Here is a 144,179-nt window from a genome sequence, read left to right as displayed (position 1 = left end):
AGCAAAATACTGGATTTGCCTTGTTTCAGTGGAGTTGAGAGTTCTCAGAGCAAGAAGATATGGCCATTAACTGTTATTTTCTTAATAATAGCACCCCATTGTTAAGCAAAATGCTTACTCCAGTTGCATTCAAAGCATTAGAAATCCAAAGTTAAGGCAGCATAAAATGGGTTCCTATTGCATTCAGATGGTAATGTACGGCAATTCTTTTTGCAATCCTAGCATGTACTTAGTATGTTAAATGAGGTGAAATAGAAAAGAAGGGGGGGGGGGAGATATCTGAGGAAATAACAGTACCTTCCATGGTACCCTTTGGGTAGTATCAAACAAAGGAAGGGTGAGAAGCTGTGATATGATGTATGAGCTTTTTTTCTGTGGCATTAAGGCAAAGAAGAGTACTTTATGAACAAATATACCTATAATATTAATAATACTACTGATAATTTTAGAGATTTTTTCAGTATAGAACATTCTGTGAACAGTAACCAATGAGGCCATAAAGGACTGCTGTGCAGTGGGGAAGACTTCCTCTGAGACCTTCAGGCAGTCTACAGGGCTTTTTTTATCTCTCTCCTCCCGCAATAGAAATTAATGGGAAAGCAGCAACGATCTGTTTACCTGACCTGTATTTGATAGCCCCAAAATATGTTCAATCTCCAAAACACAGGCCACTTTCAGGTTATGTGTTTTCTTAGTTTCAGGTGAGGAAAGCTGGCGGAACAAGGAAATGTTCGTATTTCCAAGCACAATAAAGCAATCCTTTCTCTTGGTAAACAGCTGAGACATCTTTCTTACCTAATGTAGTTGCACAGAATGATGGGAGAAAAGTAAATTTAGGGAGGCGGGGGGAAACCAGTGTTAGCATTCACCCAAAGGAGAGCATTACGGCAACTTCGGTAACAATAAAACAGCCCTACAAGGTGCCAGCTCCAGAGGAGCTGCATTATAGAGTTCTATGAAAAGGAAAAGAAAAATGAGGAAGTTGTCCTGGATCTATGAAAACTCATTTATCAGGGAGAGGATTAAGCCAAACAGGTCACAAACATTATGCAAGTCCTTAGAACATGCTGCAACCACCAACAGTAAGTCATTTCAAAGACTTCATCTAGTCCTAGGGTTACTTGATGCCACACAAGCCGGATGCCTCCCTGCTGTTTAATCACTGAAGTTTTACATCAGAAATGACAACTCAAAGCAGGGAGGAGATAAGAAATGAGATTCATTTAAAAGAAGAGGATTGCAGTGTTTTAACTTTCCTTCTTGCTCTGATGATGTGGATCACTGTGGTGGAAACACAGCCACAAAGGAATTGCGTGCGAGTTTCTTCCTTTCTTCTTCTAATACCTAATCCCAAAGAGTCCCTCCCATGCTCCCAAAAATTTGTCATGCCTTTGTAATGTGGGTTTCCTTGATATAGGCCACCATTTGCAGGCTCTATAGGGGCACTTTGTTTTTTTCTTAGTCAGTGCTTAGTCTACTCTTCCCTTTTCCAGATTTAAACCTTGAGGAAATAGTCCCACATACACAGGCTTTTCCTAATCTAGTGAGACTTAGAGGGCTCTGTGCTGACATCTTACGTGTTTTACCCGCCTCTTCCTATCTCCTAAAAGCATTTTATCCTGACATAAGGTTTCACTAGGATAGTCCCCTTTAAGTTCCCATGTTTTTAATATTTTAAGAATGAAAGGAAAGAAAATTTCTATTTTTAATAGATTAAGTTAAAACATGGCTAAAATGTGATCAATATTGAGAACAGTTTTTAAAACATTGAAGATAAATGGAAAGAGAATAAGATCAAGAGATCCAGAAAGGAGAGAAGGCACAACTGCAATGTAATTTAATTGGTCTTCTGCTCTTCATCCAGAAATGCACAAATCCACACCCTACTTCCAAAGAAACAAGTTTCATTCATACACAATCATTTTCCACTTTTTTCATTCCATGCTCTGCTTTTTCCCCTTTTTTTCTCTTCATATCTGCATGAGGCAATGCAGCATATGATCAGAATTGTACGTGATGCTTCACAGGCAAATTGCAAAGCTCCCACATGCCAGAGGAGCAGATATATCTTACAGAGAGCAATGGGGTTTGAGGGAGAGCACAGGCTGGGGATGAGAGATCATGAGACAACTCCAGAAAAAACATAATAGCATAGACATGTACTCTTCCCATCCGGGCAAAAGAAGCCTCTTTCTCTCCTTTTTGTCCTTCCAAAGTGTGCCATGTGTGTCTCAGTAAAACCTTTTTCCTTTCATTAAACCTAAGTTTCCCCAAAATCTAGACATGTTCCTAGCTGGTGCTAAGTGTCTAAAGCATGTCCCTCCTTACAGTGGTGAAGTCTCTTGGCAAATCTTGCTGGGTTGTACAGTTAGCAGTGCTCTACATCAGAGTGTCACTGCAATTTCTTCATTTGCAGCTTCCTGTCTCGGCTTTATACCTCTCACAAAGCTCAGGAAATTGATTTAATTTACTTTTGGGCAGATAAGCATTCCATTAGTGCTTACTCTGACCTGTGCACACAGCCAAGGTATTTGCTTTTCCTAATTCTAGCATCATTAGCAATGCCTAAATTTTGAAATCTTCTTACGCCAAAAAGCAGTAATGGTAATCTGCTGTACTTGCTTAATGAGTCACAAAATAAAATGGCAGATGATTTACTCTGCATACAATTAATCCAATAGTTAAGTAATAGCCAAGACTGCTGAAAAGGGACAATAAAATCTTGTAACCTAGACAACATCTCAAAGTATTTGCTTTACTAATCACAATCAATTAAGACTTTTACTTTTCCTCCTAAGTTTAAATAAGAAAAAAAAGGAAAAGAGCCTTTTTTTTTTTTATTTGTGAGGTTTCAATAATAATCAGACTTGTCTCCGTCATTCTGAGGAATGCTGAACACATTGATCTTTGTTTGGTTTTATATTAAAAGGTTTAAGTTAAAGACTCAAAGAACATACAGCGGAGCACTGAATGCAGCAGGGTGCTTTTATCCCACTAATGAAAAAATTTGTTGAACAAGATTAGGTGCAAGTGGGCACTGAATTCTATTTCCGTGATTTGTGTGTAATAAGGGTTCATGCAGGCAGTAAAGATAAATAAAAGTGAGAAAAACAAAATTCATCAGCTTGGCAAACTATTACTAGTAATAAGTAGTAGTATTCCTTATATTATTGATCCCATGCTTTCTATGGGCTTCACTCCTGGGACAGAATTTGATCATTTGAGTCATTGTATAAACACAGTTACTGGACCTAACAGGTTCTACCCTGTTAGGCAGGAAAAAAGTTTAACATCCTGAGCACGTACACAAACTTTACAGTTACTATTTCTGTAGTGAATGTGTCTCTGACCTGGATGTCGATGCAACTGGCTTTCATTGAGCCGGTTTGTGGTGATATAGTGCTCCTTGTAGTGGGTTTCAAGATGCTAACCTGGGTGTACAAGTCCAAAAAGGGCACTGTAGCAGCCAACTATTACTATAACTAAGGCTATAATAGAAATAAATGAATTTACCATAGCTGGAAACTTAAGTACACCATGCTCCTGGCTGAGAAGACAGCTTGTGTCCACTCTGCCCCAATCCCATATGTTGCCTGTCCAAAATCATTGTTAAAATGTGCACATCTGCAAAGCTGGTAGAAATTTATTAAGCAGATGAATACATAAATAAGCAGCTGGATGCAGACAAGAATGGGTTCCTCTTGTCTGGTGATACTTTATTGTTGCTTTTATTTTAACTGATTGAATTTAAGCAATCTGTTGTTGTATACCACATATAAATGACAATTTGATTCAGACTTTAATTGTGTAAGTTTCACTAGCTGTGTAAATATTTTAAGGTTTTAAATTACTTTTTTCATAACTGTGTGTCAGAAGAATTAGATTCAAGTATTGCTCAATATAACAATGCAAGATATACACAGGAAGGCTAACATACTACATTTGTTCTCTGGAGAAGAGCAGTTTCTGTGAACACAGATGGTTATTTCTAAAAAAAAAGATTTTTAATAAATAAACTGTAGGAAATATTGCTCTCTGTTTCAACATTACTCCTCCCTCATGTCGTGATTTTACTATCACAAAACTGTGATGTGTTCCTCTAAGTCTCTAATCCTGCATGCTGACATTTTGAAAGGCCTCTATCATATTGGTCTCTTCATTCAGCCTGTGCAGCTTTTAAAACTTGCTCTAAAGGTATACACAAAGCTCTAAAAATAAATTCTTTCACCCTATTTCTGCCCATTTTTCTCTTTGTTTTCCAGCCCACAGGTGACTTCTGTTCATTTACTGCCTTTGCAGCTGGGTGTACAGGGCACTGCTTTGATTTGTTTGAAGTAAATCAAACCAAATCTCAGCCCTGCCACGGGTCTTTGTAATGAAAAGTAAAATCAAGGAAAACAGTATTTTGTGGGGAGTTGTCACTTCATCCCATCTGTGGGGCATGTAGACACTGGCTGATTTCTTCTCATCTTGGGATTTCCTAAGGTGCTGGACTAGCTCTCTGGCAAACAATTTTATGTGTGACCTTGGGAACACTGCTTAAATTTTTTCAATCATTAATTTTCGTATCGGCACAATGTGCTTTGTTATCTGTTTCCACCATGATACCATGAAAAGAATATTTTAGATCATTACTGACTTCATTGAATATTGTAAGGTCATGCTTGGTTATTATGGCAATTTCAGCAGCAGTGCAGGTTTAGGAACTGTTTTACAATGTACCCCAAACATAATACTGTGAATGTACTCAAGGACTGGGTGGGAAGGCATCAGCAAATGCTTAAGGTTGGGAATGCTGAGGCAGAACTATCAATCCATTGTTTGACAGTTGGTACAATTTACTAGAAGGATCTTTGATTCCTATAAATGAGAATCAGACTAAAATTTCAGTACTTCTTTCCCCAGGAGTAACTAACAAAGAATAATTGCATTTATAGTTTTCATCAACTCTGTTAATCAAATTTTTTTCTCCCTCTTTTGAATTCCTCTGATTTTTTGTAAATCAAAATTATTTTTACTGCAGCAAATGCTGTATTTATGACATGGGAGTATGCTCAACCATGATAATGAGCCAACCTTTTAAAACCACTCAAATGTGTGACTGAGAACAAAGAATCTCAGAACTTCTTGCTGAAAGCTGCAAATACATGTCTTCATCTGAGGAATGGCTTGATATTGGCCTGTTTTTACACAGAAGTATTTAAGCTGCATTTGAAACAGAATGTGAGCTCACGTGGAATGGAAATATCCCTCTCATTTCATTTATTCTTTTTTGTGCTTGTGTAGCAGTTTAAAGATCCCCTAATGTTTTCACAGTGTTGTATCAGGTGTCCAGGAGCTAGAATTGTTCTTATGCACTCTTCTCTGCTGTCAGCTGCAAAGGCTTTAAAAGTTAATGTCCACTGAAATTGTTCTGGTTTTACTGCCACCTAAATCTGATTTGTTCTGATTTATACCCCTGTAAACCAGGTCAAGACTGATGAAAACAAAGACTGATATATTAAGTTCATGTAGAAGTTAGTGGACATAAACATCCAAGAACGCATGTTCCAGTGCACCTTATCATCAGGCAGATGTTGTTTATTTAAAATGAAAAATGGGCACAAATGTTCACACTAAACATAAATATAACCAGATGTGTTCTGAGGGCAGAGCCAACAAGAGATGCTCAGTTTTGAACACAGAGTAACCTGCAAATTTCTATTTTAATAGAAGACTTATGCATAGCTGTTGATTTTGGAATCTCATTTGTGTCTGGGTTATATCAGGGCTCATTCTGTAGACAGCAGCCCCTGAAACTGTTGAACAGTTGAATGGATGTCCCTGAGTCTTTCATCTTTCACACTCCACACATGCTTTCAAGTTCCCAGCAATTTATATTTTCTTTTGCATATCGCATTTTAAAAATACATAGTCTCCAGGAGTCCCATAAATGTATTTCAGTTAGGATCTGGATAACTAACTCTCACAAGTTTGCTAAAATCTTCTTCTATCTATGGCCTTTTGAGCTTGCCTCTTCCTGTCCTACTTCTTATCCACTGTCTCTAGTTTAGATAAGAAAGTTCATCAGCAGTTTACATGGTGGATTTTAATATTCCTATATTACTTGGATTTTTTCCATTTGATCAGCTTTTGTTTGGGTGAAATTTTGTATTGAGATATTATCAGGGCACATGACCAGAATGATGGAGCTGATGGCTCCTCTTAGGAGGATATGGATTACTGCACTGTGAATAATATTTGGAATAGGACTTATTTTCAGTTCTTCAGACTGTTAAATGCTCAATTCATATTGCATGAGCCATAAGGCTCATACAGAATCTGGTGCAAACCTGGGATATGGTATCTGCTTATTTCATCTGGGATGAGAGGCTGGAAGTACAGAGGACCTGGTGGGAATAAGATGAAGTAGAGGCCTGGAGCTGTTTCTTTTGCTTAGTGGCTGTGTTCAGTGTGAGGTTGGTGTTTCCATCAGCTGCAGCTGAAATGCTGGGTGTGTTTTTGAATAGAATAATGACTGCAGAGCTAGGATGAGGGCTGACAACAGCATGGGAAAATAGCACAGACTTTGTTTTTTTTTTTGAAGACATGGATTGTTGTACTATAATTAATGTTTTCCCACTCTAATGTATGCAAAGGAGTTGCCAAAGAGGAATATCCATGAGCTACTGGCTCCTGTTCAGGTGTGGCTTTTCAATTTCTGTTGCTTTTTATGGTAAGCCTCTGTTTTCCAGTACTACATGTTATTGCATGTTCTGCCTCCTTTGCTTCTCAACTAAAACATTTTCAGTAGCTGCTCCACCTATGCTCCCATGTGTATTAGCTCTGTCCTTGCTACCCTGCACTAACAGTATCCCCGTCCAGGAGAGCAGGAGCCCCCCCATGCAATTGCGTGCTTTGTACATGCGGGTGGCAAAAAGAAGAGACAAGATGCAGACCTGTCTGCTATCCTTCAATAGAAATAGTCTATGAGATGCAATAAGATACACCAAAAATTTTGTGCCTCTGCTGATTTTTGCTTTTTCAGGTACAACTCCACATCCCCCACTGAGAAATTCGTAACATAACTATATAAATGAATGCTTAAATCTTGTACTTTTGTCTTTAATTACATGTTTGCCTTGAATCACAAAGGCAGTCTCACAGATTAGGCTACCCCTAGCCTACTGACCTGGTCTGTTGGCTTTAAGTGCTTCTGAACTTGCCTCGCTGGATTTATTCAGGCAATTCCTAGAGAAACTATTTTGCAATCTGAATTTGTATAATGGATGTGAAACATTAGACGTCTGTCTCCTGTAAAAGAGACATCAGGAAGTTTGTCACAAGCCCAGCTATAACACATTTCAAAAAGTTATAAAGCTGCTAAGTATGTGCTCAATACTAGAAGAAACACCGTCTTTGCTGCAGCATGAGCAAAATTCGTCCCTAGAGGAATTTTATAGGGTTCCCAAAGTTATGCAGTGACTTTCCAGCAAAGATTATTGTTAAGCATTTTTGTTGGGATCAAGTTGTGTTTTTTCAGCTGGCAGTCTGTCTTGTAGTGTTGAACTGCAGCCAGCAGTCAATACTGACACTCAATACAGCCACTTCAAGTCTATCATGAGCCATGAGCAATCTGTATTTTCTTTTATTTTGTTTCTTTTTAAAGGTCATTTTCTTTACCTTTGCTCAAGCAGACTTCCTCCAACCCAGTGAAAAATATGGGACAGGGTGGCCTAAATTACTTGGGTGGGTCCTGGTTAGAGTCTTCTCTCCAAGACCAGGGGTCTCCTTTGTGTCCTTGTTGTGAGCAGGGACTCACCCCAACTGGATCCCCAAGCAATGATCATTGTGATGCTTTAAGAACTCTCTCATGAGACAGCTAAAGATGAAAGTGCTTTATATGACTCTGAGATTCCTGGTTAGGGTGCCTGCAGATGAATCTAACCTGTAGATACGAAAGGGTAACTTCAGCCTAGTAAAGGGTAGTGGAGCTCTCATTTGAGCATTGGTCTGAGAGAAGCTGAGCACCAGGTGGCCACTCCATCGAGGTGGAATGAATAACAGAGGGGCCTTCCTTTTTGGTGATTCTCAGTGAGAAAGCTGAGAAAGACAGCATGTTGGCAACCACTGTTGAAAAGCAACCAAAAATATGTGCAAAAAGATTATTTTCTTCATTGCTCAGATGGCAGTAGAGCCTCAGGATTAGTCAGAGACATTCAAAGGAAAGCAGAGCTCCTCACACCCTAACTAGTGAGATTCTAGGATCTGCGACACAGGCGAATCTCAATTGCAAGGTGATCCTGTAGTGAGATAATCATACAAAGGTATAATTTAATCTTTTTTTTTTTTTTCTGGTCATCTTTGCTGCTGGGGGTCTGTGTTGGAGCATGGTAAGAAATTGCTGGGCTGCAGAAAACAGTCACTATAAAGGTTTTAAGTAAATATCTGCTTTTAAATAAAGGTTTGTTACCTGAGGTTAACGTCAGTGCCTGTGTTGTATTGTTTCTGTGTCCACTTCAGCTATATTCTTTGAACTGTGCAGTTTTCAAGTTCTTCCCTGCATAATAATAGGGATACGGTGGGACAGAGTTTGTGCTGCACATTGATGGCAGTAAACAACTGGAATTGTAGCTTTCATTGTTTGTGCTCCTGACAGTGTTTGTAAGGTCCTTTTTGAGGAGAACAGAAGCACTGACATTATTGCAGACAAAGACTTCTCTCTATAAGAGGTACTGGCAGTATGCTGAAAATTTAACTTTGCATTCTTCGAAGCGCCTTCTGTTGAAATAGTTATGCATTGTCATTTTCTTTGCTGTCTGTTCCTTCGAAGCATATTCAGTTAAGCAACTTGAATATTCAAGGATTTGGATGAAAGAAAAAGAAACTTGCTTCTTTTCACAGGGAAATGAAAGGGGTAGTTAAAACACACTTTCCATGCTGCTAGTATACATGTCAGTAACACATCAATGGTCTATATGCCTGATTACTTTCCCATGGGATAATTTTCATTAAATTGTTGATACTAGAATTTAATATATGGTTTTGACTAAGCATCACTTGGGATAGCACAGTCTCTCGTTATTCCCTTTTCAGCATAGACATAGCTCATAGTATGGATATTCAGATTTTTAATGCAGCAATGGAATTGTAAAATTGAGCTATTTTTCAGCTATCACAGAATTCAGCAGGCCCAATGAATTACATCTCATAACCATTTTTTCTCACCATTTTTTTTAAGGCCTGTCCCGTGCGAACTCATATTTCTTATGTCGAACACAAGACCTAGGGAAGCATTCCCATGCAAAATTGTGTCCACCAGCCTAAGGCTTTGCTTTGCCAACTTCGTCTTTAAAGCCACCTCAGCTAAGGTGCATAAACACTGTGCATCATATGCACTACCTAGCAATACAAGGGCATGAAGCATCATATGCACTACCTGGCAATACAGAGGGGCCTGTAGCCCCTCCAGCAATTGGTCTAGATCCACCTGCACAATCCAGAACAGTCCCTGGGCTGCTGCAGCAGATGATGTGCAGCACTGTCTGACTGGTCTCTTGCATTCTACCTTGTCTATTTCCTTCTATGAGCTTCCTAACTGTAATTTGTGAAGGATCTAAAATGAGATCTGCTCAACTTGCTGAGGAGAGGGCTGAAGGAGAGCAAAGCGCTGTTTGCTGTCCTCCCCAGTATGAACCTGGTGTGTATGGTACATCCCAGTCAAAAACTTGTGGTTTAGGCCATTTCCAAATGCTAAGGGATGCTGGCTATAAGCTGGAGGCAGAGAACACCATGGGCTATGTCCATCCAGGCTGCTGCTAGTGTTTGTGCTCCCTCTCATCTAGTGTTGGCACTTCACTTGGGATGCCAGAAACTCCCAGGGACTTTTACAAGGAATTAATTTTGTTGCTAAAAATAAGAGGTTTTCTTTCTTCAGTGAAGATACAGAAAAGGGAAGAAACAAACAGATGCCCACACTGTTCTGCAGCTCACCATTGTTGATGCTGCAGGTGAATGTGCAGGCTGTCCTGGGGAGCATCACTGCACACAGAGAACACTGAACAACTGGACACAACTGGAAGCTGTAAATTTTCCCAATGAATCATTATTTAATACCTTTACCAAATAGCTTTGTGCAAACATTCACCACTTTATCAGCTACCAGAAGTCTCAGTTTCCTACATGGGAAATGGTTTCCAGTCATTTACTGCAGTCCATATACAGATGATTTTAAATTGTTGTGTTCTGTGGGAAATTGTGCAGCCTTTAAAATCACCTTTGTTCACGGGGTATTGCAGTTCTGTCTGTCTCACAAGATTCCATTTAGATTTGTCAGTACAAAATCTGAGCAAGATTAATCCACTTTCTGTGTCTTTTCTTTGTGGCTGATGGATATAGGGACCACGCAGACTGACTCCCAGCTCCCTAGCACCTTGGAAAGCTGGTATAGCAGCTGGGAGCTGGGGTTTCGGTTATTGTTGCACACTTTTCTATCTGAGGCACAGCTATGCTCCACTTCTGCTGCATCACTCTGGAGGGTTTTAGAATAGAGGTGAAGCAGCTCTGCACTGCTGGAAGGGTGCAGCCAAGTGAAAGCAATGTGGGGAAGCACCCAGCCCTTGCTTTATGTCCTAAGACATAGATGGTTTTAGAGGAAGACAGGAAGCAGAGCTGAATTTCCAGTTTCAAGGATCTGGTCTGTCAGACTAAATAACTGGCAATTACAAAAATGCATTTTTAATACTTTCCTGGTTGAATGTTACATGATATCACTATGTATTTGAAGTACCTGCTTCCAAATGCTTAAGTTTTGATAACAAATAATTCAAAAAAAAACAACTGAAGAATTCCCCAACCGTTTGCCCTGAGTCAAATATATAGATTTTGTAAATGTTTGAGAAAATAAAACCTTTCCTAATACAATAAAAAGTAAGATTACTGCAGCAGATCTCATGAATGATTACTTTGGCTTTTAGAGACAAGGGTTAACTAATTTAGTAAGCTGGGTCTGACAGAGGAGCTTTGCAGAATAAGTCTCTCAATGCTTTAGGACTAAAAGCTTCCCTTGGATTCTGGGAACCCATAAGATTGATTTTGTTTGCCTTTTGATTAAGAGAACAGGATTTGGACATGAAAATCCAATTAGATGATTGCTGGGGGTGGGAGGGAGGCAGGGAGAGAAAGAGATGAACGACATACAAATCTCCTACGAACAGACCTTACTCTGAAATCTGGACTACATCTCCACTGGCTTTCAATTAATTGTAAAACAGCTGTTCCTTCCTCCCTGTGCACTGGAACAAAAATCAGAGAGTTTGAGGATTGTCAGGTGATAATATTGAACACTTAAAAAGAGAAAACTTGAAACTACTGAAAATAAGTAACAGGAGTCTTGGAAAATGGAGAAGGCAATATTCTGTTATCTCCAGTATTTCTTGCGGTTAAGCATCTTGAACAGTCTTACGTGCTTTACTATCAATAAGCCTTGCAGCAAAGCCCATCTGTCTGTCATTCATAAAATAAGATGTTACCATTTTGCAGAACCATAAACCACATTGGGAGTTTATCCAGAAAACAGATGATAAAAGTCAAAATATAATGATCCAAACTCTTTCTAAGTGAAAGACCATTTGAAGCAGCTGTTTTCCTTTATTATTAGAGATAATTATACTGTCACAACGGCAGAATATTAACTTTTCACATGTCTGGTTCACCTGTTTATAGAGTGCTATCCAACTGCAGACATGCCAGATGCACTGTGCCAACAGTGATGGTGAACAATAAGGCTCTCTACAAATCTGGAGATTGCTATGTTCATGAAGAGCAATCAACCATCTAATCCATCCCAGAGCTAGCAAAAGCTTGAGAGGAATGTTTTGGAAGAGGAAAAAGCTTGCAATGGACCCTTTTGACTCTGTTGTTGTTTCATCATTTCTTTCTAAGTCCCAACCATGTGGTGCTGTCTTGGTGTGAAGTGTGGCCTTTTTTTCTCCAGCAAAAATCTTTTGGTGTGTGTTTATATCTGCAAATTCTTGTTCAGTGAACAAAGCACTAACCTGTTTGAATACTGCTAAGCTTTTCAGTCTAGCTGGCGCTTGTGGCAGTAAGTTCTATCAACTCGTTGATACCTTTATGGGTAGCTTGTAACAGCAATACAATAATCGCTATTTCTATGTCAATAATCCAGATTTATGAGAAAATGGACAAGGTGTTTCCAATTCTGTTGAGATCTTTGTGACTGCATGCAAAAAATTACTTACTGGTGGAATTTCAGGAATTATTTTACAATGATATATACAAAGACAGCTGAAATACAGTTTTAGTAGATGAAAGACAAATGCAATGTGAAGGAACCATTTCAGTTTTTCATCTAGCTACTTGGGATATAAATCAGGTAGAATTTTTCATGAGTGAGACCAAAGCATTACTGTGCATTACTCCATTAAAATCTACTGAGTTTTACACCAGTTTCCTTTAGAGCCATATTTTAGGAAAATAGCTGTGTTTCTCTTTAAGTGTGTCTTCAAAACTTTCTGTGGTTATTGAGCTTGGAACATTATCTCTTATCTTGGGAATGCTAACCATGGTAAACATGGAAATAATCAGGCCAAATGTGAGTTTTGGCAGTTGCTTTGGATTTTTAGCATTTGGTATATTAGGGATGTGCACAGATCAAAATACTGGAGGTTCTGTAAACACTGTAGTCCAGAAGCTAATATGTATTCTGAGGCTTTTATTTTCCTTTGTGTACATAACCTGGTTGCCAGTGATTAGTGGTTGTTATGATTTTGTCTAAAATCCACTAACTGCAGTTAAAAAAAAAGATATTAAAATCATATATAGTAAAGTATGTTAACAAAACTAATTCCTTAAAGGTAGCACAGCTCTTCCGCAACTCTGAAACTGTCCTCTATATATCCACATAAGGGTGCGTATGTACATGCATAGGAATATGTGTTGGACCCTCAGCTGATCGGGTCATCTAGGGCATGTTACCATGTCTGAGGCTGGCAGAGAGATGCTGCCAGGCCACTTTGTGAGACAACAGAGCAGCTCACCAGTTGCTGCCTGGAAAATTAATTCGTTGGGATCAGTGGTTTTGTTTTATTCCTGTTTTGAAAGGGGCTGAAGGTATCCGGACCCTACTGGAAAGGAACAGGCCAGACAAGAACTGCCTTTAACATGAGAGAGAAATTGTACAGCTCTTGTCTCAAATATTTGTCTAGTGTGATTTGAAGAAGTCTCTGAAACTCTTCTCTGCCCCCCTTTATAAAATGAGGATTAAAGCTCGAACTGTGTTAGCAAATGGCTTCTTCTGTGACCTATACAATTCTTAATAGTGATACTTAAAATGCTGTTTCAGGTATACTGGGGCCAGTTATGACTGAGTGAGACAACAATGCTTGCTTTCTTAAACTATGTAGTTTCTTGAATGAAGAAAGCGTAAAACAAAATATAAAAAGCAAATTAGCTTCTAAAGGATAATGTCTACTGAAAACTAAAAAAATAACAAACCCCAAAATAGCCCCTAGGCCAAAAACCAAACCCAAGTTGTTTTCAAAATAGTGATTTTATAGTTGTTGGTGAGGTACTACTACACTGAGAGCACTCAGATTATGCACTGTTTTTTCCCTCATTTCTGTGCAGGGGTAAGAGTCAGGTTACCTTACACTTTTAATGAGGAACATGAGAATAACAGACCATTCGGGTTTTATGCCCTCAGCGGCACCAGGTGAAGGGTTGTATGTGTGCTACTTGTGACTTCAACATCATCTAGGCACCATCTGGATCCTAATAAAAGCTAACTGCATTTTCTCTTTTTCTCTTGTCATCTCTCATGCAGTTTAATAACATATCCTCTGTTTTTTAAGACTGCAAATCACTACACTTCTGTTATTTACTAGTCATCTGAAACTCCCACCCACTACGTATTATATTCTGTGTTTAACTCACAGCTACCCAGCATATATGTCAAAATAGTTTTTCACATTTTCTTTAAACAGCAGCAATTAATTGCTGCACTTCTACACATTCCAAAAAAGCCTAGAAGGTGTAAACTGAAACTGACTCATGTTTGCTACGTGTATGTGGCAGATTGTACTGACTTAGCGACAAAATTAATCGAAGCCATTTCTTAAGTGGTTTTCATTATAGAAGGAGTATCTGGATTAGAGGAATGCCTTCTGGTTAGTAAGATGTACTTAATGTTTTCTGTGTTTAGTATTGCTATTATTGAAAAAAATATTCAAAATGACAGGATACTGATATAAGTGAAATGGGCACCTTTACAGTGCTGTTATATCAGTATAATTAAAGCTTATTGGCAAAAAATTACGAACCTGTTGCAAAATAATAATTCATATCAATATGCCACTCTGTGGCTTTTCCCAGTCAAGATTTCTAGGATATACAAGTGCATTAATTTAATACATAAACCTATAGTGCAGGTTGGGGAAATACTTCTGTACTTTCGTTGTCATTCAAACTTCCAGTACCTGGATTGTATAACAGCTTAGCATGATGACTGGTAGCACATACACCTCAATCCTGGAAACTGTGATTTCCAGTGATTCTCTGGGAAGATTTTCTAGCCATTGGCTTTGGTTTCAGCCAGCTGCCAGAGACACTGGCTCTCTGAGAGCTTGAACTTTGGTTGCTGAAACTACTGCACAACTTCAGCTTTTTTTCTACCTGTAATTGCTTGAAGACTGTACACAGGAAAGACAGATGATGAAAGGATCCTGCCTTTTGGATTGGCAGTGTATTTAAATAGAAAGTGGAAAATTAGTTTCCTCTGGTCTGTTTGTTGTGTGTTTTCTAAGAGATAGTTACATTAAAGGAGTGTATGTCTTAAGGCCTCAGATGAGGCCAGGGTTCCATAGTGCTTGTCTCTGCAAGTACCCACACAAGAGAAACAGGCATATTTTGTATTATTTTATACACACACACACACTCCCAAGGTAAATAACACCAGGATGGCAGGAGGAAAAACCAATACATAGACAAGGGAAAACCTTCCTGTGAGGACAGCAGCAGGATCAGGGTTGGAGGTCATGGGATGGATACTCTTGGCCACCAGCACACCAAAGCTGTCATAACCATAAGAGCAGGGAAGCTTCTGAACATGGCCAAGCTGAGCTCAGTTAGCAGCTCCTGCCAGATCCTCTGCTCTGCACCGGGGAAGATAATCTGGAGCTCTCCTTTGAGCCAGTACTGTTAGCAGGTATAGACTTTCCCACATCCTTAACTCCGCTTAAGATTCACACAGTTGCTGTTTCCCTTTTGCAAATACAAGAGCTGAGCCCTCTCTTTGTGCCCAGAAAGATCCTGTTAGCTCCAATAGCTGCAGTTTCAGTGAGGGTGTGTTGAGGTTTGACAAGATCTTACAAGGAATGCTGCCAGGTCAAGAAGTAAATTGGGCCATTCCTCTTCGTCTAAGTTTGTGACTGGGTGGCACTGAGGTGGTATCACAGGTCTGCAACCATCAGTCTTGGAAGTCCTTTGGACCCAGAAGCCATGGAGGCAGTGCTTAGGATGGTTATATGGGGGGACATTTCACATAAAAATTGCTCACTACCAATATGTATCTAGCGAAAGACATTTTTGTCATTTTCTAGCAAAAAAATGTTCATCCAAAAGTTCCCAATAAACTCTGTGGGATTTAGTCTTCTTAATCAGTGTCTTGTTTTTCCATGTGATTCTGCAAAATGCTAAACTATTGCATATTTTGCTTTTATAATTCCACTGTAAACCTTTCCAAAAATCCTAAGCAACAAAAAGGCAACAAAGCAAAACAGCCTTGTGCAGTTTTCATTTAAATGTTTCTTAACCAAGTAGATTTCCAGTAAGCAGAATCCAGAATTATTTTGTTTCAGGAAAGCAAAACAAATCCATGAGCTAAATAATTTCTCATCTTCTACTCCATTTTTTTGTTTTGCTATTTTTTCAGTCACAGAGAAAAGTCTTAAGCCTTCTGCTCTCCCTACAATGGGAGTCCAACCATTTGGAGGAAATGTGTTAAGCTGATGGCAATGGATTGTACTGACATTTGCATAAAATAATGGATGTACATACACTTCAGGGTAAAAGTGGAGCCAAAACATAAAATAATCCAAACTGCTTATTAAATGTTTCTGAGACACAGCTATCTTTGAATATCCAAGCCACTTGTCAGTGAGTTGAGCTTGTGTATTTTATTTCTATTGAGCTGGAAATGTATAAGCCAGAGTAAAAGAATTTGTTTTCAGCAAGGAATTTGTTTCCAAATGGAAGAGTTCAAATCCTGCCACCCTACTGACCATCAGACACAATCCAATTCATGTTATGTTTATTCAGTGTTCAGAATGAGTGAACAAAACAAACAAAAAGAAGGCAAAAGGAGTTTTCTGTCCTTTTTCAACATGTGAACTCTATTTTCCACTCTCTGATATTCAAATAAAGTAACAACGGATGTTTAAACAGAGATTTCAATCCCAAACACTCCTTGCCTGTTTGTTTAATTACATTTCTGGAAGGTTGCAGCACTCCAGCAAATCTGGACTCTGTTTTTATAGGCTTCTTGAGTTTTCTGCTTTCTTTGACCCTGCAGTCTTCAGTTCAGTTCAATTATTGGATATAGAACGAATCCCGCTGAAGCCAGTGCCACTTTGCTCATGAATTCACCAGGGACTGAGTGGTACATCAAGACCTTTCTCTTTATTTTCTCATTCTAAACTTTGCGTTACAGCTCACAGCAGTTCTCAGACACACATCCTGATGTCTGGAAGGTGGTGCTCATCACTGAATGGCATGCAATATACAGTAAGTGCCTCCATTTGTGACCTTATCTGATCTCAGCTCTGCTCAGTGCCCTGCCTGCTCCCCTGTACAGTGGTGGCAGGTATCCACATACAGATCCTCCCCATTTCAGTCAGAGCTGTACCCCCATTTCTTTTCTTACTATTTGCCTCTCCTGTCATGGGCAAAATGCCCACCACCACCTGATCAGTCCTTCAGTACTGAGTAATTTGGAGGGCTGAGCTGCAGAAATATCCAGAAGCAAATGAAAAAAACACACACAAATCAAACTCTGACATCTTTAGGTTAAAATCTCTGATGGGATGAAACATATTGTGACAATATTTATAGTGTTTTTCAGCAGTAGTTCACTGGGCTGATATCCTTTTAGAACATTAAACATAAAAGGTTGCTATCACATTATATGCACATACTTCATGCTCACAATTATATCTGTATTTCAACATAAGGAAGTTCACTAGCCCTCCACATATTTTTCTTGTTTCTTCATTTGCATGGGGCTTATCCCATTATTCTGGATATTTTCTAAAGGTTCTTACAATTCCATGGAAAGGAAAACCCTTTTATGTTAAAAAACATACCTAGATCTTTCATATATAAATGGCACATATGTTTCCTGCTGAGGCTTGAGTAAGCTTTCTCAAATACAGTCTATTAGCATTTTAATAGCATGCTCACTCTAGGAAGTCTTTTTGTTTCACTGGCCAAATATGAAAATATCCTGTATTTGCAAAACACTGATTCAGTGCCATTTACCCATCAGATATGGCTCGTATCACATGGAACATCAGGCCATCATAAGCATTAACAACAAAGAAATAGCTATCAAATTATACACAAACCTCTGCTTACAGATCCATACACTGACACCTTTAAATAGTTTCACCATTTTCCACTTTATGCTTATATTTGAATTGCAAACATTGGTAAACGTTGATGTCTCAGTACTTGTAATATAACACCCCACTGTAGAAGCATACATGCATTTTGAAGGCTAGTAGATTTTTTTGTTTTTAATCTCCTGGGCCTATGTTCTCCCCCCAGATTGTCTCATTATCAAATATTTTATACTCAAGAGATCATTTTGATTCCCCTTTGCCCACACAAAGAAGCACTGTGTTCAGTGAAAGATCACCCAGGGAATTGCCTCTGTCTGATTCCTTCTGGAAATGGGTATGAAAAATTAAATTCTTCAGTTCTTCAGATACGCTTCCCTCATGTAGCTGTATCAGGGCAGACATTTCTTTTTCCCAGACTGCTACAGCCCTACACTTCAATGCAGATAGCCAGTGGTAAGAATGGCATTTTTGCATCTGAAGATGAAACAGGACACATCATTAGTTTGCTGATGTAGTCTGTGGTAGAAATCATAAAAGTTGCATTTTCCATGGAGATTCTTTGTTTCAGACCTATCCAATGAATGAACTATTTTGTCTGTAGTCTAAGCAAGACAAGCAAATTTGGAAGAGCTTGAAATCCCGTTTGGTTTTCTGTGATCTGATGGCACAAATCCCTCTGTGTTATATATGATTTAGAAGATAAATCAAAACTTGTTTTTCTGTGTCTCTAATTTGTATGAAAACTTATAATTCCTATAGAAAAATAAAAGTCTTCCTCTTGCACTCTGATTCCCCAAGCTCCGCTCTGCTGTAGGCTACACTCAACCTTGAATCGATAGCTGAAATAGAAAGGTCCTAAAAACCATTAAAGTAACAAGTTATACTTTGCAAAAATGACAAATAACTTTGTCCTAGCACAACATGGAAACAACTTTACAAGCAAAGCAATAAAAAAAATGCATTGTTATTGCTTGAGTATATTATAACCCTCATTCGAAAAGAATCTCAGTCTGGTTTGAAATAGCTCTGTGCATATGTTACAGAAAGTCTAGAGACATCTTGTTCTTTATTAATGAAGCATGAAGGAAATGGTACTGAGAGTGTTTTGTTAGAAGTTTCAGCTTTCTTATGCATGCTATACATTAAGTCTTCCTAATTAGACTTTTGTAAATTAAAAGGCTTAAGGGGGCGACGACATCTCTTGACTATTATAGGCTGTTTCTATAACCGCATTGCTTTTTCCCTGAAAAAAATATTCTCTGCTGTTTGGCACACTTTATCTTGAGATCATCATTCTGGCAGCTGAATGGAGACAGGAGAAGGCTTGTGAAACAAATGGATCTATTTGCTTGCAAATATGGAAAGCATATTGGAAAGCATGCCATGTTCTGGGACTGAAAAAAGTGGTTTCTTCCTTAGCCTTATTTGCAAATATGTGATGTGAGTGACAAGGAGTCTAGGACCTCTTAGTGCACATTTGGCCAGTGTTGTGTGTCAATGAAGATGCTTGAAAAGCTCTCCTCCACCCTCATGCAAGCCAGCGCAGTTTCCTCTTGACGGCAGGCAGAACTTGCCATGCTGGGGAGTCTCTGTTGCTGTTCCCTTTTTCCCCAAACTATCAGTTCTTCAAGATCATCTCTGTGCTCTTTGATAAGGGTTCATATTGTACAGCTGAGTCCCTTGAGATCTCTCCTTTGCTGAAATGACCCACAACTCAATACTGAGGATTTGGCCTTAAGACAAAAACCTAACTCATTAGAAAGCTAGTGGCTTTGCCCCTGAAGAAGCCAGAGTATTTCTACTGTTACTCCTAATGTTTTCTCATGGTGTAATGCTAAAATAATGAGAGCTTTGACATGATGCAGGTCAGGCTCAGCATTATAGCCAGCAGCTATAATTTGGCAAAAAGAAAACCCTATAGTATAGTAGTTCAGGGCCCAGTTTCAAGCCCTTAAAAATATTTGGGGGTGAAAAGGTCTAATTTAGTCTCCTCAAGAAGGAGAAACTTTTCCGCTGCACAAGCACCAGGACTGTGAGCTCAGTGCAATGACAGAAACCAGAGCGTTGCATGGGCAGGTTTCCAGCTTTCAGGGTTTGAGGCACTGGATAAACATCAGATAGCTCATAAGGGCAGAACTCCTCAAAGGAATGGCAGCAGCAGTGTTATCTGAAAGGAGACAAAGTCACTTGTTTTCCAGTTGGGGAAATGGTAACTGAAGGATTTGCAGAGGCCAGTGAGCTGAGGAGCAGGAGAGGAAGTGACCGGCTGTTTTGGGGCTGCTGGCTGATATTTGCTCCAGCGGCACTGTCCCCACTCTCTGTGCATTAACAAGTTGGGAATTGCCACATATCATTTGTGTGCCTTTCTGTTTAGCATGTAATCCCCAGAAGCTTATGCCTGTGTTTATTATTCAAACTATAATGAAAAAGGATATTAAATTCTTTTTAATTTATCAAAAGAATAAAAATTACATTGAGAAAGAGCAGAGGGGAAGTTTTTTTCCCTCTTTCGGGATTTGAGAAAATTAGTCCTGCATTATTTTTTCCTGAAGAAAAGGAATATTAAATATCGTAACTTCATTCTTTTGTTCTTTCCTCTTTAATGTTCTAAATTCTTTGTATTTAGGAAAAAATAGGTGCTATCCGACTATTAAACTGATACTGTATTTCTTATTCTATAGCTTTTATAGTATTTTAATGCACATTTTATTTGCTCTGCAGAATATTATTCTCAATAAGAAAAGCAAGACTATTAAAAATAAAATAGTTGTTCTATAAAAAGCAACAGAAGTAACACACAACTGACCTGTGTGAAAAAGCTTCACGTGAGGCGGGGGGGGGGGGGAATGCATGTGTGTATGGTTTTTATCCATGAGCTACATTTTAACATTCTAGTTAAGCCAGTGTTTCATATTTGTAGCTGCAAATGTTTTTCAAACACTGTTGGCTGATAAAAATGGCAAAGGAATCCCTGAAAAGTGTGAAAGTTGAGATTTCTGAGTGTTCGGTGGTTAAACACACAAGAGAATTTTAGAACCGTGGGTTTTAAAATCTGTTATTCCTCTCCCTTGTAACTCATTGATTCAGACAACTTTTATTGTTTATTATACAGACAACATGGGAGTACAACATTTGGCTTTGCAAGAGTGAGATGCTAGTGCTCCTGAGGCATCAGGGCTGCTGCTGCCCCTGGCTCCGGCACCTCTGTGTGCAATGATCCTAAGAAGCCAAAACTGCATGTACAAGGGGGTGGGAGAAGCAATTGCTATCCCTACTCAGCTATCAGCAGACTGAGACACTGACAAATTGAATGACTTGCCTAAAAGAAATCTGTAGGAAAACTGAAGCTAGAAGTCAGTTTTCCTGAGGCCAGAACTGATGTGTCTGCCACAGGGACTATCAGTGACTGTCAGGGACTAGTGTGATGTGTAAATAATTCTTGGTATTTACTTCCTCAGTGAACTGGACCTGGGGAAGGAGAGACCTTCCTCCCCAAATACTCAAATGTGCTTTGTATTTTTTATGCTGGGATTTTTGGAAGATGAGGAGTGAGGAAGGGCAGTTCAGCAGTTGCATCAGCCATTGGTAGAGATGTTAAGGGGGCTGGGAGAATTAATGACCTTAATAAAACAATAGAAAGAACACAAAGATGGTGAAATGTCTGTCTTAGTGGTCCCGTAGCCAGGCTCTAACAACTTTTTGTGGGTGACCTCTACATTATGACTGCTGAAGGTGATGATAGTGGCTGCTAGTACCCCCAGCAACAGAGGGGACATTACTGGAGGAGAACTGGGCATTAAATTAAAAGGACATGACCTGCTGGAGAAAAACTTGGCTCTTTGATATGGCAGCAGGGTGGTTTGAGGCAGAATGGGGTCAGGACATTGGGCTTGATGCTGCTGTGGGTCCTATCACAGGAAGGTATGTGCCAAATTAGCACGTCTTGGAGATAATGCGCAAGACATTTTTACGAGGCAGTTTTCAGGAAGCAGAGTCCAGTGGTTGGAAAGAGATGAAAAGTATCATAGAAATTTAGTGCATATAATCAAACCTTTTATTTCCTCATTTTGGAGCTCTCAATTTATGATCAGAAGTGCCAGGAGGATGACAGAAGCTCTGCACATGAAGTAACCTTTTCAAACCTGGCTTTGAAAGTTTGCCTTCAGAAGGTATAGAAGAAATTCCCTTTTTTTTACTCCTCGGAACTCTCTGATTGATGCTACTTTGTCAAGAGGCTCCTTTCCTTAGTGTGATATTAGCATTCAGCAATTTGATTCTCTGGCCTGTCTTACCACAGGGCAGCAGAAGTGGCTGGGCAGGAGAGGGACCAAACAGTGGGGCTGGCACCCCTTGGTCAACAAGAGCAGGACTGTTGCAGGTCCTCTGATACCTGCCCACAATACTTGCAGAGGTTTGGTTTCCTGCACATTTGAGTTGCTTCTTTCTGTTGAGGTAAAGCCACACGTGATGCAAACATAAACTTCAAAGCTCAGTTATTTCCCCCAAAACACAAGTTCTGAGTGGGCAGAAATTATACTCAGATTTGTGCTGAAATTAAGTAGAAAGCAACAGCTGGAAGAAAATGTGCATGAAAGCATGATGGCTCATTTCAAACTGAAGCACTTTGAACTTTCCTTTTGAGGAAATATTGAGAGTAAAGTAAAATGCGATCAAATAAAAAATCCCATTAAAAATAGAGGTTTCGTTTTGGGTTCAATGTGAAAGTATTTTTAAGATCTTGTGAAAAGGTATGATTTGCTTCAGGTCAGCCCAAAATCTGCAGTGATCCTCTCCCATTGCCTTGATCCAGAACCCTGCATTAAGAAACCAGGTAACGACATCAACATTAAGTAGAAATCCCTCTACTAGTTACTATCAAGTCCACTTGTTCACATGCAAAAAAATACCTAAAGATAACTATTTCAAACAGACATTCAGGCTTGCTTCAAAGGATCATAAACTAGGCATTTTGCAAGAGCCTTCATGACACTTGCATATAAATGATGGGTCTTTTCTTCATGCTCCATGGGCTATTTGTAACCTTTAGCCGCTTGCCTTCTGCTCACTTCCATTAGCAAAAAAACATGGAAGTCAAAAAGCACAGAATTACCTGAAGCTATCCAAACCTCAAAGCTAAAATTCCAGGTCAAGGCCAACTGCTCCAACATACTTGGATTTGAGAAGTCAGAAGGGTCTAGACCTTTTATAGATATCTCTGAAAACCAAGCTCAGGATTTAAAACCTGGGAAGATCTCTGATCCATTTGAACCAGATGGGATTTATCCCTGATTTCCTCAGATTAAGGCTCTTGTTCTTTGCATTTATGTTGTGGTGTTTTCCACAGGCCAATAATTCATCAGGCTTTGAGTCATTTCAAGCACAAGCTTAAAATTGAGCGTATTCATTCTCCAGCTGAAATAATTCTGTTCTGGTGGCAGGAACCCTTTTGAGTTCCTTTGAGTTCCTTTTAAGTCTTCTTTACTCTTTTGAATAAAGAAGAATGAACAAAGATGAAAGAATAATGCTTTTTATGACCTGAAACATTTAGTGCTTATACCATTTTTTAGACCACCTTCTAAGATGTACACATGTCTCTGTATCTATGTTTCAGTCCTTCAGTAATACATTTAAACCCAATAGCAGGTTTCAGCTGTGTTTGGCAATAGAACTATGAGAAGTTCCTACACCTTTTGTGGAAATAGGCAGCTGGCCTTAGGGAAGAAATTCGATTAATACCCAAGAGAGGAAATGGTTAATAAATTCACTTTCCAGGTATCAGAGGACCCACACATTGAAACTAGATGACTTTAGCTTCATCGCTCTCAGAACTGTTTTATATAGTGAATGAGACTGGATGCCTGGACTCATTATTCCTGATTTTGATCTTCCAGAGCTTGTGTAAATCAGCCCATGTCCTTTGCTTCTAGTAAAACTACAATGGTGTCCACCAGCTGAGGATCCAGCCCTGCTATTGTGGTGGTCAGCAAATATAGTTTCCCTTCTGCTTCCACCCAGCCAGCATTGAGTTAAAACACTGGGACTTTCTCCCCATTTGGGGATATAGTGATAGGCTATATAGTGATGCAGATTTCACAGCAGCTTTTGCATCAGTGCTTTCTCCTTTTGAATGGTAGTGTTAACTCTTTCAGTTTTGGCTTTGCAGAGAGCTTATATATTTGGGGCACTGTGCAAACCTGCAACAGCAGTACCTGCAGACAGAGAGTTTGGATAATGCAAGCTCCTAAAAGCATTGTAAGCAAGAGCAGGCAACTGTGCAAGATGATGGGAATCTTCTGCTCTTGATAGCCTCAGTCTCAGTGCTAGTATTCTGCTTTCAAATGCTTGCTGCTTCCGTATAGAGCGCAAAAGAAAAACCAGGGCCAAGAAAAAAAGCACAAACTGTGGAAACATTTGCACTTGTCCTTGAAAACCTCTGTCTCAACATGTCCAGGGAGAAACCACAGTGAGCATGCCAGTGTGTGGCTGAGCCATAGTGTGTTATCTGAATCCTGAGAACAGGGCACAGCACAGCAGGTATTACCTGTGTCCTTGTAGGAGATGCACATGTAGATGTAGTAGATGAGAGTGAGTGCACTGAGTCAAAATGCACCTGCAGGGATAAAAACATCTGAGTAAAGCTGTTAACTTACAAATAAATGGAACAGTGAACTACCCTAAAAACAACATAATAAAGAAACAGTCAGGGACCACATTGGCATTCAAGTAACTATTTTTAGCTTGTATTTACTAATTGCATAGGAGTACAAAAAGCAATTGTAATTATGAAGACAAATGTTCTTGGTAAGTGGAATAAGCTTTTTCTGCACCGTGTCTCCTTCAGAGGAATCCATATATTTATATCTAGTAGTTTCCAAAGAACAGAAGGGTAAGCTTACTGAATAGGCAGTAATTGGCATGAAATGGGCAGCCAGTTAAAGCTGAAAGCACTTGCACCCACTTCCCCCTTCATTATACTTTTTGTGTAATATAGATCACAGAAGTGCAATAGCCTGACAATTTACTTGATTAAAAGTGACATTGTAAATATAGTCAAAGGCAATTTGTATTAGAAACTATTTTTGGTAAGAAGGTTGTCATCTGTAATGTTATTAGGCTTTATGAGATGAAAGACAATGAAACCCTAATTTGCATATAATTCAGCTTAGTATTTTTTAATAAGGTCTTGGGTATTATCCAGCCATGGGGTTTGATTTGCACAGATGGAACCAAGAGCTAGAACTTTTTCAAAGAATGTAAATGTAAGGTTTGTACTTTGGGCCAGTTTCACTTTTCATTTCAAGCACACTCATGCAGGCAGAGAAGAAATAAAGAAGAGGTCAAGAAAAAAATATCCATGGGCTATATAATGCCCTCATACCATGCTCAGGTCTCCAACTGATTTCACTGTCTCTCTCCTGGCACAGGAGTTATTGAGCCAAGATGCACAATCTATATTGCTGTCCCTAAGGCTGTGTTCACATCACATCAATCTTTTTTATTTGTTTTTTTCTTAAAAAAAAAAAGAAGAAAAAAGGCAAACCAAACCCCACTCCCCCCCAAAAAGCCATCAAAACTGAGCAACCTGAAAAAACCCCTCATGTGCTCACTTCAGAGACTCAGCTATTCCAGACCACAGTCCCGGTTAGTAGCATCATCACGAAGAACTAAATATTAATCATATTCCATGTACTATTATAGAGACTGAAACAATATCATCTTCTCTGAGAGTGCCACTTGCGAGGCTGTGCAGCAAGTGCCTTTCTGTTGCTCCCTTATCAAATTTGCTGTGGTTATTAGTCCAAGGACACTTTTTCCCAACTGCTAGCACTTCTAATCAAATTGGGAAATACGAAAATCAAGCTAATGGACCTGACATTGGTTCTCGTGGCTTGAGAAAGGCACTGCAAAATCCCTCTCTTTCTTCTGGGTTGTCTTGGTAGAGGTAAAAGGCATAAAATCTTCCTCCTGCCAGGAATATCAGATAATTCTGTTCCAGTTTTACACTCTGGAAGTGCACAGCATATGTATATATACTCAAGACTTCAGACTTCCACATTGGTAAAGAATGAACAAATCCAGCTTTCCATGGCATAGCGGATTACTTACTCTGGAACAGTTTATTGAGTTGACTCATGTTGTTTCTCTGCTCCCTGCAAAACCAGTCTGGGAAATTAATTTTATATAAATAAATAAGAAAAATACAAGAAAACAACAAACAAAATAACTCAGTTCTTAATGTTTGAATGGACAAGCCAACATCTAAGAAATACTCAAGGAACAGGTTTACAGACTAAGTGAGGGCCACTGTTACACTTTTCCTGGCTTTAATCATGCTTTATTAAGGCTGTTGCTATTCCCTTTGTTGTGTTCTTTAAAGGATGCCTTTCTCTTGCAACTGGGATTGTGACATGGATATCCCGCTTAAACACAACCACAGGACAGGTTTGAATGTTCTCGCTATTGGCTGTATCAGCTCTTCTGGCCTGTGCAGGCATTCAAATCCAAACCCAGCTCCTCACATGATTCCTACAATGCATGGGATTTGCATGGGGAGCTCTTCCAGTGCTAAGGAAAAATGGTTTGGTTTCTCAGCAGGGCTGCAGCCTGGACAAGCTGCTTTGGAGATGGACATGGAGGGGAAGACTCCAACCTTTCCACAGAGAGAGAAACTGATTATTCCTGGAATGTGTATGTACTCAAATGTGTCTATAGAAATTGGTTTGGAAAGATTTCCCATTACACAGATTTGTCATCAGGTGCCATTCTCATTTCTTTTCTTCTTCTGCCCTTTGACTCTTTGTGAACCTGGCTAGCAACTTCAGCAATGCAGCTGACCTGTGACCCGTCATTATTTGCCTGCTTAGAAAGAAAAAATAAATGAGCCAGAAACTTTCCCATAATTTTCCTTGTCCCTATACTCTCTATATGCTCCTTTCATGGCAGCAAGTGACAGGAGGAGTGACAAGTTAGAGGAGGAATCAGGCACAAGCATGTGCAAATTTAGGTATGAGTTTGGTAGGACACAGGGGAATGGCCAATTCAGCAATGCAGTATTAAGCAAATTAAAAAAATGAGCAAATGTAGAAGACACTGAAAGGAGAACAATGCCTTGTGCTAAATATGCACTTAAAATGAATGGGGAAAATATATATAGTACTAAACATCTGCTGCTGGACTACAAATACAACGTCCTGTGAGAACAGCAATAAGCACCTCTTCAGTACACGATTCCAAAATCACCACCTGTTGTGGTCAGAGAGGTTGAATTAAAACCTGAACAAGAGGGAAAATGAATCCTTAGTATGCCTGGATTTCAAGGCACTGAGGAAGGATAATATCCAAGTCATGTCTGTTTGGCAGAGACTAGGAAAGAGAGTCTGTTGGCAAAAGAGCATTAGTTCCTCAATTACCATCCCAAGGGAGATGCCTCCAGCCTTTTGGTTGAGCAGAGCAGCCTCAAAATGTCATTGCCCATGATTGCTAAAAGCTGCATGCTTCACGAGCCATCCCCTGAATTTCTGCTCTATTTTTTTTAATCCTGGGCTGGTTGCTTCGTATCCCTGATATGAATACTGAAACTGAGTGATAACAGTGTGAGCTGGAATATATGTTAGGAATCTTGAAAGGGGTGAAAGTGGGTTAGGAACTTGGTTGGGGGGGGGAAACTGTGAGAAGCAGCATGATGAGAAGTAACTGGGAGTGCAGATGGTGGTGCAAAGAAAACCAAAGAGGAAATTCAGGCTGTTCATACTCAGAGAAGCTGACTGACAGCAAAGAGGATGGCATGGGGAGAATTCATAACAGAAGACCACAGAAAGACTGGATTCATGGCTGGACAAGGTGGTTCATTTTGGAGTTGTCACAAACACAAGATGGTTAGATCATGGAAATATTTGTCAGTCAATGCATTATTTTGGAAAATTGTGAGGGAAGATGATAGACTGTGGGAAGATAATTGTTTAGAGGGGGCTGCAGAAGAGGAGGAATTGGGGTGGAAGATGCTGAATGTCAGAATCCACCGAGCAGTCAAAGTAAGAGTTGGAAGGAGGTGGAATCAGAGATATGGAAGCAGCACAGACAGACAAACAATGGGAGTATTAGTGAGAAAAAAAACAAATGGATAGAATATGGATGAAAGAAGAAACTTTTACGTTAAGAAAATACCATGCTCTTGTAAGGTATTTGGAGAAATCTCAAAGGGACTTACATTGTATAGGACAGTCCTTATGGAGGAGAAAAAAACTCAAAATCTTAAAATATGGAATGCAAAAATGAGATGCTGGCTGAGATTTCTTACAGTACCTCCACACTGCAGTGTAATATCTACCTTAAGAACAGCTGAAAAGGTTTATTCAAGGGTTATGAAAGTTATGTTCCATTTAAAGTTATTTATATTTAAACACTCAAAAATCATTAGTCACTTTAAAAAGTCTTAGCTACTTTTTGTATACTACGTTTTTCTCTGAGTACTTGTGTATTATGCAAAATACACAGTGTTTCTGAGCCAAGGGCTTTTGGTATAAATTGAGTGGGTTCTAAGCTAAAACAGAAGTATAAATAAATGTAATTTATTGCACATCTTATGCTTTCTCTCTTCCCTTCCAACCCTTAGTCAAAAAATTCTGGAACACTGAGGATTGTGTGCTCCAGGGTTTGACAGAGGAGGAATCTTGACTCCTGTGTGAAAAGGTTTCTTGCATTTCCACAGTTCCCAATTTGTATTTGCAGGCAATGGTACTGGGCATCTGTATCTCTGATCTCTGTGGAGCCAGAACCTTTGAAGGCAGTGAATGACTTCCTATCTTCTGGAAAATCATGCCCATTCTCACTTCATGAATCTGCAACAGACAGTGAGTTCCTTCATGGCATTTCTGTTTATTCCATGTATAATAAGGCTCTGTTGACTTTTGAAGCTCCCGTTTATGAAGCCAGAGCATAACAAGATCTTTCTTGTAGCTTAGATCCTCCCTCTCAAGAGGGCATGTTATTTGCGCAGGAAACTCTGCAAAAAGAAAATAAGGTCTCCCAAATTAGTACCTGTTGAGGAAGAAATGCTAATCCTCTCCATTAGCTCTACAGCCTCCAGCCAAACTTACAAAGTGCATGTGATATGGACATGAAGGTAGTTTGGGTTGATGGGCATATTTTTGTGGTTTGGGTTTTTTTTTTTGTCAGCTGAACTATCCTCCCATTTCACAGGCTATGAAGAGGCACAGAGTAAATATTATCCAGTAGTATTAGACAAGAAATAAAACAAGAATAAAAATCAAGGAACACACCCATTTACAACATGTACCAGGGTAAACACATGCTTGTAGCACAACTGCATGGTGGATATGTACCTTTAGACCTTCTTAGCCATTAAAAACAGCCTCTTTTTTCTTATAATGAAGGTTCAGTTTTGAGAGTTAATGTACAGCTCATGCATACACCCAGATGGAAACACAATACGTTTTGATAACCATATGGTGCAACATGAAAGATAGTCAAGGATAAAGATTATAACAACCCTGAAATTAATTTAGTGTTGAGCCTGATCTAGTTCCACTAAAACCCAGTGTAAGCTTTTTCAGTGACATTTGGGTCAGGTCTTTCTGTTCTCTTTGTGTGTAACTCAAGATTATTTTTCAAAGGTCAGCATAGCTGAGCATAAATAATAGATGGCCTTGAAGCATTCTCTCCCTTTAGGTCTGCCTCCAAATTACCTTTTGGGATTTCAAGGGGTTTTCTACTGGTTGACTCTCCCTAAAATAATAATTAGATAATGCTCCACTTGTAATTTGTGCTGGCAGATAATGAATGGAGAAGTGCTCTTCTGTGAATGACCAGGTGAGACTGATAATAGTATCTGCTGAAGTGAAAATACAGCATTTAAATATAAAATAAAATACAGCAGATTATAGGCTGGGTATGATTCTAGGGTAGTCTGTATTCTTTGCAACAAGGAAAATAGCTCTGTTTATCTAGGAAGTGGGTAATTTTTCCATAGGTTTTGTAATACCAGTCACTTTCAGATGACTTTGGATCCTTCCTAGGAGCAAAGTGTGGTGATAAAAACACAGGCCTTTAAACACAAAAGACAGACACATTGCACAAGTGAAAGCAATTGCCAATAAAGAGGTATTAGCTGAGTACATATCACCACCCAGCTCCACTTAATTAAATGCTTTGCTAAACACATGCGAGTACTTTTATAGACACTAAATATTCAGGGAAATGCCAACTGACTGGATTTTTATTTAGTATTTCCTGTTTTCTGAGCTGAAGTGTGTGAACAGAGCTGCTTTGTTGCACTTTCTTGAGCTCTGTTGAATGCTAACGTTCACGGACCACAGTGTTGCTACCGAGCAGGCACATGAAAGGCATAGCAAGGGTTGAGCAAAATGTGGTTTTGCCCTCCACGAGGCCCTCAGCAGCACCTTCTATGGACTTTTACAGATGGAATCACGCTTTCTATGCTTCTGCATTAGTCTGAGGTCAAGGCTATGGATGTCTGCCAATTCTTCTGTTTCTAATGCAACAGCTTCTGCTAATAGTCTGTATCCCTCTACTTACCAGTTCACTCCCTCTGAGTGTTTCAGAGCAGCAGCATTTTTCTTGGAGAGGAACATGCAGATGGTTGTGGTTTGGTTCTGCCATGCCACGGCTGGGGACCAGTGTGCCTGTGTTGCTTGCAATGACCTTGACACTGCCTTTCACCTGGAGTATCTCTCAGACACGAGTTCCTTCTTTGTTTTTGCCTCCTGTCTGCTTTTAGCTTGTCTCACTCTGTCTGTCCAGCTTCCTCTGACCAGTGCAGCAGGTCAGGCATTCATAAGCCATTGCCTTGGATAGGAGCCAACTTTTTGACTAAGAAAGATCAATTTAAATGGATGTTCATCAGAGTTTAATGATGCTTGTTAGCTGTGTGCCAGGGGCAAGACCATCCCCTGACACCTCAGCGGGTATTATCACTCTGTGGAGGTAAAACACAGCAGGAAAGATCCACATCCAAAATGCAGTTTGCAGCCTGACACATAGTAGCTGTTATTAATCACAGTTCACCCGTCTGTATGCAGATAGATTGCCACTCTTCACGTATTTCTAACATGAGGTGTTCAGAAGGTCATTGCTTATTCTTTTCCCTAAAGGGGATTAAAGTTTTATTATGGGCATTTATTGTTTCTGAGGATTTCTAGTTTTTATTAGGGATGCTTGTAATCAACCTGCGTGCTATCTGCTAGCTCAGTAACTAGCAGAGTTTGCTCAGGCTGCCTATTTTGGGAGAACAGGCAGTATCTAGCACCCAAAACACACAAACAAACTTGTTCCCAGCAGGATCACAACCTGCAGCTTGCGGAGTCATTTTTTCTGCAGTAACTTCAGTGTTCCGTGAAGCCTCATTAATGCACATTTTGAAACTCTGCACAGATGCCTGAAGAGGCATTAGGAACCTGAGAAAATCCAACCTTTAGTTTTGTACTCTGTGTGACTTGACTTTTTGCAGTATATGATAAGGTGGTGAGACTAATTGCTGTCAGAGTTGAATTCATGGGAGTTCTGCAAAAACAGAGATTTGTGTGTACTGTGGCAGTGGAAAATGTTATGCTCTGTGTGCAAACGCCTGCAGATTCAAGTCTCATCAGATGTGTCACAGAATCGGTGGTTCTCTTGAACCCGTAAACTTTTCAAAGCTATTAATTTTTTTCTGTTTTACATATCTATACACCAAGGTCATGTTCCCTACTGCTTGCTTTCTGCATCGGGGGTATGTTCAAAAGGCCGTAAGTATAGAAATGGTCCATGGGATCTGAGCACCAAAATTAGTTCCTTTGAAATCTTTACCTCCCACCTTCTCTGTTTTTTTGTGGGTTATTTTTTTGTAGATCTTGGTAAAAGAAAGAAGCTGTAACAGTCCTTTTTGCTCCTATCCTTTTTTTTTTTTTTTCCAAATCAACAGTTGAATGTGATTTACTCTGATTAGGCTCACAAGAGTGCTCTGTGTTACAAGATTGCTGGATTTAAAACAGCAGATGAATTTTCTGTGCCACTTAATTCCATCAGAGTTCACATTTTGCTTTCTAATCCTGAAAGACCCTTTCTCCCTCCTGATTCTCTGCTGTTGCTCCTGCTGCTGTGATGGCGATCTAAGCATTGGGTGGGAACTACTGGGACTTTGCAGGACTGCAGGTGGTATTTTTGGAAAGTTAAGCCTTCATTCTTCTGAGATGAATACAACAAATTTCCCCATAATTAATGGTGGATGGGATTTTCAGCTCTAATCTTGAAAGCTGAGAGGATCGGGGGGGGCCCTCCTGTTGCAGGACTGCCCATCAGCTGCACGCTGCCTTTCTTACAGGAAGCACGCCTGTGTGAAGGGCAGAGGAGAGAGCAGAAGTCCCAGAGTAAACTGCCTGCAACAGGGCAACTGAGAAGCAAGAGGAAGTTTCCTCTGGGGTCTGCAGGTTTGTGATGGCGATTCTCTTAGTATTGGGACAGTCTTGAGATAGTTGTTTTTTACCCTGCCCTCCACCAGTCTCAGAGGAAGCCTGTGGGTTCTTGTGTGGTCTTTAATTCAAAGGGAAAGCAATGCCTCAGCCTTGCAGCCTGTAAAGTCCTTTATGATGTGACAACTGACATCATGCGACTGCGTGCATTGCTATCTTGAAGGTTGACAGTGCTGTCCTTTGCACCCAGACTGCTCCAGGGTGGTTTAATTTCTTCTGATAAATGAAAGGCATTAAGAAATGTCTCCTGCCCTTTGAAGATACAACCAGGAAATTTCACTTAGCTTAAGCACAATATAATGGGGTTGTTATTCCCAAAGATTACCCTCAAAATATGCCTTTTAAATGGATTGAAAGTGCACTGCAGAAAAGTCACCAAAATGGCTTGGTAATAAACAGACATTTCTCATCATCCACCAGAAGAGAGAGGCTTAATTTCTTGGTGGTTAAATAGTAACATTAGAGATGAGCTACTCTGTGATTTTTGTTTGCAGGGTGAATGAATTTCCAAATATATTTTCACTGAGGAAGAGCTATCTCACCATTACTGATAAATAAATGCAAATGTTAGAGTCATAATCTTCTTTAACCAAATAATGCACAACAATTAAGTTTTAAATTATTGATGTTATAAAAGGCAAAACGGCCTCTAGGCACAGGAGTTTCCATGACTTCAGTACCGAGTAATGAAAGCTCCTTTTTCCCTCATTTTTGTCGAGTGCATTATTAAAATGCAATTCTTCATATTTTTTGTCTTTTGAACTTTGAATTCTATTTAAGCAAGGACACTGGGGAAGAGTTAATTAAAGTGGGAAAGTTAGCTGGCATATTTACCATTTCAGGGGACATTTTTGCAGTGAGAGGTGAATTGAGTTTGCATTCAGAAGAGTAACCTATACAAAGTCAGCCCTGAACAGCAGCAAACCATAGGGGCAAAATTTGGTTATTAAAAAATAGGTGGATGGCTGGAAAGGTTCATGTTTTAATTTCATCTTTAAGACTGCTCAGTCTTTTTGTATATTGATAAATAGCGATGAGAAGCCCACTTGGGATTGTTTCTGTGGGACAGCACTTCCTGTGCAAAGAGAAAGTTTGCGATATAGTAGAAGGGTTTTTTAGCATAGAAAAACTGTAACAAGGCTCAAGAACTGGAAGCTGAAAGCACACAAATTCAGACCAAAATAGATGCTTCAATTATGCAACCGAGTGCTGAGGAAAGGTCCAAATTCTCCATCTCCGTGTCTTCATGTCTGTAACACCAGACTGGTTGATCAAATCCCCCCTAGACTGTGACCTGGACATGTGTGGGATGGGAGGAATGTGGGGCATCCAGGGAGGAATAGTATTTTAAGATTTATGGTGCAAAGCTATACTTTGTAGCAGCTTGAGAAGGTGGGATCTGAGACAAAGCGTGATGGCATAAGCATAACCCTCCCTTTACAGGATCAGGCCGTCAGTATTAACATGGCTTTTGGATGGTGAAAAGACTCAATGCCTAGAGGTATTGGGCACAGCTATAAATCTCTCACTAGAAATAAGTAACTTGTTGGGAATCTTTGGCAAGTTTAACTTGGTAACTGTGCCACAACCTCGATGGGGGTTTTGTACGTTAGAAACTTGGTTTGGTTTTTTTAATTTTTTTTCCATAAGTCTGCTAAATTATTTAGGGGCTGAATTTTAAAATTAGAAGATGCAGCATTAAAAAAAAAAAAAAAAAGCTATGAATATTTCATGAAGGGTTCTGGGATTTCATGGTATCAAAATACATGTTGCAGCCTTGGCGACTCCAGTATGGAGCCACATGAGCCACTCACTCCCTTCTGTCTGACCTGCAGTGCCCATTGCAGCCACAGAGGAGAGCAGAGGGGTCCCTGTGTCTCCCAGTGCAGGAGGGAGCCCTTTATTGCCCAAGAAGCCCAAGTGATGATCCACCTCCCATCACGTTCCAGTAGTTTCCCTTTTTGGTGGTAAATAGAAAAATGGTATTTTGTATCAGTGGAGTTTCTACACATTTTGAGAGTGATTTGAGAGTGATAAATAAAACAAGTGGGGCTTGTTTTATATATACAAAGGGAGAGGTGAGGGAACTTGCAAAAGTCATGTGATACTGTTCCCAGCAGCACTATTGGGTCAGCAAAGCTGCTCCAGAGTACAGGGGATGCTGGAGGAGCAGGAGCCTTTGCAGAGACCACAGAAATGGGATGCACAGTCTGGTAGGGACGGAGTCTTGGGAGGTTTCTCTGCAAAGAGAAGAGCAGCAGGAGTAAAATACATGAGCCGCTCTTGAGGATGACCTGCAGGTATCCCAGAGGGGTATGTTTGTGCAGGCAGCTGTGCACCAAGATCCGTCTGTGCCTCAGTGGATCCCTTAGCAACCTTTCAAGTCAGACAAGATCTGTGGCAAGTACTAACAGCTACAGTCAGGCTTTCTCCAGCGTAATTTACCCATGTCTAAACGTATGTAAAATAAGTCCCGATGATGCTTTTTCTTATGAATTAGCAGGTCTTGCTGACACAAATCAGGAACTCAATACAATATTCAGCAAGCACATTAAATCTCCTTCTAACATGTGGCATGCTGAGACACTCTTCGTTATTACCTTAAAGTATTAGAAGCTGGAGAAATGCCAGTTCTCCCCTCTGATGGCAACAACAATGACATAGGCAGAAATAATTAGCTTTCTGCTACACAACTGGCACGGATGATGCTGTTCTTCAAAGTGCATTTCTCTCCTTTTAGCTGCTGTGCAGAAATCCTGATAATTAATCAGCTGTTGGTGACACTGCAACATTAATAAATCCTCAAGAGTTGTATTAAATGTGTTGTGCAGATACACAGACCTCAGTATTGTCAAGATGGTTGTGCTGCAGATTGAGTCTGAGCTGGGGTAACAGCATACCCCCACTGAGGTCAAAGGAGTTCCAAGGATTTAACAACACTGACATTCTGCCTTTGCGTGCAATGTCAGAGCAAGTCCTTATCCTTAAATCTGAGAAAACAAGAGCCTTTTGGGTTTCATACAGTCTTTGACTACAACAGTTAGGAAGAAAATATTTTCTGGCAAAGGAAACCTGATTCAGTGGATTTTTGGAGGAGCTAAGTTATCACCCCGAAATAAAAGCTGAAACATTTTCTCTTCAAGTTTATAAAAATCCAATATTTTGTTCATTTCCTGTTCATTATTACGCACATCTACTTTTCCTGCTTTATTTTCCGAAGCAGGATACCCTCTGCTCTGTACAGGGCTAATATTGGTGAGGTGCTCTGGCAAGAAGTTCTGGCAGTTGTCTGGGACATTCACCTGCAAGACTGTGTTACCCTTTGCTATCAAAGAGGCACTGAGGGGAGACTGCACACCTTTTCTTCTTTTCTTTTTGTTCTTTTCAGGAATGGATCCTTAAGAAAACTAATGAAAGTTCTGCTCTGAGGGTTTGATTCTAGGAAAAAGAGAACCATTTCTTGCTGAGAGGTGACTTCACTGAGTGCATGTCCTAGGACAGGTAAGCAAGTGCACTTGTAAGCTTGGGGTGAGAGAGCACCTCGCACTTTCCCAAGCATGTCTTCATGATAGCTAAGGCTCTTCATGTGAATCCTTCATTACTTAATGCCACAAATCGAAGCATTATTTCATAGCACCACAGAACAATTCTCTTCACCATATCAGAAGGAGTTATTTTTTTCTCACCAAACTACATTACAATTGTGATCTGCACCAGAGAATAATTTATTCCTCCATTCCAATGCTGACAATGCTTTCTCACTTTTACAGAACCAATTTCTCCTGCTATTGGCAAATACTGTAACAAAGAGCAGGAAATGGTATCAAATGTGTCCATTCTGCTGACATGGATTGTAATGAGAGTAGAAAGCGGGCAAGCATTAGCTCTCATAGTGTCAGTAGCATAAGCCTAAGTGCCAAGCCATTTTAATTAATTATGTGCTAATAGTCTCTGGGCTGATGCATCGTTCAGCATACTCTATGTGTACAAGTTATGCTCAGTTCTATTTTTCCTTTTTTAATAAAAATTAGCAGTAATCCTTCAATTCTGTGGAAGCCTTCTGTTGCAATCCAAAAGTCAATGCAGCATTCAGGCTTCATATGTACTTTACCATTCCCTTAGGCCATTGTTTGGATGGCAGTTTCAGGAAAGTTAAACACCATTAGCATCCTGTTTTGCTTTGGCATGGCAAAGTCACTCCAGAGCTGCTATGGGTAAGGTTTACAACTACTTTGGGACACCAGGCAGCTGAAACAGCAGAAGGCAATGGCAAATAGGATCCTAACAGCCACAAATTCCTAGAGAATTTTTTTATTTGGCAGATACTTTTTTGGGTTTGGGTTTTTTTTTTTTTTAATGTCATCTCTTTCCCTATGTAGTGGCTGTTCTGTTCTCTCAGTTATAGGCTGATGGACAGTCACTTGTTGTGAATAAAAGGATGTCCTCTGTGGACCTTTTTCACTGTGAAACTAAATATTTTAGAAGTGCCTGGACTGATCGGGAGAACTCTTATTGTGGTTAAATGACAAACTGGAGGGAAAGCAAAACCTTCACATGGTGCTGTGGCGAAGTCCTGGAACTGATGGTGATTTCTCTGGTAGAAAACAGCCCTGGAGGAAGGCGGTTCACAATTCAAGGACGATTTGGAAGGATTTGGGAATTTGCTGTTTGGCTTCTGATTTAATTGTTGTTTAGCTGTAAACACTCCCTCAGCCCAGAGTGGATGGTAATTATCAAATTCAGAATAATTAAATGATTGTAGGTACTAATGAAGTTCCTAAATAACCAAAGATATTCTAATGAAATAGGCCTTAGAACCACGTCAGGTCTTTACATCTATGAGATTTCAGCTTAAAAATAAGACAGGCTTTTCTCCTAGCTTACCAAAGCACAGCTATTTTCAGACTAAAATATCTCTTCTGTCCAGGCAAGAGAGCACTGTAATATTCAGGGTATTTAGTAACATAACAAATGTACAATAGTTATGTTGATTTTGACTATTCTCTCTCCCAATTAGTATTTATTGTGAAAAGCCAGATCATAGCTTTCTGTGCAATTGACAAAAGGTAATGTCTGCTATAGTCCCATTACTAGATTATATTCATAGTTTTCTCATGCAAGAACACATACATACAACTCAATAATAAATTCAAGCTCTTTTGGTGAGACTGCTTTTGACAGTAGTCACCACGACACTGTGGTGAGGCATTGTGAAGAACAAAAAAAGGGCTCTGATTAAAAATCTGCCTTTCTGATTCCCATGTTATTCCATATAAAATAAAGTCTCTCTGATTTTAACTCACACCCTTGCCTCAAAGATCACACTTTGTCCTCTGGGTGAGCAAGGCCACAGTGTTCTCATGATCATATGGACCTTTCCATAGAGGCAAGCATGGTATGTGCCAATGAGACCATGAGAAAATCACTGCCCAGCTCATTGATGGAGAGCTGTAATTTCAGTTGAGGCTGCTCTCTTTGCTTCTTGAAATGAAGATGAGTAGAGCATGATGCTGACTTTGGAAGTTTCTAGTGGTAAATATCCGGAGTCTACTATCCCTGTCAAAAGGGATAGATGTTTCAACAGCTAGTCAGCCAATTTCACGCTAAAATTAAAGTTGTCAGTCATCAGGTGTCCTGCCTGGTAGATAAGTGATATTACAGTTTCACATACCCAATCCTTTTCCATTGGTCAGAATTTGATGCAGAATCCTTGCTGGCATGCCATTGACACATAAAATGTAGCAATTATTGCTAGCATTTTATTCTCAAGGTTTTTTGGCACATTGAGCTCAGATTCCCATTTGCTTGGTTTAATACATGTAAACAATCCAATTTTTCATCAGTTCTGCTCAAGAGCTCATCAGTGACTGCATATGGGTGTAATCAAGTAAGCATCGTTTACTAAATTCAAAGCTTAGTTCTTTCATTTCCATCAGTTCCCACTTCTTTTAAAATTTTCTAGAACAGCTCCACATTTTTAAACAGTGTTAGGCAGGATTCTTTTCCCTTTGTTTGTTTTACTCTTACCGATATAATTTCAGTTCTTTTTTTGCTGCTTGAAGTGTAATTCTACTTTCCCTGCATAATTCCTTTGCAAAGCCAGATGGACAGAAATGGTCCCATGCCATGCTGAAATCCTCTGTCTTATGTACACAAGATAAATCTTGTTCCTAAACAATTCTGAAGAATGTGTTCATTATATAATATCTACTGAATTTGTCATTCTACTCATTGTTATTTCATCTTTCATCATTTTGCTGTTCTCTATACACATATACTGGAAACGGGAAAAAGATAAAAGCTGTAGAGAAGATGGTGACAGCAATCTTGTGAGATGGATGAATTTGTCTGTCACTGTTTTGCCTCCATGACAACAAGCAGATTTTTGCTCACCCTTTTCTCCTCTTTTCCCTGAAGTATACAGAGCTCCCTTCGTGCCGCTGCTGGGGAGCAGAGTATAGTTGCTCAGTGTCATAACTCCCAACTTACTTGCTGATTTTCTGTGCTTGGTATGTCATGTGTCTGAATACTCCTGATGTGCATTTCTGGAAATGCATCCATGGAAAAAAATACATTTATTTAATCGGGAGTGTACGCTGGACTCTTTGGGAACATGTATTTGTAGCAAGTTATCTGTGGTACATACCTTGTATCTTTATTCAGTTACAGCTCTTCAAAGCGGTCTTTCATAGGGCAGAAATACCCAGTATGGTGCTCAAAGACTGAGGCTTCATGGAAGAGGGAGTAAAACCCTCCCACTGCAGTTAGACATCTCAGGGACATCAGCATTTCTTCCTTCTTCCTGCAGTGCCTATTGCTGCACTGTTATGCTAATCACACTTGTGAAGACAGACTGTACATTTCATTTCGTACAATGGCAAAAGCCATCAAGGTGAAGACAGTGGCTGAGTTTTTACCCCTTTGCCTCCTTTGTCTGTCAGAGCTTTTTAGCTCAGTTTGTTGTATTCTCTGTGCCACCACCGATCTCAAAGACCAAGAGAAAAACCATTTGGGCTGTGCAGCACTTGCAAAGCTGCACAGTCTTTCTGCTCACACTTCCATCCCAGCCCACGTGCTCAGGAGTGAGGTTATAGACCAGAGCCTGTGCCCAGGAAGGAGGAGATGTGCTGGGGAATTTCCAGGAATTTTACTCTCTGGCACAGATATTTTCACGCATGCCTGGATTACCACTGTCCTTAATTGAAATCATCCTGTCCTCAGTATGCTAATCCTATCCTTTATGGGAGTTTCTTCCCCTCCCTGCTCTTTCTGCTTGCATGTTTGCAGCTGAGTGTCACTGTTACGGGAAGTGTCATGCTGTGTTCCAGCTTTTTTCTACCTCTTTGAACTGAAATAGTAAACCTTTTCCCCATAGGCCTTCCTATTTCTCCTGTTTCTTGCTTCATAAAGTGCTAGGATCTCCCCCATCTGGACCCGAGCACTTTGTGATGACTTTTAAATAACAAGTTCTCTCTTCTGTTGCATAAAGACTTCTACAGTTTTTCTTTTTTTCTTGCCTGGGACAGAGTGTCTCACCATTTTTACTAATCTTCCTGAGTTTAAGGTGCTTGAAATTCTGCTTCCAATAGCAGAAGTTAAAACTTGAGCTAGAAAAAGAACACCAGCTCCTCCTGTCCAGTAAGATCAGACTCTTCAGCTTACTTTGATCGTAGTTTGTTGATTTGTTTCACTACAACTCCTCATTTGATCTTACTATTCACATGTTTTACTTGCTGGGCTGTTGTGCAGGACTGCTGTTTCAAGGTTCACTTGCAGTAGCAAGCAGGAAATTATGTTCTCTCCTCAATGGTCAGAGTTTCCAGCTCCAAAAGGTCATCTGTAGGAAAAGTCTGTGTGAGGAAGTACAATAAAGGTGTGGAAATTCTTATCTAAACCAGTGCCACTGGTTCACAGAGGGCACACAAGAACAGCCTTCCCTGTGGGTTTTAAGACAGAGGAGGAAAGAGAGCCCCTAGCGCATGAGTTTCCCTATTAAACAAGAACAGTGTTGTTTCAATTAGCAGAAGGACAAACTGAGCTTGTACTTTTCAAATTACTCGTTTTCACCAGTCAGTCCTGAGGCCCTGATTCAGCAAAGCAATGAAGCTGAAATCATTCTCTCCCAGCAAACCTCACCATCACAGTTACAACACAGGCACCTTAAAAGCACAGCTCTAACTCATGCCTTCATTTGCTACCATAAAGAAAATAACCTGATCCCTTTGGCTGCTTCTTAAATTAACTTCAAAGGGCTTTTTACGTGGAGAATTTCTTGTGGGGGCACACTATAATGAAACAGCAATGAGTTTTAAGGTTCCTTATCTCAGAAATGTGGCCATGTTGCAGCATTATAGCAAAGGTAAAGGCTTTACTGTAATGGTCTAGAGGTCAGGTTGAAAACCCTGGTTTGCTTCTTAAATCCTACATTTATAACCAAATAAATAAGCATTTTTGAGCAATTTGAATTAACTATCTGGTTTGTCACTTAAGTAACAAATCAGCTTGAATGCTATATTAAGGAAAAAATCATGTCATCTACAGAGCAATATGTTTGAAAATGCTTTTGCAGTAAGACAGTAACAGAGCGTTTATAATACTGGATGAGCTAGTCATGTAAAAATGGTGGCATATTTGTAGAAAGCTACCAGGTTTGTGCTATTTCCTTCCCAATCATTATTTATACACCTTTTGTCTTAGACTCCAGTTATTTCTTTAGTAACTGTACATGTTAGTAACTGAAGTTACAAAGGTACCTTTGCCTTTAAGGGTTGCTAGGTTTGGATTCAGTACAGAGTTAAACTAGAGCTTTTTCTGTTTATATGTTCTTATACCAATAGGTTAAGGCAGACTTTTTTTTGCCCTTCCTCATGTTTAGCTATGGAAAAAGGTTAATTAGTCACAGGAGGTGATGAACAACACAGTGGAAAGTTTTTGTGAGCAAACTCTTTGGAAAAAAATGTGACCTTAACAAAAAAGAAGCTGAAAGCATTAGGCATCCTGTAGATAGTTTGGTTTTACAGCTGCTAAAAGGGTGGAAGAATAGATTGCAGTCCCTGAGCATTGCCCAGGAATGTAACAAGTGAAAGACATCTTAAACACCCTAAACAGCATGTCAGGAGTCATTGGAATAGGCAGGATAGTGCTATGGTTGCTTCCACACATGGCTATAAGTGTTTGTAAGCTGTAAGGCCAGTGTGTGGTGAGAATTGTTACAAGCAAATTCTATTAAAGTGCTCGGGACCAAAAGATGTTCTTGCAACATGGACAGTAGTTAATCGATGTTAGAGTGTTAACACATTAATACAGTATAGGTTACTTCCCTGAGTTTCAAATATGACAGTGTAAGGTAGACCCTGTCTATGGTAAATAACACAAAGCAGTGGTGGCTGAGGTCTCTAAATGGGTAGGTCAAAATCCAGGAACTAGGTGTTAAGAACTGTGGCACTTCTGATCTTGCCAGGTGCCCATAAAAACCTGACCTCTTGCTGTGCAAAGGTTTGCATTGTTCATAGTCAAGCATGTGAGGAGAGAGGCTATTTATTCAATGGAGTTGAAAAATATGTTTGTTGTTACAGCTTTGTTTAACAAAAAGTACAGAGAATTGTTTCCTAAGACTGTGCAAGAGCTGTGGTTTGATCCCGCTGATAATTGGTGCTTTAAAAGCCATTGGTATTAGCAATTACTTGTAGTTGCTAGGACCACTTGAAAAATTTCTCTCACGCAGTTTGTTGGGAAAGAAGGCTGTTTTCTGCTGGATCTTTTGACCCGAAAAGCTCTCCTCTCTTTTGAAATTTTCGAAATAATTATAAGTTGCAGATGCAAGAGAAAAAAAATAAGCAAAAAGGGGCAGAGATTTGTTGTTGTCGGGTTTCTTTTGTTGTTTTAAATTTCAAAATCAAGGAAATTTTGTGCATTTTATGTATAAAATGACATTTGTTGATAGCTATGGGCCAAGATGATTTTTACTGGGTTTTTTTTTTTCAGATTTCTTTTGTTATTTGCAAAAGTGAGTTGATATTATGGAATTGCATTTTGACTTTGACAGAAATCTGTCCAGCTATTATCTCATACGATGATAAGGTTTTCACATTGTTCCGTTCTTTGGGAAACAAGGGTTAGCTCACTTTGATTCACCACTGACTCAAAATACCAGTTCACCTGAAAGAGATCTGCCAGAGCCACAGACACGGGCGCTGCAAGATAAGCACAATGACCCCACCGTGCTCAGTCAAGCTGTGATTTTACAACAGCAACAACATGCCCATGGTAGTGAAGAACAGATAATTCCTGAGCAGCTTGTCTGTGTCTCTAAGATCTCTTTGCTATGTAATTTAAGAAATAAATTGCATTTAATGACCAAAGAATATTAAACAGGAATTGTTGTGTGATTTTAAAGACTTTGTTAAAAGAAAAAAACAAGCCAAAACCCACTCAAACCAACTTTTTTCCTGATTCCAATTAAAAGCCCACTCAAACCAACTTTTTTCCTGATTCCAATTAAAAGGTTACATAACACTCTTGAACAGGATTTTCCCAGGTCAGCGTTTCTGTCTCTAGTGAATTCCCCCATTCATATCTCCTCATGCTCACTGCCCCTTGGCAAAGGATGGCTCTGATGTAGTAAAGCACTGCTTCACCTGGAAGCCATCTCACACTTTCATGCCAAATTGCTCCCATGCTGCCTGACACCCAACCTTCCACCAGCTCAAACAACAGCACACCTGCCTGCTGGTGTGATCAGCCTCTAATGTGTGGCAATACAAAGGGAGCATAACTCCACTGTGACCTGTGACTAACATCAGCACTGCCTGATTACACTTCCAAGATATGAGATCAAATACAAGGTCAGTTGTTTTACAGTGAATTGCAGTGAGGCAGCTCTCTTAAATCCAAACTTGAAGCCTCTAATAAGGGTGCTCAGGAGCAGTTAGCAGCAATAGAATCATAGAATCGTAGAATAGCTAGAGTTGGAAAGGACCTTAATATTGTATAGTTCCAACCCCCGTGACATGGGCAGGGACACCTCACACTAAACCATCCCTCCCAGGGTTCTGTCCAACCTGGCCCTGAACACCACCAGGGATGAAGCATTCACAGCTTCCCTGGGCAACCCATTCCAGTGCCTCACCACCCTTACAGTAAAGAACTTCTTCCTTATATCCAATCTAAACTTAACCCTGTTTAAGTTTGAACCCATTACCCCTTGTCCTATCACTACAGTCCCTGATGAAGAGTCCCTCTCCAGCATCCCTATAGGCCCCCTTCAGGTCTCTATGCAGCCTTCTCTTCTCCAGGCTGAACAGCCCCAGCTTTCTCAGCCTGTCTTCATACAGGAGGTGCTTCAGTCCCCAATCATCCTCATGGCCCTCCTCTGGACTTGTTCCAGCAGTTCCATGTCCTTTTTATGTTGAGGACACCAGAACTGCACACAATACTCCAGGTGAGGTCTCACGAGAGCAGAGTAGAGGGGCAGGATCACTTCCTTCGACCTGCTGGTCACGCTCCTTTTGATGCAGCCCAGGATACGGTTGGCTTTCTGGGCTGCGAGCGCACACTGAAGCCGGCTCATGTTCATTTTCTCATTGACCAGCCCCCCCAAGTCCTTCTCCGCAGGGCTGCTCTGAATCTCTTCTTTGCCCAATCTGTAGCTGTGCCTGGGATTACTTCAACCCAGGTGTAGGACCTTGCACTTGTCATGGTTGAACTTCATAAAGTTGGCATCTGCCCACCTCACAAGCGTGTCGAGGTCCCTCTGGATGGCATCCCTTCCCTCCAGCGTATCAACCGGACCACACAGCTTGGTGTCATCGGCAAACTTGCTGAGGGCGCACTCAATCCCACTGTCCATGTCAGCGATGAAGATGTTAAACAAGACCGGTCCCAACACTGATCCCCGAGGAACACCACTCGTTACCGGTCTCCAGGCGGACATTGAGCCATTGACCACAACTCCTTGTGTGCGGCCGTCCAGCCAGTTCTTTATCCACCAAGTGGCCCATCCATCAAATTGATATCTCTCCAATTCAGAGACAAGGATGTTGTGTGGGACAGTGTCGAACGCTTTGCGCAAATCCAGGTAGATGACATCAACTGCTTTACCCTTATCCATCAATTCTGTAGCCCCATCATAGAAGGCCACCAGATTGGTCAGGCAGGATTTCCCCTTAGTGAAGCCATGCTGGCTATCACCAAGCACCTTGTTGTTTTTCATGTGCCTTAGCATGCCTTCCAGGAGAATCTGCTCCAAGGTTTTGCCAGGCACGGAGGTGAGACTGACTGGTCTGTAATTCCCTGGGTCATCTGTCTACCCCTTCTTGAAAATGGGGGTTATATTTCCCTTTTTCCAGTTGTTGGGAACTTCACCTGACTGCAATGATTTTTCAAATATGATGGCCAGTGGCTTAGCAACTTCATTCGCCAGCTCCTTCAGGACCTGCACATGGATTTCATCAGGTCCCATGGACTTGTGCTCATTCAGATTCTTAAGATGGTCTTGAACCAGATCCTCTCCTACAGTGGGCCCAAGGTCTTCATTCTCACAGTCCCTGCATCTGCCTTCCAAGACTTGGGTGGTGCCGTCAGAGCCTTTGCCAGTGAAGACCGAGGCAAAGAAGTCATTCAGAACCTCAGCCTTCTCCGAATCCTGGGTAGCCAGTTCTCCTGATAGCTTCCGGAGGGGGCCTACGTAGTCCCTAGTCTGTCTTTTCTTTGCATTGTTCCTATAGAATCCCTTCCTGTTATTTTTAACATCCCTAGCCAAGTTTAATTCTAACTGGGCCTTAGCTTTCCTAACCTGGTCCCTAGCTTCCCAGACAACATCCCTGTATTCTTCTCAGGCCGCCTGTCCTTGCTTCCACCTTTTATGAGCCTCTTTTTTCCTTCGAAGTTTCCTCAGCAGCTCCTTATCCACCCAAGGAGGTCTCCTGGCCCTCCTGCTGCAGTTCCTTCTAGTTGGGATGCAGCACTCCTGAGCTTGTAGTAGGTGATCCTTGAATATCAACCAAGAGTCTTCGGCCCCCCTGCCCTCTAGGGCTAAGGTTCCTCATGGAACCTTACTGAGCAGGCTCCTGAAGAGGCCAAAGTCTGCTCTTTTGAAGTCCAGGGCAGTGAGCTTGCTGCACGCTCTTCTCACTGTCCTGGGGATCTCAAATTCGACCATCTCGTGATCGCGGCATCCGAGGCTGCCCTGGAGCATCACATTCTCAATGAGCCCTTCCCTGTTGGTGAGCACCAGGTCAAGCATGTCCTTGTCGGCTCCTCTATTACTTGCAGAAGGAAGTTGTCTTCCACACAATCGAGGAACCTCCTGGATTGCTTGTGCCGTGCAGTGCCATCGTTCCAACAGATGTCAGGATGGTTGAAGTCCCCCATGAGAACAAGGGCCAGTGAGCATGAGGCTGTTCCTATCTGTCTATAGACCACTTCATCCACAGGTTCTCCTTGATCAGGTGGTCTGTAACAGATCCCCACAGTAATGTCTCCCACGGCTGTTCTCCCTTTAACCCTGACCCACAAACTCTCTATTGACTGCTCAGAATAAAACAAGTGATGGCAGAATTGTGTCTATCAGGGCTGAGGTGGTACTCTTCAGAAGGGAATGGTGTATGAAGAACGTCTTTGTGACTCACCAAGCGCATAACCAGCTGTGCAATCCAGGGCACAGGGACCAGGGAAATCAGCTGGAACAGCTTACATACACTGAGTTGGACCTTGTACAAATTACTTGAGGGGGAAGATTCCTCACACAAAAAAGATCAGCTTAGGCTGGAACACAACATAAGCCTAAGTTTTCAATGTTTTCAGTGGGTTTTGACAACAGAGACCCTGTGCTGGCCTGTTAAACTATGTCAGATAAAATCTGTATGGATTTTAAAGGAAAGATTCCTAGAGGCATTTACTGGATAATAACAAAATTCTCAAGAGGGTTTGAATATGCAGAAAAGAAATCAACTAAACCCACCAAATTCATGGTTGCTTACTTACTGATCACAGCCCACAGCTGTTTCAGCCCTGCAGTAGCCTGGGAAGGTGGGAATGAAGGTGGGAATTTAATTTCTCTGACAACTCTGTTTCTTCCACAGGTTTTTCATAGCTGATGCAAATCTGAACTATAGGCCCTGTGATGGCGAGGGTGACTGAGCACTGGTATGGGTTGCCCCGGGAAGGAGATCTTCAAAAGCCATCTGGACATGGTCCTGGGCAGCTGACTCTAGGTGTCTGCTTGAGGAGGGTGGATAATCTCCAGAGGTCCCTTCCAACCTCAACCAGTCTGTGATTCTGTGGACTTGGAGCTGCATCCAGTGCAGAACAGGCTCAGAAATCCCTGTTCACTCCTGTACTAATGATCTGCTCTGTTCACACATTTCCTGAAGTAAATCTGCTTTTAGATGGAAAGTCTTGGACATAAGTGACTATCATGCTAGGAGGCAGATGGTTTTGGCACATACAAATGAATGTTGCTCGAAAGGAACAGAGAAGTCTTACTCTACTTTTACCTCTCTTCTTTCTCCCCATGTGGGATGAGTGAGGAGTATCCAGCCAACTGGGTCACCTCCAGGGATGTCAGAGAGTGAATAATTAGTAATTATTATTATTTGATTCATTTTACATCTTTTCTCCCCCCTTGGCCACCTTACTGAGCAGACAGTAACTTCCTTGGAAATGAGTCATCATTGCAAACCCTTCTGCAGTCAGTTTTGGGGCTGTAGCTTATGGTACGCAGATCATTTACAGCACTTATTGATCAAAATTATTATTGTTTCTATCAGACATTTCAGTCTTGGGCAATACTATAACACCCTCACCAGAGGGACAGTATATGCAGAAATCAGATGTTTACCATGATGAATCAACCATTATGACTTTTAGAACCTTTGTTTTCTGGAAACTCTCTTTGCCTGAAACATATTGTTCATGCCGACACATTTGCTAAGAAGTCTAAAAAAAAAAACCAACAAAAAAGCCCAAAGACAAAACAGATAGAAAGGAGGAAACACATATGTTTTTAAATGGAAGACTCATTCTTCTGAGGACATTTGTATGTTTGTCTAAGTCTCCAAACATGAGCCATTTTTTCATTCTGCCAAGACAGACTTGCAGCTCAACTAGATTCGACATGAAATAGTATGAAAGCACCTCCAAAATCTGCTGCTACAGGAGAAACAACATGTTGCTGTATCCAAAACATCCAGAGAAGTATTATGCAAAGAGATTACTCATCACCAGAGCAAAGTCTTAATTTCAAGTTCCCAGCACTGATTTATGTCTGGGCCACAGCACCAGCATCTCTCCCTGTGTGTGTTCCCTTGTGCAATAGGAAAAGGCTTTTGCCTCTCCTGCAAGTGATGTTGGCTGAGACTTGACTCTGATCCAACCCATGATGAGTCTGTGTGCATCTGTGAATTGCAACAGCACAGAGCTGATCTGAGGGTGGTCCCATAACACCAGCCCAGGCTGGCGACCAGCAAGATATCAAGCCTTGATTCCAGAACTAAACTATACAATCACCTATCAGCTGTGATTTTAGTTCGCCACACTCATAATAACACCTATTTTGCTGGATGGGAGTAAACTAAACACAGCCTGAATTCCTGCATAAGTGGAGATGATTCAGGATAGTGCTGTCACAAACCTACTATGAACTTTCAAATATGGACTGACAGCACCCATTTCTGGAGCACACAATAAAAACTGCAATTACACAAAAGCTATACCTTTATGGTCTGGAGATGTGACGTGGGGGTAAATGGAGAGCTGTGAAACTGAGAAATAACAACAAAAAATCAAAGGAACCAGAGGCTGTCTGGTTCTTCTTAAAAAATTCATGGCTTCAAGAGAAATTTGGGGATGGTCAAATTCTTGAAACAGAGGTCACTGACTCTGCTCATTTGCCTTTCTGACAGTTGGTATTGACAACAAGCTCATAAAATTGTACATAATTTTAGAAACACGAGAAAAACGTCATTTAGTACATTCCATGGCTTCTATTGATTATTTCTGAGCTTGAAAACAACCTATAAAGAGTTAATGTAGTTGCTGCAGAGGTGAGTCCATTGTCTGTGCTTCATGCTGCTGGAACCACTCCACTGTTCCTTGTTCCTCAATGTGACCGAGCTGACTCATGCTGTATCTAAAAGAAGAGTTGCCCACAATTATTGCCTCCCACCGTGGTTTAACTGTTGATGCACAGCAGTGTAATCTGCTCGGGGAATTCCCGTCCACCTCATGGTCCTGGCAAATGGTGTGTCTCAGACTTTGTGCTTTCTTTTCCCCCTGCTGTGCCCAAACCAGGGAGCAGCTTGGGATCCACAGGCATGGCATGGGGACACCTGCAGGAACAAAGTCATACACAAAGGCAAAGCAAAACACCAAGAGGGAATGGCAAGGGGATGCTCAACAGCCTGAACCCCCCAAGAGTTGGAAGAGAATTCATTAAGGAGGGGGAAATGGGAAACAAAAAATTCAACTTGGCTCTCCTACTCCCCCAGCAGGCTGGAAGGTGTTCCCAAGGGGTCTGCTGCTCCCTTGGGAAAAGGCTATACTTTAAGGAGCAAAGAACTTGTCCCTGCATGCTGGGGAAGCGGGAGGGATACCCTAGGGCAAGAATAGCAGCAGGGAGAAAAGAGAAAAAAGGTGAAATATAGAAAAACAAAACTGGGAAAGGAAGCTTGAGAGGTAGAAACAATGGCGGCAGTGTGAGGAGCTGGTGACCCAAGACATCCATCTTCCCTGTGCAAGTGAGAGGGGATCAGATAACACACAAGGTGGTTAAAAGCAATGTCTTTGCACTCTCCTGTGTGTTCTAATAGGTATACTAGAGATCTTCAGCTCTACAGTTCAGATTTGGGGTTGTCAGCCCAAAGAGCTTTCACTTCCCATTCCTTACTGCCTAAGTGAGATGCTGGGAAGCCACAGAGCACAAAGCAATGCTACTTATGCTGCCATCACTCCTATTTTCAGCTCCATGAGCTCCAGAGGAGTGAAACAATGTGGGGGGAGGATGGGAGAATCAGGCTGCCTGGACACCTCATCACAGCTGTGATTTACTCTGCTCTGAGGCAGCTGATGGAAGAGGTTATGGCTGGGTTGCTCTGCACAAGTACCATTTGGATGTGGGGAATCCACTGGCTTGGGTTTGTGTGTTTTATTGAGTAGCAAAAAAACCCCAAACCCCTTTGATTTTCTGCTGTGCTGTACAACCATTTCTGAAAAGAGCTGTGGGGCTGGCAACAGACTGCAGAGTGAGAGACTTTCTGCACATACTCTGTGTGGGATTGGGGTGACACGTGCCTTTCTCTCGTGCGTTGTTGCAATGGGCAATTTTACCTGCTTTTTGAGAAACAGCAGGGGGGTTCTCTTCCCTGATTATGTGAATAATTAGATCTGTTTCAGTACTTAAGAGAGATTGCTATACAGTTCAATTTCAGGAAAGCCAGCTTCTGTGGAATGGGGCACAGCCATGCAGGTAGAAGAAAGACACCATACCCTGTACCAGTAACTTTCTCAGCCTCCTTGAGGGGACTTAATCAGGCTCCTAACCATGCTCAGCTGGGCTCCTACAAATTCAGGCCCAGCTGCCTGAAGTCCTCCATTTGCAAAGGTATTTTGTTCTGAAACTACCATTTAGCTGGTCACTGTGTTCTGCCAGCCTGGAGAAGAGCAGTTGGTGGCAGTTGTGCAGGGTCAGGATCTTATAGAAATTGTTTTCTACACCTAAATTAGGTGTCTGGGCACCTTCGTGCTTCAGAGGTATGCTGCAAACTTAGTGGTGGTGGAGGCTGTGAAGTGTGATGGTGCATAAGGTTAGAGAGCTAATGCAGGTATATTTGGATGTATTTTGTTGCAGACTCTGCTCTGCGTGTTGCTAGGGATGAGCTAAGGAACAAAAAAAGCAATGATTTTTTAAATTAGTTCCGTGGAAATCACTGTGCATTTCTTGGTTTGGTCCTGTGCTTCTGAGGTTTTGTGTTGTGGTGCTGGTCCCCTTGTGCCTTGTGAGACAGAGCCATGGCTGTGCTTACAGGCTTGTTGATGCAGTATGACCCATAGGGCTTAATTTTGAAGAGCCTTTATTGATTTGTTAGTTAGGAGAGAAGTGATAAGCTGTCTTTCTTACTAGCTGAGATCTTTCTGGCTCCCTCAGCACAGCATCTGCCACGATTGTGTCTTCTGAAAAAAGGCAGAAGTTGAATGTCTTCTCGGAGAAATCTCAGGGTTCCCAGGCCAAAGCTCCTCTGCTCCTTTCAACAGGCAGTGAAAACAAAATATGAGCTCCTCAGGACTGGGATTTCCTTTGTTACTTGTCCAGGGCTGGGCACAGACCTCGATCTGCACTGGAGGACCCAATGCATCACTCAAATAACCAAGAGATCAGGGGCTGCGAGACTGATCCAGAGGTCAGCAATCATGCCTAAAGGCCTGCTCAGCTGGATCTACACTGCTCCTGACTGCTGTTTCTGTTATCTGTCCTCAGAAACATCCTCCAACAGAGTCATTGCTAGCCCCCTTGGCCAGGGACATGACCCCCCAATCCCAGGTGCAGGGAGCACTGAGCCAAACTCAGCAGCTTTTCAGTATCAGTGTCTGCTTCACTGGAAGTCAAGTGTCTGGTGGAAATACAGCCCTTATGATGTGTTTATGGTGTGATGCCAAAGGGAAAAAAAGTTTGAGTTAAAGCAAAAGATTTTGTGATTGTTGGTTTGTTGCTTTTTTGTTTGGGTTTCTTTTTTTTTTTCTTTTGGACAAAAACTGTTTGAGGCAAATTTGTGAAACAGTTTCACACAAGAGAGCTGGTCAAAACTTGGAAGAGAAAACAAAGTATTTGAGTCCTTTTATTTCCAGTCCAAAGCACACCATTTTTTTTAGTTGTGTCCATGATATTTATTTTTTGTTCCAGAGGATCAAAAACCAAAAAGTGTTTCAGCTTGGGGCTGAACAAGGAATCTTTGATTATCCCCAAATGATGTGTTGTGTTGCTCAGGATTTCATTTTCTTGAGGCCAGCAAGACAGTCATTTGGCATCAATCAAAACAAAAGAAAAAAGCTTTCAATTCTTTGGTCATTTGTGGTCCTATAGATCCCCTCTGCTCTCCCACCAGTTTGGTCTGTCCCACTGTGGGACCCCCACATTTTCAGGGCTTGTGCCTCCAATGCTACAACTGCTCTAGGAATAGGGAAGCCAGCATTTCTGGATGCCTGAGGCAGTGGCTGAGTGCTGTTTGACCCTGATACCCAATTTGTTCTGACCATAGTTCCTCCATCACCCAGGATGAAGGAATCTCACCCACTAATACAATAGATATATTTCTCTTTTCATCGCTGTAGGATGTAGTAACTTTATATATTAATAAAAAAAAGAGTATTTCTGAGAAGGAATTTGATCCATTGTTATTTGGAATAGTAGTAGCAATATTAATAATGATGAAAACAAATGTTAATAATCAGACAGGGCCTGTGCTAGGGGCAGGAAAAATTACTGCAACTGCTGAGAACAGCAAAATAGCTGTGACCCAGCTGTCTTCTGCCCTGGTTAGCAGATGCCTGCTTTGCCTTTGGAAGAGCTCTGGGAAGCCAGCACTGCTGGGGTTGCTACTTCAGAGGGAAAGATAAAAGGCTGAGGAGCACCAGTGGCTGCTAGGAGTGTGAAACCTCCTAGCCTTCTTGCCTAAGGGAGGTAAGAAACTGTTTTGTCTCCTTGGCCGTGAAGCCTTGAGCTTCTTCTACTTATGCAGTGTTTTGCACTGGGGATGTTTATAGACTCACAGAATCACAGAATCACAGAATCCCAAGGGTTGGAAGGGACCTAAAAAGATCATCTAGTCCAACCCCCCTGCAAGAGCAGGGTAACCTACAGTACATCACACAGGAACTTGTCCAGGCGGGCCTTGAATATCTCCAGTGTAGGAGACTCCACAACCCCCCTGGGCAACCTGTTCCAGTGCTCTGTCACTCTTACAGTAAAGAAGTTCTTCCTGATGTTAACGTGGAACTTCCTATGCTCCAGTTTACACCCATTGCCCCTTGTCCTATCACTGGATATCACTGAAAAAAGCCTAGCTCCATCATCCTGACACCTACCCTTTACATATTTGTAAACATTGATGAGGTCACCCCTCAGTCTCCTCTTCTCCAAGCTAAAGAGACCCAGCTCCCTCAGCCTCTCCTCATAAGGGAGATGTTCCACTCCCTTAATCATCTTTGTGGCTCTGCGCTGGACTCCTTCAAGCAATTCCCTGTCCTTCTTGAATTGAGGGGCCCAGAACTGGACACAATATTCCAGATGCGGCCTCACCAATAGAAAGGGCTTCTTCAAATACATAGCAAATAAAACTAACACAAGAGGCAATATAGGCCCACTGCTGAACGAAGTGGGTACCCTGGAGACAGAGGATATAAAGAAGGCAGAGGTGCTGAATGCCTTCTTTGCCTCTGTCTTTACTCCTGCAGACTCTCCCCGAGGGCCCCGGATTTCTATAGCCCCAGAAGGAGTCAGGACAAAGGAGGAGTTTGCTTTGGTAGATGAGGATTGGGTTAGGGATCAGCTATGCAATCTGGACATCTGTAAATCGATGGGTCCGGATGGAATGCACCCACGGGTGCTGAGGGAGCTGGCGGAGGTCATTGCTAGGCCACTTTCCATCATCTTTGGTAAGTCGTGGGAAACGGGATAATCACCAGACATGAGAATAGTAAAACAGAGCGTCCCTCACATGCATTTTGCAAATATATCTTTTTTTAAATCTTTCATTTTAACATAGGTAGTCATGTAAAGGAAGGGTTAATTGGCTGACCCAAATGAATCCACCAGGCCAGTGGCAAAGCTGACTGTGACATTAGTCTTCATTTATAGAGCCATGAGAACATCTATGAGTCAGTAACATTGTACATATTCCCATCCTACAGATAACATACAGGAGATCCAAAGTTTTTCTTTATTTGTATAGCAAATTAGAGGTATAACTTCTTTTTGGGTGGCATTTTCAGGGTGGGGGAAGAGTTCATTTGTCATCATCCAAATATTAGTGTGCTCAATGAAGAAGTAGCTGGTCAATACTCAAAGACCTCTGTGTGTAACCTAGAGCATGAGTGAAGAACGTTGTCATGCTACATGGTGGGGTGGAAGGGGAAGGGAGTTGTGCAATTAAGAACAGTCTGTGATGTATAAGGGATTTTTTGGTGGTTGTTTTCTTGTTTGTGTTTTTTCCCCTGGACATAGCAAAATCTCAATAGATGTCAGGCATGGGCAAGGCAAACAGCTGATCTCTATTTGAGTTTTGGGTGTAGCTCTATATTTGCCGGGGAACACAAGTGCAGAAAGCTCCTGGGACCTCAGCTGGACTATTTCACTCAGCTGGATAGACTTAACAAGATCAAATCCATGTGAACAGGATGAGAAATCACAGCCTTAAACTGCCTCTCAGGAAATCTTGGTTAAACATTAGGAAAAACTTTAACAGTGAGAACCGTTAAATAGTAATAGAAATTGTCATGGGAGGCTGTGCACCTAATGTCACTGAAGGTTATTAAGAGCAGGTTAGAAAAACATCTGTTGGGAATGATGTAGGCAGAATTGGTCCTGAATTGGGGAAGAAATATGAATCAAACAGCCTTGCAAATTCCCTTTCAGCCCAACTTCCTCTGTTGCTGCAATGTTGCACAGTAGTGGTTGGCAGCTAAATTATAATATATAACATAAATACAGGGTTCAGACAGGAAATACTCATGAGCAAATAAATCTCAGAATTATTAAACAGGCAAGCAAGAGGAGCATCTTTATTTTTTCTTCTTTTTTTTTTCTTTTTTTTTTTAATAAAGGTAATACATTTTCAAGAGGGGGAAATAAGGAGACAAAAATAGGCCCCAAAGAAGATGCATCAACTTGGAGATGTTCCTTGTTAAACTAAGGAATCTAGAACGAATGAAAAGTTCCTATCTTTAGGGAGAAAAGAGAGGGAAAAGAGAAGGGAAAGCACAGTTATCATTAGAACAAAACCCTAAAAGAGGAAAAGGTCCTAAACAAATTAAATTATACATCTAATGAACACAAACAGACATCTACTTTCAAAAGAGATTTAACCCAATTCTTCAAAGAAAACCCAGCAGTAATTAATAAGTGCTTTTATCTCTTCTGGATTAGAGTATCCAATAAAGCTGGATTCCTAGAGGTGATGTTCCTTCTCCCCAAAATATAAATCTTAGAGAAAGGCTTACACAACATCTTCTGCTTTGGCCCAATAGGATGCCCCTGATGTCTGACTGCTTGTGCTATGCTTATTTTCCTTATCAGCAAATCAGCTGTGACTAGACCCCAAATGTAGAGATGAGAAAAAGAACATGAGGAAACTGGGACTTCATCTTAGATGTTCCTATGAGTTACAAATCAGCCCCCCAAATCCTGCTGGTCTCCAGTGCTTTGAGACAATACTCAAGTGTTGTAATTCCTTCAGGAGAGTAAACTGGGATTGTAATGTGCGCAGGAAGTATGATAAGCAATAAAACTAATATTCTGTCTCTGTTGGGGTGCATGTGCCCTGGCCACACAGAGTGAAACCAGTCCCTCAATTGTAAAGTGCATGTTGTGCAGCAGCCATGATGGGAAAAACCACGTGGCTGCAGAGTACAGATCTTTATTTCAGGTAACTTTAAATCCCAAGTACAGATCCTTTGGGCAGAGCAGGATGCAGATCCCTGTTGCAACCCCAAGGCCTGGGGAAAGCCCTTATTTGCTTTTTGTGGGAAGTTTCACACCAGGGTTAATGTGCCAATGACTTCAGCCTGCCACTCAGGAGCTGTTTTTATGATATGAATTAATATGCCATAAACCCGTAATGGAAAACTGAGCACATCTTGTGCTCGCATGCACTCACGCAACAAGTATTTCAATGTGTATTTGATTCTTCTTTATGCCTTTGAGTTTTCTACAGCATCCCCTGACTCTGTAAGTGAAATGAGAGGCTGGTGGTCTAGGAAATATTTGCCCGTGGATTGATTGTGGTACGGGGTGTGATCATGGTACACTGTGCTGCCTTTTTGCCGTGTGGCAATAGGCAGCGAGGGTTGGAAAGCCCAGCTGGGGCAAAGCGTTTGCAGTCTGCTGTTCTTTGAGGGGGAAAAATAGAAAACAAGAATTACTCATCACCGGAAATACTGGTCAAGGTGGAAAAATGCAACTCGGAAAAACTGAAGACCAGTTCACGTGCTGCTGCCTGTGAGTTTTCAGCCAATAGACATTGTACTGGTAGCTCGAAGTCTGCTCACTGAGCTGAGTGGATGTTGAGCACCCATTGCCAGAAATTTTCTCAAGCCAATTCCTTCAATCCAGACATGCTCATCACTCTTCTATGGGTTTAGACATACCCAGTGGGTAGCTTCTTTTTCTTCAGTTCCTGTGTTTTGAAAGACTAAGTCTGTCTGTTTCAAGAGAGTTGCCCAGGCTCCAAGCTGTCAGCAAGGTTCATATTGGTAGCATTAATCATCTGGTAGTTGCTGTTCTTTCATTTCCTTTTGCTAACTTGTGTTCTCAGCTGCCTTTCTCTGCTTTGAAGGCAGAGAGCTCTCTGACTGACCTGTATGAGCAGGAAGAGTAAGAGGCAGCCTTAGGCAGAGCGTGGGAAGGGGGAAATGCCCCTGCTGCTAGTGGCCCTGCTGGTCCCATTGGGGTTTTAGTTACACTTGAGATGTGGAGCAGCTCCAGCCATCACTAATTCCTCACCAGTAACTCAGTTTCCGCAAGCTCTGTAGCACACAATCTAGCCGGTGGTGGGATGCTGCGTCTGAACTGAAAACTTGTCACTTGCCCAAACTTACAGCCATGTAATCCCACTGCTGTTCAGAGGGTTGCAGCCTCCCCCTCCACCAGCCTGGTAGCTCACAGTTACTGACTGCAAAGCCAAATACCTTCCCCTTCCCAGTTTTTTAACTTGCATGAATACATCATGTATAAATTAGGGTTTGGTTTATGTTTTCATTTTTCCGCATGCATACCTGAGCAAGAAGGTATGTTCGTTTGTTCGCCACAGTTATCACAGAAGACATACAGTTCTGTGATCCTTGTTGCACATCTTTCTTTTTTCTATTTCTGCTTCTAATATCTTTCCCCTCATTATTGAGATAAACTCTTCAGATTATATGGGCTGAAGTCATCTTGGGAAAACATATTATTGTTATTGAGATAAGTTCCTGTCATTAGTAACTGGGGTGGTTATTAGTAATAGAGTCACTGAAGGTTTATACAGTGTTGGGTGTGCACAGTACCTTCCAAACAGTTCCAAACAGCAACAAATTATTGCTGTTATTTTATTGAGGAAAAAAATCACAAAGTCAGCAGCTGTGATCACTGCCCCCTCTTTCAGGATGAAATAACATTTGTTTAAATCAATACCCTCTTCCAAAGTAAACCAAAGCATCATGCGACTTTCCAAGCCACAGGTACATGTAAGGCAATATAGGCTGTCCTGGAAGCACACTTAATCCCGTAGTTTCTGAGAAGTATAAAGGAGGAAGAATGAATGAGTGAGAAAATATCACGGGAGGAGCAGGTTGGAGCTCAGTGCTGAGCCTGGACATGCAATGGGAACGTGCCTGCACATTTTTTCCTTTCCAAGTCAAAACGTGTAGCAGAACTGGCAGTAAATAATTAATTTCTTTCTGTGCTTTCAACTCTACAGCCAAAGCAGTGAGAGGCACCGCATGGCCGTGTATGAAGGCTGTCTTAATGAAGCAGAGGGTTGTTTGCATTGGAAATGCAGAAACATGTCACAGCCCAGATGCACCCAGGCACAACAAGCAGAGCCGGAAGCCCTGGGTCACCAATCCACCACTGGTCTGCTAGCACTGCTCCTTTCTCTCCTTCTCTCTCTTTTCAGGATGTATGTCCCTGTGATGCTGCGTCAGAGGTGACAGCCACCTGAGGAAAGGTGGGTGGTGATGTCCCAGTGACAAGCTGAGCAGGAAAATCAGAAGCAAGATCTAAAATGCCCATTCCTTCTCTACAGCACGTGTGCAACTAATGCTCTCTGCATATTGTAGGTATGTGTCTAAAGCAGGGCAGCATCCAGCTAGAGGAGCCCATATCCCTAAAAGTTATGTTCCCCCTGTGACAAACTGTTGAGCTTGATATAGCCATTGGCAGGGCTCATTCCCTGCCATGGGTTATGTGTGGAGGCAGCCAGGACAGCCAGTGTTTGGTTTTGCAATTACAGTGTCTGACGTGGAGTGGTTGTCTCAAGTGCTTGGGATTCTTTTCCATTTATTTATTTATATTTCTATTTTTATGTAAGCAGTGTGGTAGCTCTCCCATGTATTTATCAGTGTAGTGCCAAAGTGGCACTATTTTTGCAACAAGAAAACTAGGTCTCATTTAACTTTGTCTGCAAGGTAAAACTGGTAAATAAAACTGTAACAGACTGAAAGCCATGAAGGTGAAGGCAGATTGTTGAGGTTTAGGGGTCAGATGTGTCTGCTGTAGCTACTTTAACTGCATGTCAAAAAGTAGAAAGCCTAAAAATACATTCCTAAAAGTCTTATTCCTAGACCAGCTTCAGAGAAGCAGGACTTTAAACCAGCAAGAGAAGTGCCACATTACTGACCTGTACCAGGAGCTCCCTTGTCCTGAGGCCAAAGCTGGTCTTACAAACACAGACCAAGCAGGGTTAAGCCTTCCCAAGACCAACGTTTCTCTCAAACGAACTGAACTCCTCACAAGTGGTCATCAGTCCTCAGTAATGAGATGCTGAGCAGTCAGACCAGGCGCTGCCTCTCTCTGCCACATCCTTCTGCCTCCTCTGCAGAAGGCAGCATTTCTGGCTCTGCTGCAGCATTAGATAATGCTCAGTGGCTGCTGTTGCTGCTTTCCCATAATTACCAGAAACATTGCTTTAAGAAGTTACAACTTCCTGGAATGATGTGAAAAATGAACCGTTTAGAACACCAGTGAGTGAGTAATAGGTAATTGCAGGCTGAGGCATCTTTAATCACTTTCAACCTTAAGTACATTTTTGAAGAGTGTATCTTATTATTACCTTGCAGATCTTGATGGAGTTGTACATTTCTGGTAGCCTAGATTAGAAGTGAATAAAGGATTTTGCATGCAGGGGTACTGGTTGGCAGTTAGAGCACAGCCTGACCCGCAGGGGTTTAACACCCTTCTCTGCTGTGGGCTTTTGTATGGCCATAGAAAAGTCACAGAGAGGTTTGTGTGTGGAGGGACTGTAGTACTGCAGCACCTACTGTTTCAGGTCCCCTAAAACCCTGCTCCTGTGAAATCTGATCCCTAAGGAATATAAATGTGGAATGAGGAGAAAGTGTGATCCCAAGGCAGGCCAGCAGGAAAGGTTACATGTCAGCTCCATTGCTGCCCAGAGAAAGGTGTTGCACTACTTCTGGGGCCTCCAGCCAAAAGCCCACTAAGCCCTGTTGTGACTGAGCTCTGCATTTCCTGCAGTACAACTTCTGATCTATAAAATTAAGATAAGAAGATCATCTTATGTACACAGATAAATGCATTTATACAAGTTGTTCAGCCCTATCTTTCAAGTGGTGCATATGTAGACATTAAACAGATAAAGAGTGAAATTAATGTGTTCTTTTTAATTAATATGCCTATTTTCCATGCTTGGGCACTCTCTGTCCCTACACAATATGGAATCTAGGAGTAACCAGGATTAGAGTGACCGAGTTTCCTTTGCAGATGCTTCCCAGGCCCCCAGAGTAATGCCATTCCCATGCTTATCCCAGTCTTGTCCCATTTGCTGGCTGCCCTTTCTCCCCCAGCATGACCATTGACCAGCATGTTCTCAGCTATAGCAATGCTTCTGCCTGTAACTTTGCAAGCAAAGAAACCACACCACCTGGCTGTGGCGAAGAGATGAAGCCATGCTCCAGCCACAGGCAAATACTGTCATCCTTCATTGCATCTTCCTGAGAGGTATGTGTCAAGCAGCAGAACATGCACAATCTGTATGCTGCACCCCAACTCACTGGCCTAACACCTCTGACGCTGTTTTATAATTCCCATTCCTACCATCCATCTGCAAATGCCCTGAATTCATTACCAGCATTTTGATGAAAACTTGTTTTCTCCCACTTAAAGTATTTCCAAATACATTTTCCCACTGCATTGCTCCAGACATCTCCTGCCAGCAAATGGAGTTCTCTTTCCCTTCCTCTCGTGGTAGTGAAAGCCTGAACAGCAAGAACCTCTGCTCATAGCACGCTTCCCTGTGTATCACTACCTCACTGAGCATCTGAACCCCATATGCTGTTTCACAGTCACCTTTTGGGGGAGCAAAGGGATGGACAGCAGCCCAAGGGTTTGAGGATGTATATGTTTTTAATTTGGATTTATATTGCTGGAGCAGGGAAGGGCAGTGTTTAAAAGACTCCCTGCACCATCAGGAACCTGGCCATGTCTATGACTGGCGTTTGCACTGCTAATGAGACCATTTCTATTGTAATGAACTCATTACTATTTTTATTGCTATTGTATTTTGCATGTTTCACAAATCACGCAGGGAGCTGCTTTTTATTTCCACTTTCTCTGTCTACCTTGGAAACTCTCAGGACAATCCCAGTGTCTGCATAAAACAGATGAATGAATTAACCCCTGTGGAGACACTGAGGAGGGGTGGCTGCTCTTAACTGGTCATAGGGGGCGAAGGAGAGAAAGGGGAGGATTGAATTGTGCCTGGAAACTGATTCAGTAAGGAGTTCTTATGCTGCTCTGAAACCCAGTGACAAGACATTTTTATGAATGTATCTCTTATTCAGGAATGTTTGCACCAAATTAGTCTGTTCCTAAGAGGATGCTTGGCATACATATTATGCTCTTTCTTTGTCAACTGTGTCTTCCAAATATTGATTTGGATCAGACTTTGTTTCTCTGCCATTTTGCAGTATTTTGCTTTAATAAGCTTTGGATATGATAAGCAAAAGTTCTGGCTGTGCAGCAATGTTCAAGTTCCCAGAGTTGCTCAAGCAGACTGATTCATGTCCCTTGAGCTACTCCTTTCCCTTTTTGTGCTCCAAATGTGTGTGCAGTAGGGCAGTCCCCAGAGACAGCTCTTGCTGGCTTCCAGTGATCCTGTTGGCTTGGATTGCTTTGGCTTCAGCTCCTTACCATTACCTATTCCAGTTGGCTTCTCAGCAGCCACTGCGTCAGCTTTAACTCTTACTGAATAGTCAATACCCTGGAAATAATTGTCTGCTAACTTCAACCACTTAGCTTCAATAGTGCACCATGAGATGCATCTCAGAGAGGGAATCAAAATGGGTAACTCCACAACAACCCTGCAGAAGCTTCCAGAAACCTCTGAAGTGCAAATCACTGTGAATCAGCTGCTGGAAAATCATATTGCTAGACCATATTACTGCCATTGATAGGTGTCACTGTACTAGTTTCTTATGGAGTGAAGACATTAGGATGAATAGTTATGGTTGGTGGTGGTTGAGCCTTGCTGTGAACTTGTGCTAAAGGCTGCAATTCCATTGATTTGGTTAAGAGAGGGTGTACCTGAGGGTGTAACCTGGGTTGTTAATGTGGATGTTGCTGTCCTATAAAAGCATGCTTTATCCTCAGCAGAGGGGAGAGGTATCCAGTGTGCACATGGCTAGCTGCCACACTGGATTCTTCATCAAAATAACAAACCTTTGTCCAGACCCATTTCTTTTCCTTGCCTACACAATTCAGATGTTTTCAGCTAAGTCTTTTGCAAAGTCCAAGAATTGCTTAAGCAAATTAATTGCCATGAAAAAAGTAGGTGTGTACATCTGCTTGGTGTTGGAGCTACTAAGCTATGTTTTGAATCTCAGGTTTGTTGTTTTGTTAGTTTGAAGTTGTAACTCTTTGACAAGCTCCTTCTGTCTCACTTATTTCCTCTGTGTCCTCTGGCTGCTGAGACATCATCACTCTTTCAAGCCCAGGGTTAAGGCTGGCCTGTTTAATACTCTGTAGACTTTGATGGCATCTGGCAGCAGTACTGCCAGCTGTTGCAGAGAAGATAAAGAAGCATGCAAGAAATCAGGTTAAAATAAATAAATAAATAAAACCAGGTGACTGGGTTGTTCAAAGACTCAGTCCTCACAAATTCGTATTGAAGGGAAATTTAGATGCAAAACTTCCATGCCTTTCAGATGAACCTTCTGCTACCTTGCTTAGATAGCTCACCAAGGGCACAGGAGATAGAAATAATAGATAGGTGTAGAGACACAGAAGTACATACTGCTTCTTCTTCAGGAATTGAGTAATTATTTAAGTGAACCCAAAGCCCTTTCCCCAGCCCCCCACCGCACCACCCCCCCACCCCCCCCAGCATCTTAGAATTGTCTCTGCGTTGTTGTTCTTTTATGAGCTTTGTGCTGTGCTGACATTTTATGTTTACTAATGTGTGGAGTGAAATAGGAGAATTAGCAAGAGTTTTGCTTCTGGCAAGATTATATCTACACTATCCACCTCTGGCTGGGTGTAACAAGTGTCTTTTCTGCAGATGTCTGTGGGTGCTTTGGGGTTTGTGACAAACTGCTGCGGGATTTGACTCCTGCTGCACAAACCAGCAGGAGTCAGCTGAAGTTGGTGCCTTCCTTAGGAAGCTGTGAGAAGGGGAAAGAAACAGAGTGGAGCAAACTGTCACCCTTTAAACTGGTTGTGTACAACCAAAATCTCAAGGGAATTCCGCCAGAACAATGGAAATAGCCACTCATCAGTGTCTCTTCTGTGGAGCTGCTACAAGCTTCAAAAAGGAGCTTTTTCCTTCCACCTGCTCTCTAATTCCACCTTTTCTCCACGAGTCTGATGCCTCTGGATGGGTTCCCCTCAACTCATTAGTACTTTTGCAAGCAAGTAAGTGTTGGATACCAAGATCACAGTAAAATATAAATATAACGTATCTCTTGCTGCAGGTTAATAAAGGCTGCAATAGAGAAAATGCAAAGAAACTTATCCAGGCTGTTTCTGGGGGGTGTTTTTGGTTTGGTTTGGTTTTTCCAGGGAGCTGGCAAGTTTTCATATGTAACTGCTGTACTGAGAACCTCAGTGTCTGATCCCAGCTGGAATCTAGAAGGATGAGGTAAAATGTTGGGCACATCTTTTGCAAAATGTAAGAAAGAGGGTTTTGGTAAAGGGAATATCAAAGCAGGTTACAAGGATGGAAAAGCCCTCATATTAGCAGATGCTGGTTAAATCTTCCTTTTCACAATTTCTTTGTATATTTATTGTAGCTATGACCAAAATTCCCTCAGTTATCCACTCCCTGGGGTTCAATACATCTCACACTGCAACTTACCTGAAACGCTTGTATCCCACAGGGCACACGAGTGATGCAGGGGATGACAGTGACAGAGTGGCCAGCATATAAAATAGTCAAGAATTCCAATAATTTGATGAGAGTTTAACTTTATTTTTAGGATGGGATGGACAGGTGATAATTGAGCAGTGCTGTGTCCAGTTAAACAATGGTGAAGACACTGACAAACTGATGTCATTACTGACTGAAGACAATGTTCTGGTCCTGTATGGCATTTCTGACATGCAACAATCCAAGTGTCATCTTATGCTTATTTGTTTTTATGGCTCATTTCTCTCTTTTCTGGTTCTTTTGCCCCTCAGCTCATGACAGAAGGAGGATAAAATGTCACCCCAGGATACTTCTGTAATAGTCCCTATTGTGCTTTTCTTTTTCCTTTAAAAGAATTATAGTGTTTAACAGAACTAAGGTATTACTCAGTAACTGCAGTAAGAGATAGCTCCAAAACCAGGCTAAGCACTAATATCCATGAGTGCCAGTGGGCCCTGATTCTAAACACTCCTACTGAAGATGAGGGCAAAGATCAAGTCAAAAGAGGCTGACTGGAACAACCATATTTTTGCTAAGTCAGTGCCCCCTGTATTTTTGCACAGTTTGTTTTCTTTCTTGTCCTTGCAAGTGGGGGAATGTTGTGCTTTCTCTATTCCTCTGAATTACAGTTGAGAGTCAGCTGTGCTATCAGTTTGAATTTGGGGCAGTAGAAAATTACTGTGCATTAATGCTTATTGGACTTGACCTGGTGACCCATTATATTTCAGAAGATGGCTTACAGCTTTCATTTGTGACCTGGACTGGCCTAATTATTGCAATTCCAAGAGAAGCAGTAGTGTAGTTAGGGTCCTAGTTTACATTTGTTCCTTTTTTATAGGTCCTCAGCAATGAAGAGGTACCGCAGTGCAGCACTTCCCTGAATTGCTCTGCCACCTTTGTCGAACCAGAACACCAAAGGTACAAATCTTCTGCAAACTTTTGGCCTCATTTCAGCCAGTTTATGTGATATCTGAAGTACATTCAGCAGCAAATTGCACTGGAAGCTGTTCTTTTGGATTTTCTATTTATGCAATGCAAGTTGATGTGAATTTGAATTCAGATCAGTGATCTTGTCAGAGTTGCCATAGGTAATTATATGCAGACAGAATGTGTTCCTCTAGAACATATCTATGGATGCACTGGAACAGGTTGCCCAGGGGGGTTGTGGAGTCTCCTACACTGGAGATATTCAAGGCCCGCCTGGATAAGTTCCTGTGTGATGTACTGTAGGTTACCCTGCTCTTGCAGGGGGGTTGGACTAGATGATCTTTTTAGGTCCCTTCCAACCCTTGGGATTCTGTGATTCTGTGATGGTCTGCACACAAAACTGAAGTTTAAATCCCACAGGTAAGTTTGGTTTTTTTAACATGGTCCTATGATTATGGGTTCTCCATTTTGTATGCTTAATTCAGCAATCAAAATCAAACATGCCTTGAGCTCCCCCACATAAAACCACCTCTCCAAATTGACTCATACTGTGATATTAAGTCACACTGGTAAATTTCCTAGCTAGCCAACTGTGCCGTTTAATTAGGGTGCCTTTCCAAATCACCTTCAATGGCATTGTTGTAACATATGGGCTGAGATTTAGCCATACGGTCCAAACACAGAAACAAAGCACAGCACTAATTGTCTGAACACACAGAGAGCTACAGCACACAGGCTGTGTGTTCAGATAGGCAAAGATGGGAAAACATGTCCTGCTTTGTAGGAACAGTGTATTTATTTATATTTTTTTATATAATTTACACGTTCATAATGAAATAGAAAGAATAAAATGAATAGAAAGAGATGTTCAGAGCTTAAAATCCACCTGCATTGCTCACTAATCTACTTGACTTGGACTATCCTAGGAGCTGCAGTGCTGCATTTGAACTAAGCTCCAAAGTGCTGAAGGAAGGACAGACACACAGCAAAGGCTTCGCTTTCGGTGGGCCATTTCTAAAATGCAGTTTCCTTCTACTTTACTTAAAAGTTTCAACTGAGTCGGTGCTGCGAGGTTGCAAAGAATTATTGCGTTTTCCTGTATTCATGGCAGACCAAATCCTACAACCTTCTGAAAACACAGGCTGCACTGTAAATACACCTTAAAAGTGGACAGTTTATTCAACAAGGAATAAATAACCCTCAAGCAGAACATTTCCTTTCCTTCTTTATGCAAAGGCAACCATTTATTTTCTTCCACTATATAAGGCCAAGGGACTGCACTCCAGTCAGTCAATTTGATAGCATAACATAGCGAACAGGTAGTACTGGCAAAAGAGAAGCAGCTGTTACTTCAGATAAATTAATGATAGTTTTATAAAGAAGGTGGAGCTGTATGAAGCACTAAGGTACAGAGATCAAAAAATATATTAATCCGAGTATGTACCAGTCTAGTTTCAGGGGTGATTTGTGTGCCATACACAATCAGCTTTGAGATCAAGAAAAACGTGTCAGTTATATGGGTTGTGGTTATCCAAGAAGTTGCAGGGTGTTTCTCTGAGACTGTCAGTAAATTCCTGTGAAAACCTATTCTTAATTTATTAATTCAAAATAGTGTCCATGGCAAGGACCATTTATTCTTCAGTATTTCCAGAGCTCCCTGGCAATGATGTTAATAACAAATACTTCTTTAACGTTACTTATTTTTTACTAAAAGACAACATAAACTGTTTGTCCCCATCCAGGAAGAGTTAATCAGGGTTTTAACATCAAAAAGTTAATCTTATCGTCTCAGAGTTGCTTATCAGACTCCTTCACTTTAAACTTGTATTGGAAAGGGATACCGGATGCTTGCTATACTTCTCAGAATCAGACCCTGAGTAAAAATCTTGAACTGTGCATGCAACATTTGCTTTGGAAATCCCTGTGTATTCCCTGGTTTAATATTGATGTCCTTAAATGGATTAAGCTGAAGACAGTAAAAACATCCCAATTCAAATTCTTCAAGTAGCTCCCTCTCTTTGTTTTCCCTTTGCTATTAAACACAGATACAAATAGAATACGGACAAAGAAAGAAATTCAAGTTGGAAACTTTGGCCTTTCAAGGAAGATTAAATTTTGGTTGCCTGCTAACTGTCCCACATTCAAAGGACTGTGGGAACCACCAAGTTTTGGGGGCTGGAAATCTCAAATCCCCTTTTAGTAGGAGAATAGATAGCATCATGTTCAGACCCCTTTTGCATGGGAAGTTTGCTCTAGCCTTCAGTCTCCTGGGACAGGTAAGCAAATGATTTTACATGTGGCACTGAGGAACAGAAAGCCCAGCAGGAAAAGAGACATCAGGGATCCCCTCCTGTCCAGGTAAAAATGAATCTTTTGTTCAGTTTTGGGGGGTGGGAACTCTCTTTTCCTCATTGCCCTGGAATGGAGAAAACAGAATTCTCCCACTCTTTTCTTAGGTAGTTTTTCGGATAGTCTGTCTTTCTCCCTTTCGCAATCCCATTGGTGTGTTTCATTTGGCTAAGCAGGAGTTCAAGGTGTACCATGGGGCTCAGAGGGAGGAAAGGGGGAGAAAACGTTCTAGGAAAAAGAAAGCAAGCAATAGGATTTCATCCAAGGAGTTCCCTGAATCCAGAAAGCATATGGTGATTTCAGTTCACTAGCCGCTCAACTGAAGGACATCAATATTAATTTTTTCCAGGAAAATCTTTATGCCAATATTAGTGAACGTGAAGGTAGGATATAATGGATATTTTGATCAGCTACTTACTTGTGATTCAGTCCCACTTCTCTCAAGAGTAATTAATGTGGAGTACACAAGAAACCTTATTTGTTTCCTGCCATGTCACACGTGGGGCAAGATTTTCCTGCTTCAGTTCCTTGGCCATAGGAATCCTGCAGTTGTCAACAGATGGGGGTCTTAACTTCCCATTTCAGTCACTTCATTACCCTGCACCTGCCTTTTCAATCCATGCGAGCCAGGAAAGCCTTCCTGAATGTGACTAACGTTTAAAACGTAGCAGGATGTTTCACAAGATGTGTAGCTGTGAGCAGGATTTTGATTCAATTTATGATAGATCCCCTCCCACTGAGTTGTTTCCAGTACCTAATTCAAATTTTAACCTTGTAATTCTGATGCTGTGAATTTTCTGACTCATTTTAGGGTGTTTTTTTTTGTTTGGTTTTTTTTTTTTTTTGTTTGGTTGGTTGGTTTTTGTTTGTTTTTTTGTTTGTTTTTTTTTTTTTTGTGGTAATATATTCAAAAAGAATAGATCTAATCTATAGATCCAGACTGGGATTACTGAAAAGGTCATACACCCTCCCCTCAACTCTGCTCATCCTCACAGTATCTCATTTCTTTTCAACAGCAGCAAAGCCTGAATTTTCATATTATTTGTTATATTTAGGGCAGATGACCTACCCAGCCAGAATCAGGGATTAGGAATTCATTTTCTATGGCATTATGCAAAAATAAAACTAAAATATGACCCTGCCTCAAACTATGTCCACTTGTATGTAACTGGAAAATCAAGACTAGAATGTGGAGAGAAGAAAATACAATTGATGCTAGCACACATTTTGGGATTGTCATGATTTTTTAATGACTCTTCTTTTCTGCATGAGAGCTTCTGTACACAGAAGCCTTGAATTAGTGATGGCTCCTTTGCAAATTCTGATATTTTGTACCAAACAAGACTACTCAGGAGTAATAAGAATGACCCCCAGCTGTCGTCTGCTGCTAGAAACCTTTTTAATGGATAAGGACATAGAGCCACTTGGTAATTACAAGGAAGGAAGACCACATGGTTTAAAGTGACCTGTTAGTAATCAATTACTGCTGTGAAAATTTTCATCCTGGCTCTAGAGTATGTGTGGGAAAATCAAAAGCATGTGTAAATCAAAAACCTCCAGCATTGTTTCATATATGGAAAAAACAAAAGTTCATTCAGCAAGGAATAGTGTAGCCAGCACATTCTGAAGTCTCTCCATTTTAAAATACCTACTTGAATTGTATCAATCTTTTAATATAATTAAGACTATGAGAGTAATCAATTTTCCTTTCATTGCAGAGCTTTTCGTGTGCATTTGGAACCATTTTTTATCTGGTTTGCTTCCACAGCTTCAATTTTAAAGGTCGTCTTGTTTTATCAAGATATCATTTTGTGACAGCTTTTTTTAGTATTCTCAGTGGTACTAACAGCACGCAGTGGCTGATCTTTCTTCAGAAACAGTAAAGGAAGTAAGTGGTGTATACATATAACCTACAAATAATGGCTATTCCTTTCACATTTGAATTTAGCACTAATTAGCTGGTCTTTTTCATGTAGGTATTTAGAATACAAGGAACAGCTCTGGTTTTGAGTAGATTTTGTCACTGATATTGAGGAAATAAAACAACTCTCTAAACCTCAGAAAAAGAGGACAACTGAATGCCATAAATGCTGCAACAAATGAAATCGTGATTTCAAAATTCAGTGCTATAGAGAATGATAATAGGACAAAACCGTCTCTGAAATGTGAAAGAGCCCAGATAGTCCATTGATAGCTGCATACATGAAAAGACAGAAACAAAATATAACAATACTAATTTTCTGCATTAGTGGAAACAAATCACCCTTTGAGAAGAGGCAGGCAGCATTTAATCATGTTCTCAATGGCTGTCCACTTGCTGTTGGAACTGGCGGCTGCAGGGCAGTGTGCGTTTTGCAGTATTTTAAAAGGACATTGGTATGAGGTCTTCTGCCTAAGTAGTAACAGATCTCCAGTTTCTCAGGAGTACTTCCAGCTGTGAAACTTATTTTTTTTCCTTCTTTAAATTCACCTGCAACAGCATTGTCCCTCCTTATAGACAATTCTTTCCATCCAATACCAATAAAACTGGCTGCAAAGAAGAGCAAGGGTGGAAAAAGAATTGAGAAGATGGTGTCCCAGGGCATACTGCACTGCCTGTTGGTTTGCCTCTTTGAAGGTAAGAGAACAGGTCGGGAGTAAATGCTTTATAGCACTGGAAAAGTTACCAAAGCAGTAGTGTGGAGACTTTACCATAGTTACAGATCCAGGGTTGGAGCTAGCTTTTGGAGAAAGAATGGCGAGACTGAATAGAGAATGTGGAAATCTTGAGTCTGTTCTCAATGCCAGCCAGGGCTCTGTGATTCACAGGGGAAAAACTCAGCCTCTCTGTTTCCCATGCATAAACCACATGAAACTCTTTGGAGTAGGAGTGACCGCCCATGATTTTTCATTTTGTTTTTCTTAAGGGAGATTGCCCCTTGCTTGGGCTCCTATTATGACAGCAATATGAAACAGTTTGCTTCAGAGCAGTTCACTGACCCAAGTGCTTGTTTTAACTTGTTCTTAAGACATTTTGAACATTTTACTTAAAAGCGTTTTTTTATGAAGCCACTTGTTTAATGCTGTTGTGGTTTAAGCCCAGCCAACAACCCAGAACCACACAGCCGCTTGCTCACTCCCCTCTTGTTCACCTTCTCCCGAAGGGACAGGGAGGAGAATCAAAAGAATGTAACTCCCACGGGTTGAGATAAGAACAGCCCAGTAACTAAGATACAACACAAACCACTACTGCTACCACCAATAATAAGAATGATAAGAGAAATAACAAGGGAAGAGAATACAACTGCTCACTACCCACTGACTGATACCCAGCCCGACACTAGCAGCAATATAGCCCCTCTGGCTTACTGCTGCCAGGTTATATACTGGGCATGATGTGCTGTGGTATGGAATACCTCTTTGGCTAGTTTGGGTCAGGTGTCCTGTCTCTGCTTCCTCCTGGCTTCCCCTCCTCCCTGGCAGAGCATGAGACTCAGAAAGTCCTTGGTCAGAGTAAACATTACTGAGCAGCAACTAAAAACATCGGTGTTATCAGCGCTGTTCCCAGACTGAAAGTCAAAACTGCAGCACTGCACCAGCTACTAAGAAGGAGAGAAATGACTGCTACTGCTGAAACCAGGACAAATGCCTATGAGTATTTCATATCCTCTGTTTTCTCCCCAAAAAGGCTCTCACTAAGAGTCATGATATAAATACGGTTTGTAAATGAACCATAAGCCTGGATCAATACCCTTCACCTTGCTGCCAGGTAGCATAATAACTGAAAGATGTTCTCATAATTGTAACGAGAACATAAATGTTTCATTTATGCAAGTGAAATGTATTGTTAAGTCATCTGATGAGATGAGCAAAATGTGGCAAATGTGAATCTTCCTAAAGCATCTTACAGTCAGCAGTTTCACAGGACAGGTTATTTGCAAAATATCCTCCACATTATAATCCAGTGACACATAAATCTGCTGCTCTCTAACTTCCATCATTGTCCTTTCCAAATCCAAAGTTAAATGGATTCTACTCCAAGAGCTGAATAGTCACCTAAACTGCAGTGCCTGGGAGATTTGCTGTTGCTGAGGAAATTGGTCTCCTCCATATATCTATTGAATAATTTCCCAAGGACCTATCTTCAGTGCATGGTAATACAGTATATTGCTGTGTTGTAGTTCTTGGATAGTCTAATGGACATGTAATCTTATTTTAGCAGAAACCTGGATGCTCATAGACTTACTCCCACACAGCAGTAATTTGCTGTACAAATAGTCCCCCTGAAATCAACAGGAAACCATGTGCAGGTATTAGTTCACGTATTAAAGTATATTCACACCTAATTAGCTTATACCAATGACTTCAGCAGAGTTATTTCTTGACTTCTATTGCAGTAAAGCTCAGTCCCTTTTCTGGTGGCCAACATATTTTTGTCTGTGTAATGGAAAAGTGTGAAAATTCCATTTGAGCATGGTCTTTCCAATCCATTTCAGGTCTCCTTCACCCATGTTCATGAAATCCTGCCTGCTCAAAGGATCTTAGTCACTATTACTTAATTTTCTAGTTATTCATACTTGCAGTGAACCCTTTGGTGCATAAAACACCACTCCTGCTCCCTCACAGTGAGCTGTTGGCCAATTTTTGTCTTGGGTCATATTGGGTAAGAGGGAAAAAAGCAGTAGACCACATATATTTCTTAGTGTAACTGTATTCATTTCTCAAACTCTGTTGCCCATTTCCCACTTCCCTAAGCAAACTGGAAACCTGCAGCAGGCATCATTTCCCCTGCTTGTCCTCTTGCCATCTTCCTTTTGATCCCTTGTAATTTTTTCTTCCTGAAACTTCATCAGATTTATGGATTTGGGGTACACATTGCTGCTGAACAAGTTCAAAATAGACATCTCTGAAAGACACAACTGCTACTTGTCACTAGCTTTCATTTGTGTTAGAGGATGAAAACCGGGGCAGATGGAGTGAAGATCACCCTTTGCTCTGTCATTTCCCTTACACTCAGCATGGGAGCTGCTAATGTGAGTGGCTTTTCTTTAACATTGCTATTGTGCTGTGCAACACAGTTGTCATGTTCAAATGTTATCACAAGTACCATTCTTGCCATACCTGGACAATCCACTCATATCAAAGAGGCTTTTCAACACAGATCTGCAAACAATCTCAAATAGGACCTTTCCCTGACATGTGACAAGTAAGTGCACGGATTGCCTATTGCATGCTAGGACTCACAATTGCCTGGGGTGCAATGCTTCAGGATCACCTTGGCCTATCAAGAAAGGCAGTCCCAGCCGTTCCACTCTGATAAGCAAGGCCAGGGACCTTGTATAGCAGTCTGACTATTTGTAGATGCACTGCATGGACTCGAAACCATGTGTATACTCAGCTCTCACACAGACAAAATAGCCTGTGATGAATTCCACAGTAAGAGCAGTAAAGAGAAGCTGTGTGAACGGGGTTTGGAGGACCAGATCAAATAACTCTAGAGAGCACTTGAAGCAGCCTGTCAAGAAAATGCGGTCATGCACAAGTTTCAGTGGGTGTTTCAGCAGGCTCACTGGCCTCTCTCTTGCTCCTTGAAGCAAGCTATTGTCTCCCATGACAAACTCTCTGCAGGCAGAAGATGCCAAAGTAGGTCAGGTGCCAAAATCAACCCACAGTCCCTTTATTCAGTTTGCCAGATACAGCTGAATAAGGAACTGCATTTCTTTAGTACAAGTCTCTTGCCTCTGGTTTGATTTGACGTAATAGATGTACTATAGATAGATAAAATAGGTGCAAATAGTACTTCACTTGAATCAAATGGTATGGAGAACTTAATACGTTAACAATGAAGGCACTTTCAGTCATGTACAGATTCAAAACCACTTAAGGAAACTAAATATAAATCTTTTACTTGCATTGGTACGTGTATTTTACCCTTATTTATTAGGTAAGACTCACTCACAGATGTTTAAACTGTCTCTCTTTTATTTATTATGACTTAGTCCCTTTATCATAGCCTCATAGTTCTATGGAAAGAACTCTCATTCAGGAAAGGCAGAACACATTAGGATTTTTGCAGCCCCATATGTTGAAACAACAGCAACTCTCACCCCCCACCATGCAATGCCACCTAACATTCACAAATGTCAATGAAGGAGTATTACCACCTAATGTATAGCAAATGATACTGTGCTATTTTATGCCAAAAATACATGAGACAGAGATACAGAAATATTTCAAGGAAGATATAAAGAAGCTGGAAAGAAAGGATGCAACCTGAATGAATAGTGCATTGTGATCTTGCTGAAAGCCTAAACAGAGAGCTTTTTTTTTGGCTGAGTTCTGGCTCAGGGAGGCTTGGTGTTGTATATAAAAGTACTTTCTCACATTACTTGATTTCTGTGCTAAGAATTAGGATTTTATGTTACTTTCAGATAAATAGGACTACATCAAAGATACTTGACTCATCTTTTTTTCTTCTAAGGAAATAACAAAGTTTTGTCTAACCTTTAGGGGAAAAAAGAAGTAATGTTACAGAATACTTCACCATGTCAATTTCCTGTTTTTGTTTGATGGGATGGCTATGATTTAGAGGATTTCTTTATGAGACCCAATTAAATATAGAATTTATAATATTCATGCAGTTTCTGTGCCAAATATACATAGTGCTGATACAGCAGGGCTCTCAAAATATCAACCACCTGCTTGGAAGGAACAGAATTATGAATACATCTCCTTAAACAATAATTCATCATACTCAGAAGCTTAAAGTTAAGCTGCTCTAGAGCCAACACAGCTGCTTTATCATCTTATTTGGGGGATGCTGCTGACTTACTTACAATGCTGGATAGCATTCTTGCAACGGATGACTAAGACTGAATTCGGGGATTTAGAACCCTAGGAAGCAGCACTGACTTCAGCATGAAGGATTCTGGCTTTCAGAGGGGAATCCAGAGCTGTGAATGCATATCTACACATCTCATTCAATGCACCAGGAAACCGAATCAGTCAGTTCGGGGAACCATCCAAAGTTAATGCATTCACAGTGTCTGTGGAAACCAGGAAAACGTTTGCATACCTCACTGAGGACTGTAGGGAAATACCCTCTCTCCAACATTCCTAGGTCAGCTAGGGTACCAGCTCAAGAGTCAAGAAGACTCATTTTTCCCTAGGGAACACTGGCTGCTCTACTCAGAATAATGAAATTAATTTTAATCTGCATGACTTCCTCATGAGATGACTTTGATCTCACATAATTTAGGTTTACAGTGTGTTTTTTTTCCCAGACAGGCTATTGCTATGGAAGTGAGACAGACTGAAAGCACTCACAGCTGAGCTTAGACGACTTGCATACAGTCTAGGGATAGATGCGTCTAGCAGAAATGAAATCATAGGACCAGAGTGGGGTTTTGGGGGATACAAAATAGCACCACAGCATGATAGAGACTTTAAGTCCATTTTCACTGCATGGAAGCAGAATCCTGCTGTGCCCATTCCAGACAGGTGTTACTCTAATTGGTCCTTTATAACTTAGACTTTACAGCTTTCCCCAGCAGCCAGACTCAGTAATTAAGTATCCTTCATTAGGAAGCTTTTCCAAATCTCCAATTTAAACCTTTGCTGCGTGTGGAGCCAGGCACTTTTCTTGCCCTTTGGTGACTCGGACAATATTTTAGACACACCTTCTTTGCAGACTTTTTGAGAATTAGAAGACTATTGTCATGTCTTTCTATTTCCAAGCTCTACAAATTCACCACTTTCAGTTTTATCCTTATGCAAAGGAAATTTTTCTTAACCTCTTTATGATGTCTGTTGCTGTCCTGGAACCAGGGATACTTTAGCCCTTTCTGCCCACTTTTCACCAACTAAATGCATTTCAGGATGACCGCTTCTGTGAAGTGGGCATCAAAAGCTCTCTTAAGCTACAGCTGGGGTGTCAGGAGGCCTAATGAATGTTGCTAAACTGTTTAGACACACTGGAATAAAAGCCCCCTGAGGAAATTAAAGTAGTCTGAGTATGAGAAAGTCTAACACTGCATATACAATGTGCTGAGAAATATTAATCCCGTCAGTAGTATCCATGCTTTAATACAGCCGCTTATAGCAAAAAAGGAAAACAAAACAAAAAAAAAGCCCAACGAAAACCCACGATACCACCCCACTTACTTTACCTCTAGCAGGCTCACATTATTACTCAGTCTCCAAATCTTCCTTTCTGGAGCATGTTCCTGATCAAGAGCTTTTCCAGCTGAGTGATGGATTTGTAGGTCTAGCTCTGAAAGACCTCAGACATCTTTGAGGGGATCATTACTAGCTAGCCTTTAAAAACAGGTCTGTTTATATTAAAGAAAATCTGTGCTATTGTGAAGGCAGAGACCACCCTCTTATCTTCAGGAAATAACCTTTAGGGTTTTAACAACTAACACTAAAGAAGAGTCTTTTCATCTCCTATTGCCTGAAGCATCAAAATGCAGTGAGGAATGTTTTCAGAAACAAAATGCAAATGCACGATGGACTCAGAATGGGGTGAGAACACAGCATGAAAGCTTCAGATTTATTTAAGATTACAAGGAGACTTGCTTATCTCATCCAAAAACCTCTTATAATTAGCATCTGCATCTCATGTACTGTCTCATTTTACCTTTTGCTCTCAAATAGTGCTGGAGGCTTGGTTCTAGGATGGCTTGCTCTGACATCCGCAACGTCTGCCTTCCCCATTTGACTGAAGCTCCATCTCAGTGATGCAGAAAATTAATTAGGGCATTTTATTTCCTTTATATGTAGACCTAAATATTATTTCAAAGGCTGCAAATATGGTGACTCTGTGAATGAATAAAACCAAAATTAGACAAAATCATTTCTTTTGCATGATTTCTGGGGCTGATAGCAAAAACAACCATGAAAGAAGCTAAACTCAGAATCTGCTATTTTAACCATACTGGAAAAAATTCTGTGTACCAATTAGAGAGATTACACTGCTCCAAGTGATGCAGAGAACTAAATAATCAGGCAACTATACTAACCAGATGTCACTTCATCAGACGAGAAAGAAGTATTCCATAGTGAATGGAAGATGGTCTGTGGGGTATCCATTGACTCATGCATAAATTTCCCATTATTCCCATAGTCACTTCTTCCATAGGTTTTCCTCCGGCCTTTGCTCATTAATTCCTCCACTGTGCTTGGTGGAAAGAGCTGCTATGTGAGTGACGACTACTTGTTCAGCTGGGCAGAGGCCATGTGCACAGGGAATGTGGTGACTGTGTACATGCTTATTGATCCCGGGTCCTGGGCACCAACACACACCTCATATGCTCTGTAACGAAGTATTACAATGTCAGTAGCGGAGAAGCAGATTCATGTCTTCAGCTTCACTCATTACAAATTTCTACAGGGCTTGTCATGGCAAAACTGACATGCCACTAAAGATACAGAAAGAAATAAGACCAAAAGAGACATTAATAATAACAGACAATTAGGTATCATCACCTGTGCTCAGATGTTGCTGCTCAACAAGCTGCTGAAAATATTACCCATGTTTGGGTTTTTAGAAGTCGGATATTTCATCAGATTAAAACCTTTGTGATATCAATACTTCACTACCTAAAAAGCAGTTATTCAACCTGTGTCTACTAAATACATGTTTGAAGTTCAAGTTGATCTAATGTGAATTCATGTTCAGTTGTGCATGTGATGTTTGGATGTAAACATCCTTTTCACATTGTACAATACACCCCATTGCTATTGAGTCTTTTCTCAGTTTTAGTTATGAATCTTTATGATATTTCATCTCAGTGGCTGATCAGATAACTTAAAATGCCTGCACAAAATCTGCTGTCTTTAAATTGGGCTAAAAATGCCAAACTTACTTATCTGTGTATAGTCCAGTTAAACTAGTTTGGCTGAGCTAACTTGCTATGGAATGGCACCTTTTTTCCAGAATAGGACAAGAAGTTTTCCACCATGTATTGTTGGTAAGGTTAAAACAATCAGACAGATGCCAGCCCCAGACCTCGCTCACCTGGAAATTACATTGCAAGCAGCACAAGACAGAGCACAAAGGAAAAAAATATCCTGCTCAGAAATTCAACAAAAAGCCCCCTTCTGCTCAACTTCAAACATGTGCTGAATGCTCCCCTAACATTAGGCATTACTTTGTCCTTGTCTCCTTCAAGACAAGGGAACAAATCTCAGCCCATTTGAATTATAACAGCTGCAATGACTTCAACAGAGTGATGAGTATTTATTCCAGCAGGAAGTCTTACCCAAAATCTTTCCAAACTGCAAGATCACTCTTATTGCATAACAGGATATTCCATATCACATTATGCGAATGCAGTAGCACATTTTCAGCAAGCACAATCCAGTAATCCATCAACAGCACATGATGACAGTGATGACCACTATCCTCTAACTCAGCCTCCTATTCTATCTAGTAATTGTTACTGCATTTTTTTAAATGCTCCACAGCTACTTCTTCATAGTGGCCACAGAATTAACAGATCTGTTAAGCTCCATTAATAAGAATTGTATTCTAAAAAAGGTAAAATATTAGCTGTCTGGGGATATCTTAATCTATGAAAGGCTCACTGTAGTGTAGATACTGTCCTGATCATAAAGTGCTTTTAAATAACAAAAGGCTAGGTAGGGGGAGAAGAAAAATATTTCTATTATGTCTTTATATTCTCTTTATTAAAGATCTATAAAAACGCACCCAAATCCAACCCCAATACAAACAACTATTCGTAGAAAGATGCCACACTATGGCAACAGAGGATTAAGCAAAGCAGTATTTAAAAAAACTTAAAATGTATGGGTTCTGTTTAGGGGGCAGAAGCCCTCTGTTCAATAGGAAGGTTCTTACTGAATATCTTTGGGCTTCAAATCACCTTGCATTTCCATAGCCCATTTTCATGCTCCGCAGCCAGTCCACAGTTTCCCTCTGCCCAGGCTCTCATCAATCCATTCCCTGCCCAGCAATGGCTCTCCTTGTTTTCTGTAAAGACAGATGAAGCAGAAAGGTAAGAGTTGAGAGAAAATGCATCTCTGCAGTAAACACAGCCTGTGGACATCAGTTTCTCTCAGCACTGGATGGCAATTATTTCTGTGTAATAGGCAGTCACCTGATGACCCTCTCCTTCAGCATGCAATGCTTCTACTGTCAAATGTTAATCCCTTTGTTAGCTACTCAGCTGCACGTTCGTTTAGAGGGCTAACGACTTACACTGTTCCTTCTCTGCATGATTTCGATGGACATGTAATTAGAGGTGAATGGAGTCTTCAGAGGTACAGAAGCCATGAAAGCTAGGGGCAAAGTCAAAGTACTTGTCTAATTTTGCAATCAGCTGTTTCAGTGAATGAAACCATGTGGTCGGCTGCACACAGAGGAAAAGAAAGTAGAAAAGGAGAAGCCAAAAAACCCCCAGCCTTTAAAAATAAACTAAAAAGTGGGTTGCCTGGCACTGACAAAGCTCTGAGCTGAAAAGAAATGTGTTTCAAAATATTTTTGGTTGGAGTGCCAGAGAGCACATTGTAAGATAAATGCCAGCAAGGAGCCTGTTCTTTTCACACAGATTGGAAAAGTATCTGAAGGTGAAAACTTTGTTTTAAAGTGCTTGAGATCCTTAATCATTAACAGAATGACTGTGAGATCTAGAAAGAAATAGAAAAATACATGAAGGTGAACTGAAGAACTTCTCATGAGCCGCAGCACCGCCTTAAAGATTTGAGCTTTTTTGATGAAAGCTGCCCATATCTGCAACACCTCAGGAAATATCCTCAGCTCTTACACCAGCTGAGAATGTCCTTTTGAAGTCCAAGTGATTTTTGCATATGTATTAATATCATAGGAAGAAGTAGAAAATATAATAGGGAGGAATAGCCCTGATAGATTATAGATGAAATAAACCCTCTCAGCTCTGAGTTTTGCATTTGCACAAACTACAGAGAAGGTCCCATTTTGCTTCGAGCCATCACTCTTCTTCGAGCCATCACTCCTGCACAGGGGTTTGTGGATGAGGCCAGATCCTAGCAAGAAGTATTGGCTGCTGGCCAGTCATTTATGTCACTTGTAGTCCTATGTCACAAGGACTGACTGTGCCGGCTGAAGCCATGGCTAAGCAGGGGAATGTTGCAGGGGCTCAAGTACACATTCAGGCTATCATGTGATGCTGGCTGTGGTGCTCTGTGCTAATTTCTCACACCTCCCATGGCTGCATATTATTTTCTGCTTTCAATAATTTTTTTTGTCTCTTTTTTAACTCCTCCTATGCTTTTGGCCTCCTCATCACTGGTTTCCCTGTGTGCTGCATAGCCACCCCTGTTATCCCTGTGTGCTGCACCACCTCCCTGCAGCACAACCTTTAGACAGGATTTTCTTCCTTTTGTCCATTTTGGAGCCTCTTTTCTCCTTATAGATCATGCAAAGTGCATTCTTGGATGAGATGGTGTTTGCATTAAATAACACCTACTCCTATTCTTTCAGTTACTCAGGAGCCAATCAGAGTGATATTTTTCCAAATTAAAATAACATGCCTTCACTAGTGCTTTGAATTCAGAAGCATAATTTCATTAAAAATGAAAGCCCAGAATAATAATTAATTAATAATTGTTTTAATTCAGTCTGGGCTTATGAGCTAATATCTCTCACACAGTTGTCTAATATAATTATAAACATAATTTCATGCTTAATGAAATATAAATGAAGCAATTGAATGGCACGCTCAAAAGAAATCTCCCTATCAATCAGTTGCCCTCCCAACCCTTCCTTCTTTCCTGCATGCTTTAGTTAGCTATTTTGTTTGAAATGTAGCTTGTGTTATGGAAAGATTCGATTTAAAGACTGCAAGCAGGAGATGATCCATCACGTCCCTCAGGAAGAAGGTCTGCTGGTGAATTGCCATCATGATTCAAACTGGGTGTCTTGTTACTAATATGAAGCCATTTTATTTTCCCATTCTTAGCCCTGGTAGTGCTTATAAAGTTGCACGAGAGTTCTCCAACAACAAAGTGATCTAAGCGGCCTCAGATGAGCTGACACACTCTGGGCTCTGGGCTCTCCATCTAAACAGAGATTTCTCTGCTTCGTACCTGAGTGCCTGGACACTTCAGTTCTTCATGAGAACTGCCTCTGGAGTCAGTGCAGTCCAACCCGTCCTGTGCCCCTGCAGCAGCCAAGTCCCATGTTAACTGCAATGAGAACACACATCCATGAATGTCTCTATTTTCATTGCAACCCATTTCCCATCACGCTGGCAGAGACAGAATATTTTGCTGTTGGCAACCTTGGGTAAGATGACTATGGGCAGCTGGGTGAGGATTCTGTGATTATTTTTTTTTTTAGTGATTTGGGATCTGCCGATAATCAAACACAGTAACTCTACACTTCTGGCTATTTTTTAGTTTATCATCTTTATCACTGAAACCACTATCCGCCTTCTGAATTATAACAGTAATTTCTCTCACATTTTAACTAGCTGGCTGGCAATGCCCAGTGGTGTCATTGTGAAAAACCTTGTTTGCAGTTGCATGGCTCGCAGCTACAAATAGGTACAACTGTAAAATACTTACTAATTTCTTATGCATGCATTCCAAGAGCCGCAGTAATGCCCATCTTCACTGTGTGCCTAAGGAGTGGGAGAGAGAAATAAAATCAATGTCTTTTGATCAGAAGTGTAATGATCCTGGCAGAAGTGTGGCAGGGGCTGGGAACCCACAGACTCCAAAGTGAGTAATGCTTGCTTTGGCTTGGGTGCAGTAAACGTATGTTTTATTTTGCTACGGCTTGGATAGAATTAAATGGAAGTTTGTTGGAAACTTAAGTTTTGCTTGGTTCAGGTTTAATTATGAATGGTTCACTCAGCCTCAGTAATGACTCCTACTCACTAACTATCCTGTATTTGAGATGTGACAAAAGTGTAGTTCAGGTACACAAAGTATAATTATTTAATGATGAAGTAAAGTTGCATAGGAAGCCTTTAAGCTATTACACTCTTAGTAGGGTATTTTGCAGTCATGGAATAATGAACATAATTTAATTTTTAAAAAGCTATACAGCTCCTGCTGCTTTTGAAAATGATATGTAGCTAACAAGTTAGGTTTTTCCCATTATAGAAATCTATATGCTACAACAAAGAACTTACAAAGTTCAATGCACTGCCACCAAGAATAGGGGAAACTATTAGTGATTATCCAGGCTAACTACGGTAGAACTCACATATCCAGCAACAATCATGAACTCGACAAATCAAGCTTGTAAGCTTGTGGTGTGATCTGAAAACCTAACAAGCTTCCAAGAAGGATTTCTGGTCTTAAAATACATTCTTTCTTTCTGGATTTTTTTTTCATGAGATGTGCAAGACTGAACAGCATGAGGATGGCTGTGCCATTGAAGGGATATATTTATATATTATGTAGCTGCATTCCAATTATGAAATTGATCCATGGATAAAAATCCCTTAAGGGTAGCTATTAATGAGATTGCTTGCTCTGAGTGCATCCAGTAATAAGATTAGGTATACATTTATCCTGAGCAGAGATAAACCAATGACAAGTTTGTGCCAAGATAAGACAGTTTTGAAAGGCAATTAAACTGGGAACATAATGTGTGTGCATATGTCTGTGGGAGGCTGCAGGATGGAAAGTTGGTTTTCATCTGCAGAAGTGCTTCTGAGTGTAACAGGTAGGGAGTAACAGGCTTTTCACAGTAGTGAGATGAAATCTGAGCTTAAAAATCAAAATATTTGAATCTGGAATTTACAAATCAGTTTTCATAAAATGTGCAGCCTGGCCTTTCTGGCTTTTTCTCCCCCAACAGAATGCTTGAAAACACCCTTGACAACTACCAGCTGCCCAGTAAGGCAAGATTCAGTCACCACAGTTGGACTTGTATCATGATGGAGTTCAGAGAATGTAGCACCTGAACAGCACCCAGGCTCCTATGTAGCTTTACACATCGCCTAGATGAGGCAAACCAGTCAGTGATGCTCAGGGAGAAAAGATGTCAAGTATTCCTTACAGGATTTGCCATAGAAATACCTGTGCCATAGTCATGGCATTATGTGGGTCTCAGGGTTTAAACCTAAACAGTTTAGGTAGTGTCGGAGAAGCAGCCACAGCAGCATGGCGCTCAGCACATACAGAAATCAACGTAAAAACAATGGCATTTGCCACATCTTAGCAAGGGCATTTCTGTCCCTATTTTATGGCTTTTGCAACTGCTTGGTTACTCATCACTCTCCTGCAAGACAGCTGAAATGTCTCCTAAAATATTCTCTTATTTTTTACAGTGCTGGAAAAGTATCCTTCTTACACTGTTATTACTGCTGTTGCTCAAGACATTGTTTGGTTGCAGCATTTCCAATAATCAGTGTACACAGGGCGCTGCAAGGCCAGAATCCCTCCAGAAGCAGGATCCTCTCTGGTGCATAAACAACTCATGCTCACATCAAATTTTGAAGTACTGGGCTGATTAAATAGACCTTAAAATCCTGCCTCTGCTTGCCACACTTCATCTACCTGAACCAGAGCCAATAGCCAGAGCCTATGCCCCTGGAGCTGAAACCCCTGGGTACTGCTGTGGACATCACCAAGCATCAGGTAAAAATGTGGAGGGGGAGGACAGCCATAACCCAATTTCTGGAGGAGTATCTGGGGAGATTATGGACAATGACTGGAGTATAAAGGGTGGGAATGAAGATGAATAGTGGCATGATTTGTGCTCCCTTCATTTTTTGCCTGATCAGTCCAAGGTCACTCTGCTAGCACAAATGAGAGCAGCCTGGAGGCTTCTGTAAACCACATCAGTTGGCAAAACCTTTGAACAGAAAGGTATGAAGAGAAAGGGAGCACTTCCAATGAACGTGAGCATCTGTCTCAGGACATTTGGAAACATTCTTAAAAGCAAGAATAACATTAATTTGTAATAAAAGAGTATCTTCAAAATTCCTATACTCCATAAAAACTGGCATTTCAATGATATGTGAAAGTAAATGAAATAGTGTTGCAAAGGAAACTCCCTTCCTCATTTGTTTTGAATATGAAAACCTTCTTTTCAACTGTTAAATATCCAAATTCCTTAAATTAAATTACTTAAGAAATTTGGATGTTTCCCACTTCATCTAGGTGTGAGAGAAACGAATAAACTGACTTCCACCATATATTCAGAGACTTCAAAGGGATGCTTATAAGTTTTTTAAATATCCACTAAATGAGTATTCTGCCTATTAAGTAGTGACTGTAGAAAGTAGATGCAGACAATGTGTATTCTTTTAAGAGCCTTCTGTTAAGAAGCTGCAAAAAACATATGGTATATATAAAGAAATGTATTTAGTATTTTTCTTCCTAATTTATTCACATGTAATTATTTGCTTAACTTATTCAAAGTGGTCTGGAATCCAGTTCTTACCTGCTGCAGAAAGCTGTTGTATTTTTACTTCTCTTAAGCAAAACACCAAGATCCTTTTGCCTCCCCATCTCATTTGGCAGAAGCTGTGCTTATGCCAAGCAAAGCCACCCTACTCTTTCTCTCAAAAATAATTCACAGGCCTGCTTTTCTGTTAAAAACCTTATTACAAAGTGATAAGAAATCCCGTAATTCAATAAGAAATATTGGATTTAGCTGCTCCTCCCATTAGGCTGTCTGCTCCCTGCCAGGATAGCTGATTCTTCCAAAGCCTGTCCTTTGTGTCACATATGGACACACAGTGCTGAGCAGTGACATTAATTCTCCTAACAGATATTTTGAATCATCAACTTTGTTTTGCCTCTTGGGGTCCCTCCTTAAGAATTTTAAATAATCAGCTCTCTTCTAAATTAGCATCAAAGATTTGCTGGTTGGGTGCAAGATCTCTGAGCTCTTTCTGAAACTCTGATAATTTTCCTTTTCTTTCTGTATCCTTCCTTCACTGCTCCTCCTGTAATCAGGATCCCAAAACGTGTGCTTTCTGATGAGGATTAAGGCATGACCCATGCATGATTGCAGGAAATAAGCCTTTAAAATATGCCTAAGTGCTCTGCTTGTTTGAAGTTACTGATCCTTAAAATAGATGTCTGAAAAAATTTGTAATTTCAACTGTTTCTGCAGATATTGTTCCAGTATGTGTAACAAGGAGACACATCAAGCCAAGTTACATCAGTTATGCTTCATTATATCATGAACTGAGCCAAATGAATCAAAACATACAGTAATACTTCAAATGAAAATGCAAGCCTCATACAGTTTCTTTCCCTAGTTACCACTTACAAAGCAGCAAAATATTCAGCTTGATTTGGGGATTTATTTTAGCTATTCACCAAAAATCATTTCAGTATAGAAAATATTTTGCGTGTTGTGAGCAAGGATGAGTAATTGTTCCCTGGTTGTGTTTTCAATATCACTCATGATTCGAAAGCCCAGTAGGATAGCCAATGGGTCCAATGTTTGCTCAGCTTACCTCATATGGACCATTTCTTCCTTCCAGACCACACTCCTGTTTTCCTGCTCTCCACCCTTTCTTGTTCCCTTCTAACTATTTCAGAGGAGATGATCACAAGTGGGGTTTGTGAACTGGTTTATCACAGACTCATATAATTAAAATTAAGATATGCCTTTATTTTATTCTTCGGCAATTTCCACATTATTCCTAGCAGTGTTCCCCTGCTTGATCACCTCTAAACTTCAGATGGCTTTTGCAAGAACTAAATGCAGTGACTCAGAGATCTGCTTCCTGAGTCAGATTTTATAATGAAGCCATGTAGAGTAAGAAATCAGCCAAACCAGGATAATCAGCACAGGACAGTGGGGCAAAGAGTTCTTTCTTTCTCATCTGTGGCTCAGTGCATGGAACAGTTCTGGGAAGTCCCAGAAATTAGGGAGAATGCAGCAAGAACAGAGTTTCTTCAGCAAACCCAGTTTTCCCTTTTTTGTGACCTTTCTGCTCAGAAACAGTGGGAAAAGAATGGATTTTTTTTTTCCCCAGTTTATTTTTTTCAGGGACCTTTTGTCCCTTTTGAGATATTGGGCATCAAGTGCCACCACTGGAAACTCAGTGAAAGAAGATGCTTTAGAAATCCTAAGGTACTGTTTGGCATTTTTAGATCCCTGCACACTAAGCTTGCTAGCAAAGCTCTTTCACAGCCATTTAATGTATTGAGTATATTGATAGAAGTAGTAGAGTAATATTGCTCTGTCCTCATTAGTCTCTGAAGGTAGTTATAACATAATTTAATTCTATTTAATGTTGCTTTAATCCTAACAAAGTCAAGATAAGGTCAGATATTTCACCTTTACTGAAGTTCTCAGGCCTCTTATGCCTGTGTGCTTACAAACTTATGAGAAAAACATTTCAGTCATTTCCACAGCAATGATCAAAGAAAATCACAAATGCAATGGACTTCAAAGAAAAGGGCAATGGCCCAGACCTAGCTCTGAGGCAGCGTGCACAAAACTGGTGAGATCTGAGCTAAATTGCTTAAAAACAGCTCCCACTTTGCAGCACTGGATATTTAAGGGAGCACAGACTTCAGGTCTGTGGGTACCTGCTGCTCACCAGTGATGGCAAGGCGGCGGGCTGCAAAGCTGGTCTTGCACTCATCTCTGCATGGTGAAGCTTCAGGCACTGGAGATTTTAGGTAGTCTGTGTGTCACCAAGCTCTGACCTCTCAGGTCTGGGAATTGAGGATCAGTGGAAGAAACAAAAAAAAAATACAGTCCCAAGAAGAGAAATGGAGTGGAAAAGACATGTCAGTCAATGCAGCGCTTATCCCGGTAAGATGGATGGGTGACCAAGGAACTATGCTTATCCCAAGGTCTTATTCTGGACCTGTAAAATCCTATCTTCATCTTCACCAAGAATGTTTATATTCCTGCCAGTGCTACAGGAGGAGGGAATATGAACAGTAACTGGTCTGCAGGGTACTGGGAAACTGGCCTGTACTTTCTCTTCCCTTCCTCAAGTTCTGACAGGTCCAGGGCTTGTAGCCACAGCTCCCCAGAAATAGGGGAGATGTAGGGCTCTGCTGCAAACTGGCTTGTACTTGACACTGTCTACCAGAGGAAAACAGCTGTAGCCTGGAAACCCACAGCTACAGGCTGCTGTAGGCCAATGCAACACCCCCACAGCAGTAGGGCAAATGCTTTAAGCTATCTATCTGTTTGCTGGGTATGCTAATCCACCTCACTAATGCATGACCAACAGTCACAGGCAATTTTCTGTAGGTGCTTGGGGAAGAGGGGAGATGGGAGAAGAGGATGCGTTGGCCCCACTGAGCCAGCACTGGCAAGCTGGGAGGTGAAAACTCAAGAGGTGCATTTAGCAGAGTTAAAGCCTCTGTTGCACACTGTGGTGCCTGCACTATCATGGAGAAATAAATCTTGGTTAAATTTTTGATGAGCTTTCGGCTGCTCTAAATAATTAACTAGGACCTCTCTCAATTGAACACTGGGGCAACTTTTCATGTTTCAAACACTTCCCGCCTTAATCACAAGGGAATCGCTCAAGTTATTCAGGTCACTTCGTATATTTATTTATTTTTAATGTCACTCATCAAAACAAATTTTGAACCTTCATGCAGGGACAGGAGAAAGCAGCTTCCTTTTGATCTCACTCCAAGTAAATCTCCAGGAGAAATATGTGTCTTATTTCCCGTAGCTGGATAATAGAGACTGATCAGTTCATCGCTCCCAATGCAACTTAGAGTGATAGTGTGCCCTCATATCCTATGTTTCGACATTCCCCAAGTCCACAATGTTTCAAAGATGACGATGCCCAATACCATAGGATAGTTTTTGAAAGACAGATTCATTAACAGGGATACTTCTGTATCTCCTCACATAAAGCATAGGAGACTGATCCTGCTTTTGAAAGGCTGATTGTATGACAGTATAACTACTGAAGTCAGCTCTGCTCCACCACCATGCAACGACATAGAAAAATGAAGTCTTAAAAACATTCATTCTGTCCCTTCATTGAGTGTCAAAAGGAGCCTGGACATTGTTTTATGCAAAAAACAGGCTATCTTATGAGTATATAAAGTGGGCATTAAGTGTATTAAATATTGGATTCAGTCCCTAATGAGGGGCTTTGATCTCCTATCATAAAACTCAGATGTGAAAATTGGACTCTGAAAGCAGATTAGTAAGAAAGCTCCTTCCTACCCACTCCAGTCTACTGCTGCTCCAGAAGTCACAAGACTGTGCCTGAACTCATGCAATATGAAAATAGCAGCGTGCTGTCTGTAAGTCCAGTTTTATGCAGAGAAGTGGCATGTAGGTGAGGTGGTGGTAATCTGGTTTCAAGCCATAACTTACCTAAGCTACCATAACTTACATGTGCTGCCTCTGAGCTTCAGCATCCCATCCACAAAAATGGGACTACCCACATCATTCTGTCTCAAAGACATCACGGGAAAACAAACATATCTAAAATCGCAGAGGGTTTCAAGAATATTATAGATGCAGGAGCAGATTGCACTCTCAGCTGAATTTCTAACAAAGACCTACCCAGAGCTTTCAAACCTGTCAATAAATCGAGGATTAATGATCTCAGCCTGCACCATTTTGTAACTTGTTACTTTAGGCACCAAAGCTAGCGAGCAGTTTTAGTCCTACATGACTCACCTTTTTTTCTATGGATGGTCACTGCAAAAATCTGACCCAGTTAGTTATTTCCCAGGAACCCCGATTACTATTGTTCAGCAATTATCATAACCAAGTTTCTATATATGCTGCTTTCACTAATTTGTCTGCTTTTGCAGTGAAAACTGTCATAACTGCTTGATTTAAAATGCAGACTGCCTGAGAAAGAGCCTCCTGAGAAGTGATGGGTTCAGAGAAGTGCTACGTGTGGAGGAGAGCACTTTAAATTGAAAGCGGGTGCTCTCATGTTTCTGCAATGAGATCGGCAGAGCTATGTGTTATTAAAACTGGATCTTACAAGATTTCCTTCAGAAAATGTACTTTGGTGCTGTCCATCTCTTCCGCCAGTTTCTCTGAATTGTGTATATGTGGATAGCCATAGGTCAAATTAATTTATTTTTGTATTTGATGGTGTTGTTACCAATGCATATATTTGGCCATAGGTACTGACAGTACCCCTGGAGGTATTCACTTAGGCACACCATTTAGAGCTGGACTTGGCAGCATTAGGTTTACAGTTGGACTCCATGATCTTAAAGGTCTTTTCAACCTAAACGATTCTATGATCTTTTTCACTCTTTTCCCAGATTAATTTTTATATATCAGCGTACAATAGGTCATCTATTCTTTCTGTGGTTTAATGCAGTCATACTTTCTATCTATCTCAATACCTATTGAGTGTTAAAATGACCACACTACAGTTTGCAGGGCAGGGATAATTCATCCCTACTTTCCAACACACTTCCTCACATCATTTCCAGTATTTCAGAGAATAAGCGCTTATTTTAATCACCATGTGCTGCATATATAATTTTTTTCCAAAGTGAAATTTCCTTTTAATGGAGGCTGGGTCATGAGAGAGCAATTATATGAGTTGCGTGCATGTTACAGAATAATTTAAAATCAACTTTCAGGTCAATCTTTTTTAATTATCTATTTTATCAACTGTTTTTGACTAGCAATTTAAATAATCGTGTTTGCCTAATACCTCGAAATGTAATTGCTTTTAGATGGCCTTTATTCTGATCTGAGTGTCAGTATCTTTCTCTTCATACTGCACATGTTTGCACCTGTCTGCATGGTGACAGATTTGTGGTGACAGCTTGTATAACTTATTTATAAAATGATGAATTATTTTAGAATTCCTTTAAGTTCACAGACTGGAAATATGGAGAAACACCTGCTTGCTGCAGAGAGCTGAAGAGGATATGCTAAGTCAAAGGGAAACTATGTGAATTGGTGAAGAGCACATTTCAAGTGAAACAAAACCCCATGGGCCATCCTTATGCTGCTCCAGGTTTCACAGACAGCTCCATGGATGTAATTTTTTAGCTATACACTCCCTGTTGCTCAAGCCAGAGATCACAAGGAAGGTTCCCAAAGGCTTTAGGGCATGGACTCCACTGGAGTACAGGGGAAGCAGCAACCCCCTCAGGACTGGCTCGGAGCAGAAGCCAAATGGAAGTACTCTGAGTGGTGTCTGGCAAATCCCCTCCACTGAGCCTAGCTGGAGCCAAGCAGCCCCCTGTGCTCAAAGCACACGTCTACTTTCCTGTGTCTTTCTCAGTCCTACAAGGGAAATACCTCGGTGTCCACTTTGTGGTTACTTGCGCAAAGACTTCATCAAGTGGCCCAGTGCCATTTTGATCCCAGCATTAAACATACCCTGTCACTGCAGTCACAGTAAGAGTGTTGCTATGAAGCCATCTTGTTAACATAAAAGGTTCAGTTCATCAGCAGGTGGTTTCACTAGGTAATGGAGTCTGGGATGTCCAGCTGATGTGCCATAGAAACAGTAACGAGATCCTCTGGTAGCAATTAGTCCTCATTCCCAGCAGTACAAGCAGAAATAAACAAGTGAATTACCTTGTAGGAACTGTAAGTGGACAGAGCAAATACTACAGACAGAGACTGCATTGCACAACCAAGTACAGAGCACACCGATAAAGGACCGCTAAAGGAGCAGCACACGCACAAAGTGCGCTCTGACCAGCTGTTAACAGCAGCAGTACCCAGGAGCGTCAGGCTGGAAAAGTCTATGCAGGGCAGGCAGTTTCTATATATGAAATACATGTACATTATAATAACTAGCTGTGGCTTACATGTAAATATGCCTGAATAGGGGTCATACAGCACAGCACTCTTTTCCTGTTGAGTTTTTGATATCTCTAATTTCTTCTGAGTCCTGCCAGGAGTACTGTTAGCTCATTTTAGAGAGTGATTCCTGGAGCAGAGGCCACAACTGACACTGTGCAACAGCAATGCTTAGTTGATGCACATTAGGACAATCAAAATAATCCACTATACCCCAGCTGATAGAGTAGTACTGCACTTAGAAAGAGGTTATCACATGTGTCTGAATAAAGCCTACCTGGACACATCCTTTTAATAGACAGGTAATCCATTATGCATCTTTGTCACAAAGTTACTCTCAGTCACTTTCATACATAATGAAGATACTTCTCATCATCACTCAAAAAAAGACATTGCTTTGAATTTAGCATCCACCATGAAATCCTACTTATAGAAACATCTATTTATCAGCTACTTAATGGCCTTTAGATTGGAAGGCATCTTCTTTTCTAATTTAGAAAGGGACTTAAAGCTCATCCTGTTCCAACCCCCTGCCATGGGCAGGGACACCTTCCACTAGACCAGGTTGCTCCAAGCCCCATCAAACCTGGCCTTGAACACTGCCAGGGACAGGGCAGCCACAGCTTCTCTGGGCACCCTGTGCCAATGTCTCACCACTCTCACAGTAAAGAACTTCTTCCTAATATCTAATCTAAATTGTTTCATATTGTCCAGCTCAGTTCTTGGTTTCATTAAACCTGAAGCCCTGTATAAGTTAGTATTTCTGGCCCATAATATTCTGAACTCTATCCAGGCTACCAGTGGACATCAATGTTTAAGCTCTGTGCCAGCTCTGATTATTACTGTGTACTGGTCAGCCTGCTAGATACATGGCAAATGACCACTCTGGTGTTAGGCCAAATCCAGCCAGGGCCTGAATGTTTAATGCTTCAATACTCATAATAATGCAGTATAGCAGCATATCAATTACTACAAAATTAGCTGCAGAATTGCTCCTGGATGCAAACATACATAGTATTGACATTTATTTTCCTACCAAGAAAGACTGAATTTTATTTTTGAGAGTGACCAAGATATTGGCATAGTGCTTTGTGCTTTTCAGATTGTCTCTATTTGAAAAATTAACTATCCCTTAAGGTAAATTAAATGAGCCTTTTTCTTTGTTCTTTCAATCCTACTGCTAGAAGCCTAATGCTGTTCAGCTGGAACTGCGTGTAAGCCAGAGATACACAGGTTGCTCCTTTGAGTATTGATTTCCCAAGCAGCATATAGACAAAGAAAAGCTAGCAGGAATAAACCTAGGCAATTCAGGCCATCTTCATTGTCAGAAGAAATGCAGGTATTTACTGTGCTTATGAAGGAATATGACTTGGTCAGACCATATAATGATGCACTCAGTGCAATTTCAGGAATAAGAGAGGGGAATACGTGAACTTGCAAAAAGGATGGAAGCAGAGAGTCCCAACACCTACGGATCACACACACATCTGATATCATACCCTTAGAAGGCAAAATTTGGTCTCCATGTAGACCCACTCATCCTTCTTGCAGCATTCATGTAATTGAACACAGTAGCATTTTCCAGAACTTTGTTTCTATCAGACTCTGCAAATACTGTGGAGTGTATCTCCATCAACACAAAACCTTCTTCCTGGCTTTATCTGTCTCAGTGAGAAAGAGTGCAATGCACAAAGGGTAAATATAGCTACTTCTTAGCCCAGAACCAGAACTGTTGGAGCAGGTTTACCTTTACATGCTTACTCTCAGTCCTGGAATGGAAAAGCTGCTACTACAACTCCTGCTCGAGACACTTGCTTTGTCCCCAGTTCTTCTATGCAGGTTTATTTTCTGCCTCTTCGGTAATGTTTTCTGCTTACAGTCACATTTTCTGCTTGTTTCTGTTGGCATTCTGTTTGTCTATGAGTATGAACATGCACGTCTGTGCATGTATTTGTGCTTTTTTCATATATCTGTGTATGTGACTGTATGTTTGTATTTCACTTGTAATTGTTTCCTTCTGGCTGCACTGAAAAGCTGTAAATATTCCTATTTCTTCTGGCACGTACAAGCAGTTGTGATTACAGCAGTGCAAGTTTGGAGATAACAGCTGACACATCCCTTTCTGATCACAACTTCTGTGGGAAGCCTGCCTTATAGTCTGCATTTGGTAAGGAAAAATAAGGGGTTTTCACAGAAGATAAAACCATGTCAGCTTGCGCTCACCTAGGGATGTGCTGGGCTCTGAGACAGGTGAGCTTAATGCTAGGATTGAAGTTGCACATTGTTAAGCTGAACATTACAAATATATTTTTAGGTATGTTAGGATCAAGGCATCACATGGCTCTTTAGAAACAAATTCCAGAAGTTCTGCCTAAATAGTACAACTCTATAATTAGAGTGAAAACCCACTGAAGCGGCATTAAGAAAAGCATATATACTCACGTGGAAAAGACTTCTTCTGTAATCACACCCTACCTTCACACAGATGTTTATCGCACTTAGTCCTGAAATAGTGCAAATCTGAAGAGCACCGAAGACCTCAGATTGCTTCATTTTTCTTTGAAATATAGCCGTATCAATGTTTCAGTTAACTCTATGTTTTCATATCAAAAGCAGCACTGTGAATAGAGACAGGTCATTTGTATAAACAATTAATTGAATGAACATCTCTTTTTTCTTGTTCTTGTGCTATGTATGAACACATTGTGGTTTACATGTACCTAACTCAATTTTCATTGAGGAAACCCCCCCCAACAAACACACACACAAAATAGCCCAAACCCTAAACAAAACCAAAACAACCCAGCAGAACTCAGAAGCTGATACTTGAAATCTGACAGCTGAACTGGACTGGGAGGATATGGTGCGCCACTGAAACTCCAGGGTGGAATGAATGGATAGATGGGTTAAAAGAGCAGGTAATGCAGATGATGGAGATTTCAAAGCAAATTATTTCTTTGGCATTTAAAAGGATTTCCCCTTGCACAGTCAGTTGCAGTGATAGGACTTCAGAAGAGAAGCTGTTCCCTGCCTACTCTGCATTTGCACAGTGCTTAATTTAGCTTAACTTCAGCCATTGGATCTGAAACTGCCTCAGGCGCTTTGGAGACTCTGCGAGATAAAACATAGATTTGCTTATCTGTTTGCTTTAGTGTTCATTGTGTAAAATCAGGAAAATACGTGATTGAAATCAGGCTTCACTGGTTGGAAATAATCACAATTCATGAAGTGCTCTGCATTTACTGCCCAGCATGCGATCAAAACGGGTGACAGTGAAACGGCTCCTCCATCAGCACTGAAATGTGTATCTTGGTTGCAGGTCCTGAAGGTCTGAGGTCAGATAAAGAACTGAGCACTCCAGAGGTGCCCAGTTATTATAAGAGAGATCCTGGACAACCAGCCTGGGCCTGTGCTAGTAGAAGTGCTGAGATGCCAGCAGGTCTGCCTCACCCTGGGCAGACTTTTGTGTGGCATCTGTAAGTGTACGCACAAGCAACAGAAATGTGTGCTCCTGTGGGCAGTGGCAGGGATCCAGGAGCCAGCAAGGAATGGGCAAGTGCCCAGGACCAGCAAATAAACAGAGCCAGCAATGCACTAGGAGCTGGCTTTGCCCAGAGAGCTGCTTTTAAAACCACTCACCCACAAAGGCTGTAGGGAAACAAGAGCCACTGTTTCCAGTGCTGTTAGCTGGGATGAATCTCCTGGGTTTTGTTCTAGCAGGCACACTGCAAGCCTGTCCTTCCCGCAGGACCTGAAGTTATGCCAAAAGCTGCACTCTGCAACTGTAGCATGCACCAAACCTCTTGGATGAATAATAGCCCATCCACACCGAGACAGAGCCATTATGATATATTAAGTCAATACAGCATAGAGTCCTTCGCATTTTTGTCCTGATCTGGAGACGTTAATTGCATTCATAATAGCTCCAGGGGGCCTGCAGACTAAACAGATTTCAATGAACTATTAGAGCTCTTTCTTGGAAAGGACCATTAAGATTGCAGAGCAAGTGCTCAGGACTGAGATGCCATTTGTACAAACTGTGTCATCACAAACAGTTTGGAGACTTGCATTTGCTGTAGCAAAAACAGTATGTGAGGCAGTACACAGCAAAGAGCCCTTCTGAAATCCTCCCAGACCTTCTGGTTTGTGTGCAGTATTTGAGTTAGGACTCAAAAGTAATGGTATATGGACTCGTGCTACCGCAAGAGCCTTTGTCAAACTGAGGTAGTTTTAAAGGAATGGAGCTTAATAATCAATCCTGTTCTATGACTGTGCTATTCATAACCATTTACTCCATCTCCACAGAATTACAAAAAAATAGCTACCACCCTTTGGGATTCAATATTCAAACACAAATAACTCATAAGTGATGACATTTTTTAGCAGTATCAGAAAGCACTGGCACCATTTAATCTTTTGCTGATTGAATTTAAGGTTTGGCTTTTAAAACAAAGGCATGATAAAGTCCTTCAATTCCAGCAGCACAAACAGTGGTGAAGTGCTTGCAAAGCAGCTTTACTTACTGATTGCACCAGGTTGGGTTTGCTGCGATGCAGCACATTTAGGGACAAGAGGAAACAGAAGCACTGAAGTACTGGGGGAAGCTGTATCTGCGTCATCACAGCTTTTCAGACTTTTCAGACTTTTCATACCCTTATTTTTATGAAAACAAGATTTATATAATATTTATAAACTTGTGTGGCTAATTTTCATGTGGTGCCTTGAGACAGATGCCGAGCCACCCTTGAAGAGGCATGAAGGAGGTGAATATGGAAGGGCTGAACAACAGCAGGTGGTTTCATACAAGATACTGAAGGTGATGTTTCTTGCATAACAAATTGCTGGTGAGAAACTGCACTGAAGCTCTGAGATTGGTTTTGAGGTTTTAAATGAAGCAAGGTTAAAATCACCCAGTGTTAGCTTTGTCATGCTAAACATGTTTCATACTATATCTCTGCATACACTTTTAATTAATTCTTATCATTTTCACAGGCAACATGACCTTGAACAAGAGACGTGCTGTAAGACCATGGTAGTGACAATATAAATAGTATAAAAGCAATCCTGGATACAGACAAGTTAGTATTTACTTCCATTTAAAACTTACCTGGCTGCCCTTTAATACTTTACAGGGCATGAAGAGGCATTAAAGTTGTCACCTTTCTGAACCTGGAGCAATGTAGAGCAGGGTGCATAACTTTGTGAAGTGCAGAAGAATCTGGGTGCAGGTAATGCTGTTCTCATCCCTGCTGTAGTGCTGCAATGCAATAAACAGTTCAAAGATGGCAAAATCTGTAGTGAGATTAAAGGCTGGGAGCCATACATATAGCTTGTAAAAAAAGTGGAAAACCAAATAAAGCTGCTTCCTATCAAGGGAAGGATCGGGTAGTTTTACAGTCGTGTTTTCTGTACAAGTTTAGGTCACATGAACAATTTAATAATTTCTTCTGGATCTAATATAAAACCCTGGAGTTTATGTAAACAGCCTCTCTGTTTCTGAAGGAGCATTTCCCAGACGCTGGAGGGCTGGATATGCCAGACTGGACACCCACCATTAGAGACTGCTATTTAAAAATCAGGCACCAAGAATTTCTGATCTTGCTCAATACCCAACAGACTCCTTTGTTTGAATACTTAATCCCACCATTAGGCACAAAGGTCTGTTAAAATAATGTGGCTTTGGGTGTTCTGCCTTTTGCCTGTTTTAAATTATCTTTCTTAACCCTACAAAAAGTTACTCTCTGAGAATAACCTGATTTACACCAGCCTGGGTATACTGTCTGCTCCTCTGCAGGTACCACTCACATAGGTATATTCTGTGCTACCCGATTACCAATTTGGTCAAATATCTTTCCCTAGCAATCTATTTAATACCTGAATAAAGAACCAAGCCTCTGAACTCCTCTGAGCTCTCAGTATCTGATGTTGCGCTTACTTCTTTTGGAAGCAGCAATGCCCCTTGGAGGGCAAGAACATAGGTACAGGGTGAGGCATAGCTGGACAGCACCAGGCTGCAGAGGAGCAGTGGAACTGAGGTATGGCTCTCTGTTACTTCATCCCCAGATATTCTCTTTGCTAGGCAAAACTAGTGGGTGACAGCGTTATGTAAATACAAATGTAATTGCTGATTTGGATACTTACAGTCCAGGTACAGATGTTTTTCTATGTTTAGTCTAAATAAAGTGAATTTAAGGAAGGAAGGAAAGGCAGGAATAGTCAGTGGTAATGGGAAGCTGAGTTTACAATGACATTATTGCCCCAGCCAAGGCTGGAACAGAAGCAAATTCACTTGTGCAGCCTCCTACCACATCCTAAGGTCACCACCTCTTCAGTATGTACTACCACTTCATGTAAGACACACAACTTAGCAAATGACCATGACTGATCCACTGCACTTAGGGACAAGAGGGGTTTGGAGGTCGTCGTGACACTGGACACAATGGTCTGTGTCTGCGTATCAATGGCTGGTGCCATATGGGCCTCTTGATTGCGGAGCTTCCCCCTTCTTGTCTTTTGGTAAATTCACAGTTCAGAAGTCCAGCTTTCTTCCATCCACAGCTTTTCACATGCTACAGCCCATCATTGCTGTTAGATGCCAGGCAAAAATCATACTTTTCATAAAAGCTAATCTCTTTATAACAGCATTTATACATAAATTAATGACAGATCAAAATATAAAGATGTTCATTTTTGATTATTTGCCCATTTACAGGAAATTCAGTTAAAACTGTTTAGTTTTATCATCACTAGACAAAATAAGCATGACAGGATATTCTAGCCTCTGGATTATGTAGATAACACACGGAAATGTCATTTACATTTTCATTCTTTTCACAGAGCAACAAACCCATGCTTGCAAGCAAATTAAAATTCAGAACTTAATTGGATTTTATATTCTCTTTAAACAGGTAATATTGTTTTTCTTCTTTTATTATTGTATCTGAATACTGGATTTCGTTTTGAGAGTGTGCCACTGAAGGTAAGAGGCCTTCTGTGCTAAATGGTTCATTTAACACCATTAAAATCTACCTTTCTTCAACACATTTGAGGATTTAGACTGTTGAATGCCAGTAGTTCAGTATTATTGTTAAACAAGAGAAAGGCTATGGAAAATTATTTTCTTGGCTGTATGCATGAACATACATATGTGTGTATATATCCACACAAGCACATGCATATATGTCTATATACTTGCATGCATGTGCACAAATATGCATGTACTCATTTAAATGTATATCTCTGCATGCAAATGTAGAGAAAATGTTCCAATAATTTACCTCTGCATGCTTTTATGTTTACCATAACTTGACAAACGATTTAGGAAAATTAAAAAAGCAGCAGCATATTTTGTTTGAGTCTTTCTGGAAATCTACTATGTATGAAACAATGGAAATCATTCACTGTTTCCCTTTTTTCTTCTGTTTATCATGAGCTTCACCAAGGTGGCACTGCCTGATACTGCATTTATGATCCTGTCTCTGCTGTTGGTCAGTAAAGTCCAAAGAGCTTCTCTGCCACTGAGGATTACAAAGAACAGGTTTCCCACTATGCATGAATGGCATGCCCTAGCTAGGGAAGAGACTTATTAGAGCAGAATAAGAAGTACCCTGGAGAAAACCTCACTAAGCTGGTCATATTATCACTGAAAAAGATACCAAGAATGGGACTTTGGCAGGAAATGGCACTTGTAAGGGTGACAGAGGGAAAAGTCACCTTGATACACTCCATCTTACTTTACCACTGCTGACTCTCTGTGTCAGAGAGGAGCACTGCAGTGCCAGGCACTCTGCAATTGAGACCTCCTGACACACTTCTGTTTTGTGGCACTGGAAGGTAAGGTTTCACTCCACACAAGCCATTTGCTACATGAAAATCCTGGAAGATGAGAAAGCATTTCCTGGACAGCACTTCTCCCTGTGAGTGTTCCCAGCACAACAGGGGAGCTGGGAGACAAGAGGCCATTCCTGTTGCATCCCCAGGCAACATGGTCACGCTTTATCCCAGGGTGACAAAGGTCTTCTTGCAAATATACATACTCCCATTCATCTAATGAACACTTCATGACCCTGAAGAATTCACTGAAGTGGAAGCCCAATTCAAAAAGCCTCAGTGCTAAACAAACACACTTGGACTAATCCCAGTTCTTCCTTTACTCCAGTTACTTCTGGTCAATGCATGTCAAACATCACACCCACAACTGAAAACTTCCACACTGCGAATCTGTATGGGGTGAGGTATGAGCAGCAAGGCATCGCTAACTGAGGGCCTAATTATAAAACTGCCATTACCTTTGGGAAATAACTGACCGCAAATGTCAGCTCATCAGCAGGGGTAGGAGCATTCTTGCTGAAGTATAAAATTCTCTGTATTAAGTTTCTGCTTTTCATGCTGTATCATTTTCAAGTGCATGACTTAAAACTGATTATACCAGACATCTTCCCACATCTTTTGTGTTTTCCCTTCATCAGTGATACCAGCTTCAACACCTGCCACAAGCTACGTAAGTGTGTAAATTAAAAATGTACCTTGCCTCCTCTGCATTGACCTTCCTCGCAGATTATTAGCTGCACTTACATCCACCTAAGACAGAACCTCCACATGTTCAATGCAGCAAAACCTTTGCATCATTTGAAGGTTTACCCCTCATTTTATAAGTTGTATTAATTATGGTTTGTAACTAAGTGAGGATTTGGAATAACTTTTCAAAAATGAACCTTTTCCACACAAATCCACCCCTAAGTAATAAAGAAGTAAGCAAGGAATAAGAGTCACATTTTGTGTCTGGCTAGATCTCTGTTCCCTGGGATTTCAGAAGCAAGCATATGAGTCTGTCAGAAAGCCATTTCTGTGTTATTTCTGCCCAACCTTAAGTAAAAAATCCGTAAATGAACATATAATGGGAAAACCTGCTCCCACCGGGATATCAAGTCCAGCTTTGTAGACATCAAAGTTCTGTCTAATTCAAATTGCTTTGGCATAACTGTCAGAATTTGCTCTGCCATGCTTATTTATTTCAGCCGCGTGGCACTTTTCTCTAATGCTTAGCCTAGTGATGCACCTGGCCAGCCCCACTCACACGTGATTTCCATCACAGTACCGAGTGATGTGAGACTCAAGCATAAACTGCTCTTCCCCAGCCTCTGTGCCAGCCTTGCTCTCTGCTCAAATGTCCAGAGGACGTGGACATGAAAGGGGCCCACAGAAGCAGTCACAGAGAGCAATTTTTGATTTTGAAAGAGTTTTCTGAGGGTTTTTTTTCTACTCTCCCGTCTTTTTTGTTTTTAATGAACACATTTTCTGTTCCAGTAATAAGGCAAAGCTCTCTTTAAAGCACAACGTCCTATGAAGGTAAAAAAATAAAACACAGTTGGTCAGAGAATTTTTCATCTGTATCTGCTGTCTCCATGCAATGATATCTGCAGACACATTTCTACCAGAAGTATTTCTGATGTATAGCTTTTGTTTTGAGTAAATAAATAAACTGAAGTACTGGCTTTCGGCATACAATTCTGGCTCTTCTGTGGCATGCCAACACTTCCCACATCTGTCAGGCAACACACATGAAACAGAAGGATCTATTCCTTTCCTTCTGGTCCTCATCCTTCAGAAAAAAACCACCAAGAGCTTCTCCTTTGCAAGAAAACCCTTCCTCTTTCTATTAGTAGTAAGACTATTGCCCCTTTCAAATGAATAATGAATTTATATTTACAGGTGAGACCATATGCTTCCTTTCACCTTCTGCTTCAGAGAGTACCTGGTTAGCTACTGCCCTATAAATACCATCAGCTTGACTCACAAATATGATGGAAGCAAATGCATTTTAAATGCATACGGGCAGGGTACCTGGAGGGCTATACAGGGGCAATCCCACTACTCATACTTTTATAGTAGACCAGTTCCGTGCTTCAGCTGCAGCTCCCACCAGCAGTACTGGTACCACAGGTGTATACTACAGGTTAGGGATGATGGAGATCCCCAAGGGGCAGGTGCCAATTGGAAAACCTCAGTCACTACAATGCTGATCTGTGTCATGATTAAAACCCTGATACCAGTGATGGGAAGGATTTTAAAGGTCTGGTTAAATTAAATAGAAATTACATTCTTCTCTTGTACTTCTAGCTTTTCTAATTTTAATTTTCTAAATAAAGACTTGCTGAGCATATCCAGTATCTATTTTCCTAGCTATGGAGCAAGCAGTTAAAACCAGCTCTTTTTATTCTTTGCGAGTGACTGGATTGGGCTGCTCAGTGCTCAGCATTGCCAAAACCTGTAATTCTATTCATGCAAGGGATACCGATCACCTTTTGTCTATCTGCTTTAGCTAATTGTGTGAGACTAAGTAAAATTCAAACAACTTCCTGAAAGGAAGAGGCATTCATGAGGAAACCTCTGTAGGGCAGGAGGATGGTATTATTTCTACTTTTCAGCTAACAGGGAGGGCTGGCAAGGGACTTACCCAAAGTTACACCAAAGTCTGTAGTTCTCACTAGCCCCGCCCCTACCTTGCAATGCTCTGGCAGCTCCAAGTCCTATGCCTAAGGTAATTGTGAACTCCACAAGGAGCCTGTGATGATCCGCCCTTTTAGGGAGCTGTTACTGATCACCAAATCCAACTCCTAAAAAGATGTATGGAGATGCAGTTGTGTAGAAGACAGCTCGTCACTGGCACCAGCAGAGAGAGGAATTCGCTGCAAGACAGCAGAGCTAACACACTAAATTGTCAGGGAAGGATGACAACCCACAGGCAGAGTTAGGACATTTTATGGGGAAAGCATCCCACTCAAGCCATCCTGGTGGTTAGATGCAAACAAGCTCCTTGCTGACATAGCCAAGGCATGGCAGTGGCTCCCCACTGATTTGATGCCAGAGGACTATGGGACAACCTATATGGTGGGGCAGCTGCAGGTGGGTGAGTAACTGGGGCCTTAATCCCTCTCAGAAACATTGTGGTCTGTAACTCTGGCTCTCACAAGAGGTCTCTTTGACCCCTGACGTTGTGAAATGAACTTCTGGGTAACTCAGATACATGCTTTTAAACAAAATCATGTTTCTGAAGGTTTACTAGCAATACATGGTGGGGGAAAAATCCCTTCTTTCCCGACTTCATTTTGGAAAACAGGTTGTTGGAATAGTTTTCTTCTTAAGCATTTAATATCGATGCTTAGGGAAAAAGCAACAGCAGGAAAAGGTTGCCAAGAAATACCATCTTTCAAATCGTGGGTGATGATTACTAGTAAAAGGGAGACTGGTGTTATCCTCTATGCTAGAAGAAAAATAAAGGGGAAAAAAGATCCGAGAAGCAAAAACTAATTCTATGTCATTAAATTATACTTTTATCATTACAACAGATGCCAATGGAGTGGCCATAAATCTAGCTCCTCAAAGAGAGACAGTAGAGTAAAGCTGGTTTTAAATTACAGAGGTTTTTTGCATACAGATGTGTTGAAGGACTTAATTCAGCTGTGACTATTTATAGTTTTAAGGTTACCTTGGCAAGAAGTTTATAGCCTTTCTATTACCCCTAGACAAGTCCAGTTAGGGCAAACATAGCTAAATATTCCAGAGGTCCTCAAGTATATTTATCTTGCACCCATCATCTTCCCACCCACCCCACATACCCCAAACCAGAAAACGCCATGCAACACCTCTAACAATCTCAACACCTTAGGCACAAAACCTGACACTTCAGGAATATGCTACAGGAGATGTCAATGCTCCCAGCATTTATATAAATGTGGCCAGTTATATTAATGGATCATTAAGATTTGCCACCTATCTGTTCCTGTTGCAGGGAGCTGTCAGAGGTGTGATGGGCTGAATGTGACAGCACAGCCGCTGTGAGTTTTCTCTTGCTTGCAGAGATCAGTCTGTCGCCTCAAGCCTGAACCCACTTTAAAACTTTCTGCCTGGTGAATGGATTAATTTGTAGCAAGATCTAAGAGTCATGGATTTTCCATGACTTTATCTCCAGTCTAAAATATAAGCTCAATATCTCTAATGCTTGAGACACAGGAAAGATGTGAAACGTGCCTTTTAAAGGGTCTGTTTCTATTCTTTTTGCCGATTGTCGTTTGTTGTTCTGCCACCTTGCCGACCCACACAGCATCTTAGCAACATCCCTGGCAGCCTGCTATAGGGAGATAATACTAATTAGAGTTATCAAGTCCATCTTGATTTTGACATGATGCTGCACACTGCTGTGCAGACTGCAGACGATACATCTTCCCTCCCTCTGCCCCCCAGATGTAGCACAGCTACAAATGCTCAGCTCAGATCAAGTTATAAAGGAAAAGAGAAGGTCACCAGCCGCTTGCAGCAAATCTCCTGCTGATTCTGTGCCAAAACACTGCTGCTTTTCCCCAGAGTAAGCCCAGTTCTGGTAGATTTGCCAGCTTATACCTCTTTTCTTACACTGGATCTCAATAAAGTAGTCATGTATTCACAGCATTTAGAAACTAAATTCATTTTCTATTGGACCAACTCTGCAAGCCTCATCAGGAAGCAGTGAATGAGCTGGAAATCAAGCTATAAAACACACTATATTCCTGTATTAGAATACAGAAATTGATGGGTAACAAAACATATACTCCGAAGTGTTATAACAATAAATAGAGCCTAACAGGAAAAGAATATTTTTTCCTGTTCTCTGGATGTCTGACTTGTTTTGGAAATGCTGCTTTAAGAAACTTCATTAAGAAACAAGAGTCAACAGTATCAAAATTTCACCTTCCTTTTTGGAAACCCAAACAAAAGTACAGCATGATTTTAAAGTATGAGAGATTTTGATTTTCCCAATAATTCCATTATCCAGTTGTGCTCCTTTTATTAGATATCAGCAGCACTTTGTTTATTTCTAGTGTATTGTTGCCAGGTTTTTACCTATCTCCCAACCTATGAAAAAAAATCACAAAAATAAACCTACAAAAATTAATCTTCCTTTTCCCTGTGCAGAGATATTAAAATGGTAATTGCATTCTTTATACCTCTAAACCCTGGTTATACTTCTAGATACTTATCTGAAAGCCCAGTGAAATTGTGTGATAGCTGTTGTTGATGCTACTTACACATTACTGGAAGTTATTGAGATCTGATAATAATCAGTGCATTGTAATAGCTTCACACAGTGAGGCTAAAGTTCATCGGTGCCTTTGATTTCTACACTTAAGGGTGACTGTCTGGACAAATAAACTCCATTTATTAATTTCTAATGTCATACTTACCTTTATTTATTATAGTAGCAGAAGAAATTCTGTCATCTCAATGACATCCTCAGCTTGCAACAGAGCAATTTCTTTAAAACTCAGAGTTTAAATACAGACTGCCTCCCATGAGCAGGTAGGTTATGTGGTCAGATCCCACTTTATTCCTTAATGTAATTCACTGCCTCATAGAAATACCTTCTGCTCCCTCTCTCCCTTGCTCCCTCCTGAAAGTCCTCAAACTGCTGTGACTTTCTTGCGGTTGGTTGCTCACTCCTTGTAAAGATTAGGACCACTTTGAAACACGTCCAGGTTAAACTGTTTGCTAGACAATCCATGAAAGCACAGACTTCAAAAAAGTATCTCATAGTTCAGGAGCATTTAACAGAAATGAGTCAAAGGTTACACATGGTTGTCTCTTGCTCACTGAGCTTCTGTACAGTGGAAAATACATTCTGTATTTTCCACTACTGGAAGTTGTGGCAGGGCTCACGCACCCCACGAGGACAGAGCGGGAGGAAGACGTCCCACTTAACCCACTGCCAGTCCCACGCCTGTGATGTGCACCATAGGATGAACTCACCAAAAGGGGGTTGGCTGCTCCTGGGAAGGAAGTGGGCAGAAACCAGTTGCCTCCTGGGTCATGGGAGTCCACCAGCAAGAGAGCCACGAGAAGACAGCTGCTGCCCTTCAGTGGAAGGAGGCAACACTGATTTCAGCCTTACATGGCTTCTCAGAAGTACTGTGTGATGTGGGGTGTGCTAAAACCAGTCTTCCCTTATCGTTTGGACATAGCACCTTCACGCATCAAAGCCTCCTAAAATAGGAAGGATGGTGAAGGGTGATCGGACTTCCTTTTTTTGTTTGTTTTTTTTTTCTTTGTTTTGCTTTTAGATCAAGTTATTTGAGGACTTTATTTTCCATAGACTCAAGCATAAAAGGCTAAGCAAGAACTATGAACAGCTTAGCTAGAGGCACCTTTCTTACTTGTGATCCAGACAGGCCCTTCAGGAAATACGAGTGCTCTGATTACTCATTCCAGAGCCACAATATGTGCTGAAATGTTGAAACAAAAGTTCCAGTAAAAAAAGGAGGGAACAGAGATCTTTTCAAAACTCAGTATTTTGTACTCGGGAAGAAGTTGTGTCAAAGAGAGAAGTGAACAGGTTACACTGTTAAAAACTCCTCTAACATTTGGGTTTTTTTCATTGTTGTTTGGCAAGTTCTCACAATGGCCAGCTTCAAATGCCCTAGAGTAATTGCAAAAGAAACCCCATTAAGAGACGCTGATGAGGGAAACTATTAAAATTGAATATACAATATTTCTACCTCATTTTTGCAGCAAGTAATATAGTTCCAAAATGTTTTTCTCCTTTCACTGGAAGTGTGAATTACAGTCCTATAAATTCACCCTTACTGTCAATTAAATTAAATAAACATCGTCTGAGTGCATTAGGAAGAGATAGAAAACAATTCAATACCAGGGCCAGTTATTGAGGAGGTTTTTTAATGAACATAAATTGATGTAATTAAAATAAATCTGCTTTTCACGTTTCTCGAGAAGATGCCCTGTAGCCATTCCTGTAGAGCACTACAGCAGAATAAACACTGCCTATGTTACTAAGTTTCCTCAGATTAAATGGAAGCTTCCTGCTTTCTGGGGTTTCATAGACGAGTAAGGCTGGAGCATGCTGCCTACTTAAATGGTTGTTAAAAGAACATGAAAGAAAATATCAAAACTCAGCTTATTTTGTTAAATTCTGCTTCCCCTCCCCCAGCATCACCTTCTTTTTACAGAAAGAAATGAGTAAATAAAAGTGCCTTTAAATATCACTTTTAAGCTGTTGGTAAATATTTCTATCTCCTATGAATTCCGCATTTGGAAGGTTGTTTTGCAAGCTGCGATAGAATCATATGTTAGGACCACATTCAAAACCAACAATGCAGGGTTAGAAAAGTATTTTCTGTTACATGATCTTCCTCCCTGTCTTTCTTTATGTCCTTAAGGTAATGACAATAGGATCACCAGCAGTTTTAGCTGCTTAAGAATAGGAGGTATGAGTTATCTCCAGACCAGCAGATACCAGGTATGCCTATCAATAAACCATAGAGAACTGAGGAAAGCAGGGAGCTAAAGCAGCTCATTTGGAATACATTAGATAATTTTAAACTAATTGAGATTAATAAAAAAATTATTAAAAATCTTTGGCATTTGAGTACTACACTCTGATGGTGATGATGCCTAATGTGGAGGTGTGTGCATACGTGGGGTCCCTGCTTTAAACTGCTCTGAGCTCACTCCACAAGGAAGCTGTGCATACAGGTCCGACTGACAAAATAAAGGTTACTGATCATCATACTGATCATGTATGCACATACATGTGTGACCATGTATGCATCATACTGCACAGTCCAGTTCTCAAGACTGCTCTGCAAAGAGCATTTGGGTTTAGAGCGTAGGTAAGGCATAAAAAAAATCCTCTATCTGACAGAACTACCATTCTTCCCCTCACCTTCACTTGAGTTCATTCGGGTTCTCAAGCTGAAGTCCCACTGTCTCTGTCAGATAAATTGTCCAAATCGGCTTCCATTTCAGGAGTTCTCCTTCACATGGCAAATTACTGTGGCTGGAAAATAGAGAAAGGATATTTCTTGTGTGCAACAGTATCACTGACAATTAGTGCCTTTGGCATCCCCTCTACAGCGAGAAGAATTTCACTCTGTGGATAAATAAAGAGCTTAGGTCTCCAGGCTGTTAGCCTTTAACAAACAATAAATGCATGCAACACTGTAGAAGGGTACAGAAATCAGAACAGCAACTTGAAGGGCTCTTTTTATAACATAAAGCATGTTTATCTCCAGGAAAAGAAGGCCCAGCAGCTAGCAAACACCACAAAATTCCCACACACCATGGCATTGTCTATAGTTCTTAGAAAGGTAAAACATGCTTGAATGGAGGTCAGTGTTCTTAACACTAGAGACCTGCATGCTTAGAGAAAGACAATCACAGCACACCATTTCTCCCGAGGCAGTACAAAGTACTCTTTCTTATAATTGCAAGCATAAGATTTAAAAACATTTCTATTGCCTTAATGAGTCATGTTGCAAACTGGCAGCATACCAACCGCTGGCTTAGGCTGTGTGGCACAACATGTTAAGTCCTTAATTCTCAATGCACATGTCTCTCCACCCTCAGAAGATAGTGGCTTTGATAAAGGCTGGGAAGCATGGGAGTTCATTTACAGAATGCTTTTAGGGTAAGGCAGTTCTGCTCTTTTCAGTGTATAAATCTTTCCCTTTTCCCCCCCTCCCTCTTCTGATTTTTCAAGGTTATTATCTCAGTGCTTTTTCCTTAGTACCAATTCCTCTGAACTTGAGTGCACAATGACTCACAGCAGGGAGGCAGAGAGAGCTACCACCAGGAGCCTCCTCCCTGGAGAAGCTTCACAATGCTGCCTATTATTTAGGAAGTTGAAATGCTGGCTTAATAGCACACATCTCTTAAACATCCCTTTCTTTCATTTGTTCACCCCAGGGAAAAAGCCAAGGATAGGTATCTCCACTCCTGCTATGCCACCCTCCCCACCGGCAAGGTGCATGAAAGCAAAGGGGCTGCCAATCTCCAGGCTGCAGCTGTGACTCCTGACACTGCTGTTCGGCACATTGAAGTGGGGGGCTCCATAGCTCAGTTCCAAGTTGTATTCACCCACCAGTGAAAGCCCTGAAAATGGTGAGGAAAAAAAATACAGCACATCTTAGGGGAGTATTATATTACATTTGGAAGTGTTTTCCTTAATCATGATCAACCCTCTACCCCCTAAAATAAAAGGTGTGGAGTGCAGGGGAGAAGACACTCCATATGCTTTGACTGTGTTGGGATGGGGTGAAAAGCATCTCTGCTGATGTTTAGTAGAAGACCTTCTTAGTAGACGTAAACCCTCATTAGCAGAACTCTCTTACCACAGTTAAAGTCAGCCATCCTTCCTTGCACTCCCACACAGAATTTATTCAGCACAAAAGGATAGATACCAGGGACATACAAACAAAGTTCTGCAAGGAAATCAACTCCCCCACTGTCAGAGATGACAAAAGTTCAGACCATTCTGCCTCCATGTGGGCTGTAGCCCTTCAAGCTTGAAGACAGTGTCTTGCAGGCTGACAACAGAATACATGGCTATTGCATGGTATTGGCAAGCCCTCAAACTAACCTACCAGTCATTTAAATCTGACTGTGTTATCTATTGCTTCTTCTAAATTCCTCTCCTCCAAAACCCAGGGCAGGTAAAATCCAATAGCATGCACTGACTCACAAATTGCTATTCATTTTCAAGAAATCTTTCACCTGAATCTTTTGTTAGAAGCTTTTAAGGAAAACACTGGGTAACAGAAAGTACAGATGAAGTGAAAATGTTGAACTGATACCACATGATAAACAGTGTCTGGGGCTTCAGTATGCCATAGTTTGGATGAACAGGATAATGATGTGAGCCTAGCAGTGCTTCAGGATTACAGGCTACTAACTCCGTTGTAGGAGATTCACCATGTGATGCTGAGCGTGCCTCCTTGCCTCTCTTTTTTTCCTCTGCTTGACACATTTGCTTCTACATTAGCCATCTGAAAAAAAAGGTCCTCAGAAGAAGGCATGCCTTCCATCGCTTCTCCATCTCTGTTCTGGCCCTGGCACCATAATCCTTTGTCAGCATATCTAGCAATTGTCTCAAAGTGTATACAATTAGAATTCATAGTAGTTATATGAACATAAATAATTACTGGCTTTATGGTCTTGTGGCCTGTATAGCAATTTGTTGCAGTTCAGACATTATTTACATGAAATCCAAGATCATAATGGTAACATCCAATGCATGTGATGACTAGACACTTTGGTTGACTGCTTAGAGCAAAAATTGTTATTTACAAGGCACTGCAGAGATGGCAGCACTGCACTATTGAAAATGTATTAAATTAATTGAATTCAAACAACCAGCCACAATAATAAAAAGGAGAAAGTGTGACTCTTCCACGACAGTACTTAGCTACCTTTGACAGCATGCAAAGATGAATCCTCTTCATGAAATGTGGCATGCGCACAAAGGTGGATCAGGTTCTACTCTTGCTTGCTCTGTAACCTTCACAGGATGCAACAAGTGGAAATGTAGTAAATGGGGAGTTTTCCCATCCTGCTCCCACCCACTTGCAATCCAAGAATGGCACAGATTAGAAGCACCAGTTTCCATTTGGACTGCTCCCCACAGGGATAAACACCTGCAGAATTCAAGTGTCATGTGGACATGCATGTTTCTAGAATGCCAGAAGATGAGCTGTGTGCAGGCTGGAACAGGCTTCCTGTTCCCTTCCTTTCACCATGCCATATACCAACCACATTCATGTGCCCATGAACACCACAAATCCAGGAGCTCTGAGACAAGTGGAGGCTCAGGACACAGGTTCTGAGTTAATGAAACCCAGAAAGGGTGAAGCAGTTTGGCAGATATCCAAATAAAACCCCCATGATATTGAAAAATCTGTCAAAAAGCAAACTGCCTGGTAGAGGAGGTCAAGGTCTTATTGTGCAACTTTCTTCATGCCACAGAGAAGTACAAATTATCTTTTCCTTCAGTACATCAGCCACTTTCAGGTGATCACAGAATATTGGGAAGTGGAGCTTTATCCAAAACAGCTGATATTCCAAGCCTTCTGCATCTCAGAGTAACATGTGCCCAGCAATCTATTGGCAAAAGGCAGCTGGATTAGGCATAAATCAGGTTAATGTTGGGTGGAGAAAGAATATACACCCTTCCCCAAGGACACCATGTTCAAAAGGCTTTGGAGTTGAGGGCTGAGCACACCCACAAGCTGCTAAACTGGGCCAGCTGCAAAGATATCCTCCCCAGCCCCAGCCTCCAGCTCTTTTGGGCACTGATTCGGTATCCCATGCTGCTGCTGTGCAAGAGGCTAAAGGTTCATTAGGCATTTCTTCCTTCCCTCCGTAAGACTCATCTTGAAAATGTACTGCAGCCCTGAGCTGGCCTGACTGTGCTCACATCTCTTCTGCCCAGCATAATCCCTCAGCTAATTGCTGCATGGGAGAGGCAGCTCTTCCCCATGCACGAGGCAGTGCTTGGGACATGAATATTTCAGAAATGAATACATACTGCTCAAAAATTATTAACACATTTCTGCAATGCATGTTCAAGGATTGCTGTAAAACAAGAGCAAGCTGTGCTTTCAGGGTCTGTGCTTTCCACTCTCAGACTAATCCTGACAGTATTTAAAACATGCAGCTACAGCCTTATTATGAAGCATTAATGCAACAGATCTCAAGGGTATTTATTGACTGCTGCTGTTCAGAAATATTTTGGAATGGTTACTTGACTCCCGTTAGATCCTTTGCTAAGGTGACATCTCCCAGGAGTTTATTTGTATTTCAAAGAACACACTGACCATGTTCACTCTTTCCAGCATTTCTTCCAGACACAAAGGATGATTTACCCATGCAAATATCTAATTCATTTTGTTCTTTTAAAATGCTGTTTAAATACAGCTTTTCAGGGAAATAGAGTCTGTTTCAATTTATCTTAGTTGAAACTAGGGCTATAAATCTCTTCAGTTTCCTTTATTGATCTTAGACAAAATTACAAATATAAATTACAGCTGCTGCAAATTAAATGTTCTAATGACTGTGTTTGAAAGCAAATGCAATAACGTCAATAAGACATTAGATAAGACACAGCAAGAATAGCATAAAGCTACCATTCACTGGTGAAATCAAAGAGATTTCTGTGGAAACTCACAGTCAGGGGGTCCCTTCTCCTACAACCAGATTTCTCTCATATCCCTGATCAAGTTCTGAAATTAGCCACGCCGGATCTATAGGACTTGCAGATGGTTTAACGCACCCACCAAGAAAACTCAGGTTTTCGATTGGTCTGTCAGGCACTGTTGTTTCAGGATCTACCAGCTGCTAAAATGCTGTTCTTGGAAGTTTTTCTTGTAAATGCACCATAAATGGCAAGCTTTGGCTGAAACTGTATTTTCTGTCTTTAAGAAATCAGAAAGTTTGTACACTGGACCAGGGCAAGAATCCAATACTGGCATATGGTGCTGAATCACTGTATTTGAAGAGGCAATACATATTCCATATAGCCCACGCTGAAAAATATAAATATATCTCCAGATTAACTGTTCCACTGGTTTTCTTCATTCTTGATTTTACTAAAAACCCTAGCCAAAAGGTCATGCTCTACAAGGGCAAATATCAAGTGATGCTGCTTCAGGTACAATGCGTTTCTTATGAAGAAGTTTCTATTTCACAAAGCAGCAGCAGCATCAGTTTTATACACCACTGACACTTAGACCCTTAAGCACAAAGGTATCGGTTTACCAGGTCATGAAATTGCAAATATAATAGCAGTGACTTTGCTGCACTTGATAAAACCGTAAAACATTTCATTTTGCTGCCTAGTGAGCTTTAAAAAAACCCAGCATTGGAGAGGAGACAACATTCGTGTTACCATCAAAGTATTTCAAAATACCGACCTTCCTGCTCGTGGTCTGTGGACATGCATTTTTCCTTCACTCCAGTTCTGCCACTCCTTTCTGGCACCACAAATATCCAGAAAAAATGATTCCTTTTATGCTTTTAAAAAGTTTTATATGATCACAGAGCCCCTCTGAATACGTATATCTGTGTGTAGTCAGGGTATTAACATTTCTACAAATTCCATGAAGAAGACATCTTAGTAACTAGACAAATAAGCTCTCCATTTATCCGGAGATAAATGCAGGACACAGGGACTGGAAATCCTGTTGTCTTTGTAGCTCACAGAACTAATTGCTTCTAAGCAGAATTCAATTGGTTTGATAGACACCATTGTTTCGGGGCCTAACTGCTATTAAAAGTGTTGCTATTGGAAGTCTCTCTTATAAATGCACCATAAACAGCAAGCTTTGGCTGAAACTGTATTGACTGTCTTTGGAAACCAGAAGGATTTTGCATACTGGGCCAAGGCAAGAATCCAGCACTGGCAGGTGGTGCTGAATCACAGAATCATAGAATAGTTTGGTTGGAAGAGACCTTCAAAAGCCATTCAGTCCAACCCCCCTGAAATAAGCAGGGATATTTTCAACTAGATCAGGTTTCCCAGAACCACATCCAGCCTGATGGATCCTCCTAGCCTGAGAGTTGTCCCATACATGATACCTTGTACCACTGGCATCTTTATGCTTTTGGAGGAAGAAGCTGGATTTTTTTTTTTTTTTTTCTAAAATAAAAGCATTTACTGAATTTCCCCAAATCATTGTGATGATTCAGGCACCATTTGTTATTTTTATGGTGAAATTAGTGGGCATACCAGTAATTTTCTAACCCTAGTCTATATGGCTGGTAGACCTGTGTCTCTAAGGTGCAAGCACAGGGGCTTCCCTGGGCAGGTATGGATGGCCTCTGATCTAGGGATAGTATTTATGTAAACTAGCCTCTGACATTCTGGTTTATCCTTCACTGTATATCAGTTAGTGAAATTTAATTAATGGTTTACTTTGACCTTTAGCTGTGTGTGATAGTTTCTGGTACCAAAACTTGACACTCAATAAAGGAAATTTCAAGAAAACATCAGCCAGCAAGCTAAATATCTGCACAGGAAAGGCAGATTTTATAGAGAACTCAAAAATGATTGCATTGCTGACAGCCCAGAAAGATTCTCCTACTTCAACCTCAAGATGCCCAAAGCAGGATCTTCTGCCTTAACACTTTTTATACTGACTTCTTCTCAAAATAGAAAGGTCTCTTGTTCAGCTCTTTTGGGTAATAGTGCTGTCCATATCTGGCTTTAGAAAGATTTTTCTCCTCTCCATTAATGTTAGTTAGCCCAAGCTATTCTGTGTGTAGGCATTCAAGCATGTACAAATTCCAGTTATCTTCCAGGGGAATATTCTGCAAAAATCATCTGCTGGATGCAAAAGCTCAGCTGAGAGAATTATCAACATCCAACAGTAAATGCTGTGTTCTCAGTGTTAAATGGCAAAGAAGCAATTACAGAGATCAGGTTAAATACCTTTCACAATGCCTACAAGGTTTGAAATATTTGCTTTCATAATTGTACTTGGTAACACAGGGTCTGTGTACTAGTGAGCCAGAGTGGAAAGAACTGATCCCTTCCTGGGCCTGGCTCCTCTTCTGCAGTTATTTGCAGAAGGGAAAAGCACAGCCTTTGCATTCAAAAATCTCATGGAGCTTTGCAGGAAAAAAAAAAAAAAACATTAAAATTTCTTTGATTATGTTTAAATATTTCAGAGAGGTGACCAGACTTTGAAAGTTTAATTACCTTAAGCCATGAGAGGGCAGAGAATGAGGGCAATTGCAAAGAGAAAGAAAAGGAGAAAAAATGAACTTTTTTCCAGGACAAAAGGATGTTACTATTTATGAACCTGCAAGAGAATTAGAGCTGAAATAATTAGACAGAAAAAGAGATTTTAATTAATGATGGTAATTCTTACGAAAGGAACCAGATTGCCAGCCCTGGAAACTGCCAGTTCTTTTTATCCACAACGAATATACAATCTCAATGAAACTATTGCAAAGATCTTTAGTGCAGCGCATAATCCTGAGCTGACAATTCTAGTGTCTGCCTGGTCATACCTCTTGTTTTTTAATGTAGCTGAGCTTTGCAACATGAATAGTTCATTAAATCAATAGCTTGGTGCAAGGAGACCACTTGACATGGGCCAGCTGATCTTTAATGACTTGAATCAGGTTATACTGATGTCTAAGAGTCATAAAATCTACTGAAATCGATGGAGAGTCCTGCAGGTTCAAATGATCACTGCACCAGGGTCCCAACCTGAGGAAGTCATGGCAAATGGTTACCAGTTCCCTCCAATGCCTAAGTAACCCTTTTAAAGAAAAGGTACCTTTTCATTCATATCATGCTGTTTTGGTTAACTTCCTGTTATTCTGTTTAGAAACAAAGTTCACACTATCCCAGTCCTTATGAGCACCATACCTGTGTGGGCCATGAGGGAACACATTTGTGGAAAGCAGCAACTGCAGAATTTGCTCCTGAATTTTAAGGTGCAGGGGTGTTTTTTTAGTTATTAATAATATTCTGGAGTAATGAAATGCTAGCAAAAGCCTTTCACCATCTCCCTTTACATCCTGTTCTCCATGCCTTTGCAGCTAGATGGAGAATTCTACCTCCCAGAAGTGCTGAGCAGACCAGCAGATCTGGTGTACAAGTCCTCTGATGGAAGAAAAACGAGCCTGGGTGTTCCCTGAAAAATTAATTTCTAATCCCTGTTGGCTAACACAGCTGGCTTAAACTGAGTCTGAAAAGTAATACCTTGCTGCAGTTCCCATAACATCCTATGGCAAGGAAAGCAATGATCTTCACTACTTGAGCCCAATATGAAATAGATTAAGTCACATGTATCAACTTCATTTTAACATGAGCATTCCTATTACCTGGGTCAGAGACTGTGCAGTCACTCTCCAAGACCTGCTGTTATTAATTCAGCAATTATAGCTTTATGGTGGCAGGGAATCCTCGGTGTTTGAGCTGGCACTGGGAAGCTGTAATTCTGAATGGGACATGACATGAATTACTGGATTGCTGTAATTTTTCAGCTTTTCATGCATTTTCACTGCATATATTAAAAATAGAGGAAGTAATTCACTTTTAATTATGCAAATTCAAAGATAGTAAGACAAGGAACAGATGAGTTTTCAAATGACTGCTCTGCCTGGCCACCTGAGGTTAGCACAGAAAATACACCAGCTAATCAGGTAACCCGGCCCACCAAGCTCCTGCTTGCCCGGACATGCACAAAATTACCTCTTTTTAGCATTCAACACTATTACAAGAGCACAGAGTACAGGAAAGAAACTGCCAAGCTTTGGGAAAGCTGGGAAAAGGCAAACCTTCTCAACCTGCCTTCCCCGCCTCTTCAGATGTTCAGGGCCAGCTCGCACATAGCTGTCCTCACATCTGACATCAACATAAGACCTCAGAGGCTTTCAGGTGTCTACATGCTTTCTAATTTGGCAACTTGCTTCCTGACACTAAGGCTTGATTTTACTGGGACAGCATCTTTTGCCACTGTTCCTCAAGGAAAGGGAAAATTTGCCCAATACCGATATAACGAATGACTTTTCACTAGAATATTAAAATTAGGACCATTGCATGCATCAGCTTCCATGTTCTGCAGCTCTGCCTTTGGCTTCTTCATTGTTCCTTAGCAAACTAGCTTTTACGCAGGTGCCCATACACAAGTGTGTGAGTTTGTTGTGAAGGAGGGAGAAGCTACACTGCTTTCAAAGACATTGTTGTTACATTGTAAGATAGCAAGTGCAAGTAATGATGGCTTGTTAAAAGTCTAGTGGCTGTATCTAATAGTAGCAGCGTTCAGCGAAGTAATTACAGAGGCAAGAGACTGCTGAAGGTCTGTAAAAAAGGAAATAATTGGACTAGCAGTAATGCAAAAGCTTCTCCAAGCCTAGAGCAGTTGTTATTTTGCCCTCCTACTGATGTGCTGCTTATCAAGGATACAGTGGTTAGAAACTAGCTCTCTTTAGTGAATGTCAAGTTTAGGTTTTCTATCCAGGAACCCCAAGGCTTCCCATCCAGCCATCCAGTACATCCATGGTTCAGGACACAAAGGTAGAATCACTCAAACACCTTACTGCCTTGCCCTGAAAGGATACATCTGCCTGTTTTCCCTGGAAGCCTGGAGAACTTTCAAGCGAGCAAACTAGCAAAGCAAATCTCCAGCAACCTACTGAAAAGAAGGTGCTAAGAAAGTGCTCACAAGATATTGCTGTGCTGCTTTCTTCACATTAATATTTTCACACCAGGTGGAAACTTTTCATATTCTCTAATCTCTTCCTCTTCTGTTCCCCACCCTGAGATGTCCCACTGCTAGCTGTAGTCTTGCTTCCATAAAGGTGATTTCTCACAGCTTTCTCAGCAGCTATTCTGTGTGTTGGAGTCTTTCAGTGCTTTCCTGAGTGCCTATTGCATCCAGTTTCAAAAGAAAGCTTTCTGAAGGGGAGTGGGTGGTTAGAGTGTTATTCTGTTAAGTCCTTGGCATTGCTATTACAAATCTCACTCACATATGGTACCTGCCCTGAAACCCTGGAATTCAGCCTTAAACTTTGAAACTCATAGCTCCATTTTGGCACACCTGCTGATCACAGCCTTTATAAATCTAGCCAGAATTGAGCATTAACTTCACCTTACAGCACCTGTAGAAACCTTAGTCACACATTAGTCTTTTGCTGTCTCAACTATGACTGCTTCTTTTAAAATTGTATTCAATTCCTGCTCTTCACAAAGTGAAGCACAGAATTAGCTGACTTACCTGTTTAACTGCTTTATTCTAACAGACATGTCTTGTTGGGCAGGGGAAAGTCACTATTTCAGTCACTTACCCACATGGATCACCAACGTGCTCTCTCACAAGCTGCTGAGTCATTTTTCTCTCTGTCTCATCATGGAACACTTCTTGCTGTATCTGACAAAACATCCAAACGCACTGGTTCTATGAACTCGCCACCAAAGAAGTCTGAGACCATACAGCAAAAAAACTGAGATAACTGTTTTCCTACTGCAGTAGGAAAAGTAGCTCTTGCTCATTGTGAACAACAGAGCTTGAACTTCTCTACTTCCCAGTCTTGCCTAAGGGAAAACTGATTTGTATTTATGATCAGAAGGAAACTAAGAGCACAAAAGAAGATGTTGGCAGTGTGATTAAGGATTTCTTTTAAATGACAGAATAAAGCACAATTAATATCTCGGCTTGAGGGAGATAAAACACTTGTGTGGATTCTTCCATTCTCTGATATCTGATATCACCTGATGTCACTGTTATGTAGCAATGGTTCTTGTAACTCTCTTAAAATTAATTCTGCATTACATATCTGCTACCGGTTCTGCCAACCGAAGACTGTGTAAAGATCAACTTGTAATGAGAATCAGTTTAACCCCATTTACTTTCTTAATGTCAGTGGTATCACAGAGATCGTTTATAACCTTGCATGTTAAGTAAAGCAGTTAATTGTGCTGCTGTACCAGATTTAGACATAAAAGGCAGAATTAATAACAGGTTTAAAGAAAAAGCTGAGAACAGGAGTTCTGAATGCAGGAAAAAGCTAGTGCGAGTTGATACCAGCTGGTAAACAGAAAACAAGGTTAATATTTAGTTAAACGATAAGACTAAGAATGGTTATTGATGTGAGTGACATATATAGAATGAGGGATAGAAAACATACATTCTGATGAAAACGAGTGACAGAAGCACCAAGGTTGCCCCTTGGTTTAAAGTATGGTCCTCCTGAGCAAATGTGGCTGCCAGAACAGAAACATCGATTTCTGAGCTTGCCCCACAGGAATTCTCATACAGTTAGTAGAGACCAAATAGACACCAGGTAGGTAATATGGGATGGCCTCATGCTGCCTGAACACTGGCTGGGTATGGAGCCAGGGGCTCAAGAGAAATAATAGGATCCAAGCAAGAACTGTTGGAGGAACTTACGGATGCAATAAGGCATATAACACTTTTTGCAGAGGGCTAGAAGGGAACAGGCATGTGGGTCCTCTTGGTTTCAGTGAACATGAGTGGTCTACCTTCCATTTCTGGAGAAAAAAACACCAAAAGACTGTGAGCTTATTTGCATCCTTAGGCACCTGAACACCTTTATTAACACCTTTATTCTTAATGGTCTTAATACCTGCTTAAAGCAAGCAGGACTGTAGGCTGGCAGGGAAAGATTAGAGACTTTCAACTCGTAATTTATTTCCCAGGCTGCTCTTAGGGCACAGCAATTATGCACTTTCCCTTACCCAGGACACACTGTAAAATGACTGTACTGTCCTTAAAGACTAAATCAAAGTAAGCAAAAAGGTAAGTAAAGGTTTTCTACATAGCTGCTACCATTTTATAAAAAACCTATTGAACTTAAATGAAAGGTACCCATAGGAACATAAACAACTTCTCTTTTTTTCTTTAGTTTTAACGATCCAAGGCACTGTTTAAACAACAATGCTACTATAGATTTACTTAGAAGATTTCTTTCTGAGTACACCAGAACCCTGATCCTTCAGACAATGAATGCCACAGAAAGCAGCATTAGGCAACTTACTGTGAGACCAAAGTGTATTTGTGCAGCAATAAAAAAGAAAAGAATTAAGACAATAATGAGCAACCAAATAGTAACACAGTTAAGGGTGCTGCTTTGCAGGAGACAAGTGACTATTCTCAACTCTGAAGTGCTGGTGTAATGAATCACAAGAGCCCACTAAAATTAGAGCAAACATATAAATTCTTTTTATTTCACTATGTACAAATACCAAAGCAATTTTGGGTTGTTAACCTCCACAGCTTGAGGACAATATGTTCATCATTATTGTATGGCACTTCCTTTTTCAGAAATTCTTTGTATATTGTTTTTGATGGTTTACGGAAGCATGTGTGCCTGAAAGGAGGCTCAATATCAGACAAAGCTGAGTAGCTGATAAAAAAGTGGACAACTTCTTAAAAAATTAACTAGGAAAGGAAGCAAACTGATACTGTACATTATTTCTGACAATGCAGATTGTGAAGAGATACTGAAAACAGTTGGATTTTTGCTTTTGCAAGGATTTCATAGCTCCTCTTTTTCTAAAGAGCTTAACAGTTCCGAGTTTATTTCCTTTACCAGCACTGCTGTTTCATCTCTATGTACTCTGCTTCCATAGCTACTGCTGAAGTGAGCCTATTCCTGCCTTCTCTGCTCTGTGCAGAGTCCCTACAATGACTCCAAGCAAGTCCGCTGTCAAAGATGCCTAACTGACGTCAACTGAATTAGAGTAGAAACTCTTGCAAAGAACAGCAAGCACATGGCAACTGTTTGTTTTGTGAGGTTGGCTGGGCACATGTCACTCTTGGTAACCACAGTGAACATTGCACTGTCCTCTCCGTCCTGATCTGGCCAGGTCACTGTTTACTCATGAGCTGAGAAATACCTTGCCTGATGCAAATTGTGTCCTTCAATATATCACAGAAGGATGACATTCCAACAGACAGACAGCAGTCTGCAGTATCTGCCTGCTCCCACCCCTACAGAGAAGGTCATAGTCATGAAGGAAGGCAGAGTAAGGTACTTCAGTGTTATCCCTGTAGATGTGCACTATAAATAAGTCATGCTGCAGAAAATCACCTTCTAATTACAGCTCTGACTGGTGCACGCATGCACTGCTGCCATGTTTTCTCTCTGTATTTGCAGCCTTACCACTGTGATTCTGAATGTCACTTATATAGAACTTACCCCTTGGTATTCCTCGCATGAAGCATATTGCATGAGTTAAGGTAAAAGATTAGGCACTGGGCAAAGAGTTATACAAGTGGTAAGAAATTTCCTTCTCCTAGGAAATGCTTTTTCAGTTTACTAAAGTTTGGGAAACAGATGTATTATTATCTGGGTATGGAAATGTAAGTAGCAAAAAATACCTTTCTTTCTAGACCTGTTAATTATCCGTGGAGAACAGGAAGCAAACAAACAAAAAATGCTTAGAATTTTTCAACAGGCAATTGAGTCTTTTAAAAAATACTGCAAAACATAAACAGCCGCTTCTTTACTTGGAGGACGGGAAAATACCATAAACCTTAAGCAGCATTTTGTTCAGGAAATCACATCTTTTCCCATTTTCCAGCTGACACATTGCATTGCAAGTCTGTCACAGCACATTACCGTGGTGATGTGATGTAATGCAACACTGCTGATGCAACCCAATCTGATGTGTCTAATGTGATACATCAGGTACAATATTTGGAAAGATTTTTCTGAAAACAACATCCATAGCAGAGATCCTTTCCCCATCTATGCCAATTAAAAAAAAACTTTCCCAAAGAGTTATATCACCTGGAGGTAATTGCTTTTTCACAGGTAATTAACAGATACAATTAGGTGTGGGAAAGATTTGCTTTTCAGCAACTCACACCAAAAACAGTGGGAAAAGAGACAATCCTAGCTGACATGTAACTGCTTTACACGGGAGGAGGGGAAGTCACCTGGATAGATGTTATTTAGAGGGCTAGACTGTGCCATCAGATGATTGTTTCTCCCCACCTCCACCGGTAAGTGAGAATTCAGGGTTTGGAGCTCTGTGCTTACAGTTCTTCATTTAGGGCCCTGAATTACAGTTATGCTCTGAGGGAAAATAACAGAGTCACCCATTTATAGAGAGATGCACCAAAAGGCATAAAATAATAGCATAAAAGTATCAACCTTATGAACTCTTCAGTTCATAAATTGACTGGCAGTTAAGTGTGCTAATCTCTGTAGCAGATAAATATTACTGAAAATGGAATAAAACAGCCAGAAGCCTCAGCAGACATTGTCGGAAACTGTAGTGAATTCAGAGTGAATTATTCCAATGTAAGCATTGGACACTGCAAATTAATTTAGGACTATCTGAAAATGTGTTCCCAAAACCAACACCAGCTATGGAAAACTGCTGGCTTTTCACATACAGAAGGGATATGGTCCATGTGATTTTGATCAGATGAACAGTAAGAATCAGTGGACAGACTCTATATAGTCCACTGACTTGGTGATGCTATTTGTCAGCGGAGGGGGCTTCAGCTGAAGTGACGGAAATGGTACTGGACTGATATCACACCTCACACTGAGAAGCTGGCAGGAGAAAGCTATAAGCAAGCCTACATCTCTTTGCTGTATCACTTGACCAAGCCAGGGTAAATGAGAGCTAAAATCCTCACAGGCTTTTAAAACAGGTTTTAAGGAGGGCTTCAAAGGAGCAGGAAACATTAGCTCTTAATGTTTTCTTTCCATTTACCCACCTGTATCCTGCCCTGACACTGCTACACACCACTCAAGGCACCTTGTAAATGTAACTTGCTCTGGCCAGGAAGAGAGCAGCAGAGGACTGGCACAGAGACAAAATGCCAGGCCATTTCACTCACTGCTTAGACTGATTTTTCAAGTGTAAAATGTAATTTAAATCTCCATAAAAAGCTATTTGCTCCCTAGTCTCAGGATTCTTACACCAAGTTCTGACCATGAAATCCAATTGGAAAAAAAAAAAAAAAAAGAAGAAGCCTAAAGCTCAAGGTCTGAAAATCCTGCAACAGCCTCTTGGTCTCAGTCTCAATTGTATCTTACACAGCATCTGACCAGTTGAGTTTCTCTTCTCCAAAGGTATGGGATAGTGCCTTGTCTCTAAAAGCCAGACTTTCAAAGCCAAGCATACACAACCCATTAAAGTGCAGGTATTTACTGGCTATTTGTACATCCATGCAGCTATCCCAACAAAAGGATCAAAGATGAGCCTTCAGAATTTTGAAAATATGGCCCAAAATGCACATGGCAACTGTACAACTTCATCTCTGAAATTCAGAGGCTATGTAGTCCCTCAGGGCACTCAGGGCATGACAAGCCCCCATCATGGAATCATAGATAGTTATGGTTGGAAAAGACTTAAGATCATTCAGTTCCAACCCCTCTGCAATCAGCAGGGAAGCCTCACACTAAACCATGCTACCCAAGCCTCTGTCCAACCTGGCTTTGAACACTGCCAGGGTGGAATATTCACAACTTCTCTGGGAAACCTGTGCCAGTGCCTCAGCACCCTCACAGTAAGAACTTATTTCCTTATATCTAACCTGAACTTCCCCTGTTTAAATTTGAACCCGTTACCCATTGTCCTACCTACAGCTGCCATCCCCAAAAGGGTATTATTCCATAGCAAAACAAACGTTTTACACTGTTCCTAATCCACCAGTGCTTTTCTTGCTGATTCAGATTAGCAGATAGCATGAGTCTCAGCAGATTTATTTCATGATCTGGACTTTCTTTCTCACTCTTTAATCTTACATTCTAGTACGTGTGAAATATTTTTCTCTTATAAAATCTTCTACTTAAAATGATCTTAAATTACTGAAGGATTAGCAATGGACAATGAGATTTACAAATGTTTGAAATTCGGTCACCCTTCAGGATAAAAAGTTGGATAAGAGAATGATCAGGGGACTGGAGCACCTCCCATATGAAGACAGGCTGAGAAAGTTGGGGCTGTTCAGCCTGGAGAAGAGAAGGCTGCGTGGAGACCTCATAGCAGCCTTCCAGTATCTGAAGGGGGCCTATAGGGATGCTGGGGAGGGACACTTCATCAGGGACTGTAGTGACAGGACAAGGGGTAACGGGTTAAAAGTTAAACAGAGCAAGTTTAGATTGGATGTAAGGAGGAAGCTTTTTACTGTGAGAGTGGTGAGGCACTGGAATGGGTTGCCCAGGGAGGCTGTGAATGCTCCATCCCTGGAGGTGTTCAAGGCCAGGTTGGACAGAGCCTTGGGTGCCATGGTTTAGTGTGAGGTGTCTCTGCCCATGGCAGGGCGGTTGGAACCAGATGATCTTAAGGTCATTTCCAACCCTAACTATTCTTTGATTCTATATCTATATATCTAAGTTTTCCAAATCTCTTGGTCATGAAAATTTATCAAAACACTTCGGAACCCAGATTAATATTTCAACTGCTAGTTGCCAGCGAGTCATTTCAGGAACAGCCTTTCTCACATTCTAAGATTTTCTAAATCAGGAATTGCAAGTGGAGTAAAAGTACAATAATTTTTGAGTATTTTAATCCATAAATAGGTAAACCATTCCATTGTCACATTTTCTAAATCCTCAGCTAGCATCTTTCATAAGAAACAATACAATAACTATTTCTATTTATACCCGTGTCTTGCTCCAGTGCCTTCCCACAGGCACAGGATTAGGTGAAAAAAAAAAATCTTTTATTAAATGTGAAAGAAGTTTCTAACTTCTATTACTACATTGTAAAGCTTGAAAATATGATCTATGAATATTCTGAAAGCTTAGAAACGAAACTTGTTATCTGTTATACCATCAGTTACATTTCATCCTTTCTTTTCAAAATGATGCTAGATGTTTTGGGAGGCTTGAAATCATTCTGAAGAGCCAAGAAGTGATTTATGTGTTACACATGTGAATTGCTCCATATACCCAACCTGCTGCTGAGCCTCACCTGTCAGTTTGAGCATACAGACTATTTTATCAATGCACAAGACAGAATTTAAAAGAGCTTTTCCCAGCCAAAACCTCTCTTTGGATTTTTCCAAGTTTTCCCTCTTGATTTCTGCTGTTATGAAGTGTGACAGCGTACTTCTCATGAAAAAAAGCTTCTCAAACTTTCAGCTGTCCCTTATATCAATCATTTTTTGCTTTTCAATCCAGTCCACATGTACTTCCCAGTGAAATCACTCACTCCATTTAAAAAGCATTTATTTCTCTAAAGAACAAAGTTCACCTGATATTCTGCTTTACGTTGGAAGAAATAGTGACATGGTCACCTGCCTTCCAAGAAGACTATTATATCTGAGAGACTGGGAAACCTCATCTGTATCTATTAATGTGTCACATCTATGACTAGGGGGGAGAAAGAAAATCTCTTTTCTACTCATGGACTTAGCTTAGCAGTTCACTGACATGAGAGCTAGTTATCTGCTCCAGTATCAGGTAACAGCACCACCTTCTGCCAACAAGTTACCATCTCTTTAGAAAACTATTAGATCAATTTTCTCCTTATGATTTCAGTAGCTTTCTCAAACATTTCTGATGTAAACAGCAAACTTTAGACCAACATCTGTAAGGCTATTTTACCACACCCCAAGCTGTCCAGAAGAGACATAGATGCAACTACTGAAGTTTAACACATTTACTTACAAAAATATAATAAATCTAAATGCTTTAAAGCTAAACACACTCTGCTTCAGCAAAACACTTAAATGCTTAACTGCATAACACTTTAATAAATCCTCAAACATTTTTTGCTGAAGCAGGGCTTGAAATGCCTTTGCAAGATTACCAGCCCAGTTCCCTGAACACATCCATGGCATTTTCAACACAATTTAGGAGCCCAGGCAGATCACAATACCTAGCTCAGTCTGAAAATACCATTTGGGCCCCCGAGTCATTTGGGTGGTTTCAGGTCTTTATCCTGTGAAAAAGGAGTAATGACAGAAACAGTGGGAGAGAAAAATGGTGCTCCCAATACAGGCACAAGAGGATAGGTCTCTCCTATGCAGCACAAGCCCTGCAGGAGTGAAAGAGAAACTCCCAGGCTGCAGGTTAGACACTGAGCACCTTACTCCGTGTTTGTGTGGCACACACTACATGTGTTTGCTCAAATGGCTGCAGCCAGCATCGTACAGTTACACATGCTGTATGCACATATGGATACTGGTATACAGGCAAATACACCTCCTAAGATACATAATGATATAAATGCACTGTCAGGTCCAAAGCATGTATATATATACATCTGATATATTAGTAAAACTCCACTTCAATCTTTAAATTAGAGCAGCCCTGCACTAAAATGAACCAGAGCAGACTGTCAGGTCAGATAAATGTCTCTGATTCTTTGCCCCTATCAGAGCCCTGAAACCCCCGGCTGAGGCAACCGCTGAGGCAAAGAAAGGCTGATCAAGGTAGTAGCAATGATGAAGAAAGGCTGCAGGCTGACTTGTTTCAAGACAGCTGTTTCCTCAACTCCTCGTGTCCAGAGAGCAAAAAAGAATAGCAATGCATCTTCCTGCCTCTGCATTCTTCCCCCAGCTCTGATCTCACCTCCTGTAACAGGAATGACCAACATGCATCTGGCAGCGCTGGCAATGGAGAATTTGATTTTGCACACACTGTTGGGGAAGCCTTGGACAATCTCTGCTTCTCAACATTATAGCAGTACATAATGCTACAACCATCCAATGTAAAACAGGTTTTCTCAGCCATTTTCACTGAAATAATCAACTTTTCCCAGCGCTATTGGTGGAAGCACAGGAAGGAATTAGCAACAGGCAAACTCCTGCACCTGCCATGCAGACACATATACCACAAGATGCGAAGCACAGTATTAAGCAAACATCTGCCATGTGCTGTTCTCTTACCCACTTTCCCAGGGGAAAAGTGAGAGGAGAAAGGGTTTGGTTATGGATTATGATCATTGAGGGCTGTTTATCACATGAGTAGGAAAGTTTTTTCCACTAATTCTTGCATCAAATTTGTAACCGCTGACTGAACTGACAGATATCATTTGGAATGCAAATAGGGCAGAAAGCAGGACTGGTGGCTGGGAAATACAGCACATTTCTAGGCAAACTGCTGTAACTATTCTCTCTCTAAAGAAAATTTTGTGTTTCTAATATTGCTGTGTTTTGTTAAATTGGATTCTGATGTCTGCCCCAATGTTCAGCAGCAATAATGCCTAAACACTTTGAAACACTTAGCTGGGTGACATAACTGGGTAATGAGACTTAAAGTACAAAATGGGGGCATTTATTCCTGGGAAGGTAACTGAACAGCTTCTGGCTGAGTCTTTAAAGAAAACTCACCTGCCTTTTCCTCAGTGTTTTCCACGTTCCACCCGCCACCCCCCACCCCCCCACCCACCCCCACCCCCCCCATGTCCTCTTTAACCCCATGCTCCTGTGAGTTACCATCAAGGATGCTGAAGAGGTTCCATGTCTGGTGTAAAACTATTGGCACGTGCATGCAGTGAGGATATGTGGAGCTAAGTACATTTACACCAGTCATGAAAGGGGATGCTCCTCCATCTTCTGTACATCTTCAAAATATTCCCATAGACTTCTAAGGGAAAATACCTTAATTCAAAGTGTGTGCAGAAAGTCAAAGTGGGGTCTTTAAATAGCAGGAAACCTGCAGGGAGGTAATAGCCTCCTACCCAAATTAAGCAGCCTCAAAATTAGTTGTTTGTATCTTAAGGTCTCCATCTATGTTCTATTTCTACTTTACAGGCTATCAATGATATCCCCCACCTTCAGCTTAGCTTAGGCGTCTAATTTTCAGACAGCTAAGGTTCAAAGAAATGAACCTTACACAATGTATATAGTTACTTATAAGAATGAAGCTGTGCTTTAATAACAGGAAACATCATATTTTGACGATAAAATTGTCTCTCTGTGGGAAGCACACCTAGCTACTACCTGGATTGAACCAAGGGATGTGGGAGTGATGGGTCAGTGGACACAGAGATAAAGATTAGGGCACTGACGAGCCAATCAATAAACCAGTAATTAGGACTGTTTGGCAGGCTTAGGGTGTTTTGGGTTTGATATTTGTGGGGTTTTTCCCTCTGGATTTAAAAGAAGTTGGCTTATCTAAGTTTCAGAATCACTTAAATGAATTGCAGTTCTGTTGAAATCAATGAAAGCCTTCGTAAGACAGCTGTAATTTTATGTGCATGTGTTTTAGTAAATTAGAGGGTTTAGCCTTAAGGATTCACTTTAGTGTAATCTACTAAAAAGATAAGTAGAACCAGATGTAGTGTCTTTTAAACTGCTGGACAGTTGCAACTGGAGCAACAGCATTGAAAGCAACTTAATAGCATTAGGAGCAGATTTTCTGACTCAAAAAATAAATAAATCAGTATTTTACAGAAGTAGTTGTAAATATTTTATATTTACAATGTAAAGAAAGAAGGGTGCAAATAGGTAAAAAATCCCCAAACCCTAAGTAATTGGTTTTATCTTGTTCTGTTTGTGCACATCCAGGGAGAAATACAAGCTGTAGTATAAACCATTTAACTAAATTAAATTCTAGTTAGCATCTGGGTTCCCATCAATAAGAGTCTATATTTCTGAGGCGCCACAGACTGGTGGCAGTAATAGACACATAAAGATTTTAATAGGTAAATAAATTTGCTGTAGCATTTCTCCTGTTACCAAAACACAGTTTAACAGAGTAATTAGTGGTTAGATATCTGACTATAATGAAGCAAACCCTCTAATCATTAAAAATTCTCAAGAAAGAACATTCATATCTTCAGTAATGTTTACTTATTGAGGCACACTCAGCACCAGAAATAGTTTTCACCTGCTTCCTCGCTCCACATAAATCTTTAATAAGAGATTTTCATCACCATTAGAAAGCGATTTTCAGGGTCACCATCAATTTCTGATCATTTCTTATGTCCTTAGCCACTTTTTTTTTTTACTTTTTTTAAATAGGTAATAAAAATCCATGCAGTTTAGCTATAAATCCACCAGAGCTGGGCTGCATCACAGTGTCTTTATATCTTAGTCCCAAATTCTTATTTATAAATCTCCTAACTCTTCTGAGCCCTCAAGAGGGCCGTGCATAGAATGAGTGACTATAATAAATCTGAAGAGATAAGCATTTACCCCAGCCTAACCAGACTTTTTATGTTCCCCCTTTTTTTTTTTTATGTTCGGGTAACTACAAGTTTGACTGTCTTGTTATTAGCACCATTTCACAGATGCACACACACATGAGGAAAGGAGCTGAACATGTGGTCCTAAGGCTTGTACATGTGTCGCTCATCTTTAATGGATTAGGTGAAGCTGGATCGAAAGCTGGAATCTTGCCAGCACATAAGAAATTGAACCCAGATCTCTTGACATTACATCCAGTGTCTTATTTATGCAAAACCATTTACTTCTGGTATGCAGTTTGCCACTTCTGAACGGTTTAGAGACCAAATTCCCATTGAAGTCAGTGGAAGTTAAACACAAACAAGGACTGATGACAATGCAATTGTATTTTGGAAACTACCAAGCAAAATAAATCTGGTGGTGCATAACATTTCAATTTCAATGGCTGTACCTCAAGCTTTCTCATCACTATTAGGTCTGTAACTTCCAAGATGTAAACTTGCCAAGCTCAACAAGTAATATGTAAAATACTGAGCCAATTTTTTTCTGATTATAAATAAACACCACTAACAAACATCTCTTAGGATGAAGAAAGAATTGTGAAGTCACTGCAAAGAGCTGATTCCAGCCCTGCAGGGTATCCAGTGTTCGACAGCAAGTAGTAGGGATGGACTGGAGAGGAGAGGGAAATAATGAACTAAATTACAGCACTGGATCCAGGGGGTAGGCAGCCCACAAGAGTTTAATTTTTGTCAGTATGGCACACAGCTATACTTTGGAACACCCTGGAAAGAAGGCATTCTTGTTAAAAACAAACCCCAGCAAACAAAACTTTTCTGCTCGTAGCCAGATGGTAAGAGCTACAGGATCTCTCTTTTTTTGGCTGTCAGGGAGCAGAGCTAATGGAATGGTACTTGTTCCATATCGACAGTAAAGAACTTAAAGCTAACTCAAACAGCAGAGACTAAATAAGAGTCTGGGCTCAACTGCAGCTCTAGGTCTACAGCAACATGAATTCTTCACAAACAGACTGGCATCTGGCAAACACCTGAATGGGAAAACTACCAGCAATGACACATTTGCTGAAATGCTTCTCTCATCCTCTTTTTCTATGATTATTTTTTAACTTTTTCCTGAATTGGCCATAAGATTGCATCTTCTGTATTGCCCTCTCATTGATTTGTTCCTCAGAAGCGCACGGCAGCATATCTGAGAAATAAATAAATAAGCAAATAAACTAAAGCTGAGAGGCAATCTGCATGTAAATCAGCATTAGTCATTGACATTTGAGACTTGACAATAAGCCATCCAGTCCCAGCTGTCCCCACAAAAGCTGATCTCCTTTGTAAGACAGAGAACACTCAAGCAAATGAAACCAAGGATGAATATAGAGAAGACGTAAACCCTCTTTGCTTGAACTTTATCCTAAAACCTCCTTTGTTCCTCAGCACTTAGGAATACTTTTACCTATTGCTGGTATTGATGTGAGTTTTGTCTTTGGTATTTTCCTTCCAAGCATATACTACACTTCTCAACGAAGTTGTTTATAATGTATTTGCCCACATGTGCAGTTGCATCACTGAAGTTGGCTGCTTAAACTGGAGAATATGTTCACTATTCCATTCTCTGTACTATGTTCCACCTGTAGTAAAACCTATTAGCCTAAACTAGGTCTTGTTACCACTTTTCTGACTAATTTCTTTCCCTCCCAATAGCCTAGCTCCATTCAGACAACATTGCTTTTTACTAAAGTTCAAGAGATCTGAATATTACTAGAGACTGAGCACAGCTCTGAATACCACTAAAAATATTCTAGTGCTACTTGGCCAAGACAAATTGCTTAGCTCTAGCCCTTACCAGTATTTCTACTGAAAATTCAGCTACAGGTATGTTTCTGTGCTGCTTTGACCTTTCTCATCTAATACCACTGCAAGGAAATGCAATGGATAGCAGAGGGCTTCCTGTCCAGGGAGGGAAGTGTTTCAGCATGCTGTATGGCAATTATCCAAAGCCAGGGCTGGATTTCTATTGCTGCCAAAGCCCTAAAAAAGTGCAGTCAGTTACCGGCCCGAAAGGCAGTGGGAGATGCTGCACACTATGAGAATGAAACCCTTCCCAGCATTTCATTTAATGTATTACACAACAGAGAACATCATGTAACTATTACCCCCAAAAGCAGTCCACTCAAGTGTGCCAGCAATTAAACCTAGCTAAACATGTATAAGTGCAGCTTATAATTCCCTTTTGACAGGGGATATTACTCTTCTCCAGGAGATATGGCCCTGATCCCACTAAGACTCTTTACAGAGTGAGGTATTTACTGGAAGAGCTATCCTGGTTTCATCTGGAATCCTCCTCTCTTTTGATGCCTCTTTTTTTATTAGCAAAACTGAAGCACCTCTATGTCCTTCCATTTACAGGAAGGTTGGAAATGCCAGCACAAGAGGCTGACTGACATGATGCAATGACAACTTCCAGGGAAGCCTTTCTAGATCTGGGGTTGATTCTTTTTCGTTATGCTTTTGGTTTTATTCTATTTTTAACAAGAATGCAGAAAACCATAGGAAGCAAATCCCTATTCTTGAAAACCTTCATTAGGTTTTGGAAAAGGTTTTGAAAACCTTCAAACCTCATAGTTTACCATCCGTAACCTAATTACGGGTAAAACACCTCCAAATTCCCAAAGCCCTAATTATGTGCATAAGTCTCAGCACAATGTTGCCTTGCTGTTGCTAAACAGAGCAATGAGGTTATGGAAGAATGAAAATATTGATTTTCTTTGACAGAGACAGGGAGGGCTCAGCTTTGGGTTCTTGCAGTGGTGTTATCAGCTTAAAGTCTAATTAGCTTAATTCATTGTGGTCAAGTCTTCATACAAAGAGAAGTCCAATCAACAACCCAGAACACCAGCAAAGGCTTAGGCACTGTGGCTCATATGAATTTTCCCTGCCCTTCCTATGCATAGAGGCAACCAGAGATCTAAGTCCTTTAATCCCCTAAAAGTAATACATTAAAACAGGCTGGAAAAATCCACCTTTACAAAAAGTTTATAAAATGTCATGTACCTTATGCTAAGAAACCTGCTGGAAGATGGTGCTTCATTCCATGGCTGAAGGAGCTCCAAGGTGAAGGCTTCACAAGGTGACTGTTCAGGACACGAATGTCACATCACACACTGAACGATTTCATCATCATCAGGTGGTATTTGGAAATGAACTCTTAAATGACCCAGCTGGTGTATAAGATCCCATGATGGAATTTACTGCTTTCTGTTTAAAAGAAAATTCCTCCTCCCTTACCCCCTTTCTCTTCCAAAACCCTGCTGGCACTGTATACTCTAGAACGCTTTCTCTAGCAAAACTTCTATATCAAAAGCCAGTCACTGCAGAACACAAAACATTACTACTTCAGCATGCCAAATAAATGTTAGAACAAGATGGAGTATTCTGGAAAAAAATGTGCTATTCTTCCTGGGTTTTCTGCAACTGTAGCTATACTGTCATACCACACCCATTCATCAACTCCAGCGCACACAAAGAGAGATCCAACAAAGACACTGTTTTCTCAAGTGATGAGAAAAGGACAAATGAGCGTACCCTTGCAGTGGCAAGGAATATTGCTCCAGTTAGAGAGTGAGCAGCAAACTTGCTCCCCCAGTGCAGGTGAGCAGAGAGCATCACAGGCACCTTCCCTGCCCACATTCCCACAGTCCTTTTGGAGAAAAGGCAGGCTTTGGTACAGCACCTCTGGTCTTCCCAGCAAAGAGCCAGGATGAGCCTAGGGACACCCCCCATCCCTGTCCTGCAGCGTAACCCACCCCTCAGTAAAGTAAATCCACTGGGTTGAAAACACTTGCAGGACCCCCTATCCTGTACTTTTCAGAAGAAAGAAGATCCAATCTGTACATGATCCCTGCCCTGCCTAAAGCAACCAATATTGTTTGTCAACGAATTTTGAAAAACAGTTCTGCCAGCGTGTCCACAATGCCTCATTCCTCGTTTCTTCTCAGTTTCATTGCTGAGCAATTCCCACCAGTCACCATTGTTAAGAGAGGTTTTCACAGCACAGCACTGGTAATTTAGTGTGCTATACTGTTACGGCTGATATAACCGGTGCTGCCGGAAAAATTGAGGAATCAAATGAATAAGTATCATCTCCTAATATAAACTAAGCAAGTTTCTTTGGGGTCCTTTGGCTACCAACTCTCTCTCTAGCTCCTGCGTGAAAGAATCCAAGCAAATAATACTGTACATTACCAACCACACCGACTACCAGCAATCATTTTGCCTTCTGTCAGGACATACCTGCTATGGTGGAAATCATTTCACCTGTGTCCCAGATCACAGAATACCTAGAAGCCTGTAATCCTTTACTTTGCTCTGCACTACTCAAAGAGATGCTCATCACCAGTCATAAATCCATAACATTGTCATAGGGAACCCTAAGGAAATCTTCTAACAAAGTCTTGCTGGTGTTAGCAACTGATAAATTGCCATATATTAGAGTAATTCCCTCTCCACTTCATTTCCTCCTGAGGCATTTCTAAGAGCAGCCATAACCTGGCTTACAGTAGCTGTGTAATTACCTGATAATGAGTAGATTAGTGGTCCTCCAATTTGTAACCATTACTCTCACCTCTGTGCAACATCTCCTGCAGCAAGATCCAGGTTAACTCACTGGCTTAGCCTGTTGTCACTTTGCAGTGATAACACAATGACAAGGGGTTGAAATGCATTCAGTGAAATACCCAGAATCTGGGATAGAAACAAAACCTGGAATGCTCCTTGCACTTGAGCATTTGGCTAGCAGGTCATTGCAAAGGATCACTATAAGAACAGGTCTTCCTTAACACAACCTGACACGCACAGAGGTTGTGAAATGCGCTGCACCAGTTCTGTGAGTACCAAAATCCTGCCAGAAGACTCCTTTGAGGTCTGATTCTCTTTGCCTTGCTCTGCTTTTGGTTTTGCTTCCATTTTTAACACAGAATAAGTATAGCAACACAGCCTGATTTGATATGAAGGAATGCAAAATTCAGGCTCAAAATGAACTTCACTTCTGTCTATGGTCATGTGTATTATCCGTATGCTGCTTAACTTTTTTTTAATTTCTTTTTCAAACCCAAGACAAAGCTGCTCATTTCAGCACCTTGTTCACTTGTCTTTTCAGCCATCTGGGTGTTGCATTTTGCAAGGTCCCAATTTAGCTGTACTTTATTCTCTCTAAACTAAGCAACCAACATAAGAATGACATCAGCACCCATTTCTGGTGCTAAAAAGAAAAGCATCAAGAACAAAACAGAACTTGTGTCGAATAACTTCTAAATGCTTCTGGCTCTGTCTACTCAGCCACATGCACAAAATCCTGCTCCTCACTTCTGAACTGCTGTGGGACTTTGCACGTGAAAAATCAAAAGGACAGAGTCGCACAGCTGTCAAATGCAAACTTCAGTGACAGCCAGCTATAAGCTACCTGACTCAAACAAACTTCCTGGCTTGGTTTGGATTGCTTACATCCACAACTTTAACTTTCCCTAACACTGCTGACATCCCTATAATTTTGCTTTTTAAGGTATTATCTGGACACCTTCAAGTCCAGCCAATGAACCTTGCCACTTCAAAGGAGAACCTCAAAAATCTAACAAAGATGTTAGGATGGGGGAACAGGTTAGCTCTGTTGTTTACTCTTTGTCCCAAGAGACCACCTAATACAAAACAAACATCTTCCATCCGCCTAAGGAAGCCGTTCTCCTTTGTCTGAGGCATCAGCTCAGGCAGCAGCACAGTTGCTTCTTTTGAGATACTGAGCGAAAAAAGAGGGGAAAAAAGAAGCTGGCTTCTGAATCGAAGGCGAGTCAGTAAAAGGACATGCAGAGGGGTGAACGCAGCTCCCACAACAGCCATCCTGTGCCAAACCCCTGAAGGAGCAAAGCAGCTGCAAGTGAAGCCCCGTAATGAGCCAGATTTTGATGAAGTGTCTGTTGGAGATGGGTTGGTTTTTTTATTTCAGTTCAGAACTTGTCATTTGGGTTATGAAGCTGAAACTGAAGGGAACCTTTTGGGTTTTTTCTAATAGTAACAGCTGCTCTTGCTAGCAAACACCTGTACTTCCTAGAGATTTCTGGTTACCTCTGGAGCTGCTGCTATCAGAAGTAAAAGTGAATAGTCTGGTAGTTTTCCAATAGGAATTAATTAGTTTCACTTTAAAAAACAAAGACCAGAACTTGTGCTTAGAAACACTTGAGCCTTTGCCTGCTTTCAGTTGGTTTCTTTTGTCTGCCTCATTCTAAATGCAGGGGAAAAAAAAAACCCAAACCCTTGCCACACCTTTCAACATTTGCTCCTGCATCCCTTTATGGATCTCCAACTGCTATCCACCCCTTTACACCCAGTATTATGCTTATCTCACCACCCTTCAAGTGCCAGTTTCCTTTCTACTCCTGTAGCTCTCCAGTGCTAGGTGCTCACCTGCCAGGAGTAAGGAACTCTAACAGATGGATGAAGTAGCTGGAGACAGACGCGCTGTGAATATGTACCCCTCTTCCCTGCCCCTGCGGCTCTCGCTGGGGTCCACCTGTGTTTTATTGGCAGCTCAGGCATTGCACCATGGGGAGGTGGGCAGTGACCAGAGACAAGGTTCGAAAAGGCCCAGCAATGACAGATGGATGTGATAGCTGAACTACCCGCAGTCCTTAGGACTTTGGAATATCATTTAAGAGTGAAAAATGGGCAACAGGAACAAAAGATTTTACAGCCTTTGTTTTAAATTCAAGTTTTTCAACACCACGAGTACACATTGACCTCTGTGATTTAAAGTCCATTTCTGCAAGAAAACTGACATTGAAACTACCATAGAGCAATAAGGAGGCTTTTTACAGTGCAGAGGGGAAAAGTCGTATTTAAATGGGTCACGAACCCTGCCCAGACCTTGCATCCCAGAAGCTGCCAGAACCATCCCAGCCTCAGGATGCATCCGCCCAAGTTGCCTTTGCTTCTGCACTGTTTCCCTGTAAACACAGTAATACACATGCCAGCTGTGCCACTGCTGTTGCTTTTCTTTGGTATTTCTTCCATTGACTGTACAATACGTACTGATTCTGCATTGTTTCAACTGGACCTCTTTGTAGAACCTGTAGTTAGAAGAGGTGGCTTGCCACCTACCTTCGAAGGCCACTATGCAAAAGGGGAAGAGCTCACAGCATATATGTGAACTCCTACCCTGCAGAACGGTTCATTTGCAAATCAGACGATTACAAGGATAGAGTGCCTCTGAATACTCAAAAGTCCAAAAATAACAAAATAATTAACTAGACTATATTTGCCCTGGCAAGCATCTGCTTTATTAATTATTACTGCACAGCTCATCCTGGTAGGTGGATGTTGGGTATCAGGCACTTACTACTGAGTTTGTTCTGAGTCCTTCCAAAATGCAGTTTGACAGACAGATGATGGCAGAAAACTCACTGATCAATTCCCGGTTTGGAATACTTTCCACGTACTAATGGTGAGCTATTCCAGTCTTTTCATTTTGATTTGCAACATTTCTATAAGAGGCTTTGATTCAGACAATACCCATTACTGCTTCCTGCTGATATATACCCAGAAAGTACAGGAGATTATATTGTATAAGCCTGAACATGAATAGCATAGGTTAGTTAGAGCAGCTCTTGGCAACAGTTCAGATACAGGGGGGAAGAAAATGTTGCTAATATCCACTGGACATAAATTACCAGTTTAAAACTAGCACCAGTTCATAGATTTAAATGGATTTTTAATGGACTCCAGCCTTGCGATTAAGGCAATAAGAGGATATGATTCCTCTATCCCCAGTGGCATCAGAAGGGCTTCATTGACATGTGCCTTGGTGATTTATGGTTGACTGCCTTAATCGGAGCTCCAAGCTCTGTGGGAAAATGTGCAGGCAGCAAAAGACAGCTCATGCAAAAGTGCATGCTAATTTGGCTTTCTGGCCAGTATTCACAGGTATCAGCCTGCTTGTGCTCAGACTGACCCTGCTCCAGAGCCTGCAGCAAAGTGAGTGGGGCCTTCTGCTGGTTGCAGTCAAATCATTCCTATGTGTTTCAGTCACACCAGTTTTAACACCGAAATTTCAGTCATCCTGTAAGCTGCCTTTGCTTTGAGTTTTCTTTTGTTTTGCAGCCCTAAGCTCTGTTTAATATCTTTATCAATGATCTGGACAAGGGGACCAAGTGCACCCTCAGTAAGCTTACAGACAACATCCAGTTGGGCAGGAGTGTTGACGTGCTTGAGGTTGCAAAGGCTTTACAAAGGGATCTAGACAGGCTGGATTGATGGGCCAAGGCCAACTGTATGAGGTTCACTAAAGCGCAGTGCCAGCTCCTGGACTTGGGTTACAACACCCTATGCAATGCTATAACTTGGGGAAGAGTGTTTAGAAAGGTGCCCATAGGGAAAGGACCCATGGATGTTGGTCAACAGTGGCTGAACATGAGCCAGCTTGTGCTCAGGTGGCCATGAAGGCCCCACTTTTTTCTTTTCCCAAGTAACAATTGGTAGGACAAGACGTAACAGCCTCAGGCTGTACTAGGGGAGGTTTAGACTGGATATTAGGAATATCCAACCCGAAGGAGCTGTCAAGCATTGGAACAGGCTGCCCAGGGAAGTGGTGGAGTCACCATCCCTGGAGGGATTTCAAAGACAAGTAGACGTAGCACTTACGGACATGGTTTAGCGGCGGAGTTGGCAGTGCTGGTTTAATGGTTTGACTCTATCTCAGAAGTCATTTCCAACCTAAATGATTCTATGAAATGGCTAAACAGAAATACTGCAAATACAGTTTTCCAGAAGTTTATCCTTGCTTTTGATGTTACAACCACTATAGCACAATCATTTTGAAGCGTTGTGATTTCTTTCAAAAATCAAAATAATTCCTACAGTGAATCTTTCGTCTTTTTTTTCCCCCTCCCTTCCAGAGGCACTGTGTCTTATCTTAGCTTTGTCCCTCATTGGTAAGTCAAACTGTATTTTAGATGTCACATCCTGTCACACTTATCTGTGATTTCACGCATGTAGCAATACTGGATTTTAGCTCACAAGCTCTGCTACTGCTCCTATCTTTTTAGGCTGTGGCTATGGTAACTGTTCCATAAGTTACTTCTAAATAACTGTAAAATAAAGCAGAGAGTACAAGAGATCTCTCTTATTAATACACCTCAATTCATTCTGTAATCAGTCTGCAAATTAGCCTGGAAGGATCAGGAATGCTACCATTTACACTTAGGTGGAAATTTCTAAACCAAAAGAAAGTCAAGTCAAAATAAAGCATACATTGATTTCAAAAGGTTTAGTATCGAGAAGACAGAACTGCTGGGGGTGAAACAGTGAAACAGCTTCAGTTTTAAAAATCTCTGGACTGGCTGTGACAGAATCACAGAATCACAGAATCACAGAATCCCAAGGGTTGGAAGGGACCTCAAAAGATCATCTAGTCCAACCCCCCTGCAAGAGCAGGGTAACCTACAGTACATCACACAGGAACTTGTCCAGGCGGGCCTTGAATATCTCCAGTGTAGGAGACTCCACAACCCCCCTGGGCAACCTTTTCCAGTGCTCTGTCACTCTTACAGTAAAGAAGTTCTTCCTGATGTTAACGTGGAACTTCCTATGTTCCAGTTTACAAATTTGCTTTCCTTCCACACAAATGCATGCTAGGACTAGGGATTCCCAATTCATGATTCTTAGCTGTTTTTTTCCTTCCCAGGTAAGCCAGTCTCTGGTGGTACCAACCACCACTGTGGTCTCAGACTGAACCGAAACTCTGATTAGTCTGATGAAAACTTGACCCAAAGATTTTTGCTTAGTGTTTTGCTAACAGATCATGCAAATTACAGCACAACTATATAAAATTAGTCCAAATGTCTGAAATCCTGGATTTGTACAAAACCCAGTCACTAGGCAATTGATACCAAATTAATCAAGAACATTATAAATAGCCTATGAAACACTTACACTTCCCAGAGTCCCAGTACATCAGCAATACATTTCAGAGGTGATCAGCTCTGAGCTACCTGCTAGCAGAAGATAGAGTAGGACAACGCGCGTCCCACAAGTTCTGACAATGAAGCACTGATTTGCACACTGTGGTTTAATTCAGAAAAGACCTATAAAAGCACAAGCCCTGACCAAGCAACATATCTCTACACTGCTCCAGGCTTTAATGGTATGACATTATATGTCCTGCTTACAAGATATCCTTAAGATGTTTTGGTTTTTTATAGCTAAGAAGCTATACACAGGCACCTGACAGAGACTTGATTTTACAATTACTCTGAGGCTTCCTTAAACTTCCCAAGTAGCAAAGGGATTTCCTTGCAAACAATAAGCTGTGTATCCCAATCATCCCCCAGGGATGTAACTTTAAAATCAGTTTGCATTCTTTATGCAAGAAATAAATATTCAAAAACAACATCCTGACTGAAATTTGAGGGCTGTGTATGTTTTAGAACAGTCATGAAAAATTGCTCTTCCTGATGGTAGGTGTCTCGAAAGAGTGGACTGCTCCCTAATCATCACCTTTCTTCCTTGTGAGGAAAATGCAAACTAAAACACTGTGATCTTCTAGGACAAAGACTCTGCTGTTAGTAATTAGCAGGAATGCTGAGAAATACTGAGAGCTTAATTATATGGAGATGTATCCTTTTTTATAGCAACATTGTGGACGTCATTGCTAAATGGGTATGTTCACAAGTAAAGGTTGAGAGCCATGGCAGAGACTGGTGAGCAGACACCTACCCAAACCTGAGGAAGTTTTTCTGCAATCCAGTCTGCAGCATTTTTAAGCTCACAGCATCAGTATGTCATCTTGGATTTCTCCCCAGAGTGAAAATAGATGAGGAATATGAGAAAAACCACCCACTTTGTTTTAGCTAATGGTAGTATCATTCATGAGCAAGCTAGAGGCTGAGATTGAAAGGCTGACTGACAAGTATCTGATCATCCTCCCTTTACCACTACAAGAGAGCATGTGAGTTAATATTTCAGACATGATCTGAGGTAGGCGAGGTGCTGGAAATGACACTAATGCTATTCTGACAGGCTATGACTTTCTAAGTGTATAACTGAAGGGTTAGGCTGAGCCATGACATGAGATCCAACCACAATGGCATTGCTACAGACTGCAATAAGAGAGCTTTGGAACTAGTTGGCTAAAACTCTTTCCCTTTTCATATACTCTTAGCTTAGTACACCTGTAATCCTCCAGGAGGGGATGGATGAGGAATGAGGATTTTGGAGCTTGCCAACTTCAATGCATCTACTATCAAGGAAACATGCTAATAAAAATGCAGCTACATCATTGAAACCCTTCTGCTTGGAATCATCCAATACATGAAATAAAGACTGAAATCCTCTTTAAAGTTTCATACTACACAAACAAGGGATTGAGAAAATAGTCTGAGATCCTCACCATGTTTATCCTTTCCCAGAGATATTCAGATTTCCTTTTTTCTGGCCCTGAGTTAACTACAAATGAATATACAGCACATCTAACTAGTGCTTCCTCTAGCTATCAGGGCTAGAGAAAACAGCCTGAAACTGAGCTGGAAATTCTTCTTTTGGCTTCAGTGGTGAATAATTCATTCTAGCACTAAATTTGAACTCACAACGCATCAGCAAGGACCTACAAAAAAGACAGAGCCAAGTAGTTTCTCAACCATGCTAAAGGCTGTGAGTCTCCTTACTTGCATTTGATTTCTAAACATTTATTTTTTGCAGCGTGAATCACTACAAAGCAAAACAGCTGCTCCCAACTGGCTCCACATAGCTTCGGCACAGGCAGTATGAAAAATAGAGAGCACCACATTTCCCCCTTCTAAACATCACAACAGCCAAAAATCAGTCTTAAGTATAACCAAAAATTTCAAGCAAAGTCTCCTCTTCATTACAGCTTCTCAGCAATGTCTACTTACTTATAGAATCATAGAATCATAGAATAGTTAGGGTTGGAAAGGACCTCAAGGTCATCCAGTTCCAACCCCCCTGCCATGGGCAGGGACACCTCACACTAAACCATCCCACACAAGGCTTCATCCAACCTGGCCTTGAACACTGCCAGGGATGGAGCACTCACAACCTCCCTGGGCAACCCATTCCAGTGCCTCACCTCCCTAACAGGAAAGAATTTCCTCCTTATACCCAATCTAAACTTCCCCTGTTTAAGTTTCAACCCTTTACCCCTTGTCCTGTCACTACAGTCCCTGATGAAGAGTCCCTCCCCAGCACCCCTACAGTCCCCCTTCAGACACTGGAAGGCTGCTATGAGGTCTCCACGCAGCCTTCTCTTCTCCAGGCTGAACAGCCCCAGCTTTCTGAGCCTGTCTTCATACGGGAGGTGCTCCAGTCCCCTGATCATCCTCGTGGCCCTCCTCTGGACTTGTTCCAACAGTTCCATGTCCTTTTTATGTTGAGGACACCAGAACTGCACACAATACTCCAGGTGAGGTCTCACAAGAGCAGAGTAGATCCATGGGTCTCAGACAGCCTACTAGATCTCCTTATACCATGCACCAGTTCTCTGTTGTTTTCACAAGCTGTTGACACTGATTGTGAAAGACCTTTCCTGCAGAAGTAAAAATTCAGGAGTGCTTTCTACCTTTTCCCCTTCCTACATGGCTTATGTAGAGTACTGAGCAGCCCATGAGAGCTCAAAGCAGAGCATCTTCAGTGTACACATCCCTGCAATGTTAAACACTTTTTAGGGACCAGGCAAACAGAAAAAAGCATCTGGTCCTGAAAGAAGAATGAGATGCAGTCTGACAAGGTACAGAAGTAGTTCAAAAGTAGCAAACCCACTAATTAGAGCAGGAATCAGTTTGCTATCTTTACTTCTGAGTACTACAAAACAGGGGTAGTAAATTGAAGCCACCAGTGTCAGAGCATGGTTTCACTTGTCATACACCGAGACCTGAGGCAGAAGAGAGAGAATTACCCAAATACAGACTCAGAGAAACACAATAAGACTATAATTTTAAGTAAATGTATTTCAGAGTAACAGAAAGGGACTGTTTTTCAGAAAAACAACACTTGACGAATACAAAACATGTTTGCCACCCAGTAACAGTTTCTGAAATACACTGCCTCAGTGTGCTGAGTACAACATTCCTGGGTGACCCAGGCACAGTCTAAACTCCAGTTGCAAATGGCACAATATTTCATACCACTTCTGACTCAAATATATTCATGGGGATGAAAAGTAAATTAATAGTCAGAAACATTTTCCCACTGTTGTAATGAAACTGCACTTGTGAGGAATCTCATTCTACAAAGTTTCATGAATTTATGAAGCAGAAGTCACAAAGAATGGAGGTCCCAGATTCTGCCATAGTCTCTTGAGCATCTTGAGGCAAATCAGTTAATCCTATAGAGGTTCAGTTCACCATCAATAAAATGGAAATACTATTCTTTTGCCTATTTTTACTGTAGATGTTTTGTGTTACTTAAAAAACTATGGGGACACTAATTGGATATTTAGATCCCGGTATAACAGCAGTAATACCTGACCTAAATTTATTACCAGAATCACAAGAAACCTGAACAGACCCTAAGTATTCCCAGCAGAGCATAATAACTAACTGTGAGAGCAGCAGGGACAGTAGTTAAAATAAGAAAATGAAACATGAATTTCAAAACCCAATTTAAATGCAAACTCTTTAAATGTGGTTCACAGAAGCATCCTACAAGGTCCTGGAGATTGGCAAAGCAGATTAGGAAATTCATTCAACTGCAGTGCCATGACCAGAGCATTTCATCTGCTATGGAAATGCAAAGCCATCTGGAGTGACAAGCTGGAGAGAGTAAAGGTCCTTCAGGCCTCTGCCAACTTTCTATACAGTGCAATGAAAACCATGAAACGGAATCACAGAATTGTAGAATACCGGGTTGGAAAAGGACCTCAAGGATCATCTGGTCCAGCCTTTCTTGGCAAAAATGGGATATGAATCACGTAAAAGCAAAACTATATTTAGAAATTAATAAGCATCCACTAACGCTTAAACCGAGCAGATGAGACTAACATGGTTAATGACTTAGTATTGGTCAAATTAGGCTGAGAAGCAGATCTGGTTTCTCTACCTTTTCAGTACAATCCCTGAATGGCAGAAAAATACAAACCCAGGTTACTGCCTAACTCTGTCCTCAGCTGTTTATTGAGATACAGGTTTGCAGTCAAATCAGTGAGATCCAGAAAATGAAGGTTTTTCTAAAGCATTTATGAATATTAGCACCCAGCAATCTTCGGACTTTCTGTGCAAATCAGGCTGTCTCCCATTTGAGACAACTGTCATGATTATTCCAAAATAAATCCATGGAGAAACTGGATCTCTTTTGTTTGAGTAGATGCATTTGTTCAACAAGGACACTGAAAATAAAGATGATGGGCTCTGGAACAGCACAGCCGCAACATTTAGGTGACAGAGCAACAGCTGATTTCCTGATGCAGGAGATATAGATGAAGCTTAAATTCCTCAGATGCTTTTGGCAATTTCTTGCAAATACCCTAAAAAAGATAACAAGGGCTTTGAGATAAACTGCACAGTCATTGCAGTCAGGACTACTTGTTACTGGAATGTCCAGCTATAAGTTGTTGCACTACATGACAAACCTCATTTATGGAAGCAAAGGACACAGGTGGGTGACACATAAGAGTTGCTGGTAAATACACAACCTCCCCAAAACCAAGCCTGAGAAAACAGAGGAAGCATTTTGTCTTCGCTCACATTCAGAGAGCTCAAACCGTCGTCTCTGGTGCAATGGACAGTGAGGATCTCACTTGGCTCTGGAAAGGAGAGCTCAGATACAACTAGGTTGCATGGTCAAGTGTTCATCTTACCAGCATTCAGATGCAACTCCTTCACGGTTGCTCTCCACTGGGAAAAATTTGCAGCAACAAGACTTTTATCACACAGAAGTCACAGATTCTCTTTCTCAAATGAAGATATAACAGGAAGGCTGTATCCAGAAAACAAACTGCAAAGAAAATTTATACCAGCTGCCGGCAGATGCAAGAGCTTCACACTGTTTTGAGTGAGACCTCCCAGTACATGGAGGAACAGACAAAAACAGACTGTGGGCTCTAGCTGGGATTGCTTCCTGAGGCAAAACTGTCATGGGGAGGGTGAGGAGGGAGACATAGTCTGCACCAAAAACAAGTAAATTGCGATAATCAGCAGGTCTGCAGTGCTGGAAGGAAAAGTCTCAGTGTGCAGTACACAGAAGCACAGGAAAGATTGACTGCAAGAGGAAAACAGAACTTCAGGGGAAATCCCCCCTTAATCAGAATTTAAACAAAACTCAGAAAGCCAGTGTCAGGCAGCATCTGCTCCACAAACCTGAAGGACATACACATGGTATGGTGCAACCTCTGTAACACTGAGCACAGAGCACACAGCTGGAAGATGACAATGGCAAAGGCACAAGGCAGCCAGGCACCACTGAAAGCCTTCAGCTGCAGCAGCATCCCAGAGAAGACTGCAGCTATGGGGATGAACAGCCTGGACCTAGGCTGCAGAGAAACAGGGAGCAGGCATGCAGGGCAGCAACTGACCCTCTAAGTCTGCTCTCGTGAGAGACCACTTGGAGTACTGTGTGCAGTTCTGGTGTCCTCAACATAAGAAGATGTGGAACTGTTGGAACAAGTCCAGAGGAGGGCCACAAGGATAAGTGGACTGCAGCACCTCCCATGCAAAGACAGGCTGAGAAAGGTGGGGCGGCTCAGCCTGGAGAAGAGAAGGCTGTGTGAAGACCTCATAGCAGCCTTCCAATATCCGAAGGGTCCTACAAGGATGCTAAAGAGGAACTCTTCATCAGCGACTGTAGCAATAGGATAAGGGGTAATGGGTTCAAACTGAAACAGGGGAGATGTAGGTTAGATATAAGGAAGAAATTCTTTACTCTGAGAGTAGTAATGCACTGGCACAGGTTGCCCAGTGAAGCTGTGGCTGCCCCAACCCTGGCTGAGCTGGACGGGGCTTGGAACAACCTGGTATAGTGTGAGGTGCCCCTGCTGTGGCAGGAAGTTGGAGCTGGATGATTTTATGGTCCTATCCAACTCTAACCATTCTATGATTCTATGAAATAGAAAGCAAGAGATACAAGCAGAAATAAAGCACTCACTCTTCTTCATGCCATATACCATAAAGATCAGACTTCTCCTGGTAACGTTAATACAACATATGTTACAGAGAAATTACTGACTCCAGAATTTCACACATGGAATTACTGCATTTTTTCTTGGGGTGCATCTAAAATACATTTGATGGAAAGAAATGTGGAAGGAGACACGTTCAAAGTAAATATGTCTGATACATCCCACATGCTCACAAGCTCCACAGCAGCCCAAGGCTTTGTCTGACAGCAGCCATCCCTCTGTACTCTCAGTGTTTGTGCTGGATCAGCCAGTTCAAAACAAAGGGGTTTTAGTCACTGAAAACCAGTACCATGTATTTACTAGTGGCTGTGATGACAATGTTAGTAATTCGTTTTCTGGGCTTTCTTTTTTCCTTTGGCTTGCGATCCAACTATCTTGGTGGATGGTCTTCAGCTTTTTAAGCTCGTAAGAATATCTTTATGTTTGTACAAACACTTGTGTTTATACTTCATTGCAAAATGGTTGATCTGGAATATTAAAAGTGTTCCTCCCCCAGAAACTGAAACAGGCTCTTGACACAATCAAAGCACTTAATCCCTTGGGAGATTTTTTTTTTATATAAAAAGAAATGCAATCAAAATTGATTTTCCAAATATTGGAGAAAATGGGTTTGTAATTGAACAAGTCTTTTTTGATAAAAATATTCTGAGCAGTTCTCAGCCTCTCATTTGTTTTCCGGTGTTCTTTCTCATATGAAATAGGAAAGTGTGTAAGCAAAGCATAAACTAATATTCAGAGGACCAGCTCTTTCACAACTGTGCTTTTGAAAGTACATTGTCTTCTAACACACTGTAAAACCATGGCCTTTCCCAACACAGAACACACCACAGCTCAGGAGAAAAACTGACTGAAGAGACTAAAAAGTCTCTTAAAGGTACTTCAGAATAATTCTGACATAAAACCCCCAAAATGTGCTCCTAGCAGAGAAATATTGCAATAGCTCTTCAAACTCAAGTTTAACGCAGCCACAACACAGAAGCAATTGATTTATCTCCTGTTAGATCCCCAGTTCCAATGTCCAGAGGGAGGGCAAGAAAGGGGGGAAGTGAGCGAACGAGTTTTATGGTTGGGTTTAAGCCACGACACCCACAAATCACTGTCAGAATGGCAAGGAAAGCAAACAGTTTTCTCCTATTCCACAACATTTTCTTTCTTCTTCCCTTCCTCCTTTTTTTCTTTCATGTCATCAGGTCAGTTCCCATCTCTTGTGGCCTGGCTGTGCTGCAGTCACTGAGCCGTAGTGGCAGCTGGAGTGCAGAGCCACAAAGGTGAAATCCTTAGTAGAAACACAGGACGCATCATTCCTTGTTTCTTGAGCTTGTAAATGGGGAGACATGAGGAGTTGGGCACAAAGCACTGCTGAAGGGAAATGCTGGCTGTCTTATTACTGCTCCCTTTCTCTTTTTAGCATTACTAGCAGTAATGATAAAAATGTAACTAGATGTTTCCAGTTACTAAGTGTTTGAAATAACAACATGGCCCTAAAGCTCTTCATCAAACATTATTAATCTGTCTTTACACATGGGAAAAGTGAGCTGCAGGGAGAAGGGATTCACCTCCCTTTCCTGAGAAATCCTGAACCTGGTTTTCCAAGCAGAGAAGTAAAAGTGAATGTCTTAAGGACATTAAAGACAGCCTTATCTTTTCAAGAAGCCATTTCTTAACAAATTCACATTTTCTGTTCATTTTGACCTTTCATCTTGCAATCACAGAAACCATCTCTCAGGAACTGAAGTTGCCTGGATTTGCGAGCAAATGTTCTCAACTCAACTCTGTTGTGAGCTTTGCCCCTTTAAAATTCAGGCAAAATAAAAAATTTATCAAGATGATTTCTCATTTTCTTTTATGGCTGGTACAGAAACCTGCCGTTACACCAGGCTCCAAGTTCAGCTTCACTCCTGGCTCTCCTGACAAGAAAACTGCTGCAGCAAGAAGCTGATTTACCAGGTCCTGAACCTTGGGGATGATGTGGAAATACTAAAAATCAGAAAATTCAGTTCAGGAGGGATTTCAGACATTTCTGTTTCTCTTCCCACCAGGGATCTAAGAAATCTGCACTGAAAACCACCTCACCTAGGATTGTATCAACTCAGCAAAACTGCTTGAGACCACAGAACTTTTTTGCTGATTATTCTGTGGAAATGTCGCTTCTCCTGGGTTCCCAAAGGTAATCAGTAAACAGAATAGGGATTTTTAAATATACTTTTCTGCTTGGCTGCTGAACCACATGCAATTGCTCTCTGATTTAAAGTCGGCTACTGGAGACTTGCAAGACTACAGTTTTAGAGCTCCTCCCCAGGCAGCTGCTGTTCACGCTCAGTGTGCTGGGCAGCCTGATGAAAAATATCCACCTGCTCCACAGCAATTCCTTGAGAACTTCTTGTCTTCCTCTTTACCAGTCAATGTTCAGGTCTTCAGCTGGTGTAAGTGAGCCCTGGAATCGATTACAAGATGTACACATTTATAAGAGCTGAAGATCTTGACCCTTTTTTTCCTACATTTGTTGATATTTCGGGGTACCATCTCTTACTGCTTTAAACCAGTCCAAATTAGAGCTGGTCATCAAAGTAAGCTACAACCTGTGATATCATAAGATGTCCTTTAAAGTGCTGCATTCCCCTCTAAAAGCATGAAGTTCCTTTTATATCACCTAAAGCAGACTTAGCATTTTTCACAGCAATGAAGCCTTACTCCAGGCTAAGTGATGGACATAACTGAAAAAAGGTCTGTGCACTACAGAAGAAGCAAAGTCAGAATACATGCATGCTTTTGCAGATGTCGTCAGAACAGAACACAGTCTTCAACACACCTGCCCTACATCAGCCTACGAAACACATTCATAACAGTAAAGCCTCAATATTGCATGCATTAACCATGGTTAAACTCCTTTGGTTTCTTTTCAGAATCTGACCCTTGGTGATAATTAACCTCTCTCTGATATCTGGAATTTCCTATAAATTAGCCAGTCTAAACCTGCAAAAATTTGAGGTGTCCAAAATATTCAAGGGGAAAACAATGCAATTCTGGGCATCTAAACCTCACAAACAATGCAACACAGCCACACACAACTAAATGACATAATGAGCATTATCTAATGAACGAGAATCGGGAAAAAATTATTTTATGCTGCTCTAAGTGTTAGCAACCAATTAAAATTATATCTGTGAAATACAGGTCACATCAGAACAGTATCTGTCAAACAGAAACCA

At 41.0% G+C, this 144,179-nt stretch overlaps 2 long non-coding RNA genes across 5 annotated transcripts; both read right to left on the bottom strand.

Moving 5' to 3' along the window:
* Positions 1-74,038: 74,038 nt before the first annotated feature.
* LOC136017839 (uncharacterized) lies at positions 74,039-89,037 on the bottom strand. 4 transcript variants are annotated; one of them, XR_010614105.1, is made up of 6 exons: positions 87,959-89,037; positions 79,249-79,304; positions 78,769-78,867; positions 76,574-76,675; positions 74,703-74,995; positions 74,041-74,501 (listed from the first exon to the last, which is right to left on the bottom strand). It is a non-coding gene; the product is annotated as an uncharacterized LOC136017839 (long non-coding RNA). The 4 variants fall into 4 exon arrangements; XR_010614106.1 differs by lacking the exon at positions 87,959-89,037 and adding an exon at positions 84,207-84,311; XR_010614107.1 differs by lacking the exon at positions 87,959-89,037 and having other exon boundaries at positions 74,039-74,501; positions 76,544-76,675; positions 79,249-81,640.
* Positions 89,038-90,862: 1,825 nt separating this feature from the next.
* LOC136017840 (uncharacterized) lies at positions 90,863-115,202 on the bottom strand. Its single transcript, XR_010614108.1, has 6 exons — positions 115,114-115,202; positions 114,011-114,093; positions 112,046-112,161; positions 104,100-104,213; positions 93,495-93,644; positions 90,863-91,005 (listed from the first exon to the last, which is right to left on the bottom strand). It is a non-coding gene; the product is annotated as an uncharacterized LOC136017840 (long non-coding RNA).
* Between the last annotated feature and the right edge of the window lie 28,977 nt (positions 115,203-144,179).

Source organism: Lathamus discolor, chromosome 6 (assembly GCF_037157495.1).
Source record: "Lathamus discolor isolate bLatDis1 chromosome 6, bLatDis1.hap1, whole genome shotgun sequence".
Lineage (NCBI taxonomy): Eukaryota > Metazoa > Chordata > Aves > Psittaciformes > Psittacidae > Lathamus > Lathamus discolor.
The sequence above is the reverse complement of the archived record's forward strand: the minus strand, read 5'-3'. Positions and strand labels throughout refer to the sequence as shown.